The following is a 104,235-nucleotide window of genomic DNA, read 5'->3' as shown; positions in this document are numbered from 1 at the left end:
CGGCCTCCACTGCCCTCTGTGGCAATGAATTCCACAGACCCACCACTCTCTGGCTGAAGAAATTTCTCCTCATCTCTGTTCTAAAGTGACTCCCTTTTATTCTAAGGCTGTGCCCCCGGGTCCTAGTCTCCCCTGCTAATGGAAACAACTTCCCTACATCCACCCTATCTAAGCCATTCATTATCTTGTAAGTTTCTATTAGATCTCCCCTCAACCTCCTAAACTCCAATGAATATAATCCCAGGATCCTCAGATGTTCATCGTATGTTAGGCCTACCATTCCTGGGATCATCCGTGTGAATCTCCGCTGGACCCGCTCCAGTGCCAGTATGTCCTTCCTGAGGTGTGGGGCCCAAAATTGCTCACAGTATTCTAAATGGGGCCTAACTAATGCTTTATAAAGCTTCAGAAGTACATCCCTGCTTTTATATTCCAAGCCTCTTGAGATGAATGACAACATTGCATTTGCCTTCCTAATCACGGACTCAACCTGCAAGTTTACCTTTAGAGAATCCTGGACTAGGACTCCCAAGTCCCTTTGCACTTCAGCATTATGAATTTTGTCACCGTTTAGAAAATAGTCCATGCCTCTATTCTTTTTTCCAAAGTGCAAGACCTCGCACTTGCCCACGTTGAATTTCATCAGCCATTTCTTGGACCACTCTCCTAAACTGTCTAAATCTTTCTGCAGCCTCCCCACTTCCTCCATACTACCTGCCCCTCCACCTATCTTTGTATCATCGGCAAACTTAGCCAGAATGCCCCCAGTCCCGTCATCTAGATCGTTAATATATAAAGAGAACAGCTGTGGCCCCAACACTGAACCCTGCGGGACACCACTCGTCACCGGTTGCCATTCCGAAAAAGAACCTTTTATCCCAACTCTCTGCCTTCTGCCTGACAGCCAATCGTCAATCCATGTTAGTACCTTGCCTCGAATACCATGGGCCCTTATTTTACTCAGCAGTCTCCCGTGAGGCACCTTATCAAAGGCCTTTTGGAAGTCAAGATAGATAACATCCATTGGCTCTCCTTGGTCTAACCTATTTGTTGTCTCTTCAAAGAACTCTAACAGGTTTGTCAGGCACGACCTCCCCTTACTAAATCCATGCTGACTTGTCCTAATCTGACCTTGCACTTCCAAGAATTTAGAAATCTCATCCTTAACAATGGATTCTAGAATCTTGCCAACAACCGAGGTCAGGCTAATTGGCCTATAATTTTCCATCTTTTTCCTTGTTCCCTTCTTGAACAGGGGGGTTACAACAGCGATTTTCCAATCCTCTGGGACTTTCCCGGACTCCAGTGACTTTTGAAAGATCATAACTAACGCCTCCACTATTTCTTCAGCTATCTCCTTTAGAACTCTAGGATGTAGTCCATCTGGGCCCGGAGATTTATCAATTTTTAGACCTCTTAGTTTCTCTAGCACTTTCTCCTTTGTGATGGCTACCATATTCAACTCTGCCCCCTGACTCTCCGGAATTGGTGGGATATTACTCATGTCTTCTACTGTGAAGACTGACGCAAAGTACTTATTTAGTTCCTCAGCTCTTTCCTTGTCTCCCATCACAAAATTACCAGCGTCATTTTGGAGCGGCCCAATGTCAACTTTTGCCTCCCGTTTGTTTTTAATGTATTTAAAGAAACTTTTACTATCATTCCTAATGTTACTGGCTAGCCTACCTTCATATTTGATCCTCTCTTTCCTTATTTCTCTCTTTGTTATCCTCTGTTTGTTTTTGTAGCCTTCCCAATCTTCTGACTTCCCACTACTCTTTGCCACATTATAGGCTTTCTCTTTTGCTTTGATGCATTCCCTAACTTCCTTTGTCAGCCATGGCTGCCTAATCCCCCCTCTGATAACCTTTCTTTTCTTTGGGATGAACCTCTGCACTGTGTCCTCAATTACTCCTAGAAACTCCTGCCATTGCTGTTCTACTGTCTTTCCCACAAGGCTCTGCTCCCAGTCGATTTTCGTCAGTTCCTCCCTCATGCCCCTGTAGTTACCTTTATTTAACTGTAACACCTTTACATCTGATTCTACCTTCTTTCAAATTGGAGATTGAATTCTACCATATTATGATCACTGCCTCCTAAGTGCTCCCTTACTTTAAGATCTTTAATCAAGTCTGGCTCATTACATAACACTCAGTCCAGAATGGCCTGTTCCCTCGTGGGCTCCATCACAAGCTGTTCCAAAAAGCCCTCCTGTAAACATTCAATGAATTCCCTTTCCTTGGGTCCACTGGCAGCATTATTTACCCAGTCCATCTGCATATTGAAGTCCCCCATGATCACGGTGACCTTGCCTTTCTGACATGCACTTTCTATTTCGTGGTGCATTTTGTACCCCCGGTCCTGACCCCTGTTAGGAGGCCTGTACATAACTCCCATTATGGTTTTTTTGCCTTTGTGGTTCCTCAACTCTACCCACACAGACTCCACATCATCTGACCCTATGTCATTTAGTGCTATTGATTTAATTTCATTCCTAATTAACAAGGCAACCCCGCCCCCTCTGCCCACCTCCCTGTCTTTTCGATAGGTTGTGAATCCCTGGATGTTTAAATGCCAGTCCTGAACCCCCTGCAATTTGTCTCTGTGATGCCTACCACATCATACCTGCCAGTCACAATCTGGGCCACAAGCTCATCTACCTTGTTCCGTACACTGCGCGCATTTAAATATAGCACCTTTAATTCTCTATTGACCGTCCCTTTTTGTTTTCTTAGTGTGGTGGACCTTGGTTTACTGAGCCTTTCCATACACTGTGTCATATTTTGTGGGATGGGGACTATCGTAACCTCTCCTGAGTTTTGTCTTTTCGTGCTTTTTTGTATTCCGAAGCAGCTACGCTTCCCACTGATTACTTCACCTCTTGGTTCCCTGACTTTCCCTTCCCCCCCAATCTTTAGTTTAAAGTCCTATTGACCACCCTATTTATTCTTTTCGCCAGAACACTGGTCCCAGCTCGGTTCAGGTGGAGACCATCCCAACGGTATAGGTCCCCCCTGTCCCAAAACTGATGCCAGTGTCCCATGAAAAGGAACCCCTCTTTCCCACACCACTCTTTCAGCCACGTGTTAACTTCCCTTATTCTTGCCTCCCTATGCCAATTTGCACGTGGCTCGGGCAGTAATCCGGAGATTATGACCCTTGAGGACCTGTTTTTTAATTTGAATCCTAGCTCTTTATAATCTCTAAACAGGTCCTCTTTCCTAGACTTGCCTATGTTGTTGGTACCGACATGGACCACAACAACTGGATCCTCCCCCTCCCTCTCCAGTATCCTTTCAAGCCGGTCAGAGATGTCCCACACCCTAGCACAGGGCAGGCAACATACCATGCGGGACTCTTTATCCTGCTCACAAAGGATACTATCTATCCCCCTGATAATAGAATCCCCTACAACTACAACTTGCCTATTTACTCCCTCCCCTTGAATGGCCTGCTGAACCATGGTGCCTTGGTCAGCTGACTCATCCTTCCTGCAGCCCTGTTCGCCATCCACACAGGGAGCAAGTGCCTCATACCTGTTGGACAGAGTCAAGGGCTGAGGCTCCTGAGTTCCTGACTGCTGGTTCCCTTTACCTGCCTGACTTGCAGTCACACCCTGCTGTCCCTGGCCACTGGCAGGATTTAAACTACTTACTCTGACAGGTGTGACTGCCTCCTGAAACACAGTGTCCAGGTAAGTCTCCCCCTCCCGGATGTGCCTCAGTGTTTGAAGCTCAGACTCCAGCTCATCAACTCTGAGCCGGAGCTCTTCGAGCAGCCAACACTTACTGCAGATGTGGTCGCTGCAGCTCGCAATGGGATCTGCCAGCTCCCACATCAAGCAGCTCAAGCACATCACCTGACCAGCCATCACTAATTAATTAATTAGTTTAATTTAAGTTTGAGTTTAGCTGTGTTTTTTTTTTAAATTTGGGGCAGATTTGCTATCAACCACTCAGATCACAGCTTCCCTCTGACGTCACTTTTGGGGAAAAAACTGGAAAACAGGACGTTTCCGTTTTATACTCACAGAGACTGCTCCTCCTCCTCCGAACGGCTCCCGAAATTAGGTCCGAAGAAAGAGAGAGAACAAAACAGTAGGGAAAAAGCACCTTCTCCCACTCTTCACCGAATTACCTCACTGCACCAAATTACCAAATTCTCACTCGGTCTGTATCTCGCTCACTCAGGCTGTGTGTCCTTGACCTGCGCAATGCTTACTAATGTGCGCTTTCTGACTGTCTTTTATACAGACTTTAGGATGACTCACACTAAAACTTCAAAGAGAAGAAAACAATGTGTACCTTTGTGCCCCTTAACAGGCCTTAGGTGACTGCCAGATAACTGCCTCTCAGCAATTAGGGTGGGGGCAGCTTCAGCCAATCAGACACTAATCTACACTGCACTTTTAACTGAAAAACAGCAAAATTAGATGAACCACTTACCTTTCCTGGTTACCTCACTGCACCAAATTACCAAATTCTCACTCGGTCTGTATCTCTCTCACTCAGGGTGTGTGTCCTTGACCTGCGCAATGCTAGCATTCTTTATCCGCGGAGGCTTTCAAACTGACAACATCAGTGTTGGATGTGTAGCCTCGGATGTGTTTGACAGCAGATCGGAAGAAGACCGACAGCATCCAAGGCAGCGATGACTTACATTGGTGGGATCAGCACATGCAGTAGGGAGAGAGGGACACAGGAGAGAGAAGAGTTCAGGAGAGAGGGACACAGGAGATAGAGGGTCACAGGAGAGAGATGGGTTCAGGGGAGAGAGGGACACAGGGGAAAGGGGGTTCTGGGGAGAGGGACACAGGAGATGAGAGGAGTTCAGGAGAGAGGGGTTCAGGGGAGAGGGACACAGGAGAGAGGGACACAGGAGAGGGACACAGGAGAGAGAGAGGTTCAGGGGAGAGAGGGACACGGGGGAAAGGGGTTCAGGGGAGAGGGACACAGGAGAGAGGGTCACAGGAGAGAGAGGGACACGAGAGAGAGGGACACAGGAGAGAGGGACACAGGAGAGAGGGACACAGGAGAGAGAGGGACACAGGAGTGAGAGGGACACAGGAGAGAGGGACACAGGAGAGAGAGGGACACAGGAGAGAGAGGGACACAGGAGAGAGAGGGACACAGGAGTGAGAGGGACACAGGAGAGAGAGGGACACAGGAGAGAGAGGGACACAGGAGAGGGACACAGGTGAGAGAGACAGGAGAGAGAGGGACATAGGAGAGAGAGGGACACAGGAGACAGAGGGGCACAGGATAGGGACCCAGGAAAGAGAGGGACACAGGAGAGAGATGGCAGGAGAGAGAGAGGGACACAGGAGAGAGAGGGACTCAGGAGAGGGACACAGGAGAGAGAGGGACACAGGAGAGAGAGGGACACAGGAGAGAGAGAGAGACGGCAGGAGAGAGAGGGACACAGGAGAGAGGGACACAGGAGAGAGGGACACAGGAGAGAGAGGGACACAGGAGAGAGGGACACAGGGGAGGGACACAGGAGAGAGAGGGACACAGGAGAGAGGGACACAGGAGAGAGGGGGACACAGGAGAGAGACACACAGGAGAGAGTGGGACACAGGAGAGAAAGGGACACAGGAGAGAAAGGGACACAGGAGAGAGGGACACAGGAGAGGGACACAGGAGAGGGAGGGATGCAGGAGAGCGAGGGACACAGGAGAGAGAGGGACACAGGAGAGAGAGGGGTTCAGGAGAGGGACACAGGAGAGCGAGGTTTAGGAGGGAGGGACAAGGGACAGAACAAATAATTTTCTCCCAGCTCTCATCCTCTCCCTGCAAGTAATATTGGGGAATTTAGAATTAGATTTGACCTAAAGGAGTGAATTTTTATCAAAGTAAATCAAAGTGTTGATTAAGTTATAAAAGAGCCTTGATCAAGTTAATAAAATAAGGTCATTTTGAAAACCCGGGATCGTGGCATCAGCCATTTTGTAACCTGCATTTTGCATCACTCAATACTTTGAATACATCTTGATTAAGTTATGTAAATAGCAGGTTATGTTATCATAAGAACATAAGAACTAGGAGCAGGAGTAGGCCATCTGGCCCCTCGAGCCTGCTCCGCCATTCAATGAGATCATGGCTGATCTTTTGTGGACTCAGCTCCACTTTCCGGCCCGAACACCATAACCCTTAATCCCTTTATTCTTCAAAAAACTATCTATCTTTATCTTAAAAACATTTAATGAAGGAGCCTCAACTGCTTCACTGGGCAAGGATTTCCATCGATTCACAACCCTTTGGGTGAGGAAGTTCCTCCTAAACTCAGTCCGAAATCTACTTTCCCTTATTTTGAAGCTATGCCCCCTAGTTCTGCTTTCGCCCGCCAGTGGAAACAACCTGCCTGCATCTATCCTATCTATCCCCTTCATAATTTTATATGTTTCTATAAGATGCCCCTCATCCTTCTAAATTCCAACGAGTACAATCCCAGTCTACTCAACCTCTCCTCGTAATCCAACCCCTTCAGCTCCGGGATTAACCTAGTGAATCTCCTTTGCACACCCTCCAGCGCCAGTACGTCCTTTCTCAGGTAAGGAGACCAAAACTGAACACATTACTCCAGGTGTGGCCTCACTAACATCTTATACAATTGCAGCATAACCTCCCTAGTCTTAAACTCCATCCCTCTAGCAATGAAGGACAAAATTCCATTCGCCTTCTTAATCACCTGTTGCACCTGTAAACCAACTTTTTGCAAATCATACACTAGCACACCCAGGTCTCTGCACAGCAGCATGTTTTAATATTTTATCATTTAAATAATAATCCCCTTTGCTGTTATTCCTACCAAAATGGATAACCTCACATTTGTCAACATTGTATTCCATCTGCCAGACCCTAGCCCATTCACTTAACCTATCTAAATCCCTCTGCAGACTTCCAATATCCTCTGATCTTTTTGCTTTACCACTCATCTAAGTGTCGTCTGCAAACTTGGACTCATTGCCCTTGGTCCCCAACTCCAAATCATTGTGAACAATTGTGGTCCCAACACTGATCCCTGAGGGACACCACTAGCTACTGATTGCCAACCAGAGAAACATCCATTAATTCCCCACTCTTTGCTTTCTATCAATTAACCAATCCTCTATCCATGCTACTACTTTACCCTTAATGCCATGCATCTTTATCTTATGCAGCAACCTTTTGTGTGGCACCTTGTCAAAGGCTTTCTGGAAATCCAGATCTACCACATCCATTGGCACACCGTTATCTACTGCTCTGGTAATATCCTCAAAAAATTCCACTAAATTAGTTAGGCACGACCTGTCCTTTATGAACCCATGCTGCGTCTGCCCAATGGGACAATTTCCATCCAGATGCCTCGCTATTTCTTCCTTGATGATAGATTCCAGCATCTTCCCTACTACCGAAGTTAAGCTCACTGGCCTATAATTACCCGCTTTCTGCCTACCTCCTTTTTTAAACAGTGGTGTCACGTTTGCTAATTTCCAATTTTGGTAAATTACCACTAGTGCATTTGCAATTTCCCTTGCCATCTCTTTTAGCACTCTGGGATGGATTCCATCAGGGCCAGGATACTTGTCTACCTTTAGCCCCATTAGTTTGCCCAGCACTACCTCCTTCGTGATAACAATCATCTTAAGGTCCTCGCTGTCATAGCCTCATTACTATCAGTCACTGGCATGTTATTTGTGTCTTCCACTGTGAAGACCGACCCAAAAAACCTGTTCAGTTCCTCAGCGATTTCCTCATCTCCCATTATTAAATCTCCCTTCTCATCCTCCAAAGGACCAATATTTACCTTAGCCACTCTTTTTTGTTTTATATATTTGGAGAAACTTTTACTATCTTTTTATATTCTGAGCAAGTTTACTCTCATAATCTATCTTACTCTTCTTTATAGCTTTTTTAGTAGCTTTCTGTTGCCCCCTAAAGAATTCCCAGTCCTCTAGTCTCCCACTAATCTTTGCCACTTTGTATGCTTTTTCCTTCAATTTAATACTCTCCCTTATTTCCTTAGATATCCACGGTCAATTTTCCCTCTTTCTATCATCCTTCCTTTTTGTTGGTATAAACCTTTGCTGAGCACTGTGAAAAATCGCTTGGATGGTTCTCCACTGTTCCTCGACTGTTTCACCATAAAGTCTTTGCTCCCGGTCTACCTTAGCTAGCTCTTCTCTCATCCCATTGTAATCTCCTTTGTTTCAGCAAAAAACACGAGTGTTTGATTTTCCCTTCTCGCCCTCCATCTGTATTTTAAATTCCACCATATCGTGATCGCTCCTTCCAAGAAGATCCCTAACTATGAGATCATTAATCAATCGTGTCTCATTACACAGGACCAGATCTAGGACCGCTTGTTCCCTCCTAGGTTCCATTTCATACTGTTCTAGGAAACTATCGTGGATACATTCTATAAACTCCTCCTCAAGGCTGCCTTGACCGACCTGGTTAACCCAATCGACATGTAGATTAAAATCCCCCATGATAACTGCTGTACCATTTCTACATGCATCAGTTATTTCTTTGTTTATTGCCTGCCCCACCATAATGTTACTATTTGGTGTGGAGATGCCGGCGTTGGACTGGGGTGAGCACAGTAAGAAGTCTTACAACACCAGATTAAAGTCCAACAGGTTTGTTTCGATGTCACTAGCTTTCGGAGCGCTGCTCCTTCCTCAGGTGAATGAAGAGGTATGTTCCAGAAACATATAGAAAGACAGATTCAAAGATGCCAGACAATGCTTGGAATGCGAGCATTAGCAGGTGATTAAATCTTTACAGATCCAGAGATGGGGTAACCCCAGGTTAAAGAGGTGTGAATTGTGTCAAGCCAGGACAGTTGGTAGGATTTTACAGGCCAGATGGTGGGGGATGAATGTAATGTGACATGAATCCCAGGTCCCGGTTGAGGCCGCACTCATGTGTGCGGAACTTGGCTATAAGTTTCTGCTCGGCGATTCTGCGTTGTCGTGCGTCCTGAAAGCCGCCTTGGAGAACGCTTACCCGGAGATCAAAGGCTGATCTTCTGTCCGGCTTCTGTCACGACACGACGGACTCCCTACAGAAACTCAGCACCCATGGACCAGTTGAACCAGGAACATTCCTCGTCACAATGGACGTCTCTACACCAGCATCCCCCATGACGACGGCATTGCTGCAACAGCCTCAGTACTCAACACTGACAACTGCCAATCTCCAGCAAACCAACCAGCCTTCAGAACAATGACCACGACACCACACAACCCTGCCATGGCAATCTCTGCAAGATGTGCAAGATCATCGACATGGATACCACCATTACACGTGAGAACACCACCCACCAGTACGTGGTACATACTCGTGCGACTCGGCCAACGTTGTCTACCTCATACGCTGCAGGAAAGGATGTCCTGAAGCGTGGTACATTGGCGAGACCATGCAGACGCTGCGACAACGAATGAACGGACATCGCGCAACAATCACCAGGCAGGAATGTTTCCTTCCAGTCGGGGAACACTTCAGCAGTCAAGGGCATTCAGCCTCTGATCTCCGGGTAAGCGTTCTCCAAGGCGGCCTTCAGGACACGCGACAACGCAGAATCGCCGAGCAGAAACTTATAGCCAAGTTCCGCACACATGAGTGCGGCCTCAACTGGGAGAAATATATCTATCTCCTTGAAATCATTTAATGATTCAGACTCCACCGCACTATGGGGCAGCAAGTTCCACAAATTCACCACCCTCTGCGAGAAGTAGTTCCTCCTTATCTCAGTTTTAAATCTACCACCTCTCAACCTATATCTGTGACTCCTCGTTCTAGATTGCCCCACAAGGGGGAACATTTGGTCTGAGTTTACTTTATCAATCCCTCTTAATATTTTGTATGCTTTGATCAGATCCTCTCTTCTTCTAAACTCCAGCGAGTATAAGCCCAAACTGTTCAATCTCTCCTCATGCGTCAACACTTTCATCCCCGGAATCAATCTGGTGAACCTCCTCTGAACTACCTCCAATGCCACAACATCCTCCCTCAAATAAGGAGAGCAAAACTTGTGCGGAGTCTGCACGTTCTCCCCGTGTCTGCGTGGGTTTCCTCCGGGTGCTCCGGTTTCCTCCCATAGTCCAAAGAGTGCAGGTTAGGTGGATTGGCCATGATAAATTGTCCTTAGTGTCCAAAAAGGTTAGGATGGGTGATTGGGTTAGGGGGATAGGGTGGAAGTGAGGGCTTAAGTGGGTCGGTGCAGACTCGATTGGCCAAATGGCCTTCTGCACTGTATGTTCTATGTTTACCTCAGTTGTCTTCCCCACTGTGTGAATGCGACAGTGATCCGACATGCCCCATAATTCAAAGTCTTTGGGCGACATTCTCCGACCCCCCGCCGGGTCGGAGAATCGCCGGGGGCTGGCGTGATTCCCGCCCCCGCCGGTTGGCGAAGTCTCCGGCACCGGAGATTCGGCGGGGGCGGAAACGCTGGTTGGCGGGCCCCCCCGCTCGATTCTCCGGCCCGGATGGGCCGAAGTCCCGCCGATAAATTGCCTGTCCTGCCGGCGTAAATTAAATCACCTACCTTACCGGCGGGACAAGGCGACGTGGGCGGGCTCCGGGGTCGTGGGTGGGGGGGCGGGGCGATCTGACCCCGGGGGGTGCCCCCACGGTGGCCTGGCCCGCGATCGGGGCCCACCGATCCGCGGGCGGGCCTGTGCCTTGGGGGCACTCTTTCCCTTCCGCCTCCGCCACGGTCTCCACCATGGCGGAGGCGGAAGAGACTCCCTCCACTGCGCATGCGCGGGAAACTGTCAGCGGCCGCTGACGATCCCGCGCATGCGCCGCCCCGAGATGTCACTTCCACGCCAGCTGGCAGGGCAACATAGGCCGTTTCCGCCAGCTGGCGGGGCGGAAATTCCTCCGGCGTCGGCCTAGCCCCTCAATGTTGGGGCTCGGCCCCCAAAGATGCGGAGCATTCCGCACCTTTGGGGCGGCGCGATGCCCATCTGATTGGCGCCGTTTTGGGCGCCAGTCAGCGGACATCGCGCCGTTTCCGGAGAATTTCGCCCAGGATCACACACCTCACACAAGTTATTTCTTCTCCCCTGTGCGAATGCGCCGGTAATTCATCAAGCCTGATTACTCTTGAAAGTCCTTATTATAAACCTCACACTTGAACAGCTTCTCACCAGCGTGAAGGCGTTGGTGTTCACGAAGTTTTGATGGACGGGAGAATTATTTCTTACACACTTTACACTCTAGAATGAGAGGTCATAGATATAGGTTGAGAGGTGGTAGATTTATAACTTAGCTGAGGAGGAACTATTTCTTACAGAGGGCGGTGAATTTGTGAAACTTGCTGCGGTGGAGTCATTAAATAGTTTCAAGAAGGAGATAGATATATTTCTATCTAGAAAACGGGTTAAAAGGTTATGGAGAACAGATAGGGAGGTGGATTTGAAATCAGGAAGAGATCAGATGATCTGACTGAATGGGGGAGCAGGCTCGAGGGGCTGAATTTCCTACTTCTGCTTCTAATTCCTATGTTACACTTGAATGATTTCTCCCCTGTGTTGATGCGTCAGTGTTGCATGAATGCTGATGAATGTGTGAGGGCTCGGTCACATAACTCACATCTGAAGGGATTCTCCCCTGTGTGAATGCTGTGGTGTATCAGGAAATCCGTAGATGTTGGGAAAGCTTTATCACAAAACGCACACTTGAAGGGTTTCTTCCGAGTGGATTCACTGATGGACTTGGAGCTTCAATAACTGTGTGAAAGCTTTCTCACACACATCACAGTGGAACAGCTTCTTCCGGTGTGAATGCGTTTGTGTCTGTGGAGATGTGAAGACTGAGAATGATTTGTTGCAAACCTCACAAGGAAATGGTTTCTCTCCAGTATTGGTGCGTTGGTGGTTATGAAAGTGGAATGGGCACGTGAATGATTTGTCACAAAACTCAGAATTCAACAATTTCTCTTTAATGTGGCTATCCCTGTGGGGTTGGTGCAACTGAGTCAATGGAGCCGCCCTCACACACCTCAGTCTTGAACAGCATCTTACATGTCAGAATGAGTTAGTGATTTGTGAGGCTCGATGAATGATTGAAGCTCTCACCACACAGGAGTCCACTCACGTTTCTTCCAGGCCTCACCCTGACCCACAGCTGAACCTTTGGAAAGGTTGGTTCTGATGGAAGATTCCATTCAGATCTGATGATATGCCAAAGTTCTCCTGATCCGACCGATTTCCAGATGATGGTTTCACTGCCCAATCTTCTTTGGGTTGAGCAACGCTGTGACGGAACTGGATGTCTTCCCACAGTTGTGCAGTTGTTCCTTGGGTGATGGTCAGGATCTATCTGTGGTGTCTATCCTCGGGTGTACTACCATTCCTCTGTAAAACAGGAAAAGGAAGCATGCTTTCTTCCAACTTCCTCTCCTACTTTGATGAAGAGACTGACTCCTCGGTTAGACACTCCTCCACAATGGATATTGACCAGGAGCAGACAACTTAGTTACACTCTTTCCTCCACCTAAAACTCCCATCTTCCCAAGGGCAATGGAAAAAGCTGTTGGGCAGAGCGTAAAACAAACTAATTATGGACCATGAACTTGTGTTCTCACCAAGACCAGATTTAGGCTTAGACAATGGCTGGAATTTTCCAGCCGTTCACGCAGGTGAGCTCTTCTGGTCCTGCTGATGGTGCACCACCGCCAAAGGTTTCCCATGGTGATGGGGGCATTCAATGAATTTCCCCTTGAAAATGACAGGACCAGAAAATCCCATCATAGCCAGGTACTGGCAAGCCACCTCTGTCGCCAAAAGTGAATTGCACGGAAAATTCCATTTTGGAATTTCTCCTCTTGGTTTCCAAAATTATTTGAAGAAAACTCACTGGGCAGGAAGTGCTGGAAGCTGAGGAAAATATTGCGTCAGTGTAGCTAATTGAAGGGTTCTGGTTTACCATCTGTTGATACTTTTATTAACAAACCACAAGCTGCGAGTATGTTTCTTGTATTGACCAAATGACCACACAACCAGTATGTTAGTTCAAAAGACAGTTTATTATTAAACACAAGACTTATCTCCCTGTGCAATGATACATGAGGCTATGCATTAAACTACACCTATCAACTGAGATTTAAAAAAAAATTTAGATTACCCAATTATTTTTTTCTAATTGAGGGGCAAATCCACCTAACCTGCACATCTTTGGGTTGTGGGGCGAAACCCATGCAAACACGGGGAGAATGTGCAAACTCAACACGGACAGTCATCCAGAGCCGGGATCGAACCTGGTACCTCGGCGCCATGAGGCTGCAGGGCTAACCCACTGTGCCATTGTGCTGCCCCTCCTAACAACTAAGATGACTGTGGTGATTTGACTGTGGCATGACCTCCCCTTACTAAATCCATGCTGACTTGTCCTAATCCGACCCTGCACTTCCAAGAATTTAGAAATCTCATCCTTAACAATGGATTCTAGAATCTTGCCAACAACCGAGGTCAGGCTAATTGGCCTATAATTTTCCATCTTTTTCCTTGTTCCCTTCTTGAACAGTGGGGTTACAACAGCGATTTTCCAATCCTCTGGTACTTTCCCTGACTCCAGTGACTGTTGAAACATCATCACCAACGCCTCCACTATTTCTTCAGCTATCTCCTTTAGAACTCTAGGATGTAGCCCATCTGGGCTCGGAGATTTGTCAATTTTTAGACCTCTTAGTTTCTCTAGCACTTTCTCCTTTGTGATGGCTACCATATTCAACTCTGTCCCCTGACTCTCCGGAATTGTTGGGATATTACTCATGTCTTCTACTGTGAAGACTGACGCAAAGTACTTATTCAGTTCCTCGGCTATTTCCATGTCTCCCATCACAAAATTACCAGCGTCATTTTGGAGCGGCCCAATGTCAGCTTTTGCCTCTCGTTTGTTTTTAATGTATTTAAAGAAACTTTTACTATCATTCCTAATGTTACTGGCTAGCCTACCTTCAAATTTGATCCTCTCTTTCCTTATCTCTCTCTTTGTTATCCTCTGTTTGATTTGACTACTTCTTGGTTCCTGTGGCACATGGACGTTGATGGCGTTCATAACCAAGAGAGACATTTGACCATGATGATTGATGGTTTTTGGACTCACACAAATCATTTGGACTTATTGTTTAATCACTGTTCCCATGACTTGTATATACCTTACCTATCTACCTGTTCTTTGTTCAATTTTCTCAAAGTGTGCAGAAAATATGTGACATATAAAAAAGGGGGGATGTGGTGATGTGCATCAATGTAAATACATGTAGGCTAGCTAGACACTGAAGGAGAACAACAGACATCACACACACACACTCAACCAATAGATCAAGTAGATAGGACATGACCAATAGACATTCACGATACACAAGGAGGTGACACGACCACAGGGAGGCATTACCCCAACCCATATATTAAGGACACCACACACATGATCTGCCTCTTTCCAGTGGAGACAGTCAGTGAGTAGAGACATAGGGTTGATTCAATATTACACCCACCACGTGGATTGTAGCAACTGGTTAGTCAGTCTGGGTAGCTATAGTAGGATTAGCAGTAGTGTCGAACCCGAGTGATAGAAGTGTAAATAGTTTAATAAACATGTTGAAGTTATCTCCACGTCTGAACCTTCCTTTGTCAAGTGCACCACAAGGAAGCCGCTTATGTTACACCTACAACATAACAAATCAATGACCTTAACTTAACTTCTGGATGACCGGCTCTGTGCAGGTAGATAAGGCCTTTATCTGAGTCCCCACGTGTGTTCGCTGGAAATCGTCAGGTTCGTCTCTCTCAGGTAACGATCGCGGGTCTTGAACTTGGCTGGTCGTTATGCTGCAGTTGGTGTGGGCACAGGCCGGTCTCAAAAGAGATCGATCCCTAGTGCGCAGGGCCTCTTCTCCTTCTCCTCTTTCGCGCCCTTTTAGGCGGTGCTTACTCAGGATCCAATGGATCGATAGGGTCTTCATCGCCCTAATCGATTCTGGCCAATTAGGGGCGGGTACCTCGATGGCAGGGCGGGACCTAGTTACCGTTGTCCCAAGCACGTATGCCTTTCCAAATAACGGGGAGCGGCGCTGGGGAGTCTGCTACTGTTGCTATTCTTTGATTGGAGTCTATTGTCCTGCGGAAATCGGTGATTGACCTTTATCGGTGATTAACAGGTGCAAGTTTCAGTTCGGTCTGGTTTTCCTTTGCCCAATACACAGGGGCTGTGTACTGTCTGTGTCCCAACTTGACCACAATTCCCATTATCCTTTGCAGGCGGCCATTTTTGATGGCCATATCTGGGAAATTAGATACACTGCACTTACTCAGACTGCACACCCCAAGTTCAGCTCTCAGTCACAGCACTGGGCAAATCTATCAAATCCAAGCCCAGGCTTTTGGGAAAGGCCGAGGCCTTCAGGCAAAATCTTTAAAGAAGACATTAAAAGACATTTCAATAAATGTGTTCATGCCCCTCCCAAATAATTATACCTCACCTTCTCGTCTTCAGTAATGACCCATCAGCAAAACTCAGTGTGTAAATCAAAAGGGACATTTTTCCAATAAACCCATTCAATATCCAACACACAGCCAATCAAGCTGAGCTCTCTGATTGAGAGTTATTACAGCCAATCAGTGAGTGAAAAACAGGAGCACCGCTCCTATAAATAGCAGCCCATTAATCACTCCAGTACAACCAATCACATCGGGGAGACTGCTGACTTCTATGCCCAATTCAGTGCAGTCACCTTGGAGACAGACTCATCTATTATTTTGTATATAGTTGACACACAGTTAATGTTAATAAATCATTTCTAACTTTAGCTACAACTGTTCTTGGGAATATAAATCAGGCCACCTGACAAGAACATTACATGGTACAATGGCTGGATGGTATTAAATACTGAGAAAACAATATAATCAGCCTGCCACGAGATCCACAGATACTTGAAGATTTTGCAGACTGCCAGAATTAACAACATGGAGTCATTGAAACCACGAACGAGTCTCAGAGTTCATGGTTATGTGGACAGCAACTTGTGTGTGTTTAAACAACAATTTAATCTGTTTCTTACTGCAGTAAATTTCGGAGATCAATCAGATTTGCGTGAGGGAGCGATGCAGACATCTTCTTGGAAAAGGTGGGAAACCTCCAATAAATGGCGGGAAAGTTCCTGCAGCTCCTCACACACCAACAAACAGGTTAAAGATCAGGATGAAATATTTCTGTGTAAAAGATATGGTCAAAGGCACAAATTAAGGCAGTGTCCAGCGTTTGGTAAGTTCTGTTCCAAATGCAAAGAAAAAAAGTCACTTTGCACAGAATTGTCACTTTAAGCTCAACCCCAGATCAGTCAGCGCAGTGGAAGGCACAGTCTCCAATGCTGAAACATCATTGTTTGTTAGAGTATTAGCAGAGAAGAATAATTTTTTGGAGACAACAAAAAATTATCCAGCACTTAAAAAAATGGAAACTGATATTCCACTTAAAATAAATGCGGTTGATGAGGACAAATGGCTGTCCCACTTAAAGTGAACGATACAGTGGTCCAATTGATTTTAGAAACTGGTGCCAAAGCCAATTTAATCAGCATGTCTGATTTCAAAAATCTAAAAATTCAGCCGATTAGAAGAAATCACAAACTATCTCGGAGAGATTACAATGGTTCAAGCATTAAATGTGCTTGTGATCTGTGTGGTGGTGAAAACACAGTTTATTCCGTCCCATTCTGTATTGGATCAGATGGCTTGGATTCATTATTAGGTGTGAAGAATCAGATCTCGTGCAGTTGGTATAGAGCAGCCACAAAGTAAATGGGCAGCACGGTAGCACAGTGGTTAGCACAGTTGATTCACAGCTCCAGGGTCCCAGGTTCGATTCCCAGCTTGGGTCGCTGTCTATGCGGAGTCTGCACATTCTCCCCATGTCTGCGTGGGTTTGTTCCGTGGGCTGGTTTCCTCCCACAGTCCAAAGATGTGCAGCTTAGGTAGATTGGCCATGCTAAATTGCCCTTAGTGTCCAAAAAGGTTGGGTGGGGTTATTGGGTGACGGGGATAAGTTGGAAGTGTGGGCTTAAATGGGGTGCTCTTTCTAAGGGCCGGTGCAGACTCGATGGGCCGAATGGCCTCCTTCTGCACTGTAAATGCTATGATTCTATGAAAGGATTGGATCAACACTCCGACGATTCTGAGGACATTATCAGCAAATTCAGTGATGTGTTCACAGGTTTTGGTACACTACCATTCAGCTAAAAGATACAACTCAAAGAGGATGCAAAACCTGTGATACAGGCACCAAGAAGAGTATCTGCAATTCTTCGGGATTGCCTCAAAATGCAGATTGACAAAATTAAAAGTAATCAGAAAGATAGAAGAACCTACCGCCTGCGTAGACTCCATGGTTTGTGTAAAGAAAAAGAATGGCGATACATGCATATGCATGGTTCCTAAAGATTTTAACGAGAATATCAAGAGAGAATATTACCAAATACCAAAGCGTGAAGAAATCACTCACATCTGAGATGGCTGGTGCACAATCCTTTACGAAACATGATGCATCTTATGGTTTTTGGCAACTAAAGCGAGAGGAACAAAGTACAAAATACTGCACTTTTAATACGCCATTTGGACGATACTGCTTACTGAGAATGCCATTTGGCATAATTTCAGCCTCATTTCACCGTGCCATGGAGCACATAATCAAAGGCATCGAAGGTGTACGTGTGAACGTGGATGATGTCATCGTTTGGGGCTCAACCATAGACGAGCACAATACGAGGTTACTTAAAGTTCTAACGAGCGTCAAGAGAAATGGGCTAAAGCTCAACAAGCAAAAGTACCAATTTGGAGTAACTTAGGTCACATTTCTAGGTGACAAGCTCTCATTGCCCGGTATTGAACCTGACAAGGACAAAATCTAAGCAATTCTCAACATGCCAAAACCACACAACAAGAAAGCCATCTTAAGGGTCATGGGCATGATCAATCTAACAGGGAAATTCATTCCAAACCTGTCAGCAAGAACAGCATATCTACATGATCCCCTGAACAAGACAACGGATTTCACTTGGACTGAGCAACATGAGCAAGAGTGGGAGAAGCTCAAGACTTCACTAACCACCACGCCAGTTCTCATATTTTTTGATCCATCTAAGCAGATTAAAGTGCCAACAGGCGCGTTCAAAGATGGTCCAGGAGCAGTTCCTCTGCAACTCGAGCATGTCGATTGAAAACCAGTCGATCCATGATGACCACAGAGTAGAGGCACGCTCAAATCAAAAAAGAATGCCTGGGTTTAGTTGTAGGCTTGGAGAAATTCCACGACCATGTGTATGGGCTTCCAACTTTGACAGCTGAGACAGTTCATCGTCCTTTGGTTAACATCATCAAGAAAAATCTCAACCAGATGTCTCTGCGCATTCAGAAGTTGATGATGAAGGTACAACGCTATGACTTCAATCGCATCTATATGCCAGGCAAATATTTGTTCTCAACAGATGCATTATCAAGAGCGCTGATACAAAATATTAGTAGTGAAATTGCTGAAGATGTAAATCTGCATGCCAATCTTATTTCCACACTACTACCAGTATCAGATACAAAATTATGTGAGATCCAAGAAGAGACCAGGAAAGATCAAACTCTTCAGGAGGTGATGAGGAACTTCAACACACACTGGCCCAAAGGTCAATGAATGGAGTTCTACAATATTTTAAAAAAAATTTAGAATACCCAATTCATTTTTTCCAATTAAGGGGCAATTTAGCATGGCCAATCCACCTACCCTGCACATCTTTGGTTGTGGGGGCGAAACCCATGCAAACAAGGGGAGAATGTGCAAACTCCACATGGACAGTGACCCAGAGGCGGGATCGAACCTGGGACCTCGGCGCAGTGAGGCAGCAGGGCTAACCCACTGCACCACCGTGCTGCCCATGGAGTTCTACAATATAAGACCTGAACTCAGTATCATTAACGGAGTGGTATTGTTTGAACACTATAGTTATACCTCAATCTCTTCACAAGGATGTACTAAAGAGATAACTGAAGGACATCTCGGGATTGAAAAATGTAAACGGAGAGCTCATGACTCTGTTTCCTGGCCAGGTATAAACCAGGATATTGACAGGATGGTCAGTTGTTGTGACACATGCCAGATGCATCATTGCCAGTATGATTTCAATCACGTCACATCGAATCCCTGGTACCCACAAGCCAGTGGAAAAGTTGAAAAAGAACATAGAACATACAGTGCAGAAGGAGGCCATTCGGCCCCGGCTGCCGTGGCGCCAAAGGCCTTCCACGCTAGCCGGCGGGACGGCAACCACTCCGGCGCGGGCCTAGCCCTTAAAGATGAGGGCTTGGCCTCCAAAGGGGGCAGCACAACACCGGAGTGGTTCACGCCACTCCATCCCGCCGGGACTTCCCGCCCCGCTGGTTAGGATGAAGGAATCTTAGTTGAAGGATCTTATCCTGCCGAGCTAGGACAAGTTGAAAGAATCTGTAATATTTTTGGACTACGCCAAGTTGTTAGATTCCTACTATTATTTGACTCTGTAAAGTTGAAGGAATTTATATTATTTCTACTATTCGGTTACCAGTAGCACTTTGCGATTACTGGGACTCAGCAGAAATTTAAGTTAAAACTTCTCAGGTGCCAAAAATAATTGTTTTATTTGTCTTCTATTGATTACAATTTGAAAGTCATTTAAAAAGCAATTCGTAGACAATTTGAAGCTTTCAGAGAATCAAAGACATTATCTTTTTGCTTAGGCAGACAGCTCGAAAGTAACTTTTAAAAGGTCAAAGTCTGGAAATGAAACATGAAAAGAGAGAGAGAGAGCTAATCTTCAGCTAAACTCAAACTCAAAGTCAAAAACACTACATCACTACAAAGACAGACTGACTAAACAGGCTGACAGACAGACAGACTAACAGACCAACAGACTAAAATGGCGGGGGGAAACCTTTCAGTTATACACTTTCATATCTGTCTTAAGTCATCTAATCACACCCCAATATAATCCTAATTGGTTTGGGCTAGACTCAAACACATTTGATTTGATGGCAAGCCGTCCATCTTCAATGTGCAACATTAGCTTTTAATTGTTTCATGTCTGCATGTTATGGAATGTGATATTCTGCTAATCTTTACCAGCAATAAACTGGTTTTAAGCTAGCTTGGCTAATGTAACAATGGAGACTTCATATCGAGAAAGCTGGAATCAAATATATATTTGATTCAATGCTCTACAAACTGCACTGGACTCCTGCCACCTCGTTGCCATGGAATTCAGCACTTGTCCCTGACAGTAGCACAAGCATAGTGTCAAATTGTTTTGTAACTTGCTGTTTTAATCTATGATGGAATTATGCTGTTTCATATTGTTTTGTGTCTCTGCATGTCCAGAGATGACCTGAGGTTATGAGTGCTGAAATCCTCATTTTAAAATGGGTATTTAAAAATGGGGCTTAAACAGCTATCTTTTACCTATACTAGTTGTATCAGAAATACCTGGCTTCTACATAGGGGAGAATCCTGCCCATTGTAACCATCAGGAAAGAGTGAACAGGCTGACACTTATTTTTCTCCAGAAAACAGAATGCTGAGGAGGATATCATTGAAATCTTTAAAATTATTAAATATAAAATTAAGAATTCGGGGATAAACGGAGAGATGATGTTCCCACTTGTGTGGGGGAGTCCAAAACTAGGGTCTGGAAATATAAGGTGGTCAATAATAAATCCAATGAGGACTTCCAGAGAAGCGTCTTTCCCAAGAGAATGATTAGAATATGGAACTTATCCCCACAGGAATGGTTGAGACAAATAGTTTTGACGTATTTAATGGGAAGCCAGGTAAGTAGATGAGTGGGAATAGAATAGAAGGATCTGCTGAAAGGGTAGGATGAAGTTTATGTGGAGCATAAACACCTGTCGAAAGCAGATGAGCCGAATGGTCTGTTTCTGTGCTTTACAAACTGGAATCAAAACAAAAATAGCTGAAAATACTCAGCAGGTCAGGCAGCATGTTCCCCACTCTCACAGCCTCCTTCTCACCTTTGTCTGTCAATGGCTCTGCCCTTACTGTTCCTCCTCTCACTGCCTCTACTACTTCCTTTTGCCCCTCCAGAGGCAGAGCTGCACTAGATTTCACCACCATGAGTCTGCTTATACTTCCTCTGACACTCACACATCCTCATGGATCCCACGGTTTGCGTGTTCCTTATTTCCACACAGTTGGTCAACCGGGAGTCAATCGTCGCGTCTCAGTCACTACTTCAGTTTTCACCCAAATAACAGAAACACTTTCCCACCACTGGCTCCAACTTTCACTCTGTCCTGCTGATCCCAAGCCATCGCTACCTTGGATACTGTGAATCTTCCTCTTCTGAACTGCTGTCATACACTTCTGAGGTGGTGCGGCACGGTGACACAGTGGTTAGCACTTGTGCATCACGCCACTGAGGACGCATGTTTGATGCCGGCCTGGGGTCACTGTCCATGTGGAGTTGCACATTCGCCCCGTGTCTGTGTGGGTCTCACCCCCACAACCAAAAGATGAGCAGAGTAGATGAATTGGCCACGCTAAATTGCCCCTTAATTGGAAAAAAAAAACTGGGTTCTCTAAATGTATTTAAAAAATGTAAAAGCACACCCAAGGCTACACATCCCACACTGATGTTAGTTTGAAAGCCTCCGAGGATGAAGAATGCTGTTCCCACACTAGAAATCTCTGTCAAACCAGGGGAACTGAGTCAGCAGCTGCAATAAGTGAGGTTTTATTCAGATGGGACAATGACAAGTTTAAATCCCCACCTGAGCTGCTGCTCAAAGTCGCCTCCGTTTCCCGGTCAGTTTCCCAAACTTCAGGAAACTCCTGTTCCTGCAGAAATATTTGGATTGTCTGTGAGAGACGTCAATCAGAGAGCCCACCCACTCTGCCCATTCTCTCCTCTTCCTCTACCACAGCTGCTTCACTTCCTGTAGGGACTCCAAACCAAGTCAGGAGATGGTGGGTGAGGTTCATGCGGATGGTCAACTATCTTGAGTTTTGTTGATGGGTCATTGCTGAATGTGAGGTGTGATTATGTGGGAGGGGCAGAGTGAGGATTCTCACTGATTTCCGATTGTTGAATTGTGTGTGTTCGGAGTTGGTTACTATCCTGTGGACAGTGAATGGTCAGTTCTGGGATCTGTGGGATGGTGTTTTGGGATCTGGATATTTCCTGACTTTTGGGTGATTTGAACTTTCCCCCTCGTGCCCGCACTCTCGTCCGGAAGCGGGTTCAAAACTTGCTTTTGGCCGTGTTTGACCCCAGAGCACTCTATCACTGTCCAGGAAACAGTGTGAAACACTGACTGAGAAAGGCTGGGTGATGCTGCGGAGGGCGGGCACTCAGAAAAGGGACGGTGTGTGTTGGTGTTTCTAATGGGTTTGCTCAGGGGGACAGTTCCTGCGGAGCTGAATCAGGGAGCTGCTGACCTGTGAAGCATCAATCCCAATGGCGAAACGCTGCCGAGAGTGTCCATGCAGCACATTCACATACAAACTTCAGTCCACAGACAGCTTAAAATGTTTTATTTGAGCCCTGATATTTCATCCCACCTTGGATTGAGGTTGTAGCTAAACCATAAAGGCCGCCTGGCCAATCACTCAACCTGCCAACTGTAAAATATTGTGGCAAATGTGCAATAACAGTGGGACATGTATGCGATAACTGCACACGTGTGATGACAACAGGACATGTACACAATGACAATGGGCCACGTGCACAGTGACACACAGGCGACAGCAACGGGACATGCAGGCAATAACAACTGGACATTTGTGCAATAACAACGGAACATGTGCACGATGACAATGGGACATGCATGCGATAACCCAACACATGCACAATGACAATGGGACACGCACATGAGAATTGGACACATGGCGATAACATGACAGCGCAATCACAACCGGAGACAGCATGATGACAATGGGACACGCACTTGATAACAATAGGACACAGCGCGTTGACAATAGGTCATAGACTCGATAACGAGGGGACACATACATGATAAAAATGGGACACATGCACAGTGACAGTGGGACATGTGTGAAGGTACTGAGACACACGATAACAATGGGAAACTTGACAATGACAATAGGACAGGTGCATGATGATAATGGGACAAGTACGTGATAACCTGTGCGATGACAACGGGACACATGGCGATGACAATGGGACGCATAGGATAACAACGGGACATGTGCGCGATGACAATGGGACACGTGCTTATGACAATGAAGGGACCTGCGTGCGACGACGATGAGACACGCACTCACGATGATGATGGGACATGTGTTCATGACAACAATGGTGTTAAGGAATGGGTTAAGAAACATTCCAATTATATGTCCCATTGATCCAATAATTGGCACTGATATGCAAAGAGGCTACAGGTGGCCATTGGAGCATGTGATGTGGTGATAAAGTTTAGTGCTGAGTGTTGAAAGAAAAATAAAGGTGTTTGGGAAAAGGAGTAAATCTCTTGACTCTTTACTCAACAGCAGCTAGAGGCTAACAGTTGGTAGCAGGGGATGGTTGCTATGTAAATGTAAAGGCTTGAAAGATAATTTTCCAGGAAAAAAAAATTTGCATCAACCAAGGAGTGAATGAGAAGGAAAAAAGAAAATATGGCTGAGCCAAGGATAAAGATGGTCGGATATGACTTTCCACCATTATTTTCTGAAAGGGGGTTTGAAGAAAACTTAGAAGATCAGGATTTAAGGGTGGATTCACCTACGGCAGGAAAGGTTATTTCAAAGGTCTTCTTGGCTCTATCAGTCACAAAGGCATGGGAATGAAAATCTATAGATATAAAAGCTGCCTTTTTGCAGGGGCATCAGCCTCAGAGAGACATTTTTCTCCGTCTTCCTAAAGAGGCAGCTAACACTGAAGGGGTACTCTGGAAGTTGAACAAATGTGTATCTGGATTAAATGATGCATCTAGAGTCTGGTATTTTTCGGTAAGGTCAGTTTTGTTAAAGTTAGGCTGTTGCCAGTAGTAATCAGATCCAGCAATGTTTTACTGGCACCATAAGGGAAATCTTTCTGGTATCTTTATGATGCATGTTGATGATTTTTTGTGGGGTGAGACTGGTGATTTCGAAGCTGTTGTAATCTCTGGGTTGAGGAAAGAATTCACGGTTGGAAGTAGGGAATCCGGTGCATTTAAATACATTGGACTGGAAATCGGACAGACTTAAGTTAGAGGCAACTTTATGTCAACAATCTTATTTGGAGAGCATCAGCCCAATAGCAATTAGTCGTAGTCGGGTTTCACAAAAAGACTTAGTGGTTTCAAAGATGGAAAAAGAGCAACTGCGAAGTTTAATTGGGCAACTGAATTGGTTAGGTAGACAGATTAGACTGGTTAGTTTTGATGTCTTAGAGTTGAGTACAAAAATGAATGATCCTAAAGTGGAAGACATAATGAGGGCAAATAAAGCATTGGTCAAACTAAAAATGCAGGAGTGTGTTTTGAGGTTCCCGGTTTTAGGTGATCTTAGGCACTTGAAACTCATAGTTTATAGTGATGCGTCCAAGAAAATTAATGTGATGGGGTTTCAAGCGCAGGAGGTTTTTATAATTTTCCTTTTGGGGCACAATGGTAATTGTTGCTTTCTTGTGTGGGAGACAAAGAAAATAAGGAGAGTGGTCAAAAGCACTTTGGCTGCTGAGGCTTTAAGTCTTGTAGAGGCGGTGGATATGGCCTTTTATATATCTCAGATATTGACAGGCATTTTGGGATTAGGGGATTTGGGTAACATACCCATTGAGTGTCACATTGACAATAAATCCCTGTGCAAAAATGTGCACTCTACAAAAAGTGTCAATGGGAAAAGGATAGATATCACAAGTTTGAAGCAGATGTTGGACAGAGGGGAGATAGCAAAAATTAAGTGGGTCGACAGTAGCGAGCAATTGTCTGACTGTTTAACAAAAAGAGGGGCTAGTTCACAGAAACTTTTGGATATTGTTAATGAAGGTTGCCTGTTTCTGTGACAGTTTATTTATTTTTCCTTTAAAAAAAAAAAGGAGGGGAAATTGCGAGTGTTTTTGAGTTTCTTGAAATTTTGTTTTCACCAAATTATTATTTTTTCTCCAAGGAAGGGGAGACTGTTAAGGAATGGATTGAGAAACATTCCAATTAGATGTCTCATTGATCCAATCATTGGCATTGATATGTAAAGAGGCTGCAGGTGGCCTTTGGACATGTGATGGTAGAGTTTAGTGCTGAGTGTGTTCAAAGAAAAATAAAAGTGTTTGGGAAAAGGAGTAGATCTCTTGACTCTTTACTCAACAGCAGCTAGAGGCTAACAAATGGGATGCGCGTGCATGATGACATTGGCACTCGCGGATGATGACAAGGCGACACGTGTGCAACGACGATGGGATATAACAACAATCTTTATTATTGTCATAAGTAGGTTTACATTTTATTTAAACAATTTTATTGAGGTATTTTTGGCATTGTAAACAGTAACAATATACATTAGTGTGTAAATATCAATTATAAAAACATAGTGAAAATAACAGTTCCTCTCTCGCACATAGACCCGCCTATTCTTCCCCCCTACTCTACACTATCCTACCCCATTCCCCCCCCGATTAGTTCCCCGCAAAGAAGTTGATGAATGGTTGCCACCTCCGGGCGAACCCCGATAGTGATCCTCGTAAGGCGAACTTGATCTTTTCCAAGCCGAGAAAGCTTGCCATGTCCGACAGCCATACTTCGGTCTTTGGGGGCTTTGAGTCCCTCCAGGCCAACAGTATTCGTCGCCGGGCTACCAGGGAAGCAAAGGCCACACAACGTCGGCCTCTATCCCCTCCTGGACTCCCGGGTCCTCCGACACCCCAAAAATCGACACCTCTGGACTCATCGCCACCCTTGTTTTCAGTACCTGGGACATGACGTCCGCAAATCCCTGCCAGTACCCCTTGAGTTTTGGGCACGCACAGAACATGTGGACATGGTTCGCTGGTCCTCCCGCACATCTAGCACACTTGTCCTCCAGCCCAAAGAATTTACTCATCCGGGCCACTGTCATGTGGGCCCGGTGAACTACCTTGAACTGAATCAGGCCGAGCCTGGCACATGTTGCGGTTGCATTTACCCTCCTCAGAGCGTCTGCCCATACGCCTCTCTCCAACTCCCCACCAAGCTCCTCCTCCCACTTGAGTTTCAGTTCCTCGGTCCCTGTGTCCTCCGCTCCCATAAGCTCCTTATAAATATCCGAGACTCTCCCCTGTCCTACCTCTCCCCTGGAAACTACCCTGCCCTGGATCCCCCTTGGTGGAAGGCGTGGAAAGGACGGGACCTGTCTACGTACGAAATCCCGCACCTGCAAGTATCGAAAGTCATTTACCCTTGCCAGCCCGAACTTCTCCTCCAGCGCCGTCATGCTCGCGAAGCTCCCTTCCAGGAACAAGTCGCCCATCCTTCCCACCTCCGCCACACTCGAAACCCGCCGTCCATCTTCCCCGGGACAAATCGGTGGTTGTCGCATATTGGGGACCAGACCGACGTTCCCACTTCCCCCCCTGCGCTTCCTCCATTGGTCCCAAATCCGCAGAGCCGCCACCACTATAGAGCTGGGGTAGTACCTGGCCGGCGGGAGCGGCAGAGGAGCCGTGACCAGGGCTGCCAAGCTGGTGCCCCTGCACGAAGCAGCCTCCACACGCTCCCAAACCGAACGCGTACCCACCATCCATTTCCTTATCATGGCTATGTTAGCCGCCCAGTAGTAGTTGCTGAGGTTTGGTAACGCCAGTCCCCCCTCGCTACGGTTCTGTTCCAGCATCCCCCTCTACCCGCGGGGACTTCCCTGCCCAAACAAATCCCAGGATGATTTTATTGATCCTTTTAAAAAAGGACCGCGGAATGAAAATAGGGAGACACTGAAAAATAAACAGGAATCTTGGGAGTAACGTCATTTTCACCGTCTGTACTCTCCCCGCTAGTGACAGTGGGAGCGCATCCCACCTTCGGAATTTGCTCCACCAGCCTAGACAAGTTCAATTTATGCATCCTGCCCCAGTCCCGCGCCACCTGTATCCCAAAATACCTAAAACTTTCCCCAACCAGCCTAAACGGTAGCTCCCTCAGCCTATTCTCCCGACCCCTCGCCTGCACCACAAACATCTCGCACTTTGCCATGTTCAACTTGTACCCCGAAAACCGGCCAAATTCCCCTAGGATTTCCATAATCCCGTCCATCCCTACCACTGGATCCGACACGTACAAAAGCAGGTCATCCGCGTAGAGCGAGACCTTGTGTTCTACCCACCCCCTGACCATTCCCTTCCATTCTCTTGCCGCTCTCAGAGCAATTGCCAGTGGTTCTATGGCCAACACAAACAGCAATGGAGAGAGGGGGCACCCTTGTCTCGTCCCACGGTTTTATCATAGATTATCATAGAATTTACAGTGCAGAAGGAGGCCATTCGGCCCGTCGAGTCTGCACCGGCTCTTGGAAAGAGCACACTACCCAAGGTCAACACTCCACCCTATCCCCATAACCCAGTAACCCCACACAACACTAAGGGCAATTTTGGACACTAAGGGCAATTTATCATGGCCAATCCACCTAACCTGCACATCTTTAGACTGTGGAAGGAAACCTGAGCACCCGGAGGAAACCCACGCACACACGGGGAGGATGTGCAGACTCCGCACAGACAGTGACTCAAGCCGGAATCGAACCTAGGACCCTGGAGCTGTGAAGCAATTGTGCTATCCACACAATTACTATGGTTTAGTTGAAAATACTCAGATGTTGTCCTGTTCATCCTTACACTAGCCTCCGGGGCCTGATATAGCAGTCTAACCCAGTCCACAAAGCCTTCCCCAAACCCAAACCGTCCTAGCACCTCCCATAGATAGTCCCACTCCACCCAGTCAAAAGCCTTTTCGGCATCCATTGCCTCCGCTACCTCCACCTCTCTGCCCTCCGGGGGCATCATAATCACATTGAGCAGCCTTCTTAGGTTGGCGACCAGCTGCCTGCCCTTTACAAACCCCGTTTGGTCCTCCACAATCACATCCGGTACACAATCTTCGATTCTGGATGCCAGGATCTTGGCCAGCAGTTTAGCGTCAACATTAATCAAGGAGATTGGCCTATAGGACACACAGGCTTCCGGATCTTTATCCCGTTTAAATATCAGCGAGATGGTGGCTTGCGGCATCGTCGGGGTAACACCCTATTGTCCCTTGTCTCGTTAAACACCCTAACCAGCACCGGCCCCACTAGCCCCGAGAACCTTTTGTGGAACTCCACTAGATACCCGTCCGGCCCCGGGTCTTTACCCGACTGCGTGACCTTCAGGCCCCCCATTACTTCTTCAGCCCTGATCGGGGCCCCCAGCCCCTCTACCAACTCCCTGCCCACCTTTGGAAAGGTCAGCCCATCTAAGAAGCGCCTCATCCCCATCGGCCTCGTGGGGGGTTCCGAGACATACAGCTTGCTGTAAAAGCCCCTGAATACCCTGTTCAATCCTGCCGGGTCTCCAACCCGGTTCCTTGCCCCGTCCACTACTGTCCCTATTTCCCTGGCTGCCTCCCTCTTCCTAAGTTGCTGTGCAAGCATTCTGCTGGCTTTCTCCCCATATTCATATACCGCGCCCCTTTCCTTTCTGAGCTGCTCTACGGCCTTCCCTGTGGATAGCGCCCCCAGCTCCGCCTGCAGTCTCCGTCGTTCCCTAAGTAGCTCTGCCCTCGGGGACTCCGCATATTCCCTGTCCGTCCGTATCGTCTCCTTTTTAAAAAAAATATATTTTATTCAAAATTTTTGGCCAACCATAACAGTACATTGTGTATCTTTTACACAGTAATATAACAATATAGATAGCAATGGCCAGTTTTTTAAACAAGAAATAAATAATATATAAACAACATCAAAATTAAAAAACAAAACTAAATGGCAACTGCCTTGTCCCAAATAAATACTCTCCAAAAATACAATTCAGCAGTCCAGTATACAATTACCTATAACAACAACCTATACATATTATACTTATACACTAACATCCCTGAGAGTCCTTCTGGTTCCTCCCCCCCCCCCCCCGGGTTGCTGCTGCTGTCTTCTTCTTTTCCATTCCCTCTATCTTTCTGTGAGGTATTCGACGAACGGTTGCCACCGCCTGGTGAACCCTTGAGCTGATCCCCTTAGGACGAACTTAATCCGCTCTAGCTTTATAAACCCTGCCATGTCATTTATCCAGGTCTCCACACCCGGGGGCTTGGCTTCCTTCCACATCAACAGTATCCTGCGCCAGGCTACTAGGGACGCAAAGGCCAAAACATCAGCCTCTTTCGCCTCCTGCACTTCCGGCTCTTCTGCAACCCCAAATATAGCCAACCCCCAGCTTGGTTCGACCTGGACCCCCACCACCTTCGAAAGCACCTTTGTCACCCCCACCCAAAACCCCTGTAGTGCCGGACATGACCAGAACATGTGGGTGTGATTCGCTGGGCTTCTCGAGCACTCGCACACCAATCCTCTACTCCAAAAAATTTACTGAGCCGTGCTCCAGTCATATGCGCCCTGTGTAACACCTTAAATTGTATCAGGCTTAGCCTGGCACACGAGGACGATGAGTTTACCCTACTTAGGGCATCAGCCCACAGCCCCTCCTCAATCTCCTCCCCCAGCTCTTCTTCCCATTTCCCTTTCAGCTCATCTACCATAATCTCCCCCTCGTCCCTCATTTCCCTATATATGTCTGATACCTTACCGTCCCCCACCCATGTCTTTGAGATCACTCTGTCCTGCACCTCCTGCGTCGGGAGCTGCGGGAATTCCCTCACCCGTTGACTCGCAAAAGCCCTCAGTTGCATATACCGGAATGCATTCCCTTGGGGCAACCCATATTTTTCGATCAGCGCTCCCAGACTTGCAAACGTCTCATCTACAAACAGATCTCTCAATTGTGTTACTCCTGCTCTTTGCCATGTTCCAAATCCCCCATCCATTCTCCCCGGAGCAAACCTATGGTTATTTCTTATCGGGGACCACAGCGAGGCTCCCCTCTTTCCCCTATGCCGTCTCCACTGCCCCCAAATTTTCAGAGTAGCCACCACCACCGGGCTTGTGGTGTATTTCTTCGGTGAGAACGGCAACGGTGCCGTCACCATAGCTTGTAGGCTAGTCCCCCTGCAGGACGCCCTCTCCAATCTCTTCCACGCCGCTCCCTCCTCTTCTCCCATCCACTTACATACCATTGAGATATTGCCAGCCCCCCCCTATCCCTACTACGCTGCAAAAATCCCTTCCTCACTCTCGGGGTCTTCCCGGCCCACACAAAACTCTTCTCAATCCTTTTGAAAAAAGCCTTCGTGATCACCACCGGGAGGCACTGAAACACAAAGAGGAATCTCGGGAGGACCACCATTTTAACCGCCTGCACCCTCCCTGCAAGTGACAGGGATACCATGTCCCATCTCTTGAAGTCCTCCTCCATCTGTTCCACCAACCGCGTTAAATTTAACCTATGCAATGTACCCCAATTCTTGGCTATCTGGATCCCCAAGTAGCGAAAGTCCCTTGTTACCTTCCTCAGCGGTAAGTCCTCTATTTCTCTGCTCTGCTCCCCTGGATGCACCACAAACAACTCACTTTTCCCCATGTTCAGTTTATATCCTGAGAATTCTCCAAACTCCCCAAGTATCCGCATTATCTCTGGCATCCCCTCCGCCGGGTCCGCCACATACAACAAATCGTCCGCATACAGAGATACCCGGTGTTCTTCTCCTCCCCTGAGTACTCCTCTCCACTTCCTGGAACCCCTCAATGCTATTGCCAGGGGCTCAATCGCCAGTGCAAACAATAATGGGGACAGAGGACATCCCTGCCTCGTCCCTCTATGGAGCTGAAAATACGCAGACCCCCGTCCATTCGTGACCACGCTCGCCATCGGGGCCCTATACAGCAGCTGTACCCATCTAATATACTCGTCTCCAAAGCCAAATCTCCTCAACACTTCCCACAAATAATCCCACTCCACTCTATCAAATGCTTTCTCGGCATCCATCGCCACCACTATCTCCGCTTCCCCCTCTGGTGGGGGAATCATCATTACCCCTAGCAACCTCCGTATGTTCGTGTTCAGCTGTCTCCCCTTCACAAACCCAGTTTGGTCCTCATGAACCACCCCCGGGACACAGTCCTCTATCCTCGTCGCCATTACCTTGGCCAGAATCTTAGCATCCACATTTAAAAGAGAAATGGGCCTATAGGACCCGCATTGCAGCGGGTCTTTTTCCTTCTTTAGGAGAAGCGATATCGTTGCCTCTGACATAGTCGGGGGCAGCTGTCCCCTTTCCCTCGCCTCATTAAAGGTTCTCATCAGTAGCGGGGCGAGCAAGTCCACATATTTCCTGTAAAATTCAACTGGGAATCCATCCGGTCCCGGGGCCTTCCCCGCCTGCATGCTCCTAATTCCTTTCACTACTTCCTCCATTTCGATCTGTGCTCCCAGTCCCACCCTCTCCTGCTCCTCCACCTTAGGAAATTCCAGCTGGTCCAGAAAACACATCATTCTCTCCTTCCCATCCGGGGGCTGAGCTTCATATAATCTTTCATAGAATGCCTTGAACACTCCATTCACTCTCTCCGCTCCCCGCTCCATCTCTCCCTCCTCATCCCTCACTCCCTCTATTTCCCTCGCTGCTCCCCTTTTCCTCAATTGGTGGGCCAGCAACCTGCTCGCCTTCTCCCCATATTCGTACTGTACACCCTGTGCCTTCCTCCACTGTGCCTCTGCAGTACCCATTGTCAGCAAATCAAATTCTACGTGTAGCCTTTGCCTTTCCCTGTACAGTCCCTCCTCCGGTGCCTCCGCATATTGCCTGATCACCTTCAGAAGTTCTTGCAGCAACCGCTCCCGTTCCCTACTCTCCTGCTTTCCTTTATGTACCCTGATTGATATCAGCTCCCCTCTAACCACTGCCTTCAGCGCCTCCCAGACCACTCCCACCTGGACCTCCCCATTATCATTGAGTTCCAAGTACTTTTCAATACACCCCCTCACCCTTAGACACACCCCCTCATCCGCCATTAGTCCCATGTCCATTCTCCAGGGTGGACGCCGTTCTTTTTCCTCCCCTATCTCCAAGTCCACCCAGTGTGGAGCGTGATCCGAAATAGCTATAGCCGTATATTCCGTCCCCCTCACATTCGGGATCAACGCCCTTCCCAAAACAAAAAAGTCTATTCGCGAATAAACTTTGTGGACATAGGAGAAAAACAAAAACTCCTTACTCCTAGGTCTGCTAAATCTCCACGGGTCTACTCCTCCCATCTGCTCCATAAAGTCTTTAAGCACCTTGGCTACTGCCGGCCTCCTTCCAGTCCTGGACCTCGATCTGTCCAGCCCTGGTTCCAGCACCGTGTTAAAATCTCCACCCATTACCAACTTCCCCACCTCTAGGTCCGGGATACGTCCTAACATGCGCCTCATAAAGTTGGCATCATCCCAGTTCGGGGCATATACGTTCACTAAGACCACCGCCTCCCCCTGTAATTTGCCACTCACCATAACGTATCTGCCCCCACTATCCGCCACTATGGTCTTTGCCTCAAACATTACCCGCTTCCCCACTAGTATAGCCACCCCCCTGTTTTTCGCATCTAGCCCCGAATGAAACACCTGCCCCACCCATCCTTTGCGTAGTCTAACCTGGTCTATCAGTTTCAAATGCGTCTCCTGTAACATAACCACATCTGCCTTAAGTTTCTTAAGGTGTGCGAGTACCCGTGCCCTCTTTATCGGCCCGTTCAGCCCTCTCACATTCCACGTGATCAGCCGGGTTGGGGGGCTCTTTACCCCCCCCCCCCCCCCCCCCCCCCCCCCCCCCCCTTGTCGATTAGCCATCCCCTTTTATCCAGCTCCTCACCCGGTTCCCACGCAGCTGTGTCCCCCCCAGGCGGTGCCCTCCCGCCCCGCCCACCCCACCCCATACCAGCTCCCCCTTCTCCCCAGCAGCAGCAACCCAGTAAATCCCCCCTCCCACCCCCCCCTGCTAGATCCCCCACTAGCGTAGTTACACCCCCCATGTTGCTCCCAGAAGTCAGCTAACTCTGGCCGACCTTGGCTTCCCCCTGTGACCTCGGCTCGCCCCCTCCTTCCTGCTTCCCTATTCCCGCCATAATTATCATAACGCGGGAACAAAGCCCGCGCTTCCCTTTTGGTCCCGCCCCCAATGGCCAACGCCCCCAGCTCCTCCACCTCCCTTCCTCCCTCCCCCACAACCTGTGGAAGAGAGAAAAGTTACCGGGTCGCAGGATTAACAACATAAAAATCATCTCTCCCCCCTTTTCCCCCCTCTTCACCCCCCATATTACTCCCGCTCCTGGGTCTTTTGCGCATCTTTTAGCCCTTCAATCGCCTGTAATATCGGGGCCAACAGCTCCTTCTTCATCTCCTTTTTAAGCTCTTCCACGCAGCTTTTCAAAAACCCGTGTTGTTCAAGGCCCCATATTAAACTGCCACCTTCCGACGCCATCTTGGTTTTTGCTTGCCTTCCTTGCCGCTGCTCTAGAGGATCCACCGCAATCCGGCCACTTTCCTCTCCTTTTTCCATCCGTATCCAGGGGGGATTCCCTTCTGGTTTACCGCACAGTACTTTTAGCCGTTAAAATTGCCGTTGGGGCTCTTATTAAGAGCCCAAAAGTCCGTTCCACCGGGAGCTGCCGAAACGTGCGACTTAGCTGGTCATCGCCGCACCCAGAAGTCCCCGTATCATCTCCTTAACCAGTCTGTCCAAATCTGCCCTGTCCGTTCTGTCCCTATGGGCTCGGATTGTGATCAGTTCCCCTCTCACCACCGCCTTCAGCGCCTCCCAGAGCACCGCTGCTGAGACTTCCCCTATATCGTTGACCTGCAGGTAGTTCTGCATGCATTTCCCCACTTTCTCACACACCCTCATCTGCCAACAATCCCACCTCTAACCTCCATTGTGGGCACTGGTAACTTTCTTTGCAGACCTGCAGGTCGACCCAATGTGGAGCAAAATCGTGATCGCCGAGTATTCTGTGTCCCTCACCCCCTCCAAAAAGTCCCTACTCATAATAAAGAAGTCAATACGAGAATAAGCCTTGTGAACTTGTGAATAGAACGAGAACGAGAACTCGTTTCCCGTCGGCCGACTGATTCTCCAGGGGACCACCCCCCCCATTTGTTCCATGAACCCCCTCAGTTCTCGTGCCATTGCCGGGACCCTGCCCGTTTTGGAGCACGACCGATCCAGGTCGGGATCAAGGACTGTATTAAAGTCCCCACCCATAATCAGCTTGTGCGAATCCAAGTCAGGAATTTTCCCCAGCAGCCTTTTGATGAAATCTACATCATCCCAGTTTGGAGCGTAAACATTCACTAGGACCATCCTCACCCCCTCAAGCTTATCCCGGACCATGAGAAATCTGTCACCCCCCATCCGCAACTGTGCTATCTGCCTCAAATTGAATCCGTTTGTTAATCATGATCACAACCTCTCTGGTTTTAGCGCCAAGCCCCGGCTAATCCAGCCCTTCCGTAATCTAATCTGTTCCGCCACTTTCAAATGTGTCTCCTGCAGCAACATTACATCCGCCTTCAGAGCCCGTAAGTGCGCAAACACACGTGCCCTCTTGACGTCTCAAGAACAAAGCTCGCCCCCACAATAGTGCAATTCAAACTGTGTAATGAGGTGAGCGCTACCACCCACCCCCTCTCAGCATTACCAGAAAAATAGCAAAAAGAATCCCCAGCACCTTTAACGATGACTTTGGCTTTAACTTTAAAACTTTCAAACAGGCAAAAACAAACACAAGAACACCCCAAATTTTAAGTGAAAGAACATGCCGAACGACATCGCTAACACGAAGGGCAATCCACAAACAAATGTAAACATCCCTTGAAACACTCCAACTTGAGTCCATGGGTCCTCAGTTCGGCACCAGTCCATGCCCCTTAGCGAAGTCCATCGCTTCCTCCGGGTGGTCAAAATAGTGTTGCTGTTCCCGGTATGTGGCCCAAAGCCACGCCGGAAAAAGTAGCCCAAACCTGACCTTTTTAACAGGATCTCTTTAATTTGACTGTAGGCTGCCCTCCTTCTGGCCACCTCCTGGCTCAGATCCTGAGAGATGCGCAGGACACTGTTGTTCCATAAGCAGCTCTTCGTGTTCTTGGCCCACTGTAGGACCCACTCCTTGTCCACGAACCTATGGAACCTGACCACCATCGTCCAGGCCCCCCCCCCTCACGGCTGCCTCGCCTGCACTCGGCGTGCCCTGTCCAGCTCCAAAGGACACGGGAAGAAATCATCCCCCACCAGCTTCTGCAGCATGTCTGCCGCATATGCAGTGGCATCCACTCCCTCTACTGTTTTATTATGAAAAATTCTGCAAAACCTTCATAAAAATACTTTTTAAAAAAACATGATGAAGTATTCATTCTTCAGTTGGGCGGGGAGTGGTAGTTTTCCTTGAACTTGTTTGACCTGAGGCCATGAGACTCTGTGGAGTCAATATTGAGCCTTCCTCACCTACCAGTGGGATGGGACATTCCCAGGGATGGTTATGGAGGAGTCTGGGATGTTTCCAGATTAATACCATTCAGTGAGTATCACTGCTACTTGACCAGTCTGCAGGGCAGCTCTCCTCATTTGGATCCTTGTCCTCAAACTTTGGTAAGGGAGACTTTACAGATTTCACTGGGCTGAGATCACCTTAATCTTCTTCTGACACAAAGCCAGTATTGTCCAGATGTCTGATTTTCCTCTTATTATTGGACTTTGTCGTGATTGTTTGCTGGACCACTTCAGAGGGCAGATCAGAGTCAACCATGTTGTGTGGGACTGGAGTCACATATAGACCAGACCAGGCAGTTGAAGCAGGTTCCCTTCCCTGAAGAACAATATTTGTTTTTTTTGGACAACCTGAAAGTTTTCATATATTTAATTTGCTTCTGTGCCACACATTTCAAAATGTATCAAATTTAGGTTCGCAACATGGAGTTCTGTGGTGAATATCATCGATGTCTTTTAAGGGAAAACTAGATAAACTCATGAGAGAAAGGAACAGAAGGATATGCTGATAGGATCAGATGAAGAGGGGTGAGAGGAGACTCGTGTGAAGCACCAACACCAGCATGGAGCAATCGGGCCGAATGGCCTGTTTCTGCTCTGTCATTCTATGTGTGTAACTTTCCGTGGGTGGATTTGAACTCTCAATCTCTGGATTGTGAATCCAGAATTCAGCTGCCAGATGTGGAGACACAATTATTTTTTTTTCTAATTAAGGGGCAATTTAACATGCTAATCCACCTACCTACACATCTTTGGGGTTGTGGGGTGGGACCCACGCAGTCACGGGGAGAACATGTAAGCTCCACATGAAAAGTGACCCGGGGGCGGGATCGAACCAGATCCTCAGTGCCGTGAGGCAGCAGTGCTAGTCACAGTGCCGCCCCCTATTCAAATGTCTTTTAATGTCTTTAAAGATTTTACCTGAAGGCCAAGGCCTTTCCCAGAAGCCTGGACTTGGATTTGAATGTTTTGTCTAGTGCTGTGTCTGAGAGCTGAATTTGGGATGTGCAGTCTGAGTGAGTGCAGTGTATCTAATTTCCCAGGATAAACCAGAACCCTTCATTCAGCTACACCAGACTTTCCCAAACATTTGGAGCTGAAGACCCCTAGTGACCCAAGAGTATTAGAGAACCCCAATCATTCTGTCTGCCACCTTTTTTCCTAACAAATAGGTGCGAACACAGAAGTCCTTTCTAGCTATATCATTTATATATTAATCTGGTAATAATTAAAAAGTTCTCTGATTAAATATACATAAGTTTCATAGAATTCATAGAATCCCCAGAGTGCAGAAGGTGGCCATTCAGCCCATCAAGTCTATACTAGCTCACTCCCTATCGTCGTATTCCTGGAACCCCATAACCCACCTAACCTTTGGACGCTAAAGGACAATTTAGCATGGCCAATCCATCCAACGTTCACATCTTTGGACTTTGGGAAGAAACTTGAACATCGGGAGGAAACCCACGCAGACACAGGGAGAACATGCAAACTCCACATAAAAAGCCACCCATGACTGGAATTGAAGCCGGGTCATTGGTGCAGTGAGATAGCAGTACCAGCCACTCTATCCTTCCCTTTTCTAATTTTAATAGGAGGAGTGATGCTGGAAAGCTAATTCTAATATTCGACAAACACATTTCCCTCTCCCTCACACACAAACGCACACACATCTCTGTCAGAAATTAACACACACACATCTCTGTCTCTCATTCACACACACATGCCTCTGTCTCACATTCACACACGGGTCTCTCACTCACACTTGCGTGTCTGTCTCACATTCACACGTCTGTCTCACATTCACACACACACGTCTGCTCACAGTCACACATGTCTGTCTCATTCACACATGTCTCTGTCACATTCACACACACGTCTCTGTCTCACATTCACACACGTCTCTGTCACATTCACACAGGTCTCTGTCTCACATTCACACAGGTCTCTGTCTCACATTCACAGACGTCTCAGTCTCACATTCACACATGTCTCTGTCTCACATTCACACACGTCTGTCTCACATCCACACACGTCTCTGTCTCACATTCACACACATCTCTGTCTCACATTCACACACGTCTCTGTCTCACATTCACACCACGTCTCTGTCTCATTCACACACACGTCTCTGTCTCACATTCACACACACGTCTGTCTCACATTCACACACACGTCTCTTTCACATTCACACACAGGTCTCTGTTTCACATTCACACACACGTCTCTGTCTCACATTCGCACACATGTCTGTCTCACATTCTCACGCACACAGGTCTCTGTCTCGCATTCACACACACATCTCTGTCTTGCATTCACACACACGTCTCTGTCTCATTCACACACACGTCTGTCTCACATCCACACACAGACGTCTCTGTCTCACATTCACACACACGTCTCTGTCTCACATTCACACACACGTCTCTGTCTCGCATTCACACCCACGTCTCTGTCTCGCATTCACACCCACGTCTCTGTCTCGCATTCACACACAGGTCTCTGTCTCGCATTCACACACAGGTCTCTGTCTCGCATTCACACACACGTTTCTGTCTCGCATTCACACACACGTCTCTGTCTCGCATTCACACACACGTCCCTGTCTCGCACTCACACACACGTCTCTGTCTCGCACTCACAGACGTCTCTGTCTCGCACTCACACACACGTCTCTGTCTCGCACTCACACACACGTCTGTCTTGCATTCACACACACATCTCTGTCTCGTATACACATACACGCCTTTGCCTCGCATTCGCACACACGCCACTGTCTCGCATTCACACACAGGTCTCTGTTTCACATTCACACACACGTCTCTGTCTCACATTCATACATGTCTCTGTCTCACATTCACAAACATGTCTCTGTCTCACATTCACACACACGTCTGTCTCACATTCACACACGCGTCTCTGTCTCACATTCACACACACGCCTCTGTCTCGCGCTCACACGCACGCCTCTGTCTCGCGCTCACACACAAGCCTCTGTCTCGCACTCACACACACGCCTCTGTCTCGCACTCACACACACGTCTCTGTCTCGCATACACACACACGTCTCGGTCTCGCATACACACACACGCCTCTGTCTCGCACTCACACACACGTCTCTGTCTCGCATACACACACACGTCTCGGTCTCGCATACACACACACGTCTCTGTCTCGCATTCACACACACGTCTCTGTCTCGCATTCACACACACGTCTCTGTCTCACATTCACACACACGCCTCTGTCTCGCATTCACACACAGCCCTTTGTCTCACATTCACAAACACGTCTCTGTCTCACATTCACACACACATCTGTCTCACATTCACACACACATCTGTCTCACATTCGCACACACATCTCTGTCTCACATTCACACACACATCTGTCTCACATTCGCACACACGTCTCTGTCTCACATTCGCACACACGTCTCTGTCTCACATTCGCACACACGTCTCTGTCTCACATTCACACACACATCTGTCTCACATTCACACACACGTCTCTGTCTCACATTCGCACACACGTTTCTGTCTCACATTCGCACACACGTCTCTGTCTCACATTCGCACACACGTCTCTGTCTCACATTCGCACACACGTCTCTGTCTCACATTCGCACACACGTCTCTGCCTCACATTCACACACACATCTGTCTCACATTCACACACACGTCTCTGTCTCACATTCGCACACACGTCTCTGTCTCACATTCGCACACACGTCTGTCTCACATTCGCACACACGTCTCTGTCTCACATTCGCACACACGTCTCTGTCTCACATTCACACACAGGTCTCTGTTTCACATTCACACACACGTCTCTGTCTCACATTCGCACAAATGTCTGTCTCACAGTCACACACACGTCTCTGTCTCACATTCGCACACACGTCTCTGTCTCACATTCGCACACACGTCTGTCTCACATTCGCACACACGTCTCTGTCTCACATTCGCACACACGTCTCTGTCTCACATTCACACACAGGTCTCTGTTTCACATTCACACACACGTCTCTGTCTCACATTCGCACAAATGTCTGTCTCACATTCACACACACAGGTCTCTGTCTCGCATTCACACACAGGTCTCTGTCTCACATTCACACACAGGTCTCTGTCTCACATTCGCACAAATGTCTGTCTCACATTCACACACAGGTCTCTGCCTCACATTCACACACACGTCTCTGCCTCACATTCACACACACGTCTCTGTCTCGCATTCACACACACGTCTCTGTCTCACATTCACACACACGTCTCTGTCTCACATTCACACACAGGTCTCTGTTTCACATTCACACACACGCCTCTGTCTCACATTCGCACAAATGTCTGTCTCACATTCACACACACAGGTCTCTGTCTCGCATTCACACACAGGTCTCTGTCTCACATTCACACACACGTCTCTGTCTCACATTCACACACACGTCTCTGTCTCACATTCACACACAGGTCTCTGTTTCACATTCACACACACGCCTCTGTCTCACATTCGCACAAATGTCTGTCTCACATTCACACACACACAGGTCTCTGTTTCGCATTCATACACAGGTCTCTGTCTCACATTCACACACACGTCTGTATCACATTCACACACACATCTCTGTCTCACATTCACACACACATCTGTCTCACATTCACACACACGTCTCTTTCACATTCACACACAGGTCTCTGTCTCACATTCACACACACGTCTCTGTCTCACATTCGCACAAATGTCTGTCTCACATTCACACACACGTCTCTGTCTCACATTCGCACAAATGTCTGTCTCACATTCACACACACAGGTCTCTCTCTCGCATTCACACACAGGTCTCTGTCTCACATTCACACACACGTCTCTGTCTCACATTCACACACACAGGTCTCTGTCTCGCATTCACACACAGGTCTCTGTCTCACATTCACACACAGGTCTCTGTCCCACATTCGCACAAATGTCTGTCTCACATTCACACACAGGTCTCTGTCTCAGATTCACACACACGTCTGTCTCACATTCGCACACACGTCTCTGTCTCACATTCACACACACATCTGTCTCACATTCACACACACGTCTCTGTCTCGCATTCACACACACGTGTCTGTCTCACATTCACACACACGTCTCTGTCTCACATTCACACACACGTCTGTCTCGCATTCACACACACATCTGCCTCACATTCACACACACGTCTCTGCCTCACATTCACACACACGCCTCTGTCTCACATTCACACACACGTCTCTGTCTCACATTCACACACACGTCTCTGTCTCACATTCACACACACGTCTCTGTCTCACATTCACACACACCTCTGTCTCACATTCACACACACGTCTCTGTCTCACATTCACACACACGTCTCAGTCTCACATTCACACACAGGTCTCTGTCTCACATTCACACACACGTCTCTGCCTCACATTCACACACACATGTCTCACATTCGCACACACGTCTCTGTCTCACATTCACACACACATCTGTCTCACATTCGCACACACGTCTCTGTCTCACATTCACACACACGTCTCTGTCTCACATTCACACACACATCTGTCTCACATTCGCACACACGTCTCTGTCTCACATTCACACACACATCTGACTCACATTCGCACACACGTCTCTGTCTCACATTCACACACGTCTCTGTCTCACATTCACACACACGTCTCTGTCTCGCATTCACACACACGTCTCTGTCTCGTATTCACACACACGTCTCTGTCTCACATTCACACACACATCTGTCTCACATTCGCACACACGTATCTGTCTCACATTCACACACACGTCTGTCTCACATTCGCACACACGTCTCTGTCTCAAATTTACACACACGTCTCTGTCTCACATTCACACACACGTCTCTGTCTCACATTCACACACACATCTGTCTCACATTCGCACACACGTCTCTGTCTCACATTCACACACACATCTGTCTCACATTCGCACACACGTCTCTGCCTCACATTCACACACACGTCTCTGTCTCACATTCACACACACGTCTCTGTCTCACATTCACACACACGTCTCTGCCTCACATTCACACACACATCTGTCTCACATTCGCACACACGTCTCTGTCTCACATTCACACACAAGTCTCTGTCTCACATTCACACACACATCTGTCTCACATTCACACACACATCTGTCTCACATTCGCACACACATCTGTCTCACATTCGCACACACATCTCTGTCTCACATTCACACACACATCTGTCTCACATTCACACACACGCCTCTGTCTCACATTCACACACACGTCTCTGTCTCACATTCACACACGGGTCTCTGTCTCACATTCACACACACGTCTCTGTCTCACATTCACACACACGTCTCTGTCTCACATTCGCACACACGCCTCTGCCTCACATTCACACACACGTCTCTGTTTCACATTCACACACACGTCTCTGTCTCACATTCACACACGGGTCTCTGTCTCACATTCGCACACACGGGTCTCTGTCTCACATTCACACACACGTCTCTGTCTCACATTCGCACAAATGTCTGTCTCACATTCACACACACGTCTCTGTCTCACATTCACACACACGTCTCTGTCTCACATTCACACACACATCTGTCTCACATTCGCACACACGTCTCTGTCTCACATTCGCACACACGTCTCTGCCTCACATTCACACACACATCTGTCTCACATTCGCGCACACGTCTCTGTCTCACATTCACACACACGTCTCTGTCTCACATTCACACACACATCTGTCTCACATTCGGACACACGTCTCTGTCTCACATTCACACACACACCTGTCTCACATTCGCACACACATCTCTGTCTCACATTCACACACACATCTGTCTCACATTCACACACACGTCTCTGTCTCACATTCACACACACATCTGTCTCACATTCACACACACATCTGTCTCACATTCGCACACACGTCTCTGTCTCACATTCGCACACACGTCTCTGCCTCACATTCACACACACATCTGTCTCACATTCGCGCACACGTCTCTGTCTCACATTCACACACACGTCTCTGTCTCACATTCACACACACATCTGTCTCACATTCGGACACACGTCTCTGTCTCACATTCACACACACACCTGTCTCACATTCGCACACACATCTCTGTCTCACATTCACACACACATCTGTCTCACATTCACACACACGTCTCTGTCTCACATTCACACACACATCTGTCTCACATTCACACACACATCTGTCTCACATTCGCACACACGTCTCTGTCTCACATTCGCACACACGTCTCTGTCTCACATTCACACACACGTCTCTGTCTCACATTCACACACACGTCCCTGTCTCACATTCACACACACGTCTCTGTCTCACATTCACACACATGTCTCTGTCTCACATTCACACACACGTGTCTGTATCGCATTCACACACACGTCTCTGTCTCACATTCACACACACGTCTGTCTCACATTCACACACACGTCTCTGTCTCACATTCACACACGGGTCTCTGTCTCACATTCACACACACGTCTCTGTCTCACATTCACACACACGTCTCTGTTTCACATTCACACACACGTCTCTGTCTCACATTCGCACACACGCCTCTGCCTCACATTCACACACACGTCTCTGTTTCACATTCACACACACGTCTCTGTCTCACATTCACACACGGGTCTCTGTCTCACATTCGCACACACGGGTCTCTGTCTCACATTCACACACACGTCTCTGTCTCACATTCGCACACACGCCTCTGCCTCACATTTACACACACGTCTCTGTTTCACATTCACACACACGTCTCTGTCTCACATTCACACACGGGTCTCTGTCTCACATTCGCACACACGGGTCTCTGTCTCACATTCACACACACGTCTCTGTCTCACATTCACACACACGTCTCTGTTTCACATTCACACACACGTCTCTGTCTCACATTGGCACACACGTCTCTGCCTCACATTCACACACACATCTGTCTCACATTCACACACACATCTGTCTCACATTCGCACACACATCTCTGTCTCACATTCACACACACATCTGTCTCACATTCGCACACACGTCTCTGTCTCACATTCGCACACACGTCTCTGTCTCACATTCACACACACGTCTCTGTCTCACATTCACACACGGGTCTCTGTCTCACATTCGCACACACGTCTCTGTCTCACATTCACACACACGTCTCTGTCTCACATTCACACACACGTCTCTGTCTCACATTCGCACACACGCCTCTGCCTCACATTCACACACACGTCTCTGTTTCACATTCACACACACGTCTCTGTCTCACATTCACACACGGGTCTCTGTCTCACATTCGCACACACGGGTCTCTGTCTCACATTCACACACACGTCTCTGTCTCACATTCGCACAAATGTCTGTCTCACATTCACACACACGTCTCTGTCTCACATTCACACACACGTCTCTGTCTCACATTCACACACACATCTGTCTCACATTCGCACACACGTCTCTGTCTCACATTCGCACACACGTCTCTGCCTCACATTCACACACACATCTGTCTCACATTCGCGCACACGTCTCTGTCTCACATTCACACACACGTCTCTGTCTCACATTCACACACACATCTGTCTCACATTCGGACACACGTCTCTGTCTCACATTCACACACACACCTGTCTCACATTCGCACACACATCTCTGTCTCACATTCACACACACATCTGTCTCACATTCACACACACGTCTCTGTCTCACATTCACACACACATCTGTCTCACATTCACACACACATCTGTCTCACATTCGCACACACGTCTCTGTCTCACATTCGCACACACGTCTCTGCCTCACATTCACACACACATCTGTCTCACATTCGCGCACACGTCTCTGTCTCACATTCACACACACGTCTCTGTCTCACATTCACACACACATCTGTCTCACATTCGGACACACGTCTCTGTCTCACATTCACACACACACCTGTCTCACATTCGCACACACATCTCTGTCTCACATTCACACACACATCTGTCTCACATTCACACACACGTCTCTGTCTCACATTCACACACACATCTGTCTCACATTCACACACACATCTGTCTCACATTCGCACACACGTCTCTGTCTCACATTCGCACACACGTCTCTGTCTCACATTCACACACACGTCTCTGTCTCACATTCACACACACGTCCCTGTCTCACATTCACACACACGTCTCTGTCTCACATTCACACACATGTCTCTGTCTCACATTCACACACACGTGTCTGTATCGCATTCACACACACGTCTCTGTCTCACATTCACACACACGTCTGTCTCACATTCACACACACGTCTCTGTCTCACATTCACACACGGGTCTCTGTCTCACATTCACACACACGTCTCTGTCTCACATTCACACACACGTCTCTGTTTCACATTCACACACACGTCTCTGTCTCACATTCGCACACACGCCTCTGCCTCACATTCACACACACGTCTCTGTTTCACATTCACACACACGTCTCTGTCTCACATTCACACACGGGTCTCTGTCTCACATTCGCACACACGGGTCTCTGTCTCACATTCACACACACGTCTCTGTCTCACATTCGCACACACGCCTCTGCCTCACATTTACACACACGTCTCTGTTTCACATTCACACACACGTCTCTGTCTCACATTCACACACGGGTCTCTGTCTCACATTCGCACACACGGGTCTCTGTCTCACATTCACACACACGTCTCTGTCTCACATTCACACACACGTCTCTGTTTCACATTCACACACACGTCTCTGTCTCACATTGGCACACACGTCTCTGCCTCACATTCACACACACATCTGTCTCACATTCACACACACATCTGTCTCACATTCGCACACACATCTCTGTCTCACATTCACACACACATCTGTCTCACATTCGCACACACGTCTCTGTCTCACATTCGCACACACGTCTCTGTCTCACATTCACACACACGTCTCTGTCTCACATTCACACACGGGTCTCTGTCTCACATTCGCACACACGTCTCTGTCTCACATTCACACACACGTCTCTGTCTCACATTCACACACACGTCTCTGTTTCACATTCACACACATGTCTCTGTCTCACATTCGCACACACGTCTCTGCCTCACATTCACACACACATCTGTCTCACATTCACACACACATCTGTCTCACATTCGCACACACATCTCTGTCTCACATTCACACACACATCTGTCTCACATTCGCACACACGTCTCTGTCTCACATTCGCACACACGTCTCTGTCTCACATTCACACACACGTCTCTGTCTCACATTCACACACACGTCTCTGTCTCACATTCACACACAGGTCTCTGTCTCGCATTCACACACGGGTCTCTGTCTCACATTCGCACACACGTCTCTGTCTCACATTCACACACACGTCTCTGTTTCACATTCACACACATGTCTCTGTCTCACATTCGCACACACGTCTCTGTCTCACATTCGCACACACGTCTCTGTCTCACATTCACACACACATCTGTCTCACATTCACACACACGTCTCTGTCTCACATTCGCACACACATCTCTGTCTCACATTTGCACACACGTCTGTCTCACATTCGCACACACGTCTCTGTCTCACATTCACACACAGGTCTCTGTTTCACATTCGCACACACGTCTCTGTCTCACATTCGCACACACGTCTCTGCCTCACATTCACACACACATCTGTCTCACATTCACACACACGTCACTGTCTCACATTCGCACACACGTCTCTGTCTCACATTCGCACACACGTCTGTCTCACATTCGCACACACGTCTCTGTCTCACATTCGCATACACGTCTCTGTCTCACATTCACACACAGGTCTCTGTTTCACATTCACACACACGTCTCTGTCTCACATTCGCACAAATGTCTGTCTAACATTCACACACACAGGTCTCTGTCTCGCATTCACACACAGGTCTCTGTCTCACATTCACACACACGTCTCTGCCTCACATTCACACACACGTCTCTGTCTCGCATTCACACACACGTCTCTGTCTCACATTCACACACACGTCTCTGTCTCACATTCACACACAGGTCTCTGTTTCACATTCACACACACGCCTCTGTCTCACATTCGCACAAATGTCTGTCTCACATTCACACACACAGTCTCTGTCTCACATTCACACACAGGTCTCTGTCTCACATTCACACACAGGTCTCTGTCTCACATTCGCACAAATGTCTGTCTCACATTCACACACACACAGGTCTCTGTTTCGCATTCACACACAGGTCTATTTCTCACATTCACACACACGTCTGTCTCACATTCACACACACATCTCTGTCTCACATTCACACACACGTCTCTTTCATATTCACACACAGGTCTCTGTCTCACATTCACACACACGTCTCTGTCTCACATTCGCACAAATGTCTGTCTCACATTCACACACACGCCTCTGTCTCACATTCGCACAAATGTCTGTCTCACATTCACACACACAGGTCTCTCTCTCGCATTCACACACAGGTCTCTGTCTCACATTCACACACAGGTCTCTGCCTCACATTCACACACACATCTGTCTCACATTCACACACACATCTGTCTCACATTCACACACACGTCGCTGTCTCACATTCACACACACGTCTGTCTCACATTCGCACACACGTCTCTGTCTCACATTCACACACATCTGTCTCACATTCACACACACGTCTCTGTCTCGCATTCACACACACGTGTCTGTCTCACATACGTCTCTGTCTCACATTCACACACACGTCTGTCTCGCATTCACACACACATCTGCCTCACATTCACACACACGTCTCTGCCTCACATTCACACATACGTCTCTGTCTCACATTCACACAAACGTCTCTGTCTCACATTCACACACACGTCTCTGTCTCACATTCACACACACGTCTCTGTCTCGCATTCACACACACGTCTCTGTCTTACATTCACACACACATCTCTGTCTCACATTCACACACACGTCTCTGTCTCACATTCACACACACGTCTCTGTCTCACATTCACACACACGTCTCTGTCTCACATTCACACACACGTCTCTGTCTCGCATTCACACACGGGTCTCTGTCTCACATTCGCACACACGTCTCTGTCTCACATTCACACACACGTCTCTGTCTCACATTCACACACACGTCTCTGTTTCACATTCACACACATGTCTCTGTCTCACATTCGCACACACGTCTCTGCCTCACATTCACACACACATCTGTCTCACATTCGCACACACATCTCTGTCTCACATTCACACACACATCTGTCTCACATTCGCACACACGTCTCTGTCTCACATTCGCACACACGTCTCTGTCTCACATTCACACACACGTCTCTGTCTCACATTCACACACACGTCTCTGTCTCACATTCACACACAGGTCTCTGTCTCGCATTCACACACGGGTCTCTGTCTCACATTCGCACACACGTCTCTGTCTCACATTCACACACACGTCTCTGTTTCACATTCACACACATGTCTCTGTCTCACATTCGCACACACGTCTCTGTCTCACATTCGCACACACGTCTCTGTCTCACATTCACACACACATCTGTCTCACATTCACACACACGTCTCTGTCTCACATTCGCACACACATCTCTGTCTCACATTTGCACACACGTCTGTCTCACATTCGCACACACGTCTCTGTCTCACATTCACACACAGGTCTCTGTTTCACATTCGCACACACGTCTCTGTCTCACATTCGCACACACGTCTCTGCCTCACATTCACACACACATCTGTCTCACATTCACACACACGTCACTGTCTCACATTCGCACACACGTCTCTGTCTCACATTCGCACACACGTCTGTCTCACATTCGCACACACGTCTCTGTCTCACATTCGCATACACGTCTCTGTCTCACATTCACACACAGGTCTCTGTTTCACATTCACACACACGTCTCTGTCTCACATTCGCACAAATGTCTGTCTAACATTCACACACACAGGTCTCTGTCTCGCATTCACACACAGGTCTCTGTCTCACATTCACACACAGGTCTCTGTCTCACATTCGCACAAATGTCTGTCTCACATTCACACACAGGTCTCTGCCTCACATTCACACACACGTCTCTGCCTCACATTCACACACACGTCTCTGTCTCGCATTCACACACACGTCTCTGTCTCACATTCACACACACGTCTCTGTCTCACATTCACACACAGGTCTCTGTTTCACATTCACACACACGCCTCTGTCTCACATTCGCACAAATGTCTGTCTCACATTCACACACACAGTCTCTGTCTCACATTCACACACAGGTCTCTGTCTCACATTCACACACAGGTCTCTGTCTCACATTCGCACAAATGTCTGTCTCACATTCACACACACACAGGTCTCTGTTTCGCATTCACACACAGGTCTCTGTCTCACATTCACACACACGTCTCTGTCTCACATTCACACACACGTCTCTGTCTCACATTCACACACACGTCTCTGTCTCGCATTCACACACGGGTCTCTGTCTCACATTCGCACACACGTCTCTGTCTCACATTCACACACACGTCTCTGTCTCACATTCACACACACGTCTCTGTTTCACATTCACACACATGTCTCTGTCTCACATTCGCACACACGTCTCTGCCTCACATTCACACACACATCTGTCTCACATTCGCACACACATCTCTGTCTCACATTCACACACACATCTGTCTCACATTCGCACACACGTCTCTGTCTCACATTCGCACACACGTCTCTGTCTCACATTCACACACACGTCTCTGTCTCACATTCACACACACGTCTCTGTCTCACATTCACACACAGGTCTCTGTCTCGCATTCACACACGGGTCTCTGTCTCACATTCGCACACACGTCTCTGTCTCACATTCACACACACGTCTCTGTTTCACATTCACACACATGTCTCTGTCTCACATTCGCACACACGTCTCTGTCTCACATTCGCACACACGTCTCTGTCTCACATTCACACACACATCTGTCTCACATTCACACACACGTCTCTGTCTCACATTCGCACACATATCTCTGTCTCACATTTGCACACACGTCTGTCTCACATTCGCACACACGTCTCTGTCTCACATTCACACACAGGTCTCTGTTTCACATTCGCACACACGTCTCTGTCTCACATTCGCACACACGTCTCTGCCTCACATTCACACACACATCTGTCTCACATTCACACACACGTCACTGTCTCACATTCGCACACACGTCTCTGTCTCACATTCGCACACACGTCTGTCTCACATTCGCACACACGTCTCTGTCTCACATTCGCATACACGTCTCTGTCTCACATTCACACACAGGTCTCTGTTTCACATTCACACACACGTCTCTGTCTCACATTCGCACAAATGTCTGTCTAACATTCACACACACAGGTCTCTGTCTCGCATTCACACACAGGTCTCTGTCTCACATTCACACACAGGTCTCTGTCTCACATTCGCACAAATGTCTGTCTCACATTCACACACAGGTCTCTGCCTGACATTCACACACACGTCTCTGCCTCACATTCACACACACGTCTCTGTCTCGCATTCACACACACGTCTCTGTCTCACATTCACACACACGTCTCTGTCTCACATTCACACACAGGTCTCTGTTTCACATTCACACACACGCCTCTGTCTCACAGTCGCACAAATGTCTGTCTCACATTCACACACACAGTCTCTGTCTCACATTCACACACAGGTCTCTGTCTCACATTCACACACAGGTCTCTGTCTCACATTCGCACAAATGTCTGTCTCACATTCACACACACACAGGTCTCTGTTTCGCATTCACACACAGGTCTCTGTCTCACATTCACACACACGTCTGTCTCACATTCACACACACATCTCTGTCTCACATTCACACACACATCTGTCTCACATTCACACACACGTATCTGTCTCACATTCACACACACATCTGTCTCACATTCGCACACACGTCTCTGTCTCACATTCACACACACGTCTCTGTCTCACATTCACACACACAGGTCTCAGTCTCACATTCACACACACATCTGTCTCACATTCACCCACACATGTCTCTGTCTCGCATTCACACACACGTCTCTGTCTCACATTCACACACACATCTGTCTCACATTCACATACACACGTCTCTGTCTCACATTCGCACACACACGTCTCTGTCTCACATTCACACACACATCTGTCTCACATTCACACACACCCGTCTCTGTCTCACATTCACACACACATCTGTCTCACATTCACACACAGGTCTCTGTCTCACATTCACACACACGTCTCTGTCTCACATTCACACACACGTCTCTGTCTCACATTCACACACACAGGTCTCTGTCTCACATTCACACACGTCTCTGTCTCACATTCACACACACGTCTCTCTCACATTCACACACACGTCTCTGTCTCACATTCACACACACAGGTCTCTGTCTCGCATTCACACACACGTCTCTGTCTCACATTCACACACACATCTGTCTCACATTCACACACACACGTCTCTGTCTCACATTCACACACACAGGTCTCTGTCTCGCATTCACACACACGTCTCTGTCTCACATTCGCACACACACGTCTCTGTCTCACATTCACACACACATCTGTCTCACATTCACACACACCCGTCTCTGTCTCACATTCACACACACATCTGTCTCACATTCACACACAGGTCTCTGTCTCACATTCACACACACGTCTCTGTCTCACATTCACACACACGTCTCTGTCTCACATTCACACACACAGGTCTCTGTCTCACATTCACACACGTCTCTGTCTCACATTCACACACACGTCTCTGTCTCACATTCACACACACATCTGTCTCACATTTACACACACGTCTCTGTCTCACATTCACACACACATCTGTCTCACATTCGCACACACGTCTCTGTCTCACATTCACACACACGTCTCTGTCTCACATTCACACACACAGGTCTCTGTCTCACATTCACACACGTCTCTGTCTCACATTCACACACACGTCTCTGTCTCACATTCACACACACATCTGTCTCACATTCACACACACGTCTCTGTCTCACATTCACACATACGTCTCTGTCTCACATTCACACACACGTCTCTGTCTCACATTCACACACACGTATCTGTCTCACATTCACACACACATCTGTCTCACATTCGCACACACGTCTCTGTCTCACATTCACACACACGTCTCTGTCTCACATTCACACACACAGGTCTCTGTCTCACATTCACACACACATCTGTCTCACATTCACCCACACATGTCTCTGTCTCGCATTCACACACACGTCTCTGTCTCACATTCACACACACATCTGTCTCACATTCACACACACACGTCTCTGTCTCACATTCACACCCACAGGTCTCTGTCTCGCATTCACACACACGTCTCTGTCTCACATTCGCACACACATGTCTCTGTCTCACATTCACACACACATCTGTCTCACATTCACACACACCCGCCTCTGTCTCACATTCACACACACATCTGTCTCACATTCACACACAGGTCTCTGTCTCACATTCACACACACGTCTCTGTCTCACATTCGCACACACGTCTCTGTCTCACATTCACACACACGTCTCAGTCTCACATTCACACACACATCTGTCTCACATTCACACACACGTCTCTGTCTCACATTCACATACACATCTGTCTCACATTCACACACACGTCTCTGCCTCACATTCACACACGTCTCTGTCTCACATTCACACACACGCCTCTGTCTCACATTCACACACACGTCTCTGTCTCACATTCACACACACGTCTCTGTCTCACATTCACACACACGTCTCTGCCTCACATTCACACACACATCTGTCTCACATTCACATACACGTCTCTGTCTCACATTCACACACGTCTCTGTCTCACATTCACACACACATCTGCCTCACATTCACACACACGTCTCTGTCTCACATTCACACACACGTCTCTGCCTCACATTCACACACACGTCTCTGTCTCACATTCACACACACGCCTCTGTCTCACATTCACACACACGTCTCTGTCTCAGATTCACACACACATCTCTGTCTCACATTCGCACACACATCTCTGTCTCACATTCACACACACGTCTCTGCCTCACATTCACACACACATCTCTGTCTCACATTCGCACACACATCTCTGTCTCACATTCACACACACGCCTCTGTCTCACATTCACACACACGTCTCTGTCTCAGATTCACACACACATCTGTCTCACATTCGCACACACATCTCTGTCTCACATTCACACACACGTCTCTGCCTCACATTCACACACACATCTCTGTCTCACATTCGCACACACATCTCTGTCTCACATTCACACACACGTCTCTGCCTCACATTCACACACACATCTCTGTCTCACATTCACACACACGTCTCTGCCTCACATTCACACACACGTATCTGTCTCACATTCACACACACGTCTCTGCCTCACATTCACACACACGTCTCTGTCTCACATTCGCACACACATCTCTGTCTCACATTCACACACACATCTGTCTCACATTCGCACACACGTCTCTGCCTCACATTCACACACACATCTCTGTCTCACATTCACACACACGTCTCTGTCTCACATTCACACACACGTCTCTGTCTCACATTCACACACACGTCTCTGTCTCACATTCACACACACGTCTCTGTCTCACATTCGCACACACGTCTCAGTCTCACATTCACACACACGTCTCTGTCTCACATTCACACACACGTCTCTGCCTCACATTCACACACACGTCTCTGCCTCACATTCACACACACATCTCTGTCTCACATTCGCACACACATCTCTGTCTCACATTCACACACACATCTGTCTCACATTCGCACACACGTCTCTGCCTCACATTCACACACACGTCTCTGCCTCACATTCACACACACGTCTCTGTCTCACATTCACACACACATCTGCCTCACATTCACACACAGGTCTCTGTCTCACATTCGCACACACGTCTCTGTCTCACATTCACACACACGTCTCTGCCTCACATTCACACACACGTCTCTGCCTCACATTCACACACACATCTGTCTCACATTCGCACACACGTCTCTGTCTCACATTCACACACACATCTGTCTCACATTCACACACACGTCTCTGTCTCGCATACACACACAGGTCTCTGTCTCACATTCGCACACACGGGTCTCTGTCTCACATTCGCACACACGTCTCTGTCTCACATTCACACACACGTCTCTGTCTCACATTCACACACACGTCTCTGTCTCACATTCACACACAGGTCTCTGTCTCACATTCACACACACGTCTCTGCCTCACATTCACACACACCTCTGTCTCACATTCGCACACACGTCTCTGTCTCACATTCGCACACACGTCTCTGTCTCACATTCACACACACATCTGTCTCACATTCACACACACGTCTCTGTCTCGCATACACACACAGGTCTCTGTCTCACATTCGCACACACGGGTCTCTGTCTCACATTCGCACACATGTCTCTGTCTCACATTCACACACACGTCTCTGTCTCACATTCACACACACGTCTCTGTCTCACATTCACACACACATCTGTCTCACATTCGCACACACGTCTCTGTCTCACATTCACACACACATCTGTCTCACATTCGCACACACATCTCTGTCTCACATTCACACACACATCTGTCTCACATTCACACACACGTCTCTGTCTCGCATTCACACACACGTCTCTGTCTCGTATTCACACACACGTCTCTGTCTCACATTCACACACACATCTGTCTCACATTCACACACACATCTGTCTCACATTCGCACACACATCTCTGTCTCACATTCACACACACATCTGTCTCACATTCACACACACGTCTCTGTCTCACATTCACACACACGCCTCTGTCTCACATTCACACACACATCTGTCTCACATTCGCACACACGTCTCTGTCTCACATTCACACACAGGTCTCTGTCTCACATTCACACACACGTCTCTGTCTCACATTCACACACACATCTGTCTCACATTCGCACACACGTCTCTGTCTCACATTCGCACACACGTCTCTGCCTCACATTCGCACACACATCTGTCTCACATTCGCACACACGTCTCTGTCTCACATTCACACACACGTCTCTGTCTCACATTCACACACACATCTGTCTCACATTCGCACACACATCTCTGTCTCACATTCACACACACATCTGTCTCACATTCGCACACACGTCTCTGTCTCACATTCGCACACACGTCTCTGTCTCACATTCGCACACACGTCTCTGTCTCACATTCACACACACATCTGTCTCACATTCACACACACGTCTCTGTCTCACATTCGCACACACGTCTCTGTCTCACATTCGCACACACGTCTGCCTCACATTCGCACACACGTCTCTGTCTCACATTCACACACAGGTCTCTGTTTCACATTCGCACACACGTCTCTGTCTCACATTCGCACACACGTCTCTGCCTCACATTCACACACACGTCTCTGTCTCACATTCGCACACACGTCTCTGTCTCACATTCGCACACACGTCTGTCTCACATTCGCACACACGTCTCTGTCTCACATTCGCACACACGTCTCTGTTTCACATTCGCACACACGTCTCTGTCTCACATTCACACACACATCTGTCTCACATTCACACACACGTCTCTGTCTCACATTCGCACACACGTCTCTGTCTCACATTCGCACACACGTCTGTCTCACATTCGCACACACGTCTCTGTCTCACATTCGCACACACGTCTCTGTCTCACATTCACACACAGGTCTCTGTTTCACATTCGCACACACGTCTCTGTCTCACATTCGCACACACGTCTCTGCCTCACATTCACACACGTCTCTGCCTCACATTCACACACACGTCTCTGTCTCACATTCACACACACGTCTCTGTCTCACATTCGCACACACGTCTGTCTCACATTCGCACACACGTCTCTGTCTCACATTCGCACACACGTCTCTGTCTCACATTCACACACAGGTCTCTGTTTCACATTCACACACACGTCTCTGTCTCACATTCGCACAAATGTCTGTCTCACATTCACACACAGGTCTCTGCCTCACATTCACACACACGTCTCTGTCTCGCATTCACACACACGCCTCTGTCTCACATTCGCACAAATGTCTGTCTCACATTCACACACACGTCTCTGTCTCACATTCACACACACGTCTCTGTCTCACATTCGCACAAATGTCTGTCTCTCATTCACACACACGCCTCTGTCTCACATTCGCACAAATGTCTGTCTCACATTCACACACACACAGGTCTCTGTTTCGCATTCACACACAGGTCTCTGTCTCACATTCACACACACGTCTGTCTCACATTCACACACACATCTCTGTCTCACATTCACACACACATCTGTCTCACATTCACACACACGTCTCTTTCACAGTCACACACAGGTCTCTGTCTCACATTCACACACATGTCTCTGTCTCACATTCGCACAAATGTCTGTCTCACATTCACACACACGCCTCTGTCTCACATTCGCACACACAGGTCTCTCTCTCGCATTCACACACAGGTCTCTGTCTCACATTCACACACACGTCTCTTTCACATTCACACACAGGTCTCTGTCTCACATTCACACACATGTCTCTTTCACATTCACACACACGTCTGTCTCACATTCGCACACACGTCTCTGTCTCACATTCACACACAGGTCTCTGTCTCACATTCACACACACGTCTCTGTCTCACATTCACACACACATCTGTCTCACATTCGCACACACGTCTCTGTCTCACATTCGCACACACGTCTCTGCCTCACATTCGCACACACATCTGTCTCACATTCGCACACACGTCTCTGTCTCACATTCACACACACGTCTCTGTCTCACATTCACACACACATCTGTCTCACATTCGCACACACATCTCTGTCTCACATTCACACACACATCTGTCTCACATTCGCACACACGTCTCTGTCTCACATTCGCACACACGTCTCTGTCTCACATTCGCACACACGTCTCTGTCTCACATTCACACACACATCTGTCTCACATTCACACACACGTCTCTGTCTCACATTCGCACACACGTCTCTGTCTCACATTCGCACACACGTCTGCCTCACATTCGCACACACGTCTCTGTCTCACATTCACACACAGGTCTCTGTTTCACATTCGCACACACGTCTCTGTCTCACATTCGCACACACGTCTCTGCCTCACATTCACACACACGTCTCTGTCTCACATTCGCACACACGTCTCTGTCTCACATTCGCACACACGTCTGTCTCACATTCGCACACACGTCTCTGTCTCACATTCGCACACACGTCTCTGTTTCACATTCGCACACACGTCTCTGTCTCACATTCACACACACATCTGTCTCACATTCACACACACGTCTCTGTCTCACATTCGCACACACGTCTCTGTCTCACATTCGCACACACGTCTGTCTCACATTCGCACACACGTCTCTGTCTCACATTCGCACACACGTCTCTGTCTCACATTCACACACAGGTCTCTGTTTCACATTCGCACACACGTCTCTGTCTCACATTCGCACACACGTCTCTGCCTCACATTCACACACGTCTCTGCCTCACATTCACACACACGTCTCTGTCTCACATTCACACACACGTCTCTGTCTCACATTCGCACACACGTCTGTCTCACATTCGCACACACGTCTCTGTCTCACATTCGCACACACGTCTCTGTCTCACATTCACACACAGGTCTCTGTTTCACATTCACACACACGTCTCTGTCTCACATTCGCACAAATGTCTGTCTCACATTCACACACAGGTCTCTGCCTCACATTCACACACACGTCTCTGTCTCGCATTCACACACACGCCTCTGTCTCACATTCGCACAAATGTCTGTCTCACATTCACACACACGTCTCTGTCTCACATTCACACACACGTCTCTGTCTCACATTCGCACAAATGTCTGTCTCTCATTCACACACACGCCTCTGTCTCACATTCGCACAAATGTCTGTCTCACATTCACACACACACAGGTCTCTGTTTCGCATTCACACACAGGTCTCTGTCTCACATTCACACACACGTCTGTCTCACATTCACACACACATCTCTGTCTCACATTCACACACACATCTGTCTCACATTCACACACACGTCTCTTTCACAGTCACACACAGGTCTCTGTCTCACATTCACACACATGTCTCTGTCTCACATTCGCACAAATGTCTGTCTCACATTCACACACACGCCTCTGTCTCACATTCGCACACACAGGTCTCTCTCTCGCATTCACACACAGGTCTCTGTCTCACATTCACACACACGTCTCTTTCACATTCACACACAGGTCTCTGTCTCACATTCACACACATGTCTCTTTCACATTCACACACACGTCTCTGTCTCACATTCACACACACTTCTCTGTCTCACATTCGCACAAATGTCTGTCTCACATTCACACACACACGTCTCTGTCTCGCATTCACACACACGTCTCTTTCACATTCACACACAGGTCTCTGTCTCACATTCGCACAAAAGTCTGTCTCACATTCACACACAGGTCTCTGTCTCACATTCACACACACAGGTCTCTGTTTCACATTCACACACAGGTCTCTGTCTCACATTCGCACAAATGTCTGTCTCACATTCACACACACGCCTCTGTCTCACATTCGCACAAATGTCTGTCTCACATTCACACACACAGGTCTCTGTCTCGCATTCACACACACGTCTCTGTCTCACATTCACACACACGTCTCTGTCTCACATTCGCACAAATGTCTGTCTCACATTCACACACACGTCTCTGTCTCACATTCGCACACAGGTCTCTGTCTCACGTTCACACACACGTCTCTGTCTCACATTCGCACAAATGTCTGTCTCACATTCACACACAGGTCTCTGTCTCGCATTCACACACACGTCTCTGTCTCACATTCGCACTAATGTCTGTCTCACATTCACACACACACGTCTCTGTTTCACATTCGCACACACGTCTCTGTCTCACATTCACACACACATCTGTCTCACATTCACACACACGTCTCTGTCTCACATTCGCACACACGTCTCTGTCTCACATTCGCACACACGTCTGTCTCACATTCGCACACACGTCTCTGTCTCACATTCGCACACACGTCTCTGTCTCACATTCACACACAGGTCTCTGTTTCACATTCGCACACACGTCTCTGTCTCACATTCGCACACACGTCTCTGCCTCACATTCACACACGTCTCTGCCTCACATTCACACACACGTCTCTGTCTCACATTCACACACACGTCTCTGTCTCACATTCGCACACACGTCTGTCTCACATTCGCACACACGTCTCTGTCTCACATTCGCACACACGTCTCTGTCTCACATTCACACACAGGTCTCTGTTTCACATTCACACACACGTCTCTGTCTCACATTCGCACAAATGTCTGTCTCACATTCACACACAGGTCTCTGCCTCACATTCACACACACGTCTCTGTCTCGCATTCACACACACGCCTCTGTCTCACATTCGCACAAATGTCTGTCTCACATTCACACACACGTCTCTGTCTCACATTCACACACACGTCTCTGTCTCACATTCGCACAAATGTCTGTCTCTCATTCACACACACGCCTCTGTCTCACATTCGCACAAATGTCTGTCTCACATTCACACACACACAGGTCTCTGTTTCGCATTCACACACAGGTCTCTGTCTCACATTCACACACACGTCTGTCTCACATTCACACACACATCTCTGTCTCACATTCACACACACATCTGTCTCACATTCACACACACGTCTCTTTCACAGTCACACACAGGTCTCTGTCTCACATTCACACACATGTCTCTGTCTCACATTCGCACAAATGTCTGTCTCACATTCACACACACGCCTCTGTCTCACATTCGCACACACAGGTCTCTCTCTCGCATTCACACACAGGTCTCTGTCTCACATTCACACACACGTCTCTTTCACATTCACACACAGGTCTCTGTCTCACATTCACACACATGTCTCTTTCACATTCACACACACGTCTCTGTCTCACATTCACACACACTTCTCTGTCTCACATTCGCACAAATGTCTGTCTCACATTCACACACACACGTCTCTGTCTCGCATTCACACACACGTCTCTTTCACATTCACACACACGCCTCTGTCTCACATTCGCACAAATGTCTGTCTCACATTCACACACACAGGTCTCTGTCTCGCATTCACACACACGTCTCTGTCTCACATTCACACACACGTCTCTGTCTCACATTCGCACAAATGTCTGTCTCACATTCACACACACGTCTCTGTCTCACATTCGCACACAGGTCTCTGTCTCACGTTCACACACACGTCTCTGTCTCACATTCGCACAAATGTCTGTCTCACATTCACACACAGGTCTCTGTCTCGCATTCACACACACGTCTCTGTCTCACATTCGCACTAATGTCTGTCTCACATTCACACACACAGGTCTCAGTTTCACATTCACACACAGGTCTCTGTCTCGCATTCACACACACGTCTCTGTCTCACATCCGCACACACATCTCTGTCTCGCATTCACACACACGTCTCTGTCTCACATTCGCACACATGTCTGTCTCACATTCACACACAGGTCTCTGTTTCACATTCACACACACCCGTCTCTGTTTCACTTTCACACACACGTCTGTCTCACATTCACACTCACAGGTCTCTGTCTCACATTCAACCCACACAAACACACTGATACAATAATAATAATAATCGTTTATTATCACAAGTAGGCTTCAATGAAGTTACTGTGAAAAGCCCGTAGTCGCCACATTCCAGCGCCTGTTCAGGGAGGCCGGTATGGGAATTCAACCCGCGCTGCTGGCTTTGTTCTGCATTACAAGCCAGCTGTTTAGCTCACTGTGCTAAACCAGCCCCTTAACTCACTCCTTGGTCAGAAGTCCCCCCCTCCCATCCCCCACTTCTATCCTTTAGCCAGAATCTGCAGCCACCCTTCACCCCCACAGCCTTCCCCAAAGCCAGATTTCCGAATCCGCTCATTTCCCGAGGCCAGATCCCCCCCCCCCCCTCAAAATCTCAAAATAAGCCAATCAGAGCAAGGCCTCTTGAAACACTGGATGCTGATTGGTTGACTAGTCCATTGGCCCAGTTGATTTCTCTAATTAATTTTTAACTTTTGCTGGATCGAACCAGAGTTTACCGGCCACGAGGCGGCTGCCAGCTTCGCAGACCCGAATTTGAGAACCTCTGAGATATACTGAAGCAATATTTTCCTCAGCTTCCAGCACTTCCTGCCCAGTGTGTTTTCATCCAATAAATTTGGAATTCAAGGTAAGAAATTTCAAAATCTCTGAATTAACATTTCTCCTGAATATTTTTATATTAAACACATACTTGAAGGGTAAAACTGGACTTCACTGGCACAACTTGAGCTCGTAATGAATGGATAGCCCGACTGTGTTTTCTTTTGCCCTCATAGTGCTGGGAAGAAGGGGGTCTGGGTGGAGGAAAAAAAGTAGCCATGCTGTCTGCTCCTGGTCATTATCCAGTGTCCTTGCTGGAAACAGAGGGTGTGTGATAGTCAAATGAGGAAAAAGAAAGGATTTTTATCTGATCCCCCACAGGGGAATAACAGACTACCACACACTGTGGAACAGTCTCTAACTGAGGAGTCAGCCCCTTCAGCAAAGGAGGAGAGGGAGTTAGAGGAAATCATGTTTGCTTTTCCTGTTTTACAGAAGGATTGCACCGTACTACACCAGAGAATACAGAGAGGATAGACAACGCAGATAGATCCTGACCGTCACCCAAGGAACAACTCCACAACTGTGGGAAGACAACCAGTCCCTTCGCAGCATTGCTCAACACAGAGAAGGTTGGGAAGTGAAACCATCATCTGGAAATCAGTTCAGGGGAGTTTTGACATATCATCAGAATGAAACTGGTCAGTGGTGTGGAACCTTCCATCAGAACCAACCTTTCTGATTGTTTGACTGTGGGCGATCAGTCAGGGTGAGTCTGGGAAGAAGTGTGAGTGGGCTCTAAGTGTGGTGAGAGCTTTAATTATTCATCGAACTCCAGGAGCCACTGACTCATTCCTACAAGTGGGAGACTGTTACAGTTTGAGGTGTGTGAGGAATTCTCCACAGGTTCATAGGATATCATAACACACAAGTTACGTCTGTTGTACAACTGACGAGGACAGCCACATGGAAGAGAAACCATTCAAGTGTGAGTTGTGTGGCCGAGCTTTCACACATTCATCAACACTCGTGAATCATCAACGTATTCACACCGGAGTGAAGCCATTCAAATGTGAGGTCTGTGGCCAAGCCTTCACACATTCATCGACACTTGTGAATCATCGACTCATTCATACCAGTGAGAAATCACTCAAGTGTGAGGTGTGTGATAAAGCCTTTACTCGACTTTCAAACCTCCTGGACCATCAGACACTTCACTCGGGGGAGAAACCCTTCAAGTGTGAGGCTTGTACTAAAGCTTTTGTGACTTCTGCAAGTTTCCTGAGACATCAGAGGATTCACACAGGGGAGAAACCATTCCAGTGTGAGATTTGTGAGAAAGCTTTCACCCAATCTTCTGATCTTTTGACACACCAGAGAATTCACACCGGGGAGAAACCATTCAGGTGTGAGGTTTGTGAGAAAGCTTTCACCCACTCCTCCGATCTCCTGGCACACCAGCGGATTCACACAGGGGAGAAACCCTTCCAGTGTGACGTGTGTGGCCGAGCCTTCACACAGTCGTCAACACTTGTGCAACACCGACGCATCCACACTGGGGAGAAACCATTCACGTGCAAAGTGTGTGACAGATCATTCATACAGTCGTCGAACCTCCGCGCACACCAACGCCTTCACACTGGCGAGAAACCGTTCAAGTGTGAGAGGTGTCAGAAAGGATTTGCACAATTATCAGGCCTGGTGAATCACCAAGGGAGAAACCATCCAAGCCTGAGATGTGCAATCAAGCCTTCACTGCTCATGAAGCACTGAAGCAGTCCCACACGGTAAATGTCATTCCTGTTGAATCACCTGGAGAGAAACCATTCAATTATGAGGTGTGAAACATTCACAAGTTCATTCAGACTCATGATACACCAACGTGATCACAGAGTTTAAATGTGAAGTGTGTGACAAGGGCTTTCCACAATCATTGTGAATCACAGGAACATTCACACCGGCAAGAAACCATTTCCATGTGATGTGTGTGTGTGAGGCACAGCCTTCCAAATGCGTCAAAACTGCTGCTCAATGACAGGATCCACTTGGGAGAAACCCTTCAAGTGTGAGAATTACAATCAAGTTCTCCTGAAGGTTTTGACACTCCTGAGACACTCGTGATCCGCACTGGAGAGAAAGCTTCCAGGTGTGAGCTCCGTGACAAGGCTTTCAGTCCCTGTGTCTCATGGTCCATCACTACACTCACACTGCGAGAACCCTGATCGGTCAGATCTATGTCATAAAGAGGAATAACGGAAAGGAATGTGGAAATTTGAGTCATCCCTTGAGATTGTTACACCATTCATTTAGATCATAGCTGATTGTACCTTAACTTTTATATGACTGACTTGGCTCTGTAACTCATAATCCCTTTGTAACCCTTAACCTCCTTGACTCTGTAACCCTTAATCCCTTGTCTAACAATGAACCTATCAATCTCAGTTTTGAAATTTTCAATTGACCCTCAGCCTCATTAGGTTTTTGTGGGGAGAGAGTTCCAGATTGTGTGAAGAAGTGTTTGCTGACATCACCCCTGAACAGCCGAGCTCTAATTCTAATGCTGTGTCCCCTTGTTCTGGACTCTCCCACCAGAGGAATAGTTTCTCTCTAAGTACTCTATCAACTTGTTTACTCATCTTAAACACCTCAATTAAATTACACATTGATTTTCTTTTTTTTTTAATTTTAGAGTACCCAATTATTTTTTTCCCCAATTAACAGACAATTTAGCACGGCCAATCCACCTAACCAGCATATCTTTGGGTTGTGGGGATGAAACCCACGCAGATACGGGAGAATGTGCAAACTCCACACGGACAGTGACCCTGGGCCGCATTTTTCTTTTTAATAAATAAATTTATAGTGCCCAATTCTTTTTTCCTATTAAGGGACAATTTAACGTGCCCAATTCTTTTTGCATTGTGCAGACACGGGAAGAATGTGCAAACCCCACACGGACAGTGACCCAACGAACCCAGGTCCTCGGCGCCGTGAGACAGCAATGCGAACCAGTGAGACAGCAAGGCGAACCACCGCGTCACTGTGCTGCCCACCCATTGATTTTCCATGTGACCACGGGATTTCTGTAACCATTGGTGGGTTTGTGTGATGGAAACGAGCTTCATTCTGCATCACTTAAGTCTGGTGTCATTTCTAACCATCGAATTGGGAGCCAGGAAGTCTAAAGCACCAGGATTTTGAAGAATATTCTGTCTGGAGTATTCTTTTTTGGCAATAAATATTTTTATTAAAGTTTCCATTTTTACACTGTACAGGAAATGGATGAAAAGGTTAGAATTTACAATTTACACGTTGTTCCTTTTTGGCATCCCCCCCCCCCACCACCACTTTGCTCCCCACTCCACTCTTCTGCAGTCTCCGGGTCCTATCCTAGGCCCTTCCCTTCACCTTAGATGGTTTATTTTGGCATTTGTTTTACTCTTTATAGCTTTGTGATTCTGTGGTTCCCGTGTCGGTCTCTCCCTGGGTTCCCTTTGGCGTTTTCTTTGGTCTCTCCCTGTTGTTGCCCCTTACCCTCATTACTTTTTGCTTTTTGGGGCCTGCTTTTTGTGGCCCTAGTGTTTCCCATGTGTCCCCCCTCCCCCGGTTCTATTCGTTATTGGCTTCGAACAGGCCTTGGAACAGGCTGATGAATGGCCCCTACACTTGCTGGAAGCCATCTTCCGATCCCAGAATGGTGCATTTGATCATCTCCAGGTGAAGAAATTCCGGCAGGTCTCCCAGCCAGTCTGCAGCTGTGGGTGGTGCTGCTGATCACCAGCCAAGCAGGATTCTCCGACGGGCGATTAGGGAAGCAAACGCAAGGACGTCAGCCCTCTTCTCCATATGTAATTCTGGCTGGCCCGATACCCCGAAAACTGCCACTCCCAGCACGGCTCCACCCTTACCCCCACAACCTTGGACATCACCTCGAAGAAGGCAGTCCAGAGCCTGACCAGTCTGGGGCAGGCCCAGAACTTGTGGCCATGGTTGGCAACGTTCACATTTGTCCTCCACCTCTGGGAAGAAACTGCTCATTTGGGTTCTTGTCAGGTGTGCTCTGTGCACCACTTTTAGCGACATGAGGCTTAGCCTTGCGCAGGAGGTGGAGTTGGCCCTGTTCAGTGCTTCGCTCCAGAGTCCCCACCTTTCTTCCGTCACTAGTTCTTCCTCCCGTTTCTCCCTTGTTCCGTCCCGTGGGGTGCATGTCCTTTTGAAAAGTCGTCCGTATATTTCCCTGCAGTTCCCTTTTCCAAACTGACCGCGTCCAGTAGCTCCCCCACATTGTGTCTCTCTGGGCCCTAGGATACCTCGTCATCTCCTTGCGGAGAACGTTTTTGACTTGTAAATGTCGGACTTCCTGTCCGTTCCGTAGTTGTCCATAGTATTCTGAGAGAGTTTCGTCTGATGTGAGTGGGTGTTAGTAAAGTGAGCCAGCTCTCAGGAGTGGGTATGGGGTAGAATCGGATCCTGCTTTCGTTGTTGATGTGAATTATAGGCAGATCCTCTTCAGGTGACGGGTGTTTGACTAATACCATGGGTAATGTTTGTACTTTCTGTCTAGGAGGACTACTATCCTGAATATGGTGAGGGAGTGGGGGTGTTATAACCCGCATGGGTCTCATGGGGTAGGGATGATCCACTACCTTGTGGCGCTTGCAGAATATGAGCTCCCCCCAATAAGAGGGCGACAGACCTTTAATACAGTTCATGACTCCAGTCTACATGCTGTGTCTGAATAGTCGGCCAGGCAGGCACCGCCTGGAGAAGACCAAGTAGGGAACTGTACATAATAGTTCACGTGTTAAATAAAATAAGTTTTGTTTTTCTCTCCACTCAGTGTGGACTCCTTTCATTGCCCCTTTCAAAAGGGAGTGAGTCTCTACAGACCTGAGGTCCCTCAGCCCGTCATACCTCAATGTAATAACGGTGTGATATGTTCACCGTACACACTTCCAAGGTTCATTTCATGTTCTGGGGAAGATCTTGAGTAATAATCTTTATTGTCACAAGTAGGCTTCCATTAACACTGCAATGAAGTTACTGTGAAAATCCCTTAGTTGCCACATTAGTCCCTTGGGTGCCTGTTCGGGTACACGGAGGGAGAATTCAGAATGTCCAAATTACCTAACAGTACATTTTTTGGGACTTGTGGGAGGAAACCGGAGCACCCGGAGGAAACCCACGCAGACACGGGGAGAACGTGCTGACTCCGCACAGAATTTTGATTGATTCAAAGTTTGGTGTGAGTTCAGTATTGTGTTGTTTATCTGTTCCTTTATCAGTCATCTGTATAGATTTATAACTCACAAATTCACTTCTTCAATTGACCCAAACTGCCCGTTTTGTCAGCCTGATGTGTTCATAGATTTATCATATAATGTACAGTGCAGAAGGAGGCCATTCGGCCCATGGAGTCTGCACCAGCTCGTACAAAGAGCACCGTCCTGAAGTCCACGTATGTACCCTATCCCCATGACCCAGTGACCCCCACTTAACATTTTTTGGACACTTAAGGGCAATTTAGCATGGCCAATCCACCTAACCCGCACATCTTTGGACTGTGGGAGGAAACCGGAGCGCCCGGAGGAAACGCACGCAATCCTATTCATTGAAACACTCAGGAGCCTACAGCAAGAGTCCTGTACACAATATATTGGTCAATGTCACTGTGGCTTGTATACTTTCTCCATCAATAGGCTTAGAATTTCCAGTCCACAGGAAGCAGTGCATTTCCCTAAGAAAGAAATACTTGTATTTAAATAGTACCTGTCATGAACACGGTCTGTCTGAAAAAAGTGATAAGTCAGTGAAGTACTTCTTTGGCAGTCAATTTATGCAATGTGATAGTATCCAGATAATGGGTTAAATACAAAATATTTCCCCTGTAAACTGGAAGTTTAAAGGATAATAGCCTGAAAGTTTAAATTGATTTAAAGTGGTAACTAGTTTGAGCTGCAGGTGACAATGTTGTCTTTATGTCTGGGTTCCTGAAGCAGGTACTCCGTTCTTGGAGTGGGACTTGAACCCACAACCCTTTGACTCAGAGAACATGGATTAAAGTCGTTGTCAGGGCCAAACAAATAATTCCTCAGACTCTGGGCTCCATGTACAAACCCCACCCACCATTTATTCAAACACAAACATGTAAAATGAGTGAAGAAATTATCCTGTAGATGTTTACGCACTGCACTGATCATAAAGTCAACCAGATCATAATGTACCATCTTTAAATAAAACTGCTTCAATTGGTCACAGTCAATTTAAAAAAAATTCCTTCAGTGAAACCCCTTGATAAATATGCAACAACCACAAGTACACAGATTGTGGCTGAGAGTTTACACTAGTTTGTGTTGATTTTATCAGCGTAATCCAGCTGAAATTTGCCATATCAGGAATATAAATGTAAGTTACATCAAGTGTGAATTGAACTTTTGTGATATTTAACACAGGTTTATTAAACATCATCCAGGAAGCTGGCACCAACGACAGAAATGACCACGGCCCCAGATGGGAATAATGAGAGTGGTGAGTTTCTGCCGATTTGCCTCTTTGAGGCGGCTCTTCAAATTCCACTCGGGGTTTTGGGACGTTTAGGCACCAACAGTCAGTCATATTCATGACTCCAGTCTACATGTTGTGGCCAGAAATTATTTCAGCTAACTACAGGCCCACAGATGATAGTTTATTTTGTTTGAGGGACAGAAACAGGAGCAATAATTTAATATGGTCGTAATTACAATAGCACCTCAGTAATATTGCCTGGAGTTTCTGCTCTGCTTTTTAATTTTATCATAGAATTTAAAATGATGAACTTTCTCTCTGTCCTTTTCAACTTCATAATGCTGGATGAGAGATAGAGAGCAGATTGGGGAGAGAGAGACCACTGGAAGAGAGATAGGTTGGGAGAAAGAGTTGGAACGAGAATGTAAATGGAAGTGGTGAGAGAGACAGAGGAGACGGATTGGGAATTGGCAGAAAAGAGATAGTTGGGGAGGAAAGTAAATTACTTAATCAAATTGAATACAACACTCAGAGAGCAGCAGCAGAAGTTACTGGAGTTTTATGTAATAGCTGCTTCCCCAAGGTGCTGGGAGTGATTGATAAAACTCTCATGACTGAAGGTCACCTGAGGAGACTCACAGAGCTCCCTGAACAGAAAACAATTCCCCTTCTTCATGTTGTGTGTAATGGCCGTCTGAGAATACTCCATGTGAATGTCACTCACACTGGATCATCCCACAATGCTTTAATTGTCAGAAACTCGGACATCACACCCATATTCAGGGAAGGTGAGTGACCTGATAGTCAGCTGATTTAGAACAAGGTCCATTCCATCCTTCTGTGGCTGATGTCACCATTTCATGTACCACACACTGAGGTGGAGGCTTTGTTTGTTGAATATAATTTACAATTTCTTCTTTGCTCTGATGAAGTAATTGGATTTTACAGCCTTTCAGGGCTCACTGAATATTTTAAAACTAATTTAGCTTTTACTGCCCAGACTAAACAATCGCTTTGGACAGTCATTGCTGCAAGGAGAGCAGACATCCTGGGCGGAATTTTGGCCTTTATAGCTAAAAGAATAGAGTATAAAAATAGGGAAGTGTTGCTGCAATTGTACAAGGCATTGGTGAGACCACATCTGTGTCCAGTTTTCGTCCCCTTGTTTGAGCAGGGATTTAATTGCATTACATTTGTAATATAGTGTAAGACTACTTGTGACAATAAAGATTAATGAAATGAAAATGAAATGAAAATCGCTTATTGTCACAAGTAGGCTTCAAATGAAGTTACTGTGAAAAGCCCCTAGTCGCCACATTCCGGCGCCTGTTCGTGGAGGCTGGTACGGGAATAATATTATTATTCACCCGGGGGGCTTTACCTACCCACACAAACCCAGAAATTACCGCATTCACCTTCTTTAAAATGCCTTGGGGATAAAAATTGGAAGGCTCTGGAAGGCAAACCAGAACCTCGGGAGTACTGTCATCTTCACCATCTGCACCCTCCCCGCCAATGACAGCGGGACCACATCCCACCTTCTAAAGTTCCCCTTCATCTGCACCACCAACCGAGCCAGATTCAGCTCCCACCCCCGCGCCACCTGGATACCCAAATGCCAAAAGCTCCCCCCCCAACCACCTTGAACGCCATCTCCCCCAAACTCTTCTCCTGCCCCCTCGCCTAGATCGAAAAGACCTCGCTTTAACCCATATTCAATTTATACCCCGGAAACCGGTCGAATTCTGCATAATCCCCATAATCTCTCCAATCCCCCCCAGACTCAATGGGCCGAAAGGCATCCTTCTGCACTATAAATTCTATGATGCTCTTTGGACGCGTCTGTTGACACTTTAATCTGCTTAGATGGATCAAAAAAATGTGAGAACTGGCCTGATGGTTAGTGAAGTCTTGAGCTTCTTGCACTCTTGCTCATGTTGCTCGGTCCAAGTGAAATCTGTTGTCTTGTGCAGGAGATCACGTAGATGTGTTGTTCTTGCTGACAGGTTGAAATGAATTACCCTATAAAATTGATCTTACGGCTTTCTTGTCCTGTGGTTTGGCATGCTGAGAATTGCTTGGATTTTGTCCTTGTCAGGTTCAATGCCAGGTAATGAGAGTTTGTCACCGAGGAATGTGACCTCAGTTATTCCAAATTGGTACTTTTGCTTGTTGAGCTTCAGCCCATTTCTCCTGATGTTCGTTAGAACTTTAAGCAACCTCTATTGTGCTCTTCTATGGTTGAGCCCCAAATGATGATATCATACACGTACACCTTTGATGCCCTTATGTGCTCCTTGGCACGGTGAAAAATTTCTGATGCCAAAATTATGTCAAACGGCATTCTCAGAAAGCAATACCGTCCAAATGGCGTATCAAAAGTGCAGTATTTTGTACTTTATTTCTCTTGCTTTAGTTGCCAAAAACCTTGAGATGCATCAAGTTTCAGAAAGAATTGTGCACCAGCCATCTCAGATGTGATTTCCTCACACTTTGGTATTTGTTTTTTGATATTCTCGTTAAGATTTTTTGGATCCATACATATGTGAATATCGCCGTTCTTTTTCTTTACACAAACCATGGAGTTTACCCAGTCGGTAGGTTCTTCTATCTTTCTGATTACTTTTAATTTTGTCATTCTGTCCAGCTCCTTTTTGAAGCCTTTGTATCACAGATTTTGCATCCTCTTTGAGTTGTATCTTGTCGGTGAATGGTAGAGTACCAAAACCTGTGAACACATCTCTGAATTTGCTGATAATGTTCTCAGAATTGGCCGAGTGTTGATCCAATCGTTTGTGGATGCTATATACCCACTGCACGAGACCTAATTCTTCACAGGACTGATCACCTAATAATGAATCCAAGCCCTCGGATACAATACAGAATGGGACGGAATAAACTGTGTCCTTCACCACCACATTCGGATACACATTTTTTTTTTTTAATAAACATTTTATTGAGGTATTTTTTGGTTTTACAACAACGACAAAATAAATAATATATGTAAGTCTATAAACAAAGTGCAAAAAAAAGCCTGCTAGCACCCTTGCAGGTCCCACCTTTATTAACCCCCTACTCTAAACTAAACTAACCCCCCCCCCTCCCTTCTGCTGACGATTAATTTTCTGCAAAGAAGTCGGAACGGTTGCCACCCCCGGGCGAACCCTAACAGTGACCCTCTCAAGGCGAACTTGATTTTCTCCAAACAGAGAAAGCTCGCCATGTAAGTAAGCCAGGTCTCCGACTTCGGGGCTTTGAGTCCCTCCAAGCTAATAGTATCTGTCTCTGGGCTACCAGGGAAGCAAAGGCCAGAACGTCTGCCTCTCTCCTCCTGGATTCCCGGATCTTCCGACACCCCGAAAATCGCCACCTCTGAACTCAGGGCCACCCTTGTTTTTAACACCGTGGACATGACGTCTGCAAACTCCTGCCAAAATCCCCTGAGCTTTGGGCATGTCCAGAACATATGGACATGGTTTGCTGGCCCCCTTGCACACCTGCCTTCTACACCAAGAGCCTGCTCATCTGGGCCACTGTCATGTGAGCCCGGTGACCGACCTTGAATTGTATCAGGCTGAGCCTGGCATATGTTGTGGATGCGTTGATTCTACTCAACACATTAGCCCAGAGACCATCCTCTATCTCTCCTCCTCACTCCTCTTCCCATTTGCGCTTCAGCTCCTCAGTCTGCGTGTCCTCTGACCCCCATGAGCACCTTTAGATGTCGGAGACCTTCCCTTCTCCCACCCTCACTCTGGAAACTACCCATCCTGAATCCCCTTTGGTGGTAGGAGCGGGAATTTCTCCTCCAGCTCCCTCAAGCTATGAAAGCTCTCTTCTATAAACATATCTCCTATCCTCTCAATTCCTGCCCTCTGCCATCTCCGAAATCCCCCGTCCATCTTTCCCGGGGCAAACCGGGGATTATTACAAATTGGGGACCAGGCCGATGCTCCCTCCGCTCCCACATGTCTCCTCCACTGCCCCCAGACTCTCAGGGCTGCCACCACCATGGGGCTGGTGGAGTATTGTGCCGGCGGGAACGGCAGAGGTGCCGTTATCAGCGCTCCCAAATTGGTGCCCTTACATGAAGCTGCCTCCAAAGGCTCCCATGCCGACCCCTCCCCCACCACCCACTTCCTGATCATGGCTATATTCGCGGCCCAATAATAGTTACTGAAGTTTGGCAGCGCCAGCCCACCCTCTCCCCGGCTCCGCTCAATCATCCCCTTTTTTACTCGCGGCGTCTTGCCCGCCCATACAAAGCCCGTGATAACTTTGCCCGTTTAAAGAAGGAGCGCGGAATAAAGATGGGGAGACACTGGAACACAAACAGGAATCTCGGAAGGACCGTCATCTGTCTGGACCCTCCCAGCTAGTGACAGCGGGAGTGCGTCCCACCTCCGAAAATCGTCCTTCATTTGATCCACCAACGGGCCAGATTAAGTTTGTGCAACCGTTCCCATTCCCGCGCCACTTGGATGCCTAGATACCTAAAACTTCCCCCTACCACTCTAAACGGCAGGTCCCCCAATCGCCTCTCCTGTCCCCTTGCCTGGATCACAAACATCTCGCTTTTCCCCATATTTAGTTTGTACTCCGAGAACCAGCCAGATTCCCCCAGAATCCTCATAATTTCTTCCATCCCCCCCACTGGGTGCGACACATACAGGAGCAGGTCGTCTGTGTAAAGTGAGACTCTGTGTTCCACTCCTCCTCCCCCCCCCCCCCCCCCCCCCACCCCCCCGGACCAACCCCTTCCAGCCCCTTGAGGCTCTCAGCGCAATTGCTAGCGGCTCTATAGCTAGCGCGAACAACAGTGGGGAGAGGGGCACCCTGCCTCATCCCCCGGTGTAGCCTAAAATAGTCCGATGTCGTCCTATTCGTCCGTACACTCGCCACGTGAGCCTGATATAGCAACCTGACACAAGCACATTTAATGCTTGAACCATTATAATTTCTGAGATATTTTGTGATTTATTCTAATCGGCTGAATTTTTAGATTTTTAAAATCAGTCTTGCTGATTAAATTGGTTGTGACACCAGTGTCTATTTCAATTGGACCACTTTAAGTGGTAGAAGCCATTTGTCCTTATCAACTGCATTTATTTTAAATTTAAGTGCTGGAGAATTTTTTGATGTGTCCAAAAATGTATTCTTATTTGTTATTACTCCAACAAGCGGTGATGTTTCATCACTGGAGACTGGGTCTTCAACAGTGCTGACTGATCTGGGTTGAGCTTCGAGTAACAATTCTGAGCAAAGTGATTTTTTTTTCCTTTGCACCTGGAACAAAACTTGCCAAATGCTGGACACTTCCTTAATTTGTGCCTTTGACCACATATTTTGCACAGAGATACTTAGCCCTGCTCTTTAGCCTGTTTGTTGGTGTGCAAGAAGGTGCAGGAACTTACCCACCTTTTTTGGGAAGTTTTCTGCCTTGTTGGAAGAAGGGCAGCAACCGGAGTGTTCTCCTCCTTCTATGTTCTATGTTTGACTTGAGGCCATGAGACTTCAAGATGTTCAGAACTTCAAGGGCAACTCCCTCCCGACCGTATACCACTGTGCTGCCACCCCTGATGGGTCTGTCCTGTTTCTGAGACCGAACATGCCCAGGGGTGGTGATGGTGGTGTCAGGGGCATTGTCTGTAAGGTATGAATCAATGGGTATGTCAGGCTCTTGCTTGACTAGTCTGTGGGACAGATCTCCCAATTTTGGCAAACCCCACAGATGTTAGTAAGGAGGACTTTGCAGGGCTGGCAGGGCTGGGTTTGCCGATGTTGTTTCCAGTGTCTAGGTTGATACTGGGGGATCTGTCTAGTTTTATTGCTTTTTGTAGAATTTCTAGCGGTTTTGATCGGAGCATAAGAACAGGAGTAGGCCATTCAGCCCCTCGAGTCATCCCACCATTTAAAAAGATTAAGGCTGAGCTGTGACCTAACTCCACATACCTGCCCATGGCCCATATCCCTAAATACCTTTACTTAATTAAATTTAAGATTTAAAATTAACAATTCTAACTTCAACTGCAGTTTGTGGGAGAGAGTTCCAAACCTCTACCTCCCTTTGTGAGTAAAGATGTTCTTCCTAACATCTCTCCTGAATGGTCTGGCTCTAATTTCTAGACGATGCCCCCTAGTTTTAGAATCTTCAACCAGTGGGAATAGTTTATCTTTATCTACCCTGTCTTTCCCTGTTCTTGGGCGGGATTCTCCGACAACCCCCCCCCCCCCCCCCCGCGGCTGGGTTGGAGAATCGCCGGGGGGCAGCGTGAATCCCGCCCCGACTCCGGCTGCAGAATTCCCCGGCGCCGGGGTTTTGGCGGGGACGAGAATCGCGCTGTGCCAGTCGGGGGCCGTTGGCAGCGCCCCGCCCCCCCCCCCCCCCCCCCGGCGATTCTCCGGCCCGCGATGGGCCGAGTGGCCGCTCATTGTCGACCGGTCCCGCCAGCCAAAATCAAATCAGGTCCGTACCGGCGGGACATCGCCCTGCGGGCGGCCTGCAGAGTCCTCAGGGGGCATCTGGCCCCGGGGGGTACCTCCACGGTGGCGTGGCCCGCGATCGAGGCCCACTGATCCGCTGGCGGGCCTGTGCCATGGGGGCACTCTTTCCCTCCACGCCGGCTGCTGTCAATCTCCGCCATGGCCGGTGCGGAGAAACCCCCCCCGCGCATGTGCTGGGATGACGCCAGCACACGCTGGCGCTCCCGCGCATGTGCCAACTCGTGCCGGCCGGCGGAGGCCCTTCGGCGCTGGTTGGCACGGCGCCAAGCCCTTCCGCGCCGGCCTAGCCCCTGAAGGTGCGGAGGATTCCGCACCTTCCGGGCAGCCCGACGCCGGAGTGGTTCACGCCACTCTTTGGCGGTGGTACGGCCCGCCCTGCTGGGTAGGGGAGAATCCCGCCCAATATCTTCAATACTTCGATCAGATCACCACTTAACTTTCTAAATTATAACGAAAAAAGGCCTGATTTGTGTAATCTCTCCTTGTAACTTAATGCCTATTGTCCAGGTATAATTTTTGTAAACTTACGTTACATTCACTCCAAGGCCCAAATATCCTTCCTCAGGTGTGGTGCCCAGGTCTGCTGACAGTACTCCAAGTGGGGTCTAACCAGGATTTTGGAGAACTGCAGGAATAACTCCTGTGTTTTTGTATTCCAATCCTCTAGATATAAAGGTTAGCGTTCCATTAACCTATTTGATTATTTTCTGCACATGTATCTGGCTTTTAAAGGATATTTGTACCCGAACCCCCAAGTCTCTTTGGACTAATAACCAAACTCTGTAATCTTGGACTTGACCCCACTCCCTGTACAGCTGGATCCTTGACTTCCTCAATCTTGATCCTTGACTTCTGCAATCTGTCAGGCTAGGTAACAGCACCTCCTCAACAGTCCTCAACACCTGGGCCCCGCAAGGATGTGTGCTCAGTCCTCTCCTGTACTTCCTGTGCACACACGTCTGTGTGGCGAGATTCAACTCCAATTCGATCTGTAAGTTTGCGGATGATACGACTGTGGTGCATCGTATCTCAAACAACGACGAATCAGACTACAGAAGGGAGATAGATCACTTGGCTGCAAGGTGTACCGGAAACAACCTCTCTCTAAATGTTGGCAAGACAAAGGAACTGATCATCGACTTCAGGAAGCGTAGCACGACCCCCCCCCCCCCCCCCACCACCGTCTACACCAATGGCTCTGAAGTGGAGATGGTCGATAGCTTCAAGTTCCTGGGGGTCAACATCACCAACAGTCCGTCCTGGTTCAGTCACGTTGATGCAACAATCAAGAAAGCCCAATAACGTCTCTACTTCCTACGGATGTTAAAGAAATTCGGCATGTCTGCATCGACTCTCACAAACTTCTACAGATGTGCCATAGAGAGTATCCTATCCGGCTGCATCACAGCCTGGTACAGCAACTGCTCAGCCCAAGATCGCAAGAAACTGCAGTGTGGTGTACTCAGCCCAACGATCACACAAGCTTGGAACCCTCCCATTGATTCTGTCTACAGCTCCCGCTGCCTCAGGAAGGCAGACAGCATTGTCAGAGACCCCTGTCCCACCCAGGCATTTTCCTCTTCCAAACCCTTCCATCAGGCAGAAGATACAGTAGTCTGAAGACCTGCACATCCAGACATAAGAATAGCTTCTTCCCCACAGCTACGAGACTCCTCAACGATTCTCCCTTGGACTGATCTGTTCCCTATAAGAACACTATTCACGATGCCCATGCTGCTCTTGCTCACTTATTTGCTTTGTTTGACCCTTGTTCCACACTGTAACCAATCACTATTTGTCAATGTTCTCTGTTGATTATTCTTTTTGTCTACTGTGTACGTACTGTGTATGTTCCCTTGGCCACAGAAAAATACTTTTCACTGTACTGCAGTACATGTGACAATCAATCAATCAATCAACATACACTGATCCTAACCTCTTTCCATTTAGAAAGTACTCTGATAGAGGTAAGTAGCTTGCAAGAACATTTCCGAGACATTTAAGACTCCACCACTTGCTGTGGGTCTGGAGTCACATGTAGGACAGACCAGGTAAGAAGGGTACTTTCCTGTGCACATATCTTATGTGTCACTCTCTCCCGCACTGTCTCTCTTGTCTCCACTCTCTTATGTGCATGTCCTGATCCCATCGCTGCCTTCGATGCTGTGGCTCATCATTTTCTGATCTCCTGTCAGGCACATCTGAGGCTACACATCCCACACTGATGTCAGTTTGGAAGCCTCCGAGGATGAAGAAAGCTGTTCCCACACCAGAAATCTCTGTCACACGTTTACCAGGGGAACTGAGACAGCAGCTGCAATAAGTGAGGTTTTATTCAGATGGGACAATGACAAGTTTAAATCCTCACCTGAGCTGCTGCTCAAAGTCGCCTCCGTTTCCCCGGTCAGTTTCCCAAACTTCAGGAAACTCCTGTTCCTGCAGAAATATTTGGATTGGCTGTGAGAGACGTCAATCAGAGAGCCCACCCACTCTGCCCATTCTCTCCTCTTCCTCTACCACAGCTGCTTCACTTCCTGTAGGGACTCCAAACCAAGTCAGGAGATGGTGAGTGAAGGAGCAGAATTTAGAAGAATTACATTGCACAATATCCACACTAATGTTCAGGCAGTCTGACTATCCTGTGGGCAATCAGGTGTGGAAATGCTCCTTATGCTGTGTGAGAAGATCCAGCTCAGAGACCTGTTTACTCGGTGCTTTGTGCTGAGCTGTTTGATTGGCTGTGTTGGATACTGAGTGTTTATTGAAGCATTTCCCTTCTGATTTACAGACTGAGTTTTGTTGATGGGCCATTGCTGAATATGAGAAGGTGAGGTGTAATTATCTGAGAGAGGCAGAGACACATTTATTGAAATGTCTTTTAATATCCTCTTCAAAGACTTTACCTGAAGGCCTCGACCTTTCTCAAAAGCCTGGGCTTGGATTTAATAGTTTTGTCCAGTGCTGTGTGTGAGAGCTGAATTTGGGATGTGCAGCCTGAGTGAGTGCAGTGTATCTAATTTCCCAGGATAAAGCAGAACCCTTCAATGAGCTACACTGAGGCAATATTTTCCTTAGCTTCCAGGACTTCCTGCCCAGTGTCTTTTCTTCATATAATTTGGCAAAGGAAGGGGAGAAATTGCAATATCTCCATTGAATTAACATTTCCCCTGGATTTTCTATGTTAAACACATACTCAAAGGGCAAAACTCGTCTTCACCAGCACGACCTGAGCGCACAGAGAATTAATAGCCCGTTTTACACTCTGCCCGACTGTCTTTTCATTGTCCTCACAGTGCCTGGGAAGATGGGGGTCTGGGCGGAGGAAAGAAAGTAGCCACGTTGTCTGCTCCTGGTCACTATCCAGTGTGCCTGCTGGAAACAGAATGTGTGAAAAGGATAGACTTGTATTTGATCCCCCCACACAGGGGAGTAACAGACTGGCACTCACTGTGGAACAGTCTCGAACTGAGGAGTCAGCCCCTTCAGCAAAGGAGGGGAGGAGTTGGAGGAAGTCATGTTTCCTTTTTCTGTTTTACAGAAGGATTGCTCCATTCTACAGAGGATAGGCACCACAGATAGATCCTGACCATCACGCAAGGAACAACTGCGGGAAGACATCCAGTCTCTTCACAGCATTGCTCAATGGTTTGGGCAATGAAACCATCATCCGGAAATCGATCGGGTCAGGGGAGCTTTGACATATCATCAGATCTGAAACTGGTCAGTGGTGTTGAACCTTCCATCAGAATCAACCTTTCCGAAGGTGAGGCTGGGAATAAGTGAGTGGGCTCCAAATGTGGTGAGAGCTTCAATCATTCATCGAGTCTCATGAACCACTGACTCATTCCTACAGGTGAGGGACAGTGTGAGGAATGGCTCACAGGATCTCCTGACACAAGGTGTGTCTGTTCTATCAGAATAGCGCCTGGATGGAAGGAAAATCATTCAGGTGTGAGGTGTGCGACAAATCATTCTCACGATCATCAAATTTGCAGGTCCATCGACGCATTCACACTGGGGAGAAACCGTTTTGGTGTGAGGTGTGTGACAAATCATTCTCTCATTCATCAAACCTTCGTGTACATCATCGCATTCATGTCGGGGATAAGCCTTCCAAGTGCGACCAGTGTGACAAATCATTCTCGGACTTATCGCACCTCCATGAACACCAACTTTTTCACACAGGAGAGAGACCGTTCCAGTGTGAGATTTGTTACAGGGCTTTCACCCATTCCTCCTATCTCAGCACGCACCAGAGAATCCACACTGGAGAGAAACCATTCCCTTGCAAGGTATGTGACAAATCATTTTCGAACCTAATGAAACTATGCAGACACCAACGCATTCACACTGGAGGGAACCCATTCACATGTGAGCTGTGTGAGAAATCATTCTCGGAACCATCATTACTCCATCGACATCATCGTATTCACACCAGGGAGAAACCATTCAAGTGCAAGATCTGTGACAAATCATTCCGATGGACATCAAACCTTCGTTTACACCAACAAATTCACACAGGTGATAAGCTGTTCACATGTAAGGTATGTGAGAAATCATTCTCTCGATCATCAATCCTCCGTTCACACCAACAGATTCATACAGGCAAGAAATTGTTTACGTGTGAGGTGTGTGGTAAAGCCTTCACATTATCATCGAGCTTCCTACGGCATCAGACAGTTCACACAGGGGAGAAACCTTTCAAGTGTGATGTGTGCAACAAAGTGTTCAAACTGTTAGCAGCACTCATGCAACACCGACGCCTTCACACTGGAGAGAAGCCGTTCAGGTGTGAGGTGTGTGACAAATCATTCTCACAGTCATCGAAGCTTCATGCGCATCATCGCACTCACACAGGGGAAAAACCATTCAAGTGTGACCTGTGTGACAAATCATTCTCACACTCTTCCAACCTTCGCGCACACCAGCGCATTCACACAGGGGAGAAACCATTTAAGTGTGACTTGTGTGACAAATCATTCTCGCAGTCATCTAACCTCTGCGAACACCAACGTTTTCACACAGGAGAAAAACCATTCCAGTGTGAGATTTGTTACAAGGCTTTTACCCGCTCCTCCTATCTCATCAAACACCAGAGGATCCACACTGGGGAGAAACTATTCACGTGTGAGGTGTGTGACAAATCATTCTCGGAGTCATGGACACTCCGTGTACATCACCGTGCTCACACCGGGGAGAAACCATTCAAGTGTGAGGTGTGTGACAAATCATTCTCAAACTCATCGAACCTCCGCGCACACCAACGTATTCACACAGGAGAGAAACTATTCCAGTGTGAGATTTGTGACAAGGCTTTTACCCATTCCTCTGATCTTCTTAAGCACCAGAGGATCCACACTGGAGAGAAACCATTCACATGCAAGGTATGTGGCAAATCGTTCTCACAGTCGTGGTATGTCCGGATACATCAACGTATTCACACAGGGGACAAACCTTTCAAGTGTGAGGTGTGCAACAAAGACTTCATTAACTCATCAAATCTTCTGGTCCATCAGAGGATCCACAGAGGGATATTTGGGGAAGATTTACAATGACGTTTTTCTGAAGTCTTCGACCCTCCTGGGTCACCAGAGGGTTCACATAGGGGAGAATCTATTCAGGTGCGATGCTTGTTTGTGAGGCTGCTTTCATCCAGTTCTCCCAATGTGTAAAGTGCCAGCAGATACACACTCGTTCAGGGAGAAAGCTGTCTGAATTCTGTAATAAAGCTGTTTAACAGTTGTTGAACCTCCTGGCACATCAGTGAACCCACATGAGAGATAAAACATTCCAGTGTGATATGTATCAGGATTGTCCCACCTACTCCTCTCTCGTCAAACACCAATATTGCCACACGGATTTAGAGCCAGCTCACTTTGCGAGGTGTGTGGCCAATTATTCACCTGCTCCATTACACTGAGAGTTATCTATTGTTTACCCTCCAGTGCTCGCACAGGGGAATTGTCTGTGTCAGGAGTGTCTGTCTCCAACCTCTCCCACCATGAGGCCAATTGTTTCAAGAAGGCCAATTTAATCTTTGACCAGATCGTCAAACGTCACCAAAAGAAGACATCAAATCTGTATGGAAGCTGCTGTATAAACTCAGCATCCTTTCAGTGCAGCGTCAGGTACAAGTCACTCACTGACTCTCACTCTGACCAAGACAGTAGTAATGGAGGGACTTCAGTTAGCCTCAGCATGGTCTATGCGGGGGGGGAAAATCAGCCGTGAATCCCATTCCTCATCAGTGAGCCCAGCTGGGAAGTCAGAGGGAGAACAGGATGTGTCTCGGCTGTGACAGTCTCCATTGTCTCTCAACATTCACTGTCTGGGTCTACATCTGCTGAATGGGCACTCGAACAGAGCACCCACTCGAACAATCACTGTCCACAGTCTGCACTCCAGGTCAGTATAGGTGGGATTCAAGGAGGATCCGAAAGGAGGGAGAGAGATAAAGATTCAGAGAGATTTCAGGAGGGAATTGATGAGCATGGAGCCTGGATGGGTGAAGTTAAGGAAGTGGGGGATGTACTAAAGGCCGGAATTGTCAGAACTCAGAGGGAGGTGCGGCTGGAGATGACTGAGAAAGGGATTGGGCAAGGACATGGAGCAATGAATGTGTACTTGAGCATGAGAATTTTAAATTGGGGTCACTGGGGGTTTGGGAACCAGTGTCGGTCAGTGAGCACAGGGGTGATAGGTGTGTGAGTTAGGATAGAGACGACTGAGGTTTAGCTGACTTGAAGTTTCTGATGGAAGATGGGAAGCTGGACAGGAGAGCATTGGGATGGTCTAGTCTAGTCTAGAAGCAACAGCAGCATGGATGAGGATTTCAATAGCAGATGGACTAATGCGGGGGGGGCTTTGGGTATTGGAAATTGGGAACGTTACAGAAGGGAGTAGGTGATCTTTGTGATGGAGAGGGTCTGGGGTTGGAAACCAAACTGAAGGTTGAAGATGATAACACTGACCAATTGTTCGACATGAGAGTGGAGAGGGAAATCAAAAGGAATTTTTTTATTTTTGAAATTTTTTATTTAAAATAAATTTGTAACATTTACAGAGAGAAAACAGGCCCTATGCAAAGAGCCTTAACATAGTGAATATGAACAATGGGAAAGAATAAACATGTTAATAAGGCACTTCCCCTGTCAGCTCTGTTTGCCCATACCACACGTGTTCAACTAAACTAATGTGGCTCTAATCCCCCTCCCCCCGGGTGCTGCTGCTATCGGTTTCCTGCGCTGTTCCGAGAGTCTGCAAGCGACTTTCTCCCCCAGGGAATCCCCGGTCACCCCCCCTTGCCCACTTAAGTCTCCTCTGCTCTACTTCTCAGCTGCCCCGACCTCCCCTGCCCCCCCCACGAGGCCTGACCTGCCCGGTCAGCCCTGCGCTTGGCCCTAGCCCGCCCCTCCTCCTACTCTCCCTGGTGCCCCCTGACCTACGCTAGCTACGCTAACCCCTGCCCTTGGCGCCTGTCTGTCTCCCGCCCGAGCGCTCGGGGTCTCCCGCCCGAGCGCTCGGGCCCTCCCCCCACACACCCAGGACCCATTAACCTGATTGTATCTCCCCGTGCCCTTTCAAATCCCTTAACCAGCCCATAGCCCATCCCCCTATCAGAGGCCCCGATCTCCCGCCAAAAGGTACCAAGTGCAGGGCCCCCTTTGCATGCCCCCCCCCCCCCCTGCCCTGTTGCAATCTCCCAGGCCCCGCTCCCTGTCCAGGCTGAAAACAATCTTGGATAGAACATTACAGTACAGGATAATTTAACAAACTGCCGCCACACAAAAGCACCGAGAGCCCAGAGTCCTTTAGTTCAAAGTCCAGCTTCTTTTAATAAAAGTCCATTCCTAGTCAGAGCATGTTAGGTTAACAGACCGCCACCACTGTACAGCACTGAAAAAACTAAGTGCCCGTTAGTTCAAGTCCAGTTTCTTATCTTTAATGAAAGCCCAAACCTGTTCTGGTGTCTCAAAATAGTAGTGGAGTTCCTCAAACGTAACCCAAAACTTCGCAGGATACAGCATTCCAAACCTCACCTTTTTGTAGAGGGCTGCCTTTACCTTGATGAATCCTGCACGCCTCTTGGCCAGCTCCGTTCCCAAGTCCTGGTAAATGCGCACCTCGCAGTTCTCCCATCTGCTGCTCCTCTCCGCCTTGGCCCATCGCAGCACACGTTCCTTGTCAGCAAGCCGGTGAAAGCGGACCACCAAGGCCCTCGGTCAGTCGCCCGTCCTGGGCTTCCTTCTATGCGCCCCATCCAACTCCAGGGGTCGAGGGAAGGCCTCCGGTCCCATCAGCGCCTCGAGCATACCCGTCACGTATGCACCCACATCCGATCACTTGCAGCCCTCGGGGAGGCCAACGATCCTCAAATTCTGCCTCCTGGCTCTGTTCCCCAGCTCTTCAAGCTACTCCTGCATCCTCCTCTGGCGGGCGTTCAGCTCCTCCACCTCGTGCTCCAGCTCCGTTACCGTGTCCGCCTGGCTGGAGAGCTTCATCTCAACCTCCCTGAGCGCCTTCTCTTGGACTGCCTGTGTCTCGACCATTCAGTCCATTACCGCTGTCATCGGGTCCAACGTGTCCCTCTTCAATTCGGCGAAGCAATTCCTGAAGAACTCCATCTGTTGCTCCCTTGGCCAGTGAGCCTCTGCTCCCTGGTCCCTGCCTTCCGCCATGCTTCGCTGCCCGGTCTGGGGTCCCCGCTGCTCCCGCTTCGATCCTTGCCGCTCCACTCGACCACTTCTGGTCCAGCTGTCCATACCCCTATCGTCTCCTCCACCGATTCAGGTCAGCATGTCCCGAAACAGTCCGTTGAAAAAAGTCAGTTTGCCCATCGCGGGCTGGAGCGATCCGACCTGCGACCTCAATCAAAAGGAATTTAATGGAAGTAGAAACTGGAACCATCCCTCAATCTATCAACCAATTTTAAAATATTCAATTGACCCCAGCCTCAACAGATTTTTGTGGGGAGAGAGTTCCAGATTTCCAGTCCCCTTTTTGTAAAGAAGGGTTTGCTGACATCAACGCTAAAAAGCCAAGCTCAAATTTTAATGCCATAGAATCATAGAATTTACAGTGCAGAAGGAGGCCATTCGGCCCATCGAGTCTGCACCAACCGTTGGAAAGAGCAACTTATCTAGGCCCAAGCCCCCACCCTATCCACGTAACCCAGTACAACCTTGTTCTTTTTTTTTTTAAATATGTTTATTCAAGTTTTCCAACAAAATTTTGGACAAACCCCCCCCCCCCCCAATAACAGAAAATAAAAGAAACGCAAACACAACAATTAAACATTGTACATTGTACAAAACATTCACATTGGGTTGCCCCATGTACAAAAGCCCCCCCCCCCCATATGACATTTAAAGGTACTCATAGGGAAGCCCCACCCCCATTCCCCCCCCCAACAGAACCCCCCCCTCCCACCCTAGGGTTGCTGATGCTGACCTTCTAACGCTCCGCGGGATAGTCTAGGAACGGTTGCCACCGCCTGAAGAACCCCTGCACAGACCCTCGTAAGGCAAACGTTATCCTCTCCAGCTTAATGAACTCTGCCATATCATTTATCCAGGCTTCCACACTGTGGGGGATTCGCGTCCTTCCATAATAGCAAGATCCTCCGCCGGGCTACCAGGGACGCAAAGGGCAGGATACTGGCCTCTTTCACCTCCTGCACTCCCGGCTCGTCCGTTACCCCAAATAATGCTAACCCCCAACTCGGCTTGACCTGGACTTTCACCACCTTGGACATAGTCCTCGCAAGACCCCTCCAAAACTCCTCCAGTGCCGGGCACGACCAGAACATGTGGACGTGATTTGCCGGACTCCCCGAGCACCTCCCACACCTGTCCTCCACCCCAAAGAACCTACTCATCCTCGCCCCTGTCATATGCGCTCTGTGAACAACCTTGAATTGTATTAGGCTAAGCCTGCGCAAGAGGAGGAAGAATTAACCCTACTCAGGGCATCAGCCCACAGACCCTCATCTATCTCCTCCCCAAGCTCCTCCTCCCACTTGCCCTTTAGCTCCTCTACCGCGGCCTCCTCCTCTTCTTTCAGCTCCTGGTAGATCGCCGAGACCCTGCCCTCTCCAACCCATACACCCGAAATCACCCTGTCCTGGGTCCCCTGTGCCGGAAGCAGCGGGAATTCCCTCACCTGCTGTCTCACAAACGCCCTCACTTGCATATACCTGAAAGCATTCCCCCGGGGTAACCCAAACTTCTCCTCCAGCGCCCCTAGGCTCGCAAATGTCCCATCTATGAACAGGTCCCCTATTCTCCTAATCCCTGCCCGATGCCAGCTCCGAAATCCCCCATCCATCCTTCCCGGGATGAACCGATGATTCTCCCGAATCGGGGACCCAACCGAGGCTCCCACCTCGCCCCTGTGTCGCCTCCACTGCCCCCAGATCTTCAGCGTTGCCGCCACCACCGGGCTCGTGGTGTACCTTGTCGGCGAGAGCGGCAGCGGTGCCGTCACCAGCGCCCTCAGGCTCGTGCCCACACAGGACGCCATCTCCAACCTCTTCCACGCCGCCCCCTCTCCCTCCATTACCCACTTACGGATCATCGCCACATTGGCTGCCCAATAGTATCCGCACAGATTCGGCAGAGCCAGCCCCCCCGTCCCTACCCTGCTCCAGAAACACCCTCTTTACTTTCGGGATCTTATTTGCCCACACAAAACCCATGATGCTCCTGCTTACCCATTTGAAAAAGGCCTTGGGAATCATAATGGGAAGGCACTGGAACACAAACAGAAACCTCGGGAGGACCACCATTTTAACCGACTGCACCCTGCCCGCCAGCGAGAGTGGCAGCACATCCCATCTTTTAAAATCCTCCTCCATCTGCTCCACCAACCGCGTCAAATTGAGTTTGTGCAGGGCCCCCCAACTCCCAGCCACCTGGATCCCTAAGTACCAAAAGCTCCTTTCCGCCCTTTCAGCGGCAGGTCGTCTATCCCCCTTCTCTTGTCCCCTGGATGCACCACAAAGAGCTCACTTTTCCCTACATTCAACTTATACCCTGAGAAGTCCCCAAACTCCTTTAGGATCCGCATGACCTCCGCCTGGGTCTGCCACATACAGCAACAGGTCGTCCGCATATAGCGACACCCGATGTTCCTCTCCCCCACGGACCAATCCCCTCCATTTCCTGGACTCCCTTAGTGCCATGGCCAAGGGCTCAATTGCCAGTGCAAACAGCAAGGGGGACAGGGGGCACCCGTGCCTCGTTCCTCGGTACAGCCGAAAGTACTCCGACCTCCGCCGATTCGTAGCCACGCTTGCCACCGGGGCTCTATATAACAATCTGACCGAGCCGATAAACCCATCCCCGAACCCAAACCTCCGCAACACTTCCCAAAGATACTCCCACTCCACCCGGTCGAAAGCCTTCTCCACGTCCATAGCTGCGAGGGCATCATAATCACGTTGAGGAGCCTCCGCACGTTAGTATTTAGCTGCCTGCCCTTTACGAACCCCGTCTGGTCCTCATGAATTACCCCCGGGACAGAGTCCTCAATTCTCGTAGCCAGCACTTTTGCCAGCAACTTAGCATCCACATTAAGGAGCGAGATCGGTCTATACGACCCACATTGCAGTGGGTCCTGGTCCTGCTTCAGGATCAGAGAGATCTGCGCCCCGGACATTGTCGGGGGCAAGGTCCCCCCCTCCCTAGCCTTATTGAAAGTCCTCACTAGCAACGGGCCTAACAGATTTGCGTACTTCCTATAAAACTCGACCGGGAACCCGTCCGGCCCCGGGGCCTTCCCCGCCTGCATGCTCCCCAATCCTTTAACCAGCTCCTCTAGCCCTATTGGCGCCCCTAAACCAGCCACCTCCTGCTCCTCCACCCTCGGGAACCTCAGCTGATCCAAGAATCGTCGCATCCCCTCTTCCCCCGCTGGGGGCTCAGATCTGTACAAATCCCCATAAAAGTCCCTAAATACCTCATTTATTCTCACCGCACTCCGCACCGTATTCCCCCCGCTATCCTTAATTCCACCTATCTCCCTCGCTGCCTCACTGTTACGAAGCTGGTGTGCCAGCATCCGACTCGCCTTCTCCCCATACTCATACATCGCCCCTGCGCTTTCCTCCAGTGTGCCTCTGCTTTCCCTGTGGTCAACAGGTCGAACTCCGCCTGGAGATTCCGTCGCTCCCTGAGTAGCCCCTCCTCGGGGGCCTCTGCATATCTCCTATCCACCCTTAAAATCTCCCCCACCAACCTCTCCCTCTCCCTCCCCTCTCTCTTCTCCCTATGGGCCCTAATGGAGATAAGCTCTCCCCTAACCACCGCCTTCAGCGCCTCCCAGACTACCCCCACCTGCACCTCCCCGTTGTCGTTGGCCTCCAAAGATCTTTCAATGCACCCCGCACCCGCCCACACCTCCTCATCCGCCAACAGTCCCACATCCAGGCGCCACAACTGGCGCTGGCCCTCTCCTCCCCCCAACTCCAGCTCCACCCAGTGCGGGGCGTGGTCTGAGATGGCTATGGCCGAGTACTCCGTTCCCTCCACTTTAGGGATTAGCGCCCTGCTCAGAACAAAAAAATCTATCCGGGAGTAGGCTCTATGGACGTGAGAAAATAATGAAAATTCCCTGGCCTGGGACCTGACAAACCTCCATGGATCCACTCCCCCCATCTGGTCCATAAACCCCCTAAGCACCTTGGCCGCAGCCGGCCTCTTACCCATCCTGGACCTAGAGCGATCCAATGTTGGGTCCAGCACCGTGTTGGACTCCCCCATTATCAAGCTTCCTACCTCCAGGTCCGGAATCCGACCCAGCATGCGTTTCATAAATCCGGCATCATCCCAATTCGGAGCATATACATTTACCAGTACCACCCGCAGCCCCTGCAGCCTACCGCTCACCATCACATATTGACCTCCACTATCCACTACAATATTCATTGCCTCAAACGACACCCGCTTCCCTACTAGTATTGCAACCCCTCTGTTCTTCGCATCCAGCCCTGAATGGAATACCTGTCCTACCCATCCTTTTCTCAGCCTAACCTGATCTGCCACCTTCAAATGCGTCTCCTGAAGCATAACCACGTCTGCCTTCAGTCCCTTTAAGTGCGCGAACACCCGGGCCCTCTTGCCCTCTTGACCGGCCCGTTCAGGCCCTTCACATTCCAAGTTATCAGCCGGGTTGAGGGGCTGCTCCCCCCCCCCCCCCCCCCCCCCCGACTGGCCATCTCCTTTTCTAGGCCAGTCACGTGCCCGTGCCTCCCGCACCCTCCAGTCCCCCAGACGGCGGACCCCTGCCCCGACCACCTCCTACTTCCAGCTCCCCTTTGGCCAATGCAGCAGCAACCCTATCCCCCCCCTTTAACCCCCCCTCCCCCTCCCCCCGCTAGATCCACATCTAGCCCTTTTGCTCCCCCCATAATACTCCCGTAAGTCAGCTGACTCCTGCTGACCCCGGCCTCTCCCGCCATTCCATCGACCCCCTCCAGTGTGAGAATCCACCCTACCCCTCCCTGGCAGTCAGTGTGCGCCCCCCTCCAGCACCACCCCCCCCCCCCCCCCCCCCCCCCCCCCCCAGCCCCCAACTCCCGTCCTTCTCTAGCGCGGGAAAAAGCCCGCGCTTTCCTGAGCCGGCCCCGCCCCCTCTGGCGCAGCTCCTTTTGCGGCCTTACCCCAATTCCCCTCCCCGGGCCTCCACTCCCCCTCTTCCCTCGTGGGGGTCTGCCCCTCCAGCACCGACGCACACACTCTCCCACAGTCTCCCCATCAAATCCCTTCACCCATCCCCACCTAGCACCCTAACAAAAAGAACATTCCCCAAACGTAGCAAACACAGCAAACATCCCCCCACAACAAACCCTCAACCTGAGTCCAACTTTTCAGTCTGTATGAAGCTGCATGCCTCATCAGGCATTCCGAAGTAGTGGTGTCGATCCTGGAACGTGACCCACAGTCGCGCTGGCTGCAGCATACCGAACTTCACCCCCTTTCGATGGAGCACCGCCTTGGCCCGATTAAAACCAGCTCTTTTCTTCGCCACCTCTGCACTCCAGTCCTGGTAGATTCGGATCTCCGTATTCTCCCACCTACTGCTCCGCTCTTTCTTGGCCCATCTCAGGACACACTTCTCTGTCCATAAAGCGGTGAAACCTCACCACTACCGCCCTTGGCGGCTCGTTGGCCTTGGGTCTCCTTGTTAGGACCCGGTGAGCCCCATCTAGCTCCAGAGGCCTCGGGAAGGCTCCCGCGCCCATCAGCGAATTGAGCATCGTGCTCACATATGCCCCGACATCGGGCCCCTCCACTCCCTCAGGGAGACCCAGAATCCGAAGATTCTTCCTCCTCGACCTATTCTCCAGGTCCTCAAATCTTTCCGCCCACCTCTTGTGCAGCGCCTCGTGCGCCTCCACCTTTACTGCCAGGCCCAAGATCTCGTCCTCGTTCTCCGAGGCTTTTTGCTGCACCTCTCGAATCGCCGCCCCTTGGGCCTTCTGGGTCTCCACTAGCTTCTCAATAGCCGCCTTCATTGGCGCCAGCATTTCGGTCTTCAGCTCCTCAAAGCAGCGTCTAAGAAACCCCTGCTGCTCCTGTGACCACTGCGCCCATGCTGCCTGGTCTCCACCCGCCGCCATCTTGTTTTTCCCCCCTCTCACTTTTCGCTGCTTCAAGATCTCTTTTTTCACCGCTCCACTCCTGGTCCAATCCATATACTGCCGGGGGGGACCTTGCTGTCACCTTCCCACACTGGAAGCCGTCGAACAATTGCCGTTGGGGCTCCTCTAGAGAGCCCAAAAGTCCGTTCTCGGCGGGAGCTGCCGAACGTGCGACCTATCTAGGCATAGCCGCAACCGGAAGTCCAGTACAACCTTTTTCAACACTAAGGGGCAATTTAGCATGGCCTTTCCACCTAACCTGCAGATCTTTGGACTGAGAGGAAACCGGAGCATGCAGAGGAAACCCAGACAGACACGGAGACAAAGTGCAAACTCCATACAGACAGGCATCCAAGGCCGGAATTGAAACCAGGTCCCTGGCTCTGTGAGGCAGCAGTGCCCCACCTATGTCCCCTTGAATGAAATGAAATGAAATGAAAAATGAAATGAGTTCAGGACTCTCCCACCAGAGGAATAGTTTCTCTCTAACTACTCTATCAACTCGTTTAATCATCTTAAACACCTCAATTAAATTACCCATTGATTTTCTATGTAACCACTAGATCTATGTAACCTTGAGTGGGTTTGTATGAAGGAAACAGGCTCCATCCTGCGACACTAAAGTTCTGTGTCATTTCTGACCATTGGAATTTGGAGCAGAGGGATTTTAAAGAAACTTTTGTCTCTAGTATTCTGAGAGTCTCCCCTGATGTGTTTGTGTATGTTAGTAAAGTGAGTCGGCTCTCAGGAATGGGTATGGGGTAGAATCGAACCATGCTTTAGTTGGGGATGTGAATTATGGACAGATCCTCTTCAGGTGACGGGTGTTTGACTAATACCAGGAGTAATGTTTGTACTCTCCTGTCTGGGAGGACTACTATCCAGAGTATGGTGAGGGAGTGGGGGTGAGTCTCTACAGACCTGAGTTCCCTCAGCCCATCATACCTCAATGTAATAACGGTGTGATATGTTCACCGTTCACTCTTCCAAGATTCATTTCATGTTCTGGGAAATATGTTGGGTTGGTTTAAATGCCTTGTTATTTTGTTTGGTTCAAAGTTGTAAGCTGAATATTTGTTGTTCGTTTGCTGTTTTATCAATCTTCTGTATAGATTTATAAATCACAATAAATTCATTTGTTTCGCTTCATCTGATTTGTCAGCATGGTGTGTTCCTATTTACTGAAACACTCAGGAGCCTACTGTAAGAGCTCCGTACACAATATATTGGTCAATGTCACTGGCTGGGACATTTTCTCCATCAATGGGCTTAGAATTCCAGTTCTCGGGAAGCATTACATTTCTCTAAGAAAGAAAGACTTGCATTTATATATAAACTTTAACAAACACAGGACATCTGGAAACACTTCACAGTAAATTAAGAGATTTTTGAAGTGTAGTCAGTGTTCAAATGTACACAGGGCAGCTATATTCTGTCAGGTAAGAGGGGATGGAGGCTAGGCCAGTTGCATGCTCCTCCTGTAGGATGTGGGTGGTGAGGGATACCACCGGTGTCCCCGCTGACTATACCTGCGGGAAGTGCACCCAACTTCAGCTCCTCAAAGACCGTGTTAGGGAACTGGAGCTGAAGCTGGATGAACTTCGGATCATCCGGGAGGCAGAGGGGGTGATTGAGAAGAGTTACAGGGAGGTAACCACACCCAAGGTACAGGACAAGAATAGCTGGGTTACAGTCAGGGGGGAAAAAAACCAAACAGGCAGACAGTGCAGGGATCCCTTGTGGTCGTTCCCCTTCAAAACAAGTATACCGTTTTGGATGCTGTTGGGGGGATGACATACCGGGGGAAGGCCCTAGCGGTCAGGTCACTGGCACTGAGTCTGGCTCTGGGGCTCAGAAGGGAAGGGGGGAGAATAGAAAAGCAATAGTTGTAGGAGATTCAATGGTTAGGGGAATAGATAGGAGATTCTGTGGTCGCGAGCGAGACTCCCGGAAGGTATGTTGCCTCCCGGGTGCCAGGGCCAGGGATGTCTCGGATCGTGTCTTCAGGATCCTTAAGGGGGAGGGGGAGCAGCCAGAAGTAGTGGTGCACATTGGTACCAACGACATAGGTAGGAAAAGGGGTGTGGAGGTAATAAACAAGTTTAGGAGTTAGGCTGGAAGTTAAAAGCCAGGACAGACAGAGTTGTCATCTCTGGTTTGTTGCCGGTGCCACGTGATAGCGAGGCTAGGAATAGGGAGAGAGTGGAGCTGAACACGTGGCTGCAGGAATGGTGTAGGAGGGAGGGCTTCAGGTATTTGGATAATTGGAGCGCATTCTGGGGAAGGTTGGACCTGTACAAGCAGGACGGGTTGCATCTGAACCAGAGGGGCACCAATATCCTGGGAGGGAGGTTTTCTAGTACTCTTCAGGAGGGTTTAAACTAATTTGGCAGGGGAATGGGAACCGGATTTGTCGTCCAGCAACTAAGGTAGCCGATATTCAGGACGCCAAAGCGTATAATGAGGCAGTGGGGAAGGGAACACTGACAAAGGAGAGTACTTGCAGGCACGGAGATGGGTTGAAGTGTGTATACTTCAACGCAAGAAGCATCAGGAATAAGGTGGGTGAACTTAAGGCATGGATCGGTACTTGGGACTACGATGTGGTGGCCATCACGGAAACTTGGATAGAAGAGGGGCAGAAATGGTTGTTGGAGGTCCCTGGTTATAGATGTTTCAATAAGATTAGGGAGGGTGGTAAAAGAGGTGGGGGGGGGGGGTGGCATTGTTAATTAGAGATAGCATAACAGCTGCAGAAAGGCAGTTCGAGGAGTATCACCCTACTGAGGTAGTACTGGTTGAAGTCAGAAATAGGAAAGGAGCAGTCACCTTGTTAGGAGTTTTCTATAGGCCCCCCAATAGTAGCAGAGATGTGGAGGAACAGATTGGGAAACATATTTTGGAAAGGTGCAGAAGTCACAGGGTAGTAGTCATGGGTGACTTTAACTTCCCAAATATTGAGTGGAAACTCTTTAGATCAAATAGCTTGGATGGGGTGGTGTTTGTGCAGTGTGTCCAGGAAGCTTTTCTAACACAGTATGTAGATTGTCCGACCAGAGGAGGGGCAATATTGGATTTAGTACTTGGTAATGAACCAGGGCAAGTGATAGATTTGTTAGTGGGGGAGCATTTTGGAGATAGTGACCACAATTCTGTGACTTTCACTTTAGTAATGGAGAGGGATAGGTGCGTGCAACAGGGCAAGGTTTACAATTGGGGGAAGGGTAAATACGATGTTGTCAGACAAGAATTGAAGTGCATAAGTTGGGAACATAGGCTGTCAGGGAAGGACACAAGTGAAATGTGGAACTTGTTCAAGGAACAGGTACTACGTGTCCTTGATATGTATGTCCCTGTCAGGCAGGGAAGAGATGGTCGAGTGAGGGAACCATGGTTGACAAGAGAGGTTGAATGTCTTGTTAAGAGGAAAAAGGAGACTTATGTAAGGCTGAGGAAACAAGGTTCAGACAGGGCATTGGAGGGATACAAGATAGCCAGGAGGGAACTGAAGAAAGGGATTAGGAGAGCTAAGAGAGGGCATGAACAATCTTTGGCGGGTAGGATCAAGGAAAACCCCAAGGCCTTTTACACATATGTGAGAAATATGAGAATGACTAGAGCGAGGGTAGGTCCGATCAAGGACAGTAGCGGGAGATTGTGTATTGAGTCTGAAGAGATAGGAGAGGTCTTGAACGAGTACTTTTCTTCTGTATTTACAAATGAGAGGGGCGATATTGTTGGAGAGGACAGTGTGAAACAGATTGGTAAGCTCGAGGAAATACTTGTTAGGAAGGAAGATGGGTTGGGCATTTTGAAAAACTTGAGGATAGACAAGTCCCCCGGGCCTGACGGGATATATCCAAGGATTCTATGGGAAGCAAGAGATGAAATTGCAGAGCCGTTGGCAATGATCTTTCCGTCCTCACTGTCAACAGGGGTGGTACCAGGGGATTGGAGAGTGGCGAATGTCGTGCCCCTGTTCAAAAAAGGGACTAGGGATAACCCTGGGAATTACAGGCCAGTTAGTCTTACTTCGGTGGTAGGCAAAGTAATGGAAAGGGTACTGAAGGATAGGATTTCTGAGCATCTGGAAAGACACTGCTTGATTAGGGATAGTCAGCACGGATTTGTGAGGGGTAGGTCTTGCCTTACAAGTCTTATTGAATTCTTTGAGGAGGTGACCAAGCATGTGGATGAAGGTAAAGCAGTGGATGTAGTGTACATGGATTTTAGTAAGGCATTTGATAAGGTTCCCCATGGTAGGCTTCTGCAGAAAGTAAGGAGGCATGGGATAGTGGGAAATTTGGCCAGTTGGATAACGAACTGGCTAACCGATAGAAGTCAGAGAGTGGTGGTGGATGGCAAATATTCAGCCTGGATCCCAGTTACCAGTGGCGTACCGCAGGGATCAGTTCTGGGTCCTCTGCTGTTTGTGATTTTCATTAATGACTTGGATGAGGGAGTTGAAGGGTGGGTCAGTAAATTTGCAGACGATACGAGGATTGGTGGAGTTGTGGATAGTAAGGAGGGCTGTTGTCGGCTGCAAAGAACATAAGAACTAGGAGCAGGAGTAGGCCATCTGGCCCCTCGAGCCTGCTCCACCATTCAATAAGATCATGGCTGATCTTTTGTGGACTCAGCTCCACTTTCCGGCCCGAACACCATAACCCTTAATCCCTTTATTCTTCAAAAAACTATCTATCTTTATCTTAAAAACATTTAATGAAGGAGCCTCTACTGCTTCACTGGGCAAGGAATTCCATAGATTCACAACCCTTTGGGTGAAGAAGTTCCTCCTAAAGAGACATAGATAGGATGCAGAGCTGGGCTGAGAAGTAGCAGATGGAGTTTAACCCTAAAAAGTGTGAGGTTGTCCATTTTGGAAGGACAAATATGAATGCGGAATACAGGGTTAGCGGTAGAGTTCTTGGCAATGTGGAGGAGCAAAGAGATCTTGGGGTCTATGTTCATACATCTTTGAAAGTTGCCACTCAAGTGGATAGAGCTGTGAAGAAGGCCTATGGTGTGCTCGCGTTCATTAACAGAGGGATTGAATTTAAGAGCCGTGAGGTGATGATGCAGCTGTACAAAACTTTGGTAAGGCCACATTTGGAGTACTGTGTACAGTTCTGGTCACCTCATTTTAGGAAGGATGTGGAAGCTTTGGAAAAGGTGCAATGGAGATTTACCAGGATGTTGCCTGGAATGGAGAGTAGGTCTTACGAGGAAAGGTTGAGGGTGCTAGGCCTTTTCTCATTAGAACGGAGAAGGATGAGGGGCGACTTGATAGAGGTTTAGAAGATGATCAGGGGAATAGATAGAGTAGACAGTCAGAGACTTTTTCCCCGGGTGGAACAAACCATTACAAGGGGACATAAATTTAAGGTGAAAGGTGGAAGATATAGGGGGGATGTCAGAGGTAGGTTCTTTACCCAGCGAGTAGTGGGGGCATGGAATGCACTGCCTGTGGAAGTAGTTGAGTCGGAAACATTAGGGACCTTCAAGCAGCTATTGGATAGGTACATGGATTACGGTTAAATGATATAGTGTAGATTTATTTGTTCTTAAGGGCAGCACGGTAGCATTGTGGATAGCACAATTGCTTCACAGCTCCAGGGTCCCAGGTTTGATTCCGGCTTGGATCACTGTCTGTGCGGAGTCTGCACATCCTCCCCGTGTCTGCGTGGGTTTCCTCCGGGTGCTCCGGTTTCCTCCCACAGTCCAAAGATGTGCAGGTTAGGTGGATTGGCCATGATAAATTGCCCTAGTGTCCAAAATTGCCCTTGGTGTTGGGTGGAGGTGTTGAGTTTGGGTAGGGTGCTCTTTCCAAGAGCTGGTGCAGACTCAAAGGGCCGAATGGCCTCCTTCTGCACTGTAAATTCAATGATAATCTATGATTAATCTAGGACAAAGGTTCGGCACAACATCGTGGGCCGAAGGGCCTGTTCTGTGCTGTATTTTCTATGTTCTATGTTCTATGTATGGTTTGAACCCTCAACCTTTTGATACAGACGAGAATATTAACTAAGTCAAGGCTGACAATTTATAATATTTCCATTGTATTAGATTCAGTTTCTAAGGGGTTAAGTTCCAAGGCTGTGTACAGAATGCTTTTCCCCCTGTAAACAAGCAGCCTGAAAGTTTGATTTAAAGTGGTAACTAGTTGGAGCTGCAGGTGTCAGTGTTGTCTTTGTGTCTGGGTCCCTGAAGCTGTGAAAAATGGTAAAGTCTGATCCCAGACCAGACCCTAACAGTGGCTAGGATACTGAACCAAAACCCCAATATTTTAGTTTATTTGGAAGAATGTGATTGCATGAAGAAATACTGCTTTGGTATTTTTAAAACAAAACTTTATGATTAATACAATATTAAACTTTATAATTCACATCCAAAAAGAACAGCTTACAACTACCCCTTAAACACTACTGCTCAATCTTCCATTAAACAACAAGAAGATAAACATACAGCTCTCAATCCATCTTAAAATCAGCATGGAGGGGGGGCACAGTGGTTAGCACTGCTGCCTCACAGCGCCTAGGACCCAGGTTCGTTCCCGGCCCCAGGTCACTGTCCGTGTGGAATTTGCACATTCTCCACTTGTCTGCTTGGAATCGCACCCCCACAACCCAAAGATGTGAAGGGTAGGTGGAATTGCCAGGCTACATTGCCCATTAATTGGAAAAATGATTTAAAGATCAGCATGGCATAGAGAAATACTTGATTTATGAAACAGGTTTGCTTCCTGTTAGAACCCCTTTCGACTCTAGCTGAATAGCGTTTGATAAGGTTCCCCACGGTAGGGGTAGGCTACTGCAGAAAATACGGAGGCATGGGATTCAGGGTGATTTAGCAGTTTGGATCAGAAATTGGCTAGCTGGAAGAAGACAAAGGGTGGTTGTTGATGGGAAATGTTCAGACTGGAGTCCAGTTACTAGTGGTGGACCACAAGGATCTGTTTTGGGGCCACTGCTGTTTGTCACTTTTATAAATGACCTGGAGGAGGGTGTAGAAGGATGGGTGAGTACATTTGCATATGACACTAAAGTCGGAGTTGTGGACAGTACGGAAGGATGTTACAAGTTACAGAGCGACATTGATAAGCTGCAGTGCTGGGCTGAGAGGTGGCAAATGGAGTTTAATGCAGAAAAGTGTGAGGTGATTCATTTTGGAAGGAATAACAGGAAGACAGAGTACTGGGCTAATGGTAAGATTCTTGGCAGTGTGGATGAGCAGAGAGATCTCGGTGTCCATGTACATAGATCCCTGAAAGTTGCCACTCAGGTTGAGAGGGTTGTTAAGAAGGCGTACGGTGTGTTAGCTTTTATTGGTAGAGGGATTGAGTTTCGGAGCCATGAGGTCATGTTGCAGCTGTACAAAACTCTGGTGCGGCCGCATTTGGAGTATTGCGTACAATTCTGGTCGCCGCATTATAGGAAGGATGTGGAAGCATTGGAAAGGGTGCAGAGGAGATTTACCAGAATGTTGCCTGGTATGGAGGGAAGATCTTATGAGGAAAGGCTGAGAGACTTGAGGCTGTTTTCGTTAGAGAGAAGAAGGTTAAGAGGTGACTTAATTGAGGCATACAAGATGATCAGAGGATTGGATAGGGTGGACAGTGGATGGTGATGTCTAGCACAAGGGGACATATCTTTAAATTGAGGGGAGATAGATATAGGACAGATGTCAGAGGTAGGTTCTTTACTCAGAGAGTAGTAAGGGCGTGGAATGCCCTGCCTGCAGCAGTAGTGGACTTGCCAACAAATGGTCATTGGATAGACATATGGACGATAAGAGAATAGTGTAGATGGGCTTTAGAGTGGTTTCACAGGTCGGCGCAACATCGAGGGCTGAAGGGCCTGTATTGCGCTGTAATGTTCTGTGTTCTAATATCTTCACAAAGCTGGTTTACCTCGCGTGTTTCAGCTTCTTCCTTGTCCCCAGACAAGCCTGCTCTGCTTTAAAGATTATTACTTTTATAACTGTCCTCCTGTGAGTGAACTGTGGACTCAGTGTTAGACAGATCAGACTTCACCTCTTCTCCCTCCAAAGCCTTCTCCAAAATCCTTCTCCATCCAACAATGACATAATCTCCGCAAGCTGAAAAACAAATTACCCCTGCAGACTGAAAGTACATGAACTCCCCAGGGACTTTCCGCAAACCACAGTGCATTAGTCCAGACTGAAAAACTTTGTTCCTTTGGTCAATTTTACCATCTGTTACCTAGAAGGTCCCAGGGCTTTACAAAATAAAATCCTTTTTTAAAAACATGACCACTGCAGTCAAACACTAACCCTTGGCTGTTAACCCTAAATTGTTCCAATATTTAGAATCCAATATTCCTAAAATCCTCCATTCATCACACCGCCCACCCCTTTAAAAAAAATGAACCAGCGATATTAACAGATGGTTTAACTTTCTAAAACCCTTTTAACTTTATACATTTCTTAAGATGACATACGACTTATACTTTAAATATCATTTCACATTTTAAAAAAGGCAAACATCAACATGAATCCGGTCGATTTTAGTTACACACACTACAGTGGTGATAAAACATCAACAATCACAGTTTCTCTTCCTGCCGCATGTAGGATTTGTAAATTAAACTTGTAATAATAAAATCCATCTGAATAGTCTTGCATTCTAATTTTAAAATTCATCCAAGAATAATGGACTTTGTCCGTATATACAATAGTGTCAGATAAATTGTTACTCACATAAATGTTAAATTGTTATAACGCCAAACACCAAACTAGTCTTCAGTGGTCGAATATTTATTTTGGTGAATGTTGACTTTCCTAGAAAAATATTCAATTGGTCTTTCAATTCCATTGTTGTCTTCCTGCAGCAGTAAAGCACCAACACCCACATCACTTGTATTAATTGCCACCTTAAATGGCTTGACATACTTAGGGGTCATCAACACAGTTTTCAGATTATCAAATGCCTCCTGACATTCCAATGTCCACTGAAATGTTTTGTGTTTTTTTTTTAGAAGATTAGTTAAGGGAGCACACTGCTAAAATTGAGCGTGATTTGCCAGTAGAAACCACTCCTGCCTGGAAATCTCAGAACTTCTCTCCTAGTCGATGGTATTGGAAATTCTCAAATAGCTTTCGTCTTCACATTCCGTGGAGTCATCTGACCATGTCCCATTGTATGGCCTAAGAAGGTGACTTGAGCTTTTGCAAATTCACTCTTAGCCAAATTTATACCATTCCAGCTTACTTTAATCGATTGAATAATTTTAAGAAATGTTCCAAATGCACCTTCCATGTTTCACTGAATACCACCAAATCGTCATTGTACACCACACAGTTGTTTACGCCAGCATTTATTGGCCATTCATAATTGCCCTTCAGAAGGTGGGGGTGAGTTGTCCTTTTGAACCGCTGCAGTCCCTGAGGTGTAGGTACACCCATTGTGCTGTGAGGGAGATATCCAGGATTTTGCCCCAGTGACAATGAGGGAACGGCAATATATTTTAAATTTCTCAGTCAGGGTGGTGGGTGAGTGGCTTGGAGGGGAACCTCCAGGTGGTGGGGTTCCCAGATATCTGCTGCTCTTGTCCTTCTAGATGGTGGTGGTCAAGGGTTTGGAAGGTGCTGTCTCGGGAAACTTGAGTGAGTTACTGCAGTGCATCTTGCATTGAGCCTGTATGGATGTTGTTTAATGGGAATAGCATTTTCTCGATCTACATTATACATAATTTCTTTCGTAGTTCCCAATTTATTCCCATATATAGCTCTCTGTGACTAATAATTCTTAGGTCATTATGATTTTTCTCCGGAAGGTAATTCAATTAATCCCAATTTTTGAATACTTCCTCGTTATTTCATTTAATTTGAGGAATGGCGAATCAGAATTGTCTGGATTTATTTCTTCTCCCTGAGTTATAACGACTAACACCTCTTCCTTCTTTCCTTCTCTATCAAAATACCTTTTGAGAATATTAACATGAAACACCCATGAGTTTTCCTTCTGTCTGGCATTCGTATCAAATAATTCACCTCACTCAATTTTCTTTCAATTTGATAAGGCCCACTAAATCTTGCTTTTTTAAAACTTTTTTTAAAATTTAAAGTACCCAATTCTTTTTTTTTAAATTAAGGAGCAATTTTAGCATAGCCAATCCATCTACCCTGAACATCTTTGGGTTGTGGGGGTAAGACCCACGCAGACACGGGGAGAATGTGCAAACTCCACACAGACAGTGACCTGGGGCCGGGATTGACACAGGTCCTCAGTGGCGTGAGGTAGCAGTGCATCACTGTGCCGCCTTAAATCTTGCTTTAATGGTTCACCTACCATTCGTAACAATACTAATACTTGAGCTCTACTAACAAAACTACAACTTTTTGATTTCTTATCCAACTCTTCTTTCAGCATGTGACTATTTTAAATGTTTCCGAGCTAACTCACCAGGTGTAGTTAATTTCTCCCTAATTTTCCTTTGATCAACTTAAGTGGTCCCCTCACTTCATGACAAAATCTATTTGACTGGACTCAATTTAGTTGATTCATTAGGTGCATCCCTAACTGCAAACAGTAGAAATGGAGTTCCTTTATCTCAATCCTCTGGATAATTTTGACTGTAGGCCCCCAACATAGTCTTTAGAGTTTGAGGCCATCATTCTAATGCTCCTTGTGATTCCGTATGATATGCCTCTACAACTCTCTTAGCTATCATGTTTGTTAATTATCATAGATCATAGAATTTACAGTGTAGAAGGAGGCCATTCGGCCCATCGAGTCTGCACCGGCTCTTGGAAAGAGCACCTTACCAAAGGTCCACACCTCCACCTTATCCCCATAACCCAGTAACCTCACCCAACACTAAGGGCAATTTTGGACACTAAGGGCAATTTAGCATGGCCAATCCACCTAACCTGCACATCTTTGGACTGTGTGAGGAAACCGGAGCACTCGGAGGAAACCCACACGGAGAATGTGCAGACTCCACCTCTGGAAATTGCCTCTGGAAATCTAGCTAGCCACTGTGCTGCCTGCCATGTACCTCTGCCATGGACTGCAGCTTGCACCATCCTTCTCCTGGGTAATTAATGCTGGCCTAGCCAGCAACAACCTGGGCAAGTATAAGTAAAGAATCCGTCCAGAAAAGTAGCAGAGGAAGTTAAGAGGAAATTATGTTTTCCTGTTTTACAGAAGGATTGCACCACACTCTATCAGAGAATACAGAGAGGATAGACCATGCAGATCCTGACCATCACCCAAGGAATAACTGGGAAGGCCTCCCAAGTCCCTTCACAGCGTTGCTCAACACAGAGAAGTTGGACAGTGAAACTGTCATCTGGAAATCAGCTGGGGTCAGGGGAGCTTTGTCATATCATCAGATCTGAAACTGGTCAGTGGTGTGGAACCTTCCATCAGAACCAACCTTTCTGAAGGTTCGGCTGTGGGTGATCAGTCAGAGTGAGGCTGGGAAGAAGTATGATTCGGCTCCAAGTGTGGTGAGAGCTTCAATCATTCATCAAGCCTCATGAACCACTGACTTACAGTGCGGCACGGTGATGCAGTGGTTAGCACTTCCGCCTCATTGCGCTGAGGACCTGGGTTCAATCCCGGCCCCAGGCCACTGTCCGTGTGGAGTTTGCACATTCTTCCCGTGTCTGCTTGGATCTCATCCTCACAACCCAAAAGGTATGTAGGGTAAATGGATTGGCTTTGCTAAATTGCCCCTTAATTTAAAATAAATACATTAAAAAAATTAACTACTGACTCATTCTTACAGGAGGGAGACTGAACAAGTATGAGTTGTGTGAGGAGTGCTCCACAAGCTCAGAAAATTTCCTAACATGGATAGTACGTCTGTTCCACAACTGTTAATACAAGGGCAACAACATGGAAGAGAAACGGTCCAAGTGTGAGGTGTGTGACCAAGCCTTCATTAACTCATCGACACTCCTGAAATACCAACAATCCACACTGGGGAGAAGTCTTTCAAGTGTGAGGTTTTTAACAAAAGATTTGCAAATTAATCGAGCCTCATGATTCATCAACGCGGTGAGGAACCATTCACATGCAAGGTGTGCAAGAAATCATTCTTGCATTCATAGCAACTCCACATTCACAAACGCATTCACAGAGGAGAAATCATTTATGTCTGAGGTTTGCAACAACTCATTCACAAAATCATCGTCCCTCCACAAACACCAACACATTCACACAGACGAGAAGCGGTTCATTTGTAAGGCGTGTAATAAATCATTCACAACGCCATGGAGTCTCCGTGAACACCAACACTTTCACATTGGGGAGAAACCATTCACATGCAAAGTGTGTAACAAATTATTTGCGCAGTCATCAACCCTTCGTGAACAGGAACGCATTCACTCTGGGGAGGAACTGTCAAGTGTGAGGTATGTGAGGGCAGCATAGTGGCGCTGTGGTTAGCATTGATGCCTCATGGCACCGAGGACCCAGGTTTGATCCTGGCCCTGGTCACTGTTGTGATGAGTTTGCATATTCTCATTGTGTCGGTGTGGGTCTCACCCCCACAACCCAAAAAGGTGTGCAGGGCAGGTGGATTGCCTATGCTAATTGCTCCTTAATTGGGAAAAAATAATTGGGTACTCAAATTTTTTATTTCTTTTAAAGTGAGGTATGTGACAAAATCTTCACAGAGTTAAGGAACTTCGTGGTCTATCTGAAGATCCACACAGGTGAAGCCATTCAAGTGTGAGGTTTATGAGATGGCGTTCATTCAATGCTCCAAACTTGTGATCACTGGAAGATTCACACACGGCAGAAACCCTTCAAGTGTGAGGTGTATGACCGAGCATTCAGTCATCGAACCTCTGTGCACATCAACGCTTTCACAGTGGGGAGAAGGTATTCAACTGCCTGGGCGGCACAGTGGTTTAAGGGTTAAAGGCCTGGGTGGCATGCTGGCACAGTGGTTAGCACTGCTGCCTCACAGCACCAGGGTCCCAGGTTCAATTCCAGCCTTGGGTCACTGTGTGGTGTTTGCATGTTCTCCCCGTGTCTGCATGGGTTTCCTCCAGTATTCCGGTTACCTCCCACAGTCCAAAGATCTGCAGGTTAGGTGGATTGGCCATGCTAAATTTCCCCTTAGTGTCCAGGGATCTGTAGGTTAGGTTCAGGGGATATTGGGATAGAGTAGGTGGAGTGATCTTTCAGAGTGTCGGTGCAGACTCGATGGGCCGAATGGCCTCTTTCTGCACTGTAGGGATTCTATTCTATGATTCTATGTGCAACAAATCACGATCAACCAAATCAACCTTCCATGCACATCAACATATACATACAGGAGAAACCGTTCAAGTGTGAGGTGTGTGACAAATCTTTCTCATGGTCATCCCAACTCTTGCTGCATCAGAGGATCCACATAGGGGAGTAACTCTTCAGCTGAGAGGTTGGCAATAAAGCTTTCCTGGTGTTTTTGAAGCTCCTTGGACACCAGACAATCCACACAGAGGAAAAATGCCTCAGGAGCACGTGTTGCAATCCTTTTACCGTAACCTTTGATCTCTTGAGGACATCATCAGATCCACACTGCCCCTTAAGAAGTGAAAATGAGTCTAAAATATCACAATGCAGAATGCATGTTTATGCAGAGTTAAAACAGACTGGAAGATTTACCTAGCTTGGAGCTCGAGTAATGAATGAACAGTGTAACCCTCATCATGAAAGGCAGTTCCGGGATTAGAAATCACTCAGCTGAGAAAGTAAAATGAAGCAACCCCTTTGGAAGCTGGGAACAGCTGTAAACTGTTTGTTATTAGAAATGTAACTCCCTGGAAATCGTAATGTGATAAGTAAAACATTTCTAAAGTTTAATATATAAGTTGCCAGCAAAAGAAAATATTGTTTTGTCAATAATATTTTTGTCTGATCACTTGACAGTGATAAAAGTTACTTAAAAGTTTCAAAATATTAAATTTTGACCTGGCATGCTTTCAGCTATTTATTGGAAATTATCTGTCTCCATGGAGATTGTAACCCAAGAAAAGGCCCCCATTGCTACTCAATCTGAAAGTCCCCGGAGGTCGGTGTTAGGACTCCTGCTCTTTCTGATTTATATTAACAACATAGACCTTGGTGAACTGGGCATAATTTCATATTTTAGAGACAATTGGATACTTAAAATCATTGTGAACTGTGAGGAGGAGAGTGAGGAACTTCAAGAGTCGAGAGACAGGATACAGGATGGTGAAATGGGCGGAGAAGTGGCAGAATAAATTTAATGGAATGACATATGAAGTGATTCATTTTGGTAGGAAGGACACAGTGAGACAAGATACAATAAAGTGTACAGAGCAGAGGGACCTGGGAGTACAAGTACATAAATCATTGAAGGTGGCAGGACAGGTTCAGAGAGCGGTTAATAAAGCAATTGGCATCCTGGGCTTTATCAATAGGGATGTGGAGAATAAAAAAAGAAATTGTTAAATCCGTGTAAAACACTGATTCAGACCCAATTATAGAATTTACAGTGCAGAAGGAGGCCATTCGGCCCATCGAGTCTGCACCAGCCCAGTTCTGGGCACGGCACTTTAGGACAGATGTGAAGGCATTAAAAAGAGTGCAGAAAAGATTCATGAGAATGTTTCCAGGAATGAGTAACTTCATTTTCAAAGACAGATTGGAGAAGTTGGGACAGTTCTCCTTGGAAAAGAGAAGACGGAGAGGAGATTTGATTTAGGTTTTCAAAATCATAAGGGGTCTGGAATAGACAGGGAGAAATTGTTCTCATTGGTGGAAGGATTGAGAACCAGAGGGAGCAGATTTAAGGTAATTGGGAAAAGAAACAATGGAGACGTAAGGAAAAACTGCTTCACACAGCGAGTGGTTAGGATCTGGAATGTACTGTCTGAGAGTGTGGTGGAGGCAGGTTCACACAGCGAGTGGTTAGGATCTGGAATACACTGTGAGAGTGGTGAAGGCAGGTTCACACAGTGAGTGGTTATGATCTAGAATGCCCCGTCTGAGGGTTTGGTGTGACACGTTCACACCAGCGAGTGGTTAGGATCTGGATTCAACTGTCTGAGAGTGTGGTGCCGGCAGGATCACACAGCGACTGGTTAGCATCTGGAATGCACTGTCTGAGAGTGTGGTGGAGACAAGTTCACGTAGTGAGTGGTTAGGATCTGGAAAATACTGTCTGAGAGTGGTGGGGCACGTTCACACAGCGAGTGGTTAGGATCTGGAATGCACTGTGTGGTGGAGTGTGACAAATGGACAAATTTAGGAATATTGGATTCTAAATATTGAGACAATTTAAGGGTTAAAAGTCTGGGTGGCATGCTGGCACAGTGGTTAGCACTGCTGCCTCACTGTACCAGGGACCCGAGTTCGATTCCGACCTTGGGTTACTGTCTGTGTGGAATTTGCATGTTCTCCCCATGTCTACCTGGGTTTCCCCTGGGTGCCCCAGTTGCCTCCCACAGTCTAAAGATGTGCAAGGGAAGTAGATTGGTTCTGCTAAATTTCCCCTCAGTGTCCAAAGTTTAGTTGGGGTAATAGGGAAAGGGCAGGGG

General features: G+C 47.8%; 1 protein-coding gene across 1 annotated transcript; it reads left to right on the top strand.

Moving 5' to 3' along the window:
• Window positions 1-25,345: 25,345 nt before the first annotated feature.
• LOC140389069 (uncharacterized) lies at window positions 25,346-83,456 on the top strand. Its single transcript, XM_072473229.1, has 6 exons — window positions 25,346-25,456; window positions 61,015-61,152; window positions 61,560-62,830; window positions 67,537-67,592; window positions 76,023-76,039; window positions 77,972-83,456. The coding sequence occupies exons 3-6, from the start codon at window positions 62,031-62,033 to the stop codon at window positions 79,625-79,627; spliced, it is 2,529 nt and encodes an 842-aa protein (XP_072329330.1). The 5' UTR covers window positions 25,346-25,456; window positions 61,015-61,152; window positions 61,560-62,030; the 3' UTR covers window positions 79,628-83,456.
• Window positions 83,457-104,235: the final 20,779 nt, after the last annotated feature.

Source organism: Scyliorhinus torazame, chromosome 14 (genome assembly GCF_047496885.1).
Source record: "Scyliorhinus torazame isolate Kashiwa2021f chromosome 14, sScyTor2.1, whole genome shotgun sequence".
In the NCBI taxonomy this organism is placed as follows: Eukaryota; Metazoa; Chordata; class Chondrichthyes; order Carcharhiniformes; family Scyliorhinidae; genus Scyliorhinus; species Scyliorhinus torazame.
The sequence above is the reverse complement of the archived record's forward strand: the minus strand, read 5'-3'. Positions and strand labels throughout refer to the sequence as shown.

Excerpts from the sequence above, each read along its gene's own strand:
- LOC140389069 (XM_072473229.1), top strand. The coding sequence starts at position 62,031 with ATGGAAGAGAAACCATTCAAGTGTGAGTTGTGTGGCCGAGCTTTCACA. Across the intron at positions 62,831-67,536 it reads AAGCCTTCACTGCTCATGAA|GAAGCTGGCACCAACGACAG; the intron begins GCACTGAAGCAG and ends AACATCATCCAG.